A 144,179-nucleotide genomic window follows, 5' to 3' on the forward strand; every position below is an offset into this window, starting at 1 on the left:
ACTGCAGCAGACTTTATATATACACAGAGAATATGAAACAATACCTCCTCCCACCCCACTGTCCTGCTGGTAATAGCTTATCTAAAGTGAGCATCAGGTTAGGCCATTTCCAGCACAAATCCAGGTTTTCTCACCCTCCACCCCCCCACACAAATTCACTCTCCTGCTGGTGATAGCCCATCCAAAGTGACAACTCTTTACACAATGTGCATGATAATGAAGTTAGGCCATTTCCTGCACAAATCCAGGTTCTCTCACTCCCTCACCCCCCTCCAAAAACCCACCCCCCCATACACACACAAACTCACTCTCCTGCTGGTAATAGCTCATCCAAACTGACCACTCTCCAAGTTTAAATCCAAGTTAAACCAGAACATCTGGGGGGGGGGGGTAGGAAAAAACAAGAGGAAATAGGCTACCTTGCATAATGACTTAGCCACTCCCAGTCTCTATTTAAGCCTAAATTAATAGTATCCAATTTGCAAATGAATTCCAATTCAGCAGTTTCTCGCTGGGGAGTCTGGATTTGAAGTTTCTTTGTTTTAAGATAGCGACCTTCATGTCTGTGATTGCGTGACCAGAGAGATTGAAGTGTTCTCCGACTGGTTTATGAATGTTATAATTCTTAAAAAGAAAAGGAGTACTTGTGGCACTTTAGAGACTAACCAGTTTATTTGAGCATGAGCTTTCGTGAGCTACAGCTCACTTCATCAGATACATACCGTGGAAACTGCAGCAGACTTTATATATACACAGAGAATATGAAACAATACCTCCTCCCACCCCACTGTCCTGCTGGTAATAGCTTATCTAAAGTAATCGTCAGGTTAGGCCATTTCCAGCACAAATCCAGGTTTTCTCACCCTCCACCCCCCCACACAAATTCACTCTCCTGCTGGTGATAGCCCATCCAAAGTGACAGCTCTTTACACAATGTGCATGATAATGAAGTTAGGCCATTTCCTGCACAAATCCAGGTTCTCTCACTCCCTCACCCCCCTCCAAAAACCCACCCCCATACACACACAGACTCACTCTCCTGCTGGTAATAGCTCGTCCAAACTGACCACTCTCCAAGTTTAAATCCAAGTTAAACCAGAACATCTGGGGGGGGAGGAAAAAACAAGAGGAAATAGGCTACCTTGCATAATGACTTAGCCACTCCCAGTCTCTATTTAAGCCTAAATTAATAGTATCCAATTTGCAAATGAATTCCAATTCGGCAGTTTCTCGCTGGAGTCTGGATTTGAAGTTTTTACATCTGATTTGTGTCCATTTATTCTTTTACGTAGAGACTGTCCAGTTTGACCAATGTACATGGCAGAGGGGCATTGCTGGCACATGATGGCATAAATCACATTGGTGGATGTGCAGGTGAACGAGCCTCTGATAGTGTGGCTGATGTTATTAGGCCCTGTGATGGTGTCCCCTGAATAGATATGTGGGCACAATTGGCAACGGGCTTTGTTGCAAGGATAAGTTCCTGGGTTAGTGGTTCTCTTGTGTGGTATGTGGTTGTTGGTGAGTATTTGCTTCAGGTTGCGGGGCTGTCTGTAGGCAAGGACTGGCCTGTCTCCCAAGATTTGTGAGAGTGTTGGGTCATCCTTTAGGATAGGTTGTAGATCCTTAATAATGCGTTGGAGGGGTTTTAGTTGGGGGCTGAAGGTGACGGCTAGTGGAGTTCTGTTATTTTCTTTGTTAGGCCTGTCCTGTAGTAGATAACTTCTGGGAACTCTTCTGGCTCTATCAATCTGTTTCTTTACTTCCGCAGGTGGGTATTGTAGTTGTAAGAAAGCTTGACAGAGATCTTGTAGGTGTTTGTCTCTGTCTGAGGGGTTGGAGCAAATGCGGTTGTATCGCAGAGCTTGGCTGTAGACGATGGATCGTGTAGTGTGGTCAGGGTGAAAGCTGGAGGCATGCAGGTAGGAATAGCGGTCAGTAGGTTTCCGGTATAGGGTGGTGTTTATGTGACCATTGTTTATTAGCACTGTAGTGTCCAGGAAGTGGATCTCTTGTGTGGACTGGACCAGGCTGAGGTTGGTGGTGGGATGGAAATTGTTGAAATCATGGTGGAACTTAAGGAAATAGATTCAATATGTGTAATGACCCAGCCATTCCTAGTCTCTATTCAAACCCAAGTTAGTGGTATCTAGTTTGCATAGTAATTCAAGCTCAGCAGTTTCTCGGTGGCGTCTGTTTTTGAAGCTTTTCTGTTGCAAAATTGCCACCTTTAAGTATGTTACTGAGTAACCAGAGAGGTTGAAGTGTTCTCCTACCGGTTTTTGAATGTTATGATTCCTGATGTCAGATGTGTGTCCATTTATTCTTTTGCATAGAGACTGTCCGGTTTGGCCAATGTACATGGCAGAGGGGCATTGTTGGCACATGATGGCATATATCACATTGGTAGATGTGCAGGTGAACGAGCTTCTGATAGTGTGGCTGATGTGATTAGGTCCTATGATGGTGTCCCCTGAATAGATATGTGGACAGAGTTGGTAGTGGGCTTTGTTGCAAGGATAGGTTCCTGGGTTAGTGTTTTTGTTGTGTGGTGTGTGGTTGCTGGTAAGTATTTGCTTCAGGTTGGGGGGCTGTCTGTAAGCGATGTCTTGTCTTGTCTGTCTCCCAAGATCTGTGAGAGTGAGGGATCATTTTTCAGGATAGGTTGTAAATCTTTGATGATGCGCTGGAGAGGTTTTAGTTGGGGGCTGAAAGTGGTGGCTTGTGGCGTTCTGTTATTTTCTTTGTTGGGCCTGTCCTGTAGTAGGTGACTTCTGGGTACTCTTCTGGCTCTGTCAATCTGTTTTTTCACTTCAGCAGGTGGGTATTGTAGTTTTAAGAATGCTTGATAGAGATCTTGTAGGTGTTTGTGTCTGTCTGAGGGGTTGGAGCAAATGTGGTTGTATCGTAGAGCTTGGCTGTAGACAATGGATCGTGTGGTGTGTCCTAGTTGGAAGCTGGAGGCATGCAGGTAAGTATAGCGGTCAGTAGGTTTGTGGTGTTTATGTGACCATCGCTTATTAGCACAGTAGTGTCCAGGAAATGGACCGCTTGTGTGGATTGGTCTAGGCTGAGGTTGGTGGTGGGATGGAAATTGTTGAAATCATGGTGGAATTCCTCAAGGGCTTCTTTTCCATGGGTCCAGATGATGATGATGTCATCAATGTAGCGCAAGTAGAGTAGGGGACAGACGCAGGATGGTGGCAAAGCTGCCATCTTGCCTGGGGGGTTTTAATCTCATGGTCATGAGTAGCTTTAAGTTCTGTCTGAGGTTCCATAGATATAAGGTACCGACTCTGTGGGTACACCAGGGCTGAAGTACCCATGGGAAAAATTAGCAGGTGCTTAGGACCCACTGGCAGCCAGATCCTCCCCCACCTGCCGTGATTAGCTGTTCTGCGGTGTTCAGGAGGCACTGGTCGGGGGAGGAACAGGGATGGGAAGAGGCAGGGAGAGGTGGAGTGGGAGAGGGAAGAATTGGGGCAGGGTGTGGCCTAGAGAGAAGGGGTGGAGTGGGGGCAGGGCCTGGGGTGGAGTGGGAGTGGGAAGAGGTGGGGTGAGGTAGGGACAGGGCCTGGGGCAGAGCAGGGGTTGAGCACCCCCAGGGAAAAGGAATAGTCAGCGCTGGTGTCCATAGATATTTATAAGGTGGCCAGATGACTGAGCAGACACAAAACATAACAGCTCTTGGGTTCTGTTCAACAGGAGAGAATCTTTATCAGTAGAGCTGGGTTGGGGAAAAATAAGTCTATTTTATACATAATTTTTGAGAGAAATGAGAAATTTTCATTTCATTCAAAAACATTTTTTGATGAAAAGTTTATTTCGAAGGGGCGAGGGGGTACATACACTTTTTTTACTGGCAAAAGAGAGGGGGAAGGTAAAGAGGAGGTGGTTTCTCACTGAGACAAAATCTGTAGAAAAATTCAAAAGGTGTTTGGAAATTTTTCATTTTGAGTTTCTTTTTTAAAAACAAAACTTCTGACGAAGCGCATTTCTCATGGAGAACTTCCATGGCGTTCAGAAATGAAAATTCTGTCAGCCTTTGGATGGGAAGGTTTTGACCGGCTCTAGTTAGAAACACAGCACAAAGAAGGAAGGCCCAGTGGTTAGGGCACTGAAGTGGGGCTCAGAGATAATGGGGTTCAATTCCTTGCTCTTCCACAGATTTCCTGTGTGACCGCAAGCAGGTCCCTGAACCTGTCTGTCTCTCCATTCTCCATCTGTACAATCAGGTTAATAGTACTTCCCAGGTACTCAGATGCTATGTTATGGTGGCCACAGAAGAGCCATAGATAGTTCCTTATGTCCCCTTTCTTGGTTCTATCACAGCAAATTTTCTTCATCTGGAGGTCACACCATTCTTCGGTATCTTGAATGGACCGGAAAACACACTTTATAGTGGTAGACACAAAGTGCTCCGTCTATTCAGCTTAACAAAAGACATGGTCAAGTGGGGACTTGACCACAGCTTGTTCCCCTAAAAGGGGAACAAATATTTGATAATAGTCTCTTCAGTCTAGCAGAGAAAGGTCTATCACAAGCCAGTGGCTGGAAGTGGAAACTAGACAAACTCAGACCAGAAATAAGGTGTACATTTTTAACATTGAGGGTCATTAACCATTGGGACAACTTGCCAAGGGTCGTGGTGGATTCTCCATCACAGGCAATTTTTAAATCCAGCATGGACGTTTTTCTAAAAGATCTGCTCTGGTAAAACAGGAATTATTTCCAGGAAGTTGCCTGGCCTGTGTTATATAGGCGGTCAGACCAGGTGGTCACAGTAGTCCCTTCTGGCTTGATAATCTATGAATTTGCAGAGGGAGCTGAGCTGAAAAGGCCCTACCCAAGCTATTCTGTTCTCTCTCTCCTCAGCAGCCCTTCTTACAACCCTTCTGGTTGTAAAGGTATTCAAGTGAGAGGCACGGAGAAGGTGGAGTTAACTCTGTGTACTGAGGACTAGGCACTGCCGAAGATGGTGCACTGAATGATCACCTCTCCCTCAGACCTTCTACATGGCTGCTTATAAGGCTCCCTAGCTGCCAGCAGGCCCACCAGTGAAAAGGAGGTTGCAGCCCTTTTGTTCTTCCTCCCTTTCCCAGCAGTCCCCCTGTCAGCAGGGTCTACACCAGCTGAAGCCTGTGTACTATTATTATTATTTAATTTTATTTGCATGACAGTGGGATCTAGAGGGTCCCACCAAGATCAGCATCTCAGGACAGAATCTAGCTTTATAACTGTAGGCACCAGTTTGACCATGTTTGCATGCATGGAAATCTGCCCTATTAAGGACAGTCTAGTTGTCTTAACAAAGCAAGCTGTCGCCAGTCCTGTGGCTAATCAGAGGAGGGAGGAGATGGATGAAACTTCCCTGGCACTTAAGACTCTGCAAGAAGGAGCTGTTGCATTGAGAGGTGAAAAGATCTCTCTTGCTTTAGGGCTAGATCTTCCTGTTTGGGTGGAGCTGACTGCAGGACTGAGATGGGCAAGGACCGTGCTTTCTTTTCCGAGAGGAGGGATTGTCCAGTGGTTAGGGCAGGGCCCTGGAAGACCAAGGTTCAATTCCGTGCTCTTCTACAGACTTCCTGTGTGACCGAGGGTTAGGGCTTGTCTACATTTAAAACGCTACAGCTGCACCGCTGTGGCGCTTCAATGTAGACGCGACCTACGCTGACAGGAGGGATTCTCCCATCGGCCACCTCCCCAAGAGGCACTCGCTGAGCTGCTGGAAGAATTCTTCCGTCACCCTCGCGCTGCGGATTTTTTACACCCGGGGCCAACGTAGCGAAAGCAACCTCATTTTTTAGTGTAGACCAGGCCTTAGTTACCTGGCCTCACTTCCTGCTCTGTAAAATGGGGAGAGTAGCCCTGCCCTACCTCACAAGGGTGTTGTGAAGGTAAAGATGTTAAAGAGTGTGAGGTGCTCAGATACTATGGGAGTTTGGGGGAGCATATAACACCTTGGATAGACTTTATGCTTGTGCGCCGTCTCGCATGGTGCAGGCACTGCCAGAAATACGGAGTTGTCATTATTTGCGTTGCTTTCCTGAGCGAAAACAACCCAGGAGACTTGTCTGCCTAGGGTGCTATTTCCCCCGGTGACCCGTCACAATTCTATTCTAAAGCACCCCTTGCATTTATCAATATTCCCTCTGAGCGAGGAGATACCTTGATAACAGCTGTCGGTGTAATTCTCAGATAGCAGGCACACCGATGCGAAGAGCCTGTGTTGCTAGGGGAAAGGGGGCTAGACCTGAGTGGGTGGGTGCTGTGCTCAAGGAGAAATGCAAGTAAAGGAGGTAGCATGATTCAATGAACGGGGCACAGCACTTGGAGCTAGGATGCCTGGGTTCTCTTCCTAACTCATATGCTGACTCCCTGTATGACTAGGGTCTATGTAAATCACGTATAACCTCTGGGCCTCAATTTTTTCCCCTCTGTAAAACAGGGATTATGCTGTTTACCCACTTTGGTAGAGTGCTGTGCAGTCGCTGGATGAAAAATGTTTGTCTGTATATCACTGGCATGTTTCCATTGACTCGAGCATCTTGAAGATTCCTGGCTCACTCAGGCTGAGGCTGTGTGAGTTTCAGACTCAGTGGCAGGTTTTGATTCCCTCTGCATGGAAGCAACTGCCAGCTGCCGAGGGTGAAATGGCAAGAATGGGGCTGCCCACGCCTTCGCTGGAATCTGTTTCCTATTTAAGAGTCATTCCGGAGGGTTTGGGCACTAAAAACGAGCTTTCTCCAGTCTTCCGATGCAGGGGCTGTGTTCCCAGGAGTGAGAGATTTAACTGTTGAAAGTCACACGTGAAGAACAGTTCTTGCAATACCTGAGAAAACTGCTTTTCACTTCCATGCGCCTTCCCCCAGAGGATCACAAAGCGCTTTGCAAAACTCACTGGAGCTGCATGACCTACTTATCTTGTGATATCCCCTGGAGGCCCAACCAGGGTGAAGTTCCATTGTACCCAGTGCAGTACAGGTATTATAATAAAAGAGGACCCCTGTCCTGAGGAGCTGAGTATTGTTACCCCCATTTTACAGATGGGACGCAGAGAGGTTATCAGACTTCCTTAGCTCAAACAGCAAGTCAGTGGCAGAGCTGGGAATAAAAAAACCTAGTTGTCCCTGACACCTCGTTCCTCTGCTCTGATTACCAGACAATATTTCCTCCCCTGTAAACAGACTGCTTGGCTTCTCCACACAAACGTCTTGTGTGCTGCATGCGAGAAGGAAAAGTGTGAAATCTGAAACCCTAGGCAAACTGTTGCTCGTGCTTTTCCAGCCTGTATGCTGAGACAGAGAGCACAGCAAGCAGAAGAAGACTTGCCAAGATGGTTCAAAACTGTTACATGATTTACTCCCCCACCCTTAATATTCAGGCGTGAAGGATGCATGTCATTTTGCATAAGGGAAATAAGATCATTTGATGCCCAGTCCCAATCTAAGAACAATAAAGTAGCTTTTGGAAGGGCTGATCCAGTGATGTGGTGACTCATCTATGTTCTTGCTGTCAAACTGGGGATTTGGCCTGATGTCAAATGCCTAATTAGTGTTTGTTTGCAGAAGCTCTGATATCACTGATTTAATCAGTAATGTCACTGTGTTCCAGGAAGGTCACCATGACTGAATGGACATTTGGGTCAGGCAGGGCCACAGACACAACCACAAAGCGTGCTCCATTGTGTAGTCAGAGCAAACAGGAAAGGAAGCTGGCTTTCCTAATGTGAGGAGATGCACGGGGGTGGCAGGTACATGGCTGTACAGATCTTTGCAGAAGGCCAGCTGCTAATGCAAGATGGCGACCCTGTGAAAAGAGGGGAAGGACGGTCTAGTGGCTTCAACAGCAACTGGAGACTCAGGAGACCCGGGTTTGATTTATGACTCTGTCTTGGGCTTCCTGTGTCACCGTGGGTGTGTGACTTAGAGCAGGATTCACCAAAGTACTTAGGCACCTGAACCCCAGATTTAGGCACCAAAGGTTGGAGTTTAGGTGCCTCCATCCCAGTTTTGGCTACACGGTGATCCAAAAAACTCCCATCGAACCTGGAGGTGCCTAAATGCACTTGGCGCCTAAGTGTTCAGGGTAAAATTCCCTCAGTGCCTGCATTTTGGCCTCTGAGCCTGGGCATTGCGGCTTACCTCTAGGCCAGATTCCTGTCTCCCACTTAAGCCCCTGAGCAGTCCACGAACCGTGTGTGGGGTCCAATCTGGTAGGCGTGCTCAGAGGCTGCTGACGGGATCGGGTCCTATTCAGAATCTGGGAGGAGGAGGACATGGTTGTGGTGGTGCTTTTAGCCCAGTGGTTAGAGCGCTCACTTGGGCTTTGGGAGACCCAACTTCAATTCCTCCTCTCTCTTCCTGGCGGGGAGAAAAACTTTGAGCAGGGGTCTCCCAACTCTCAGGTGGGTGCTCCAACCGCTAAGCTGTGGGACATTCTGAATGTGGGGCTCTCTGTCTCTCCTATTGAAGCTGTTCCACTGTGGGTAAATCATGAGTCATTAGGCCAGACAGAGACCAAGAATGATGCTGTAACCTTGTAGTTAGAGCTCCCACCTATGAGCGGGCATCCCTCTGCTCCCATGGCTATTTAATTATTTATCCAGAGTGGTACAGCTTCAACTGGAGAGACTGAGGGCTCCCTCCCCACATCAGAATATCCCACAGCTCAGTTGTGAGAGAATGCTCCTGAGAGGCGGGAGACCCCTGTTCAAATCCTTTCTCCCCATCAGGCAGTGGGGAATTAAATCTGGTCTCCCATAGCCCAGCTGAGTGCTCTAGCCATAAGGCTAAAAGTTACACGGTGGGCACCTGTTACTGCCACCATTTTGTGCTGTGTGAGGTAGGCGCCTAACTCATTCTTGCAAAAACCAGTGTAGGCGTCTAAGCTACCTGACTCCTAGACTTTCAGGCCAGAAGGGGCCATCATGATCATCTAGTCTGATCTTCTGCACATCGTAGGCCACAGAACCTCGCCCACCCACTCCTGTAATAGACCCCTAACCTCTGGCTGAGTTACGGAAGTCCTCCAATCGTGGTTTAAAGACTTCAGGTTACAGAGAATTCACCATTTACACTAGTTTAAACCTGCACGTGACCTGTGCCTCATGGTGCAGAGGAAGGCGAAAACTCCCCAGGGTCTCGGTCACTCTGATCCGAGGGAAAATTCCTCCCTGACCCCAAATATCACAAGTGATCAGTTAGGCCCTGAGCATGTGGCAAGGCCCACCAGCCAGACACCTGGGAAATAATTCCCTGCAGTAGCTCAGAGCCCTCCCCACCTAGTGTCCCATCACCAGCCGTTGCAGATATTTGCTGCTAGCAGTTGCAGATCAGCTACATGCCGTTGTAGGCAGTCCCACCACACCATCCCCTCCATAAACATATCAATCTTGAAGCCAGTTCAGTTTTTTGCCCCCACTGCTCCACTTGGACTCCAGGCGGCTGGTTCCCGTTCATGGATTCCCTAGCAGAGATGGGGCCTCCCTGCAGCCTGGACTTAAGGCTTGAACTCTGTGAAAGGGGAGAGAGTTAGCATCTCCCACTGGCTAGTTTAGGTGGTTCCCCGCCTAGCCAGCATGCTTATGTGGATCGCAGTCTAAGGGTCTGTCTCTCTCCATGCATTGTATAGAGAGCCCAGGCATCTAATAGGCTTTGTAGATTGCAGTGTGGTTCCTGTGATTTTTCTAGTGCTTATGAGTTTGGCACTGCAATGCTCTTTTGTAGATCCAGGCCTTAACCTCTCTCTGCTTGAACTTTCTCGTATATGAAATGAGAATATGTCCATACCTCAGGGTATTGAGAGACTAATCTAATTTATGCTTGCAAAATGCATAGAGCTCTTTGGATGGAAGGTGCTGTCTTTCTAAAATATTATTAATAAACCAAATCTGGGGATTGGGATGGGGGTGCATCCCCCTTCCATGCATGAGCTCTAGCTTCTCTTTGGGGTCACATAGGAACGACAGCAGAGCAAGATCTAGGATCCATCCACACGAGCAAAGTGGCCTATTGCTGCTGCCGGGTGGTAGCAAAGGTTCCCCCTCATGTCGCATGGAAACCAATTTAATTGCTAGTGAAGACAGGACAAAACTATTTCCAACACATTACAGAAGGGGAGGCTGAGGCATGGTGGGCTGCGTGAGCTAACATCCATTCTCACAAGGGCTACCTGCATCTGCCCCCGGACTTTAGCACTAATGAGCTTTCCTCGGATTATCATTGACTGGTGGTGTACTTGACAGGTACTGCTTGTCCAGACTACGCAGACATACAAAATTCCCTGAGAGTGAATAGATAAGAGAAGGATGCACTAGGGTAGGGCTTCCCAAACTCTTCCATCCCAGGACTTTCCTCCCATTTAGAAATATGCAGAAGAAGCTGCAGCCTCCAGGTTGAGAACGTGTGCCTTACAGTGACGGTGCTGGTTTTAATGGAGGTGGTTCTGATCCATGGGAATGAGAGGAGAACCAGACCTGGTGATGTCCCACTATAGAATAGAACCAAAAATATAAATAAATCTAACTGGAGAAGAACAGGCTAAAATAACCCTACTAAACAAAGCGTTGGGGTAAATACACCTCTTTTTGCAGAAAAGTCCCTGTATTACAAGGACTACTGAAAAAATTATCCTCTATTCAATGCTGACCTTTTAATTTTCAATCCCAAACCTACTTTCCCCTTCAACTGAAACTTTTGCAGCTGACAAGCTAATTTCACTTGTAGAGAGATCTGTGCCTATTTTCCACCTGCAACATCTATCACAGAACTGTTACATGTCACAGAAAGACTGTAAATGTCTTTCTGTGACATGGCTCCTGTCCCTTGAGCTTCCAAATTCACTAAAACCATCACCCTCAGCGTAATGCTGCTTTTTTGGTAGGCGGGTTCACTGAAGAAGGTGACACGTTAATGTGAGAAATGAGCTTTGAGAAAGTGGAAAGTTCTGATGTTTTTGTAACCGCTGAAGAAAATGATCTTTTTTTTTATTTAAATGACAGTAATTTGGCCCCACCTTTATTATTCCTTTGTTTCCTTCCTCCAACTCTTATCAAAGTTTATATTTAAAGGCTACATTAGAGTGTGCACTAATTATTCTCTCCATTTCAAGCTGACTTTTCTGAGCCTGATTCTGCAAAGTGCTGAATACTTTTTATTATTATTTTATTATTTGTATTGCTGTAGCTCCTAGGAGCTCCTGTCATGGATCACAACCCCATTGTGTTAGGTGCTGTACAAACACAGAACAAAAAGACAGTCCCTGCCCCAGCTGAGCATGAGCTCCCAGTATGACACTGGGGCCAAAAGAGTTAATGAGATCCTGGGATGCATAAACAGAGGAGTCTTGAGTAGGAGTAGAGAGGTTATTTTACCTCTATATTTGGCATGAGTGTGACGGCTGCTGGAATCTCGTCTCCATTTCTGGCTCTTCCTTCTAGCAGAGAAATATAACATGATCCAGTGGATGGAAGTTGAAACTAGACAAATTCAGACTGGAAATCAGGTGTAAATTTTTAACAGTGAGAGTGATTAACCACTGGAACAATTTACCAAGGATCAGGGTGGATTCTCCATCATCTGACAATTTTTCAGTCGAGATAGGATGTTTTTCTAAAAGATCTGCTCTAGGAAGTTCTCAGGCCCGTGTTGTATAGGAGGTCAGACAAGCTGATCACAATGGTCCCTTGTGGTCTTCGACTCTAGGAAGCTGTGAAAGACCTTAATTCCCCTTACCTTCAGTGAGTCCTTAGCCTCTCACAGAGTCAAGCCAATGGAAACATCTATGGTTATATAAGATGGGATTTGGGAGAAAGGAAAAAAGTACCCAACCCACACAACTCAACAGTTGGGAAGGGATATGAAATTCCATGCTTCAGAGTGTAAATTAACCTCTAACTCATGGGGATTGGGAAGAACCTACCCCTGTGGGAAGGTTTTTCCATCATTTTCCATTCTGGGGGTTCTTTCACCTTCCTCTGAAACACTTGGTCCTAGTCATTGGATGCCCACTGGTCTGGTCCAATATGGCAGTTCCTATGTACCCATCTACGCCTATTTGTTGTATCAGTTGAATTACCTGATATTTTCTCTCTCAGGGGACTATATACCCACCCTTGCAGAGGGATGGATCTAATAGATTTTTTCTTTTTTTCATGTATCCTCCCCCTACTCCTCATTAGAGGAGGGGGCTACAATGATACATGATGGATCAAATTCACCACTGGCCATTAACTTCAATGAACTTCTATCAGCTTACATAAGGACATAAAAATGCCAAACTGGATCAGATCCATGGTCCATCTTCTCCAGTATCCTCTGTCCACCAGACAAATTTGGCCCTACATACACTGTTTGGGACTATGTCCCAACAATCTAGTGGCCAGTCATATGGGTCCCCTACTTTCTTTTCTCTTGGTTATTGGGCAAACATAGTGCAGAACCACCTTCCCTGTTGTATGGCTATTCAGGATGGCTGGAGAAGCTTTTGTGGAGAAGATCCTGGGCTCCTGATGCTGTGACTTTTCGTTTTACCTCTTAATGGTTGTGTACTTATTTCTTAAAGCCCACTTTCAGTGCAGTCCCAGTATTCTTCTCTTGCTGGAACACGTGCTGATAACTGTTCTGTAGAGGTAGCAGCTGTTCTAGCTTCTCTCTCAGGTAGCTCTTGCTTGACCTCCTCAATTTATGTGCACTATAACTGTGTTAGATTTAACAAATAATTGAGTAAATAAAAAAAGGCTCTGCGTAACCAGGCTCTGCATTCAAAGGTGTCACCACTTACAAATTAGCCTCCCACTTCTGTTCTAAGCAATTACTGTAAATGTCTTTCTGTGATATGCCTCCTGTCCCTTGAACTCCCAAATTCACTAAAACCATCACCCTCAGCGTAATGCTGTCTCTTTCCGACACCCAAAAGGGAGTCTATGAGAGCATTACAAGCAATCCACTTCACTCCAACCATGCAAAAAAGCATGCTTGTTGCATATCCTCAGAAATAATGATATATTACATGTATATAGCACCTCTCATGTCAAAGGATCCATTTCACAAACTATTGATGAATTTCAGACTCTATTGAACTAAAGTGCAGTTTTGCCAAGTCAAGGGGGCCAGAATTTCAAACTAATATATACATCCAGCACCACTGAAATGCAGCCACCTCTCGGGTGGAGGTGGTAGCTCAGTGGGGAGGAATATACTGTGCACAAAGTGAGAGAGTGGAAAAATGTTGCCCAAGGATACTAGGGCAAACCGCCGCTCTTATGGAAAATGCCAGAGGGAACCTAAGGTAGTTGGACACCCTGTTCCCAATTCATTTGACTGGGAATGGAGTGTCCAAATCCCTTCCACAGCTTTGACAATCTCAGCTCTACTATTCATGCCAAGCAGATAAGGTCTCCGCATTTTACATCTCATTCTCTTCCTCTCAATATTTAGCGAGCAACCAAAAGGCAATGACCTAGAGACTCCTCTTGTGGAGACAAACAAAATACTTCTAAAGGAGCCACCAGGGGGACAATGAGCAGTAATACACATATTCTTGCTCATATAGCCCTGACTCCTTGGAGTAGAGCAGACCCTTTGAAGCCAGTGGCCATGGACTATTCCTGGGAATACAGAATTGTCGGATCAGGACTGTAGGTTGTTCAGGTGGAATACCTAGGATGCAGTGCATGGAGACTGATAGTGGAGAGTGAAGGGAATCACGGAGGTATGTGTTAACTGTGCGTCAGCTCATGGGGGAACGTCTAAGGACCTGCCAGAGGAGTGGGAAGGAGGAAAAACAAAGGGACATGTGAGTTAGTATGTTTCTAGGTTCTTGTCTACACGGCAAGTTACCAAGCAGCAAGTCAGGGTGTGAATCTACAGCACACCAGCTTGCTGTGCAGTAACGTCTTGTGTGGACCCAGCTAGAACACACTGAAAGTCCCAGGGTGCAGCTTGGTTTGTTACACTGGTATCGCCATCACACCAACAGTAGGGTTACTGTGTGCTGGTGCACTGTAGATTTACACCCGGCTGCACCGGGTAGTAACATGACACGCAGACAAGCCCAGAAACTGCCTTTGGTGTCTCGGGTTCCAACCCTGCAATCTTTACCACAAACACGGGAATTGCCATGGTCCCTCTAGCCCAGTATTGTGTCACGAGCTGATGAGCACAGGCTGGTGCAGAGAAAGATGCAAGAAATCACGTAGTTGGCAATTAGGAGACAAACAGCTGTGCGGAAAGGTCCTCCTGACCCTCATTAGAGGTCGACTCTCATCCTGGAGCAGAAGGGTTAATAGTCCTTCCAAAACTCTTGTTTATTTTGTTAAATATTTGCGACTAAAACCCCTGATATTATCCCTTATCAGTGAGGGTAACTGACCACTGGAGCCACCAGGGAAGTCGTGGACTTTCTGTCTCTTGATGTCTTCAGGCGCCTTTCTGGAAGAGTTGCTTTAGCCAAACATAAGTTAGTAGGCTCCATACAGGGGCAACCAGGTGAAATGTAATAACCTGTGATGTGCAGGACATCAGACCAGAAGATCTTATGGTCTGTCCTGGCCCTGAGCTGTAGGGATGAATTTATGAATCTATATTCTTGTTAGCCATACCAATGTCCAATCCATTGTTTAATCCCATAGCTCTCATATGAGTACGCTCTATTTTTGCAAATAATCCCATTCAAGCCAAGGCAGTATTCATATGAAGACGGTTTGGCAGAGGTGAAAGTAAGTTAGAAGACTTACCGGTACGCCGGAGTCCTGAGCAGGGGGCGTGGCCTCAACTGGAAGAGGCGTGGCCTCAACCGGAAGAGGCAGGGCCTTAAATCCCCAGGCCCTCAGCGCTCCAGCTGCGGTAGTGGTGGCTGGGAGACCGGGGCCCTTTAAATCACCCCTGAGCTACCAGCTGCAGAGGCGGCTGGGAGCCCTGGGGCTCGGGGGCGATTTAAAGGGCCCAGGGCTCCAGTTGCCGCTACCGCAGCGGAGCCCCGGGCCCTTGAAATCACTGAGGAGCCCTGGGGGCTCCCGGCTGCCACCGCTACCCCGGGGCTCTGGCTCTGGCAGAGCTTTAAAGGGCCTGGGGCTCTGCTGTGGTAGTGGCTGCCAGAGCCCCGAGCCCTTTAAGTCCCCGCCTGAGCCCTGCTGCTCGAGCCCTGGGGTAGCGGCAGCTGGGCTCTGTCGGGGATTTAAAGGGCCCCGGGGCTCCAGCCACAGCTACGGCCCTGGCCCTTTAAATCCCCTCTGGAGCCCCGCCGCCGCTACCCCAAGGCTCGGGCAGCAGGGCTCAGGCAGGGATTTAAAGGGCCCCAGGGGCGGGGGATAGCGGCAGCTGGAGCTCCGGGGCCCTTTAAATCCCCACCTGAGCCCTGCTGCCGGAGCCCTGGGGTAGTGGCGGTGGGGATTTAAAAGCCCGGGGCGGTAGCGGGGGCTGGAGCTCCGGGGCCCTTTAAATCCCCGGCAGAGCCTCACCGCTGCTACCCCAGGGCTTCGGCAGCAGGGCTCAGGTGGGCATTTAAAGGGCCAGGACGGTAGCAGCGGCTGGTGCTCCGGGGCCCTTTAAATCCCCGCCGCCGCTACCCCAGGGCTTTAAATTGCCGTCTGGGAAAGCCAGTCCCGGTACGGCGCACCAGCTCTTACCGGTACGCCGTACCGGGGCGTACCGGCTTACTTTCACCTCTGCAGTTTGGTCATTGGAGTAAGGTTAGCAGGATTAGACCCTAAGCATAGCCAGTCTGTCCCAGGGTAGCTGGTCTCTGTGGAGAGACTGGGCTGGGAGACCCTGTACTGGAGCAGGTGAGCCGAATCCAGCTAATTAAAGAGGGTTGCGCTACACCTCGGCCTATAAAGGGCTGCTCGAAGGTAGCTGAGAGGAAGGACTGAGCCAACTGAGCCCTAGGGAGCAAAGTCATGGTGGAGTGGAGCTGATTCCCATGGTGGGTAAAGCGGGCGCTCAAGGAAACAAGCCCATTGCTGCAGCTCCAGGAGGGCAGCAGAGGTAAGGAACTGGGTGGCCCTGAAGCCTGGGGACCAGGTATTGAGTTAAGACTGCGTTCTGTTCATTAACAATTATAAAACAATAAACCTCCTTGACTGAAGCTGGGCATGGAGCTGGCGAGCTGCAGCAGCCCCCAGGGACACAGTCTTGTTATGCAGTGGGAGTGAAATCCTGGCCCTGTTGACGTCAATGTAGATTTTTTCATTGACTTCAGCGGAGCCTGGTTTGGGTCTGTCATAAACATAAAGGGAAGGGTAAAACCCCTTTAAAATCCCTCCTGGCCAGAGGAAAAATCCTCTTACCTGTAAAGGGTTAAGAAGTTAAAGGTAACCTCGCTGGCACCTGACCAAAATGACCAATGAGGAGACAAGATACTTTCAAAAGCTGGGAGGAGGGAGAGAAACAAAGGATCTGTGTCTGTCTGTCTGCTGCTTTTGCCGGGGATAGACCAGGAATAGAGTCTTAGAACTTTAGTAAGTAATCTAGCTAGGTATGCGTTAGATTATGATTTCTTTAAATGGCTGAGAAAATAGCTGTGCTGAATAGAATGACTATTCCTGTCTGTGTGTCTTTTTTGTAACTTAAGGTTTTACCTAGAGGGATTCTCTATGTTTTGAATCTAATTACCCTGTAAGGTATCTACCATCCTGATTTTACACAGGTGATTCCTTTCCTTCTCTTAAAAGTCTTCTTGTAAGAAAACTGAATGTTTTTTCATTGTTCTAAGATCCAAGGGTTTGGGTCTGTGGTCACCTATGCAAATTGGTGAGGATTTTTACCAAACCTTCCCCAGGAAGTGGGGTGCAAGGGTTGGGAGGATTTGCGGGGGGGGGAAAGACGTGTCCAAACTACGTTTCCCAGTAAACTCAGTTAAAGTTTGGTGGTGGCAGTGGATCCAGGGGCAAAGGATAAAATTAATTTGTACCTTGGGGAAGTTTTAACCTAAGCTAGTGAAAGTAAGTTTAGGAGGTTTTCATGCAGGACCCCACATCTGTACCCTAGAGTTCAGAGTGGGGGAGGAACCTTGAAAGGGTCCTTGGAATTAAGATATTCCAGGCAGCACTGCTGAGCATGGAGAAGCCACCAAGGGAAACCAATTTGTTTTCTGTGTGTTTAGCTTCTCCTAACGATGCTATTGTGGAGTGGGGAGTAAGTCACTGTGCATTTATCGTTTCCTTACACGTTGGCTCTGTACCCTCCTGTTCCATCTGGCAAAGCTCTTCCTCTGGGAGGGAGTGTGAATTTCTCTGAATTTGTAGGTATTTTTAATGTAATCAGCTAAATGTTTAAGCTCTCAGCCCCTTTTGTTATCCATGAATAAGTGACTCCCCCACCCTTAGAAATCATAGGAATGATTAGATTAGAATCCTAGAATCTCAGGGTTGGAAGGGACCTCAGGAGGTCATCTAGTCCAACCCCCTGCTCAAAGCAGGACCAATCCCCAACTAAACCATCCCAGCCAGGGCTTTGTCAAGCCTGACCTTAAAAACTTCTAATTAATTAAGGCCTCTTGTATTCATAGTGGTGTAGCTGTGACAGTCCCAGGACATTAGAGAGAAGAGGTGGTTGAGATGGTATCATCTCATCCACCTTGTCTCCAAAGGCTTTTTGGACTACCTAATCCATCTCGCTGCTATTGCTGGATTATTGCCTGAAATACCTTTTCTAGTGCCCAGTCTAGTTTTAAATATCCAAAGCGCAAGGTCTTCTACCAGTTCCCATGGGGGAGACTATTACATAATTTAATAAAATTCATCATCGGGAAACTTGGTTCTCTTGAGATTCAACCTAAAACTTCTGTTCTTCCATGTCCTCTCACTGCTCCTCTCTATACCACGTTCCATAACCATATACAATTCTTCTCCCTTCTTGGTGTTCTTATACCTTGCAGTCATGAGCAGTGATAGAGCTGATCAAATCATGGATTGTTCACTGAGGGCTGTACTGAAAAATATGAAAATGTATTTGATTCAGTTTGAACAGAAACTGTTTTTCCCTCCAGTCTTTCTTGTCAAAACCAAAATTTGTTTTTGTTTTCTTTTAATTTCAGATTGTTTTCTGGGTCTTTTTCACCATGTGTGGTGGCTTTTTTAATTAGGTAAATTCCAAAATGAAACACCATTTCAAAATGAAATGCCAAAACATTTTGTTTTGGAACTGTCAAAATGCTAATGTTCTCATCTTTGTTTAGAAGCCAGCAGTTCCTCACATGGAGTGGCCACGTCTTCTCACTGCTGCCCACAGCATAGTTTAAAAGCCAACAGCTACCTGCAAAGCCATTAACAGAGTAAATAAAAACGAATGGCCCTGGGAAAAATTAGTTATTTTAGTGTGCTTGGTAGATGGCACCTTAGCAAATGACCATAATTGTTCTTTCTGCTGCCATTTTATAAGATTAATTCCTGGAATATCAGCATAATGATTTCCTGGAAGCAGAAGCCCCTTTTTAGGAGGCAGTGTGCTTTGAAAAGCTACTGAAAACAAAAAATAATAAAGCCCGAAGAAGACACCAAAGAACAGTTTCATTCTTGTATTTGTTAGAAAGGGATAGACCGGGGTTCTCAAACTTCATTGCACCGCGACCCCCTTCTGACCCAAGTCCCGCCCAAGCCCCACCACCCTGGGGTGGGGGGCCAAGGGCTTCAGCCCCAGGCAGGGTGCCTGTAACCTGAGCCCTGCTGCCCAGGTCTGAAGCCCTCAGACTTGGGCTTTGGCCCCAGCAAGTCTAAGCCAGCTCTGGCGACCCCATTAAAACAGGGTCCCAACCCACAGTTTGAGAATCGCTGGGTTTGACTGATGCCATGTCTACATTACAGGTGCTGCAGATTTGTAGCTATGCTGCTGAAGTGCCAGAGGGTAGACACTTCCTACAGCAACGGATGGGGTTTTTCCTTTCGATGCAGGTAATCCACCTCCCTGCATGGCGGTAGCTAGGTCCAGATTCTACCATTGACCTATCTGCCTCTACATGGAATTTCTCACATCCTTGAGTAATGTGGCTAGGTAGACCTAAATTTTAAGTGTAGGCCAGGCCTGAGACTAATTTAGCCTTGTGTAAGGGGCAGATGCAGAGCCATTCTTACCCATACGCAGCTGCATAGGGCACCAGGAAATTTGGGGCACCAGATTTCCTGGTGCTCTGTGCAGCTGCGTGCTGCTCCAGCCCCTGCTCCGGCTCTTCCCCAGGGCCCCGCCCCTGCTCTGCCCCACCCCGCCCTTTCCTGCCCCTCTCCGCCCCAGCTGCGCCCCCCACTCCCCTGAGCTCTGCAGCAGGGCCAGGCCTGCACTCGCCAGCGTTGGGAAGTGCAGAGACTGGCTCCAGCTGTGCCGCCGGTGACTGCTGGGGGGGTGGTTGCCCCCCTCCGCGCCCCGCAGAGGCCTGAGGCCAACCCTCCCCTCGACTTTTCCCCTGCATAGTCCTGCCCCTCCCCCCCCATGGGGGCCATGTAGGGCCCCAGAATTGCTAGGGCCGGTGCTGGGTGGATATGCAGCTGGGTCGTGCCAGAAGGAGCTCCGGGAAGGAATTGTGACTGAGTGACAACTCCCTCCCTGCTCCCCCGCCTCGCTTCTGGAAAAGGAAGGCTCAGCTCCTCAAATGTAGGTTGGTTCCTAAGTCCTACTGGCTTCAGTGGAAGCTAGGAGCCGAACTGCCTTTGAAGATCTGGGCTGCAGTAACTTCCTGGGTCCCTTTATGTTGACTGCAGTGTGTAAGAACCTTCACAGGGAGAAAATACTTGGCACGAACAGGCTCTGTAACCTAGTGGAGAAAGGCAGAACTAGAAGCCGTGGCTGGGAGTTAAAGGCAGACAAATTCAAAGAGAAATAAGGCACCGCTATTTAACAGGGATGTACGAAGTACCCAGGGAACTGGTGGATTCTCTTGAGGTTTTTCGATCAAGACTGGATACCTTTTTGGAAGTATGTTTGAGCCACGTTTTGGGGCTCAGTGCAGCAGTAATCAGCTGAAATTCTCTGGCCTGTGCTATCTATATAGGAGCTCAGATGAGATGATCTAATGGTCCCTTCTGGCCTTAACCTCTGTCATAAATATAAAGGGAAGGGTAACCACCTTTCTGTATACAGTGCTATAAAATCCCTCCTGGCCAGAGGCAACATCCTGTTACCTGTAAAGGGTTAAGAAGCTCAGTTAACCTGGCTGGCACCTGACCCAAAGGACCAATAAGGGGACGAGATACTTTCAAATCTTGGTGGGGAGGCTTTTGTTTGTGCTTTTTGTTTACGTGGTTGCTCTCTCTTGGGACTGAGAGAGGCCAGACAGAAATCCATCTTCTCCAACCCATCCTAATCCAAGTCTCCAATATTGCAACCAGTATAGGTAAGCCAGGCAAGGCGGATTAGTTTATCTTTTGTTTTATGTGAATTTTCCCTGTGTTAAGAGGGAGGCTTATTCCTGTTTTCTGTAACTTTAAGGTTTTGCCCAGAGGGGGATCCTCTCTGTTTTGAATCTGAATACCCTGTAAAGTATCTCCCATCCTGATTTTACAGAGGTAATTCTTTTACCTTTTCTTTAATTAAAATTCTTCTTTTAAGAACCTGATTGATTTTTCATTGTTCTTAAGATCCAACGGTTTGGGTCTGTGTTCACCTGTACAAATTAGTGAGGATTATTATCAAGCCTTCCCTAGGAAAGGTGGTGTTGGGCTTGGGGGGATATTTTGGGGGAAAGACGTCTCTAAGTGGGCTCTTTCCCTGTTCTTTGTTTAAAACGCTTGATGGTAGCAGCATACGATTCAAGGACAAGGCAAAGTTTGTACCTTGGGGAAGTTTTTAACCTAAGCTGGTAAGAATAAGCTTAGGGGGTCTTGCATGCGGGTCCCCACATCTGTACCCTAGAGTTCAGAGTGGGGAAGGAACCCTGACAACCTCTATGAACAGGGTGTAGCTTACTTCCCCCTTGTGCCAGCTCCATGATGCTCGTTGGGCATGCGGGGGGGAGATGATAGCAATTCTGGGGAGATGAGGAGAGATCTTTGGGAAATTAAAAAGTTTGGCAAGTTAGAATAGAGGAAAACTTTGTCTAATACAACGTCTGTGATTGTATTAGCATCAGGTTAAGAAGGTGAGGTTTGGTCGCTGATTAGTTGTTGGCTACTATTCAGGCTTGAGGCAGCAGAAGGTGCAGGTTTTAGATTTGTAACCTACAGCACTGATATAAGGTCATGCTGTCCTTCTGAGATTCTGGCCCAGAATGAGATTTCACTCATCATTGTGTGTCTTGGTTCCCCTAGATCTACCCTTGCTCAATCCCTTCTGCATGCTGAGATGAGAGGCCTAGAAAAGTGCACCTCTGTGGCATGCAAAGGGTGCAGATGTTGACATCTTGCCTCCATTCCGATGCAGTGTTGCTACTCTGGTTCCTTTGCAGTCAAGGTCCTACATGCCGTAGGAAGGGACAGGAGGCAAAGGAAGGGGTAGGATTTGGTCTACTAGCAGTAAATCTAGAACAAAAGCATTCTCGTCACCATTGGCGGAGATGGCATTGCACCAAGAAACTGGGGGACTAGAGTGGTCTTGTTCTCTTCAGAGAAGTTACTCTGCCTTCAGACACTTAGATGCACATAAACTGGTTAGTCTCTAAGGTGCCACAAGTACTCCTTTTCTTTTTGCGAATACAGACTAACACGGCTGTTACTCTGAAATATGTAGTGTATGGAGATTTAACAACTGTAGCAATCAGATGCAGAACACAAAAGATGGAGAGCTTGTGACAGAACACAAAAGATTTGTCAGTTGGCCACAATTGCAGCTGGCCTCATAGTTTTAGACTGAACCCAAGGACTGATGTAGCTTGCAAATGAAGATACACTGTGCTAATTTTATTTTTATTGTTACTTTATTTTTCTTGCTCTTGGAGGGATATTTGGTCTACACGATTTCTGGAGACATAACACAACTCCCACTGACTTTAGCCAGACAGCTGTGAAGGCAAAGATGTGGAAGTCTTGTGCTTTGTGTTGTCTGACAGACTGCTGACATATGCAAGCATCTTCCTGGATCCTGAGGCTAATCTGGAGATTGCTAAGAAACTTGTGGTTTATTTAGCACACCAGCTGGGAGTATGTGAAATGAGGGAAAACAGGTAAAGGAGATAAGTTTCAAAATATCAGCTATGTGATGTGTAGGGCATGCCATAGGCATAAATATAACACAGTATTAACTTTCTGTGAAAGTATTTGAGCCAAATAGATGTTCTTGAATAAAAGATTTACATGAGATAAATATTCTTGTTATGCTCTATTGCATAACCAGAATAAACATTCACTATAGTATGAAAAGTTAAATTGACGCTTGCATTTTCAGAACTTGACTGGACATTTTCTGACACTTTAGGCAGCATATCCTGAATTTTGTTTTCTTGTTCATTAAATTTATTTACGAATATTTACAGCTATTATTTGCATTACAGTTAGCATCCAGAAGCCCCAATCAAGCTTGGGGCCCATTGTGCTGTGGGCAGTACAAACAGAAAGAGACTGCTCCAGCGACTTTACAATCTAAATAAAAAAAGATCAATAAAGAGAGGGAGGAGAAAACAGAGGCCCCAAAAGGGAAAGTGACTTGATCACGGTCGCACGGAAGGCCACTAACAGAGCCAGGAAGTCTCCAGGCTCCCAGCTCCCCATTTAGGAGGTTTTCAGATCCTCTGCTGTTTACAAGGATCTTTTTAGCTGGTTGATTTTCCCTTTGTAGGGGAAACAGCATCACTGATGCCAAAGCTGTGTATTGGGCTCATCCCTCACTACACGTCCAGGATTGTCAAATGTCATGCATCTCACATGATGGTCATGCATTTGGAAGTCTAGTCAGACATCCCAGTAACTCAGCAGGATTCTCATGAATCCAACTGAACTATGGGAAGGTTGCAGGCATTTGTCTGCAGATGAGCCTTTTGGCCACTAGAAGCCACATTAGTGCCTGCCCTGCAGATGACCAGAGCCCTCATCTCCCTCCCCAAAGCTGGATCAGGGCAGGAACCAGAACCCCAGAGTCAGTGACGATGGCTGGAGAAGAATCTGGGGACAGCAGCACCAGCGCTGGCATTTAGAAGCCTGAATACCTTTGAGGATCTGGGTCAAGGTATCAGGTTCAATACTGGTCTCAGGTTTCCTCACTTCTGAGCTGTAACAGGCTGCCTCATTATTTATTTGTACTGCCCTAGCACCTAGAAGCCCCACTCACAGTCTAGGACCCCCTTGTGCTAGGTTCTGTACAAACATAGAACCAAGAGATTATCCCTGCCCTAAGGAGTTTACAATCTAAGTATAAGACAAGAGACAATGGATGGATACAAACACTGACAAGGGAGTACAAAGAAAATATATTGTCAAGATGAGAAGCGTGGGTCTCTGCACGACAGCAGCCTCTCCATTGACAAATTTTTTGTAGGCTTCACAGCAAATAAGAGTTTTAAGTAGGGTTTTGAAGGAGAACAATGAGTTGGTTTTGTGGATGGTTACAGGGCACTCTTGACCAGCACAAAGGGCAGTATGGGAGAAAGCACAAAGGTGCTTCTTTCAAAATGTAACAGGTGGGCCATGGAGGCTTGCATCATGGGCCAAATTGACCTGTGGATACTAAGTAGGAAAGCATATGTAAGGTGCAGAGTGAAGACAAGTAGCTTATGTTTGATACAGAAAAGGGAGCCAATGGTGGGGTGCAAAGGTGGGTGGGGACATAGTCAAAATGATAGGCTAAGAGCCCCTTGCCCCCCGCATCCACTCCAAACTCCTCCGGGAGCTATCCAGAAGCCCCAGAAGTTCTTCCCCGCCCCTAAAAGAGAGCTTCAGCACTTCCTACCTATTGGGGACAGGGAATGTTGGAAGGCCAAGTCTAACTGGGTTCAAAAAAGAACTAGATAAGGTCATGGAGAATAGGTCCCTCAATGGCTATTAGTCAAGATGGTCAGGGCTGCAAGTCCATGCTGTAGGTGTCTCTAAACCTCCAACTGCCAGAAGCTGGGACTGGACGACAGTGGATGGATCACTGGATGATTGCCTGTTCTGTTCATTCCCTCTGGGGCAGGGGTGGCCAACCTGGGGCTCCGGAGCCACATATGGCTCTTCAGAAGTTAATATGCAGCTCCTTGTCTAGGCACCAACTTTCCAATGTGCCGGGGGTGCTCACGGCTCCACCCCGGCTCTGCCACAGGCCCTGTCCCCACTGCACCCCTTCCCACCCCCTCCCCTGAGCCGGCTGTGCCCTCACTCCTCCCGCTCCACCCCGAGCCTCCTGCACGCCACGAAACAGCTGATCAGGAGGGAGGGGGAGACGCTGATCGGCAGGGGTGCCGGTGGGTGGGACGCGCTGGGAGCAGGGGAGGGGAGCTGATGGGGGGCAGCTGACGTATTACTGGGGCTCTTTGGCAATGGACATTGAATCATAGAAACATAGAATATCAGGGTTGGAAGGGACCTCAGGAGGGATCGAGTCCAACCCCCTGCTCAAAGCAGGACCAATCCCCAATTAAATTATCCCAGCCAGGGCTTCGTCAAGCCTGACCTTAAAAACTTCTAAGGAAGGAGATTCCACCACCTCCCTAGGTAACGCATTCCAGTGCTTCACCACCCTCCTAGTGAAAAAGTTTTTCCTACTATCCAACCTAAACCTCCCCCACTGCAACTTGAGACCATTACTCCTTGTCCTGTCCTCTTCCACCACTGAGAACAGTCTGCCACTGAGCATTGGTAAATTCTGGCTCCTTCTGAGGCTCAGGTCGGCCCCCCTGCTCTGGGGCACCTGGCATTGGCCACCGCAGGCAGACGGGATACTGGGCTAGACGGCCTGTTGGCCTGACCCCATGCGGCTATGTACCCCTAGCAGAACTAGCCCCCGCCTCGCCTCCTAGCCACAGCCTCCCCCAGCTACCCCTCAGCCCCCACCTCCAGCCAGGACCAGGGCCGCACCCCACGGCTGGGCAGGGCAGGCGGTGCCCGCGCCCAGAGCCCACTGGCCCCACAGGCTGGGGGGGAGGGCGTGGCTCGCGATGGGCTCCTCCCCCCGCCCCTTTCCCCGCCCGGATGCACTGCGCTTGCGCGCCGCTCCCGCGCTCCCCTCAGAGCGCCTTGACTTGAGCAACTCCCCCGGCCCGTCCCGCCCCGCCGCCAGCGATTGCATCTGCGCACGATTTCCCCGCCTGTCCGCGGCGCGCTTGCGCACTTCTCCACCCCCTTACCCGGCTTGCGGCGCCGCTCTCCGGTCCGCCGTGCGCCTGCGCTGAGCTGCTGCCTCCCATCCTCCTCTGCGGCGGTGTCCTGGCCTCAGGGCAAGTCGCCAGCGGCGCCCCCTGCCCCTGGCGAGGTGACTGAGAGGGACGTGCGCCGGCAGCGATGGAGGTAAGGGGGGGGGGCGCTCCGGAGCCCCCCACGGGCCGGGGTCCCCTCCCCCACCGCACCCCTTATCCCCCCTCCCTATCCCCCCCTAGGCCGGGGCCCCCTCCCCCACCCCTTATCCGCCCCGGGGGCCCCCACCCCTCCCCCACTCCTTATCCCCGCTAGGCCGGGGCCCCCTCCCTTCCCCCACCCCTTTTCCCCCCCGGGGCGCCCTAGTGGAGCTGCCGGGGCCCCCTCCCCCACCCCTTCCCCCCCCGGGGCGCCCCAGTTTGGGGCCTGGGGCAGGAAGTGGAACTCCAGTGGGAGTTTTGCCCGGGTAAGGACGGGGTGGGTTCGGCTTTGGCTGCCGCTGCAGAGGTGACAACAGCCTCGCCACCGACTGGTGTTGGGCTTGGCCAGTAGTGCCCTGGGCGAGGAACCGAGCTGGCAACCGTTCTGGGTAACACTGGGCTCTACCAGCCGAGTTAAGGTTTTGGTTTTTCTTCTGATCTTGGAGAATTTCGGCTTTTGTTCTGAGATAAGCATCCAGGGCTTCACTGAAAGTATAGTGTGCACTGTAACAACAACAGCAACAAAAAAAGTCTCCAGAACTATAGCAACTCTTTGAAGGTGTGTTTTGCATCCACGGCTATAAATCTGCCTCCTAGTATTATCACTTGAGAAGCAATACAATAAAACTGTACAGCAATATAGCTGAACATTTGGGAGCTGAGGACTATGTGAAGGAGCTTCAAGTCTTGGAGCCCCATGTTTGCAACATAAAACAACATGGAAGACTCTTATTGCTTCATGTATAACTACTCCCTGAGAGCAGCAAACTCAGGGTATTCTGTAATTTATATAGCAAGACATGCTGTGATCCAATTGATGTTTCCTATTAAGAATATATTTTGATGGGGAGGGAGATGGAGAAATATACCTGTCCCTATGTTTTACTGTTAAAATAAATATTTACTGTTTTTTAGATATTTTAATTAGGGCTGTCTAGCAATTAAAAAAATAATTGTGATTAATTGCGCTGTTAAACAGTAATACAATACTATTTAAATATTTTGGATGTTTTCTACATTTTCAAATATATTGATTTCAGTTATAACACAGAATACAAAGTGTACAGTGCTTTATATTTATTTTTGATTACAAATATTTGCACTGTAAAAAACAAAAGAAACAGTATTTTTCAATTCACCTAATACAGTACTGTAGTGCAATCTGTTTATCATGAAAATTGAACTTACAAATGTAGAATTATGTACAAAAAATAACTGCATTCAAAAATAAAACAATGTAAAACTTTAGAGCCTTTACAGGTCCACTCAGTCTTACTTCTTGTTCAGCCAGTCCCTCAGACAAACAAGTTTGTTTACATTTGCGGGAGATAATGCTACCCCCTTCTTGTTTATAATGTCACCTGAAACTGAGAACAGGCCTTCACATGGCACTGTTGTAGCTGGCGTTGCAAGTTACTTATGTGTCAGGTATGCTAAAGATTCATATGTCCCTTTATGCTTCAGCCACCATTCCAGAGGACGTGTGTCCATGAAGATGACGGGTTCTGCTTGATAACAAGCCAAAGCAATGTGGACCGATGCATGTTCATTGTCATCTGAGTCAGATGCCACCAGCAGAAGGTTGATTTTCTTTTTTGGTGGTTCGGATCCTGTAGTTTCCGCATCGGAGTGTTGCTCTTTTAAGACTTCTGAAAGCACGCTCCACACCTCATCCCTCTCAGATTTCGGAAGGCACTTCAGATTTTTAAACCTTGGGTCGAGTGCTATAGCTATTTTTAGAAATCTCACATTGGTACCTTCTTTGCGTTTTGTTAGATCTGCGGTGAAAGTGTTCTTAAAACGAACATGTGCTATAACATGAAATATATGGCAGAATGCGGGTAAAACACAGAGCAGGAGACATACAATTCTCCCCCAAGGAGTTCAGTCACAAATTTAATTAATGTATTATTTTTTTAATGAGTGTCATCAGCATGGAAGTATGTCCTCTGGAATGGTGGCCGAAGCATGAAGGGGCATATAAATGTTTAGCATATCAGGCACCTAAATATCTTGCAGCGTGCCGATTACAGAAGTGCCATGCGAATCCCTGTTCTCACTTTCAGATGATATTTTAAATAAGAAGCAGACAGCATTGTCTCCCATATATGTAAACAAACTGGTTTGTCTCAGCGGTTGGCTGAACAAAGAGGAGGACTGAGTGGACTTGCAGGCTCTAAAGTTTTACATTATTTTGTTTTTGATTGCAGTTATGTAACAAAAAAACCCCAACATTTGTAAACAGCACTTTCATGATAAAGAGATTGCACTACAGTACTTGTATGAGGTGAATTGAAAAATACTATCTCTTTTGTTATTTTTATAGTGCAAATATTTGTAATAAAAATAATATAAAATGAACCCTGTATACTTTATATTCTATGTTGTAATTGAAATCAATATATTTGAAAATGTAGAAAAACATCCAAAACATCCATAATAAATTTCAGTTGGTATTCTATTATTGTCTAAACAGTGTGATTAAAACTGCAATTAATTGCAATTAATTTTTTTTGAGTTAATCGCACAAGGTAACTGCGGTTAATCAACAACCCTAATTTTAATCCCTGCTACTTGGAGTTCAGTATTTACTATATTTTACTTAAAAAGAAAAGGAGTACTTGTGGCACCTTAGAGACTAACCAATTTATTTGAGCATAAGCTTTCCTGAGTGAGCTGTAGCTCACAAAAGCTTATGCTCAAATAAATTGGTTAGTCTCTAAGGTGCCACAAGTACTCCTTTTCTTTTTGCGAATACAGACTAACACGGCTGTTACTCTGAAACCTATAGTTTTCTTCTATCTTAAAAATAAGAATTGCAAACCCTCTGAAACACGTTGAAAGGCTGTCCAGTTTCAATGCAGGTATCTCTTAGTATCTGGTAAAAATTCTATCTTTTGTGTTCTTTTAAAGCAGTATAAGACGAATCACTGCAAATGCACGACAGAAACAGTATACTGTTGTTAACTCCTGCATGGAAGTATGCTACTATCTCAAAAGCCTGTTCAGTAGCCAAAACTTAGCCGTATCCACTCTGATGCTAGGAGCTCTTGTACATGTAATTTAAAACAATAGTGATTAAAATATTTTTATATTTATGCTCAATTAAATGGCCTTAAAAGCTTTTTTCAAATAAAGAAACTACATGTAGAAGCTCATATGGGTTTTTCAGTGTATGTTCTGATGACTGAGGAAGTAGGGAATGCACTTTGACATTCTTCAAAAATAAGTTCTTCTTTATTCCTTCTAGATGCCGGATATTGTCAGGCAAAATAAAATTGCGGAACTGAAGAACTTCCTCTGTTCTTCTAAGGTAAAGCATATAGAGTATTAACGTCACTCTTACTGCTGACAAGTTTCACGTTATGTTTGATCCATGTGCCTTGACACTTGCATGCATTCTGAAGTTGTATATTCTCAGTTTTGGGGAAAAACTTGTTCCAGTATGCAGACAGTTTAAGAACTCTTAACTAAAATATTGCTTTTAAAATTAACTTTAAAAGCAATCTTAAGAATTCTTCTGTCAACCTAGCTACCGCCTCTGGGGGAGGTGGATTAACTATGGTGAGCCCGTCCTGTCACTGTAGTGAGTGGCTATGCCGAAATGCTACAGCAGCGCCACTGTAGCGGTTTAAGTGTAGACCTAGCTAGAGCCTGTGCCTTACTGGAAAAATATTTTTGGCATTGCTCCTTTTATATGTCTGTAGTTCTGATTGTCTGTGGAAAGAATTCTATGAATGAAAACAAGTTGCTGTAGTGTGAGAACTGGCTCAAAGGTAGCAAGTCGGTTTGTACACGTGATGTGGGCTACAGCTCGGATTAACTCTAACTTTAACTGAGTAAAGACTTTAAAAAATACAAATTGCAGAAAAGGCATCGTTGGTATCAGTATGGCAAAGTTTGAGTGGGCTCTCTAGTAAATTTAGATTTAATTTAAAAAAAAATATATTTCAGTACCATATTTGACTTTCTCCCAGTTCCAGATGCTTTGGGGGGTTTTAAAAAAAAAATCTTTGGTGACTAAACTGCAAATGATTGGAACAAAATGTATGAAATCTTGCTGGTTGGCCTTAAACTGAAAATTTTCAGATTGGATACTAAATTAATACTCAGTTTTAAATATTAACTTGATTATTGATTAGCCATTGTGACTCCATAGTTGAAAACTAGTTATGACAAAGGTAAAGTAGTGTTAGCCTGGTTACAAATTGTCAAATGTAAATGGATATTTGGCTATTAGTAATATTTGTATTGAAATGAAATACCATCTATCTTTACTAGTTTATATACAAGGAAAACAAAGCCAGTAGTGGCTTTTACCTAAAATACCCAGTATTTTGAAAACTACAATATTTAAATTCTAGGATTGTCAGAGGGACATTACATATTGTTTCAGAGTTGCTCTACTGACAATAATGGTAATTCTGTTAATGTGTTGCTTTTAGGAACCTCTGTAATTTGTCACTACGCTAAACTGAAATTATTCCATCTATAGCAAGTCTAAACTCTGTCAGTGAATATTTTAGTCACTACTTACTGCTAAACTAAACCTCTCATTTTTTGTAAAGAACAATGAACTTTCATAATGTAAAACTATTGGAATATACAAATGATAGAATTTGTTTTTAGAAGAGGAGTCTAATTATGGTAAGGGAGAATTCCTTTACACCACAGAAAAGATCATTACTGCTTGATTGAGGCAGTATACCATAAAGTTGGAGGGATGGAGTTCAACATGGTTCAGATTCATTCAAGATGGAGTTTAACATAATTCACTCTTTCTAACGAATCAGAATTAAAAGTACAGAAAGGTAATACAAGGAAAAATCACTTTCTACCTTCTATACTTAAAATATTTATTGGTTGTAAATTAGCAACTATAGGTAGGGCTGTCTATGCTACCACTTTTGTCGCTATAACTTATGTCACTCGGTGTTGTGAAAAAAAGACCCCTCTGTGTGACACAAGTTACACTGACAAACGCCGGTGTAGACAATGCTATGTAGGCTGGAGAGCTTCTCCCATAGCCACCACCGCTCGTGGAGGTGGTTTTATTATGTCAATGGGAGAGCTTTCTCCTGTCGGCATACAGCAGCTACACAAGCGATTTCACAGTGGTGCAGCTTCATTGGTACAGCTGTGCCGCTGTAAGCTCGCTAGTGTAGACATGGCCTAAGGAAGGAAGTATGTTTTATAGCTTGACTTCCAGTAAGAAATACCATATCTGATTTGAGTGAATCTCTTAAGAGCAGGAAATAAACTACTCTTGTAGGTACATGAAATTTTAAAAGGAAACCAAAAATCCAAAGACCACTTCCTAGAAAGCGTCCATTTCTGATTATATTTGAGTAATAGGAAATTAGCTGACCAAATTAGAGTTTGATGATTCATTCTGAGATCACTAAGAGTTCCCTAAGCAATCAAATGGAGAAAAAAACCATAATGCTAGTCTTTCATATGTGGCCATCAAAACTGACTTACCCTGTATATTTTTTCTGTAATTTAAAACAGTTCAACAACATTCTGATTTGAGATTCAGAGAAATTGACTTGCTTAAGTCAAATTAAATACTATTACTGTTATCTTTTTTTTAAAAAGTAACTCCGCTTGAATTCCAAAATAACTTTGCAACTTAATTCTTACTGAAACGTGATGAAGACTGCTTATCAATGAGTGCTTATTTCCCTTGATCAGTAGCATTAAACAGCCTTTCCTGTTAGTCCAACGTATTTACTTCTCTGAAGGAAACTGGAAAGCAGGTGATCCTCAATGCATTAAGCAACTGATATGCCAGGGAACCCTTGCATGAGACTGACCCTCTCATATTAATTTTCTGCTGAATGAAACGCTGGCTGCTGTTATGCCTTCTCAACCCTAATATTGATTTGCAGTTGAGTGCAGCCAGGTCACTGGTTTTCCCATTCCCCCCCCAAAATAAATAAACTGGATAGTTTTCAGTCTTATTTTTAAGTTGCCTCAAGTCTTGCTTGTTTCCCTTGCTAACTGACTTATTGTATTATGTTGTGCAAGTCACTTAACCTTAGTTTGCTTGCCTCTTCACCGGGCCAATAGGAATAATTACTCTTGCCTACCTGGCTGATATTCTGCGAACATTTTTAAGAAGATGTATAAATGTCTATGTTAATATAGATATATCTCCACTGCAGAAAAATCTGTGGTAAAAGTACATGACCTTCTCCCAAGAGGAAATTTAAACTTTAGAAGCAGCAAATATTTTGTCCTAAATTCCACTGTTCTCTAACAGCGTTCCAACAGGTATCAATGAAGATGTAACCACAGATTTGAGATGAGAGGAATCCGTTTTAAAAATCAATCTATGCTAGCCTGAAAAGTGTGAGATTGACCCATTGTGAGAGGACTTCACTCTCCATGCCACAGAAACCCCATGGTTACCTTGCAAGAGAGGTGGGTAGCTGAGCAGCGATAGGGTTGGCCTCACCATTCAGTGTACACTTGGAAGATGGCTGATCAAAAGCAGTGTGGAGGCCATTGCAGAGGAACTGTAGAGGGCAGGCCACTGGACTCATTCTTATGCTGATGAAGCAGCAAAACCCTCTGCAGCCAGGGTCACTAGACTTCCATTATGGCTATGGCTGGGCTGGATTGCAGCTGGCCATGGTAGACTTTATCACATTTACCTTTTGACAGAGCCAGATTACTCAGACTTTATGTAGATTTTCAGAATTTCATCCCAAAAGATATTAAATTCGTACATTTCGTCAAGAATGTGTGGGATATTTTTCTGTCTCATTTTTCATCATGCTGTTTAGGTCACCAAAGTCCAACGCTAACTATGATAGCTAAGGCACTCCCTACACCACCCACAGGCAATCTTAATTACTAGAGTGATTTGTCAAATTATTAATATAGATAAGTGACCAATAGCTGTGCCTTTTCTTTGACGGAATTTGAAATGAGTATCTTCCTTCTGTGTTGTAATGTTGCCCTCCATAATGCTTTATGGAAATATGCTTATGAGTGTGAATATGATGCAACTGGAATATGCTTTATGCAAAAGGTCTCTTGTAAGATATCATTACAAAGATTATGATCTACTGTGTGTTTTCATCCCATTTGTTTGCATGTATTATTTCTATGTCTGGAGTTAGGAGAATAAGATGTAAACATATTAAGTTTTAAGGGTGCTTCAGAATCAATGACCTGTAAACGGCTCTGTTTACTTGCAATCCTTCCTGAGTACCTGTGGGCCTGGAAGAATGGAGTCTGGGATCTCACAGGACATGTGACCATGTCACCTGATACTGGAATCCATCTAAAACCCGGTGCTTTTCCATGTAGAAGGAGGGGTGGGGACCCAGAGAGACAAAAGATTCCCGCCTCATGCCAAAGCTACAAATGGGGGTGGAGTAGGACAAGGAGGGCTGCCAGTCATGAGAAAACCCCTAGTTGCCACCTAAGATGTCTTCTGGAACTAACAAGGACTGTACCAGGGGCAAGGATTGGTCCAGACTAGGAAGAAGTCTAGTCTGTGAAAGAAGCCTATTGGAACATCTCTGAGGGTGAGATTTTACCTGTAATCAGTTTCTTAATGTATTAGGCTTAGACTTGTGTGTTTTTGCTTTATTTTTCTTGGTGACTGACTTTGTTCTGTCTGTTATTACTTGAAACCAGTTAAATCCTACTTTTTATACATAATAAAATTACTTTTGTTCATTAGTAAACCCAGAGTAAGTGATTAATACCTGGGGGAGTGTTACGGTTCCTTCCCCACTCTGAACTCTAGGGTACAGATGTGGGGACCTGCATGAAAACCTCCTAAGCTTACTTTTACCAGCTGAGGTTAAAACTTCCCCAAGGCACAGATTATTTTACCCTTTGCCCTTGGACTTTTGCTGTCACCACCAAACGTCTAACACCGGTATTATTATTATTATTAGGAAAGAGTTAGTTTGGAAACATCTTTCCCCCCAAAATCCTCCCAAATCTTACCCCCTTTTTTCTGGGGAAGGTTTGATAAAATTCCTCACCAATTTGCATAGGTGACCATAGACCCAAACCCTGGGATCTTAGGAACAATGAAAAAAAGCATTCAGTTTCTTAAAAGAAGAATTTTAATAGAAGAAAAAGTAAAAAAGAATCACCTCTGTAAAATCAGGATGGTAAATACCTTACAGGGTAATTAGATTAAAAACATAGAGAATTCCTCTAGGCAAAACCTTAAGTTACAAAAAGACACAAACAGGAATATCCATTCCATTCAGCACAGCTTATTTTCTCAGCCATTTAAAGAAATCATAATCTAACGCATATCTAGCTAGATTACTTACTAAGTTCTAAGACTCCATTCCTGTTCTGTCCCCGGCAAAAGCATCATACAGACAGACCCAGACCTTTTGTTTCCCCCCCTCCAGCTTTGAAAGTATCTTGTCTCCTCATTGGTCATTGTGGTCATGTGCCAGCGAGGTTATCCTAGCTTCTTAACCCTTTACAGGTGAGAGGGATTTTTCCTCTGGTCAGGAGGGATTTTAAAGGTGTTTACCCTTCCCTTTATATTTATGACAGGGAGCAAGCAGTTGTGCATATCTCTCTGTCCATATAGAGAGCGGACAATTTACCCTGTGTAAGCTTTATACAGAGTAAAACCGATTTATTTGGGGTTTGGATCTCATTGGCAACTGGGTGTCTGGGTGCTAAAGACAAGTAACCTGCTGAGCAGTTTTTAGTTAATCTGCAGTTTTGGGGGCATGGACCAGACCTGGGTCTGTGTTGCAGCAGGTTAGCATGTCTGGCACAACAAGACAGAGTTCTGGAGTCCCAGGCTGGCAGGGAAAACCGGTTCAGAGGTAATTCCAGCACGTCAGGTGACAGTCCCATTGGGGTCTCTGACCGAACCCGTCACATGTGTATCTGTGAATCCTACTCTATGTTGCAACAGTTGACTTGACTGAAGCAAGAGACATGATTTAACACAATGCTCTAATGAATAGTATGATTTCTAATTGTGTTTTTCACTCTGAACCAGTTCATTTCTCTACATTTGGCAGCCTGTAATACACTGTGCTTAAGCCTTTTCACAAGTGTTTGTAACAAAGTAATATTGTTCTTCTGTGACTTCACCCAGTTAGCCTGTTCCAGTAAGATCAACACCTGCTAAGCGAGTCCTCTTTGGCTGACACTTGCAATTGTGACTTATGTAGGTAACTTTCTGGGAGGGTCTTGGCTGAAAATTCCTGAGAGATTTAATTCTGGATACCCCAAGTTAGGCTCCTCAGTGTCAAAATATGGCTTGACCTTCAAAAGTGCTGAGCTCAAACAGCAGTGGAATTCTGTGGGAGTTGCAGGTTGTTCAGCATCTTATTGAAAATCTGGCCACTTCTATTCAGGTGCCTAGTTTTGGATTTTAGTTTAGCTGTATGCAACCTGGCTTGAAAATGTTTGCCCTCTGTAAACAAACCAAAATCCCAGGAAGAAAAGTTTTTATTCTGTTTAGAATACCTGGACTACTCTACCAGGGAGGGCCACCTGTTTGGTGCTTATCGGCCAGCAGAAACAGGATATGAATTTTTAAGCCCTGGCTAGAAAAAGTCTTAAGAAGGATCTTAGTGAGTTGCAATTCTGGAAGGGAGTCTTCTCACTTGTTTCCACCCGTTACCCGTGACTGTAGTGAAATTCTATTGTCCAGTGTATTGCCATGCTTATTTAACTACTTACCTCGGTGGGCTGAGTGTGTGTGATGCCAGCTATTTGTTCTCTGCATTGGCTTTTGATTTATTTCCAGGTGACAACTCAGCACATTGTTTATCATCTATGAAACTCCAGAGAGTCTGGGTCCAGATTACTATTTGTATTCCTCTCTTTCTCTCAATGCCTTACCATGACAGTTATGTGGTGCTATTTGACTGTTGGTTGCTAGTGATATATTGTTGAGCATTGGTGGCCCCGCTTTTCGATAGAAAATCCCTAGCTGTAGAAATTGCTTGCTCAGTCTCATGGTTTGTCAGAGCCTTCAAGATTGATTGCAAGGTATGTCTTTAAGTGATCATTTTGGAGACTCTTGTGCCTGCAGCCAGGGCATTTTCGGATGGGAGGTGGGGTGAGAGATTCTCCTTAATCTTTATCCCTCGATGCTATGGCAATTGGAACATAATGTAAGGAATGCGCTGAGAGTGCAGGGCTGATACCCAACTGATATAAATAGTTGTAGCTCCATTGAAGATAATGAAGCTATGGCAGTTTTGTGTCAGCTGAGGATCTGCCCCAGAGTATGCTAAGGTTGCCTTTCTGACTCTTGGCTTTCTCGTTTGTACATCTCTGTGGAGAGTGAGAAGTTGTACTAGTCATCTAAACAGGATACTAAATTTCCTCGGGGGAGGTTGGCTTTGTGCCTGAGGACTGGCCCAAGACTTGGGAGATCTGTGTTCAGTTCCCCGGGTCTGTCACTGATTTCATGTGTGACCTTGTGCAGTTCACTTAAGCTCACTGTGCATTAGCTCTCCATGGGAAAACAGTCTCTTTCTGCTTTGCACATGACTTATGAGGAGAGGCTGAGGGAACTGGAATTATTTAGTCTGCAGAAGAGAAGAATGAGGGGGGATTTGATAGCTGCTTCCAACTACCTGAAAGGGGTTCCAAAGAGGATGGATCTAGACTGTTCTCAGTGGTACCAGCTGATAGAACAAGGAGCAATGGTCTCAAGTGCAGTGTGGGAGGTTTAGGTTGGATATTAGGAATAAACTTTTTCACTAGGAGGGTGGTGAAGCACTGGAATGGGTTACCTAGGGAGGTGGTAGAATCTCCTTCCTTAGAGGTTTTTAAGGTCAGGCTTGACAAAGCCCTGGCTGGGATGATTTAGTTGGGGATTGGTCCTGCTTTGAACAGGGGGTTGGACTAGATGATCTCCTGAGGTCCCTGCCAACCTTAATGTTCTGTGAGTCTATGATTCTATGCTTATTTTTGGATTGCAAGGTCTCCTTCTGCTGTGTGTCTGTACAGAACCTAGAGCAACAGGACTCCAATCTCCGGAGCTTTTAGGCACTATTGTAATATAAATAACAAAGGTAAATGATTTGTGAATCTAAATATGCTTTCGTTTCTTTTTAGTTACAAAATAATCCTACTTCAGCAGGTCCTGTTTTTGAAGCAAATGGTAATCAGCCTGTCTACTCAAACTCCCTTCTTGCAGTGAAGTCAATCCAACGCAGACCAGGTATCCACTTTTTCTCTCTCAAGTTCTTATGCTGGTGTCCATCGCTGTAGTACCCAAATGCTCCGCAGGATTTTTAGAATCAAGGCTTTTTTTGGTTTGGGTTTTTTGCATATGTGAGAGAGGAGTATTTATTTGTGGGGAAGCTATGTCGACAGTTAGGTTTCACTGCGTCCAGAACTTAATGCAAAACTAGGGTCATTTTTACCTCTTCTAGTAGTGTGTTCTGTGGTCTTGTTCCCTCCTCTCTGAAATTCTGTCTTCTGCACCCATGTCAGTGCCATTCTTCTTGTCAGTGGATTCATTGATCCAGTGGAACGTAGGTGTTGTAGGAGGCCATAGTTGTGGAAGAAGGCTTTTCTCGTGTATCCAGGACTTATCCCATGGAAGACTTTAAATATTGTATGTATTGAAAATTGGCTCTAATACTAAGCAAGTTTACCTGTGTGTAGGCACTTACTAGGGATGTAAAAGGTTAGCCAGTCTTGTTGGTTAACACACCTTAACTGTTAACCCCGGGCCGGCCAGCTTGCCGACCCTAGCACTTACAAGAGCAGCAGTATTTGAGGCTCAGGTAGACTTGCTGCTACAAAATGTGTTCTCCCCATAGCTTGTTCCATTGTCCTTTTGTATTACACCTAGAGAGGAGAGCTTCACCTCTTTGGCTCGAATGAGAGCTGCAATGCCTAGACCCAACAGAAGGGAAAATGAGAGTTTGAATCCTAGTTTCCCTCAGATTCTGTCATCTCTTGTCAGTCGGCATAGTATGTCTTTGTTTTCACTGTTGACAGAAGGCCTGAGAGTTCTCCAGCTGAAGTCAGTGGAAGAGTTCCCATTGATTTCAGTGGAAGCAGGAGCTAGTCTATACTGTTCTAGACCAGCAGTTCTCAAACTTCCTTGTACTGTGACCCCCTTCTGACAACAAAAATTACTACAGTACCCCAGGAGGGAGGACTGAAGACTGAGCCCCACCTCCCTGGGCCAGGGAGGGGCCAAAGCTGAAGCCCCAGGGCTTCTGCCCTGGACAGCGGGCATGTAACCTTAACCCCGGGCGGTGGGGCTTCAGCCCCGGGCGGTGGGGCTTGGGCTTGGGCTTCAGACTTGCTAGGGCCCAGGGCCAACGCCTGCTTTGGTGACCCCATTAACATTGGGTTGCGACCCACTGTTTGAGAACCCCTGTTCTAGACCCTCCAATACCAGGCCCAGGATCAACTGCTGGGAAGATGGGGGAGTCATATCTGAGGGAGAAGGTTAAATCTCAGAAATCATTACCATTAAATGGGTGATATAGTTGAATGTTCCCATTAACTGTCAAGTCTTACAAGTGTGAAGGCTTGTTCTTAACACTTACTCCAAAGTATACTCCATTAAGGAGGTGAGACCCCAAAACAAGTTGCTGGGATAAAGGAGTTTTCTCATGTCATTCAAATTGCTACTTGGGCTTAAGCATAGGGGTGGCTTATCAAAACAGAGTGACTAATGAGAACAAGACTGCACCAAGCTTCCTCCTTTCTGATGAAATAACTTTAAGAAAAGGAAACTAGGTGTCCTCATACAGAGGTATCCTTATCAGATCACAGGCCAAACAAAAAGCTAATTAACCAATCTTGTGTCCCTGTTTCTGCACAAATTTAGTACAGAATGCAAGTTGAAAGTGTCAACTTTTCACTAATTCAAGTTACATTTAAATGACTAGTTTACTTTCTGGTTTGAGGAAGCATCTCTTTGAAGCTTAGGTTTTAGTCTCATTGGGGTGTATCTAAAGTAACATTGATCTGAAGATGAGAAACTGAAAGATGATTGTGGCTTTGAGTGATGCATTAAGTATTTCAATGAGTGGCACTAAAGCAACACATATTTTTCACCAATTTCCAAATCACTCTAGTCTGAAAATTTTGTACACAACATATGGCAGTTATAAGTGACTCCCATAATTACTATCACTGAAAAGTGTTGGCAGGAAAAATGCTTTTCTCTGTATTTCATCTTATTTTGTGCCTTTGACAGCACTTTGTGTAGTCTATCTTACTCTTAACTTGCATAGCTTCTTATTCTGAAAAGACCTTTACAAACATCACTGGAGAGCAGAAAAACCCTTATTTTAAAATCAATAATAAATCAAAAGATGTAGTATTTATTGGGTGCTTCATTAGAAATGAGTCTTTTTAAAAATTGGTTAAGTAAGAAAAAAAGATTTAAGTTGACAATATCTCCTTAACTTCTACTCTGCTTCCTTTTGCCAGTATGCTAGAATTATGCCTCCTACAGGAATTTCTGTTTTCTGTGGCACAACACAGCAGCATGTTATGGGGTTTTTTTTTTTTTTTTTTATTTTTTTTTAAATTTATGTAAAATAGTGAATTATTTGCATTTCATTCTTTAGGGAATCCTACCTACAAGAATTCTGGAAAATGGTTGACAAGGTTATGGCAAAACAGTACTTATCCGTTTGAACACTGATTTTAGCTAGCATGGTATCTGTCAGCATGGATAGACATGATTAGAGGCATGGAAAAGCTTACACGTGCAGAGACAATGAAAAGATTAGGCCTGTTTAGAGAGACTAGTAAAAGGGGACATGATACGAGTATATGAAATAACGAATGGCATAGAAAAGGGAAATCTGATGCTCCTAGTTACCCATTCTCATAGTACAAGAACAAGAGGATGTGTGGTGTTTGATTTGTTTGTTTTTTTTGTACACAATGCAAATCAATGGCAGATAGTGGGTGAGGTTATTGAGTCCAAACAAAGGCATAATAAGGTAATGAGGACTAGACACTGATAGGGATAAAATCCACAGTTACATACATGAGAACAAAATGTAAAAAGGGTATGTGTTTCAGGGCATAAGTAAACCACTGATCTGCGTTTAGAAACAAACATCCCCTATGGACAGGTTATTGCATAATTGTTATGGCTTGCACATTTCTGTGAAGCATGTCCACTGTCAGAGCTGGGGAATGAGCTGAAATGGAATAGTAGTCTGATATGGTATTTTAATTGTCTTTACAAGTCTAGTCTATGTTCCTCCATTTTTCCCACCAGTCTGAGATTCTCTGGGCTTGGCTACGCTTGCGAGTTACAGCGCAGTAAAGCAGCCCCGGGTGCCCTAGCTCACTACCCGTCCACACTGACAAGGCACGTAGAGCGCTCTGACTCTGCAGCTACGGCGCTGCTGGTATTCCACCTCGGTGAGTGGAATAATGTTTGCACCCCAGCTGGAGCTCCGCAGTGCCAGTGTGGATGAGGTGTTGCATTACTGCGCTCTGCTTGACCTCCGGAAACGTCCCGTAATCTCCTTAAGTCAAGTGGCCGCTCTTGTCATTGTTGTGAAATTGACGGCAGGAATGCAGAAATGCCGGTTGGGTGAAAGCTCCGTTTGGGAGAGCGCTCTCTGAGAAAAAGCAAACGTTTACTGTTTGCTTTGAGTGAGAGAGAGGAGAGGGGGTCTGAATTTACAAGACAGCATGCTTACACACACTCAGCACCCCAAAAACCCACTCTCTCTCCCCCCACATACACACTCCACCCCATGCCTCCATTTGAAAAGCATGTTGCAGTCACTTGCATGCTGGGATAGCTGCCCATAATGCACCGCTCCCAAATGCCGCTGCAAATGTGGCCACGCCAGTGCGCTTGTTCCTGTCAGTGTGGACAGACTGCAGCGCTTTCCCTACTGCGCTCTCCGAAGGTGGGCTTAACTCTCAGCACCCTACATCTGTAAGTGTAGCCATGCCCTCTGTGCCTTCCTGTTCCTTGTCTCCCCCACTTCCCAATTGCTGCTATGGGAACCCCTTTTTTCTTTTTAAACAAAAGGACTTGAAAAAGTATGAAACATTGTAGCTCTCTGCCAACACCTGTGTACTTGCTGTGAATCCTGCTAACCCCCGGGATCTTTATTAGGTGATGGAGGCATGCAGGTGGCTCTTGCAGCAGTCTGAGCAGAGCTGTTTGCAGGGCTGACTTAGTATACACCATGGTAGCAGGAATAGGAGCTGCTGTAGCTGTATGCTAATTGCTTGTATTTCTGTCCAACTTATCAAACCAGTACTACTTCATGTGTGTGTTTAATTCGCATCCAAATTGTCTTGTCTTTTTTTTTTTTTTTTTTTTTTTTGCTTCCTTCTGATTTTGGGGGAGAGATGTCCGCCTGTAATGATGAAGAAAAGCAGTGAACATTTTGGATAGTTTAAGAGCACATATGCAACCCATGTTGATTTCCTCCTAACATAGGGTAGGTTTGTTTACACTGCCTTTATTCTGCCGCACAGAGATGGTCAGCAGTCAGCCTCTCACCATCGTAGATAACGGCAAAAAGAAAAAGAAAAAAAGGAGGACCAGAGCCACAGACCATCTCCCAGGGAAGTTTGAAGGTTGGTGTCAATTTGCAATGCCTCTGATTTATAATGTCTGTATCCTCTTGGGCCCCTTGCAATTTTCTAAGCAAAACAGTTGCTGTTCGCCAGTGCAGTGAAAATTAACACGGCTTCATCTTTTATTTCTTCATCACTTGTTTCCTTTAGTCTTCGGTGCCTTTATGCCTTGCAGTGAGCTCTTTGCCTTTGTATTTCCATTGTAAATTTGTTTTTAGAATGGGCATGGTGCAGAACATCTAAACAAGTGTTTGTTTTTTGAGAATATTTGCATACAAACTGTTTAAGTAACGTGTACCTGTATACATAAACCATTTTAGAACAGCTCAGTGTAACTGAACTGATCAATAATAAAAAAAAAAAACCTGTGCAGAAAATAGCACGGAGTGAAAACCAAAAACTTGAGGTAGTTACCCTAAATATCGTTTTAGCTTTAATATTTAAATTCAGGCAGTATTTATTCTGTAGATTTCTAAACCTAGAGCATTTTCTGATTAAGAAATGATGAAACATTTTCCTCTTTAGAAAATCAGCCCTCTGTTTTTAATCTTCGAATCCCTAATTAGGTAAGAAACTGAGAACATAGGAAAAGTGGCTGAGATTCCAGCATTCATTGAGTTAGAAACACTTTCTAATATTAATAGGATTGCTGTTTCACTCCTACAAGGAAATCCATTTCCATGTTGTTTGGGTGGTGATCAGAACAGATAAAAATTGAAGCGTAAGTAAAGCTGATGCATCTAAGTGATAATGCTGCATAAGTGCAACTTCCCCAGTTTATTACCAAGGGAGTTCTCATAGTTGCTGTTGTATTAGGGGTGTTCATCAAAACAGTAGCTTGTCTTTACAATTCACCAAAATAGTTCTGCTAATGTTTGCTTTGTGCTGATTTTTCTGGCAGACTTGTACAAGCTGACTGCTGAGCTCCTTGGTGAGGGAGCATATGCCAAGGTTCAAGGTGCTGTTAGTCTGCAAAATGGGCAAGAATATGCAGTAAAAGTAAGTGTAGTATTCAAGGAGGCAGTGTTTTCATTTGTGTCTGCATATCTTGTTCCTCACGCTGAATCAGTGATAGTGTACCTTCAATAATTGAGTAAGGAATACATAGAGCTCTGTTTATTTCACACTCCCCCCCTCCCACCCCCCCAAAAAAAAGGGGGGGAAGAAAAGTCAGTTCTAGTGATAAGTAGCATTGATAGACATTCCGTACCATGCCCTCTCTGGAATGAACTGAAATATTTTAGCAGTGGACAGAGTTCACACAGTAATATACCATGTAATGGTTAGAATTCCGTTCAAAATAGGACGGAAAGGTAAAGGCAGTGGAGTCTAACAGCTGGTGTTTTAATTTATGAAAGTGGAGGCAAAAAGGTCCATCGGAAGCATTTTTCTTCAGCTTGTTTGAATAGCTTGTCATCTGCCACAGTGCTCCAATCTTCCTGATTGGAGGGTAGTCTAGGGTGACCTATTAAATAGCTGTGAGCTTTTGACATATCAGCTCAGTGTACAGAGCACACCATCAACCACTATAGTTACATTTATTGCTCTTTCCCCTTCTGAGTATAGGAAATACCTTGGTAAAGGTAAATGCTGTGATGCAACAAACGCTTTAATGGCACCAGCCTTGGGATTGTAGAGTATTTGTGACCAGCTTTTAGAAAGAAACATTTTGTGCCTGTAGATTTGAGGCAGTGATTAATTGCAAGTAAAAATGGTAATATCTAGACACCTCACGACCTGATTGAATAAACGCTATATCACTTGTGACACAATATTGGAAACACAAAAATGGAAGTGGTTTTGAAGCCTCTTTAAAAATCTGGCCTTGTAGATACTGAAAGCCTTTATCTTTTGATTTGTTGAAGTTAAAAACTGAGATTAGAGCATTAACAATTTTATGAATAAACTACATTAAGGTACATACCTCACCGATGAATCTGGCTTCTGAGCTTTCCTTTTTTATGGGTGAATTTTGTGCTTGTGAAAGTGAGAAACTATAATATTGGGTGTAGCCAGTGATAGAACCTGTAGCTACTTCACAAGCTTCCAGCCCACACATCTATCATTTAATTGCAACTTTTTTGTAACATCCTTGCCTTTCCAGTCCTCACCCTTTTGTTTTTACCACTGAGCAGTACCTGAAGTGCAAAATTGTATTGCAACTTCCTGGTATTAACAAAGATTTGCTCAGACCTGTGAACGCATCACACTTGACTAAGTTATTGCATTAACTAACCAGCTCTCATCTTGGAATGAAGTCAAAACTGCGTCATTAGATGCCTGTAATAACCAATTCTTCTCTTTTGGTTGCTAGATTTGAGTCATGCCATAAAACTCTTTCTTGTAAAAACTCAAAAGGGTTTCCTTTTCCGGCCACATAAAATTAAAATGTGGTAATTGGGTTTTGAATGTCCCTTTTTCTCCTCTTTTCCAGTTCTTAGATTGCCCTCATTACTGTAGTATCTGAATGCCTCCCAGTACTGCATTAAGTGCTATGACTAATGCCTTCACATGTATCAGAGTAACAGCTGTGTTAGTCTGTATTTGTAAAAAGAAAAGGAGTACTTGTGGCACCTTAGAGACTAACCAATTTATTTGAGCATGAGCTTTCGTGAGCTACAGCTCACTTCATCGGATGCATACTTCACATGTGAAATTAGACAAGCCATGGATATTTCCCTGGGACAGGGCATGACAGGATTTGAACCCAGGACCTCTGAACCCAAAGCCAGAACTGTACATGTGGGCCACAGAGCCATTTTTAAATATAGATTCCAATTCTTTTACCAGATAATTGAGAAAAATACCGGACACAGTCGGAGTCGTGTTTTTCGTGAAGTAGAAACATTGTATCAATGCCAGGGTAACAAGTAAGTATTGCTTATTTTTGTCTTTAGGAGGTGTCTCTCGGAACTAATGGTGTAGGAAGAGACAGAAGTGCATTTTTCTCCCCCATATCAATTATAATTTAGCCTTAGTGTTTTGGGTGTGTAACTCACATGCCTACTACATTTTTATCTGAAAGTTTAAGAAAATATTGGGGGGGGGGGATGAAATTTTAAAACTCTTATTAGCAGCCAGATCAGCATGGAGGTAATATGCTTGAATGTTAAATGGCTTTCATTCCAATATTTTTTTTTAAAAAATTCCATATTTGTCTGAAATTACTTAGATACAATTATCTTAATATTTGCAGTGTTCCTTATTATTTGTGTTCAGCAGCAGCATTACAGCTCCACTGTGGCAGGCTCTGTACAAACACATTTAACCATGGAAATACTGTAGGAATGGAGAAAATGTTGAGTTATCAAAGGCAATTGAAAGAATGACCACCTCATTAAGCATCTTTTTCATACTGCCCGGTGTTACAACTTCTTTTGTAAGGCCATTTCTAAAACAACTGGTAGAACTTGTTAGATTCTTTGAGGGACGTGTCGTATCTCCATTTCTGGTATGCACCTAACAATGCATGTGCATCCAATATGTAAGTGATTTAAAAAATGAAACTTTCATGACAATGTGCAAAGTATGAATTTCATGCTTACTTAAACGCAGACTGATCTTGTGTGTTTGTAATTCTTAAGGCAACGAGGGATGTTTATACTTTCTGCTGCAATGAACACAGCCTAGCTAAGCAACACTTAGCTATGACCTGTTGGTTATCACACTGAGCCCAAAGTCTACCAGATAGATGTTGCTGTCTCCTTCAAGCAGTGTTAAGTTCCACTCTATGACTTACAGAGGAGAAGAATGGCGAGTAATTATTTTTGTTCTTGCCTTCAGGACAGACACACTGTTCCAAATTATTAACTGCAAACTATTACAGCTCATTTTTCCTCTGTTGCCGTTCAGCTGTTCTCTTTTTATAACCCTGCCAAGTAGACTACTTTATGTTTCAGTGATGTGAAATTTAAGTAGTGGAATCTGACCCGTGTAAAGTGAACATACAATTTTTTTAATCCCACAGGCTACAAATATAATCTATTTCTCAATTAGTACTTTCATTTTTCGGTTACTTCTAGCACTTCATATTTTTAGCATATATATAAATATATTTAACACACTTTTTCCATTGTTTGCTTGTTGTTTTTTATTTTCTCTTTAAGGAACATTTTGGAGCTAATAGAATTTTTTGAAGATGACACAAGGTATTACCTTGTCTTTGAGAAATTGCGAGGAGGTACTGTACATATTTGTGCATTTTTATTAAGAGTTAGCTTGATCTATCATTGTCTCAGTGTTTGAAAGAGAACTCTTTAAAACAGGATGAAGGATTTATTTTAAATGCATGATAAGGTGCATATTGATGTAGCTGATCATACGTTTACAGATCATCTGCTTTATAGTTAAATAATGAAATGTTCAACTTCGTTAGGCTGGAAGATTTGGAGTATAATTATCAAGTCAAATAGTATCCATAGGGAAAGGGGGAAAATAGGATGAAATTTCAGAAATGTTTTGCATGATCTTAGCAGATCCAGACACCTCCGGATGTCACGCTGTCATATTGACACAGCACTCTCTGTGGCAGCATTTTATGTCCTAATAATATGATGTAGATGTTCAGTGACTTATTATTTTTCTGGAAGGCTATGGGGAACTGTTGTAAATAATACTTTGTTTCTGGCTTAGAACACTGAATTATAACAGCTTGCTTATGAGTCTTTTGAGGACTTGTCCAATTAAGCATGCTTGGGCACTGGTTTTCAATAACATGGAAACTGATGGGTTAGTAAGGAGGATGCCTTAACCACCTCACAAGGGAGTGTGCTTTCTGCCATTGCTAGTCAGGCAAAAGTGGTGCTTGACAGGAGACAGTGCTAGGGGTATATGTGGTGTTTAGCAAAACATTAGATACAAATTTTCCCTTGAAACATCAGTAGTTATGACATATTTCAAAAAGCAAGATGCTTCTCTTGTCCTTTTAAGATGCTGCCTGATAATGTCCCAAAACTCTTTGATGTTGAATTGTCTTTTTTGTAGGAATGGCAGTCTTCCCATACGAGTTTAATTAGATAAGGCCCATCTCAAATAGAAGATGGGAACGGTCTTACATTAAGTGCATGCTTTGAAAGCATGAGTCCCCTTTCTGTCTCCCTTCCTCCTTCCATGCTCTTCCCAAATAACTTATAACCCATTTTATCAGAGTGTAATAATGGGGCTGTGTGTATAGCTCCTGTATCAGTTGGGTAGGGGTGTGGGTGTACTTATGACTTACAAGAGGGGCTCTCTCCTTCAGCCCACATCCCCAGCTGAGGTTGGGATCTGAACTCTATGTGTAAGTTTTATATCTGTGTATTTAAACTAGTACCGTTGAAACGCACTTGAAATAATGTGAGTTGGGGTGAATCTCTAATTTCCTATGCCTGACATGCAACACTGCATATACTCCATCAGATACTGGTTTTGTCCTCAGCAGTGCGTCTGGCCCCTCTGACTATAATTTGGTTTATGTGCAAGGTTGTATTCAGCTCTCACATCGCTTTACAAATATATTTGTATAGGACTTCATTGTCCAAGCTATGTGGCTGTGCAGTTAGCCAGAGGGTTGCGTAACTTGCACTTTCCTATTGCAGTCGTGCCTTACTGTGACTGTGGTAATTGGTTAAACAGACTCTCAACTACCACTAATGTCTTTGCCTTGGAGCTTTTAAACAAAATGTCTAAATTGCTTATGTTTAAATTTAGCTTTTTTTTCTTCTTAATTTACATGATTAACCCACCTGAAAGTGGAACAAGATTGAATTTTGAGAATTTTCATTCATTCCAGAGCATCCTAAAAGTCTTCTCTCTCCATTCTCAAAAATCCCTTTTGAACAAATGATACAGTATACATAACAAATTTTGTCAGTGCTGATGCCACCCATGGGGAAATCGTAAAAATGAAGAGGACAGGTCACTGATACGGAATGACCTGGATCTCTTGGTAAACCGGGTGCAAGCAAACAAATATGCATTTTAGTACATTAAAATGTAAATGTATACATCTAAGAACAAAAAATGGAGGCCATACTTATAGGATGGGGGACTCTATCCACCACAACCCCCAAATCTTTTTCAGGGTCACTGTAATCAGCTGAGCACGAACTCCCAGCGTGACACTGTGGCCAAAAGAGCTAGTGCAATCCTGGGATGAATGAACAGGGGAATCTTGCATATGAGTAGAGAGGTTATTTTATGTCTGTATTTGGCACTAGTGTGACTGCAACTGGAATACTGTGTCCAGGTCTGTTGTACACAATTCAAGAAGAACGTTGATAAAGCCATGAGTGATTAAAAGATAGGAAAACCTGCCTTATTGTGATAGACTCAAGGAGCGTAGTCTGTTTACCTTAACAAAGAGAACATTAAGGGGTGACTTAATTACAGTCTAAAAGTACCTACATGGAAAACATTTAAAAATGGGCTCTTCTGTCTAGCAGAGAAAGGTCTAACCATATCTGGAAGTGGAAGCTATACAAATTTAGACTGGAAATAAGGTGTAAATATTTAACATTGAGGGTAATTAACCTTTGGAACAATTTACCAAGGGCCATAGTGGCTTGTCCATCACAGGCAATTTTTCGAAGAGAACTGCTGTAGAAATTATTGTGGAGAAGTTCTATGGCCTGTGCTATGCAGGAGGTCAGAGTAGATGATCACAGGGATTCCTGCTGGCCTTGGAATCCATGAATCTGAATATGTAACATCTGGAGGATGACCAGGTTCCCACATGTGGGTTTCCCTCAATCACGCATTCTGTGTGGACTGGATCAAGGAACTATCTGATTGTGTTCTCACCACTATTCAGTCTAATTCCTGTTTGAGAAGAGCTAACAGACTATCTGTATACAGAAAGGTATCTAAAATAAACTTTAAAAAAATATTTCAGTCTTCTGCTGAATGAAACTGATACCTGAAATAACATGGAACATTTTGCTTATTGGCCCTTTTCCACAAGGACGAAAAAGACAAGAAAGCTGATTTGCTTTTTTAAAGATATATCTAACAACTCTACAGGGAAGACCCTCTGAACAGTAGACTATTAAGGGGCAAGGCTTAGCAAACTAGAAGCCCTTGCCATTAGCAAGGTAGAGCTTGTGCATGATTGAAATATGTACTGAGAGTAGGCTTCCTCAGGCCCTGCAACCCTACTTCAAATGCTCCAAGAGTCTTTGTATCCTTCTATCAAGCTAGGATGAGGCTTGCTTTCTCTGTAAATATTGCCTAGTTACCATAGGCTTAGTTTTGACTGTGTTCACCATTGATCAGCCATGTCCCTTTCTCGTATGGGTTGCCACTATGCAAAAGTGGCAGCAGCTGCCTAATGGATAAATATGCGGGAGGGGAACATCACCCTCCACATAGCACAGTATATGAAGTTTCCTTCCTGGGCATCTACCAATTCAAAATAATAGGGCTGAAGTAGCTCAGTGTATAAACATCCACTGCCTCAAGGATTTCATATCAAGAGGTGGCAATTTGTCCTTCGTCCTCACTGCCTGATCTTTCTGGTAAATATAACAATCATGCTGAGTGTGTGGGGGGAGGGGAAAAAGAAAAGGTGTTTAGGGCCACTTAGTATGGTAGGAGCCTAGTGGGCAACATTAATTGTAAGCCTTAAAAGATTTTATGTTGGAGGAAAATGTAAACCTATGTGGGGAAAAGCCTTTATCCTGTATTAAAGGGACACTAATATTGTCTGAAAGTTGATCTGCGTTCCCTAGCGTTGTGTCTGAAAGGTCTTGTTCAGGATTCCAAGCACAGAGGGGGACATTCTGCCCAAATATGTAAGCATCTCACCTTGACTTTAGTGGAAGTTTTGATGCATATCTAAAATGAGAGGTTTGTTTTTGGCACTGAGGGACAACAAGTGTGTGTGTTTGACTTCTACAGCAACTTATTCATCAGTCAAGCATAGGTTACACAAAGTTAGATGACACCCATGTCATTCTGTACCACAGCAGGTATAGTCCCATTGTGCTGTAGCAAATGTTCAGCAGCAATCCAGGTGCTGGGCCATGGTTAGATCCGTTTTTGAAATTCACTACCAGGCCAGTGGTATTTTACACACAGAATATTTGCATATCTGCAGTAATACCCACTTCCTACCAAATCAGGGTATATTCTGTGCACTTTCAGTTCATTATAACATGCTAGATTTTCACTCTTGCAAAACTGTGTATCAAGTATGCTGCCTTATATACTTTTTCTGTCATTGAGTTTTGTCTAAATGTGCTAGTTACCAACAAGCTAATCCAAAGAATAATCAAAGACAGAGGATTTTAATGTTTGTTACTAGTTACATTTACATGTTTTCCATAAAAATATAAGCTAATTCCGAATGAAACAAAACCCATGTAACATGTTAATTGAGCAAGCGTGAAATCCTATTCTAATGTAATTATGAATAATCTTCTAAATTTTAGTACTGTTCACACTGGGATCAGACCTGTGCTAGTTACAAAGAGGTTGAAGCTAACACAACTCCAATCCCAATATACACAGGGCCTTTGGCGTTTGATACTTGCAGTATTTACATTCAGTAGCTCTGCTTCAAATAATCTCCTCTTCTGTTTGCTTGTCACTTTCACAGGTTCGATCCTAGCCCACATACAAAAGCGAAAGCACTTTAATGAACGGGAAGCCAGCAGGGTGGTAAGAGACATTGCGTCTGCTCTGGATTTTCTGCATACAAAAGGTAAAAAATAACAACAAACCCTTCTATGTGTTCCTAACTGAGGTTCTACATGTCAGATTATAAAATTAATCCATAAATATTCAGAATTAAGCATTAACTTTGCTAACCTTTCCAGTCATGTCAAATTCCCAAACATTTATTAGTTAGAGTTGTGTTTAAGTGGGTATCTCCTGTTGGAAATCACCAGCCAGGGAGAATTAATATCGAAAGTTAGGTCTGTTTTTGTTTGGGGCTTAAACCAGTATGTGATGACTATTGGAACAGAACTACTTTTACTTTTTGCAGTCTCCTTTCAGTCTTACCTGGATTCTTTTCACAATATTTGTCCAGAATAGCTCTATTCAGCTGAGTTTTACAGTAAGATATGTTCTCCAGCCTAAAGGCTCCAACCATGCTAGTAGCTGCATGCAAGCAAATCCTCATGCCTGCTTGAAGACCCACTGATTTCAATAGAACTTTGTGCAGGAGCAAAGACGTGCACATCTTCTTGTGGAAAATAATCTCACTGTAAAATTTGTTCCCAATCCTTTATACAATTTGGGGTGGATTCTCAAGCTCTAAATTAAAATATGTTGCACAGCTTTAATATACATAGACACAGAACTCAATGGGCACAATTAAACTATTAAAAGAGTTACCATTTGGCTGTTTGGTGGTCCTATCTGAGTTGAGTTACTTTGTTCATTATGTGCTCTCATTACTGCACCATCAGAGTGTCTGAATTAGATTGCATGTAACCAGACATTAAATCTCTCTCTCTCCAATGGACAGTATAAAGCTATTTACTCCCTGCCCTTGTTCCAACCTACAAATCAGGATTGCAAATGCTCTGTAGGTTTAGGATTCTATCTGTCAAGATATTGAGCACTTTGGCCCCAGTTCAGCAAAGCACTTAAGCATGTGCTTATCTTTAAGTCCCAGAACTACTCATGTGCTTAAATCTTTTGTTGGATTGGGGCCAGAGTGCTCAACACCTTGCTGGATTAAGCCCATAAAAGGTAAAGAATCTATATAATAAAATTCCAAGATTGTTACTCTGAAGCCTAAAATGTCTGAGTCAGCGTGAAGGGTTTGAAGTAGCTACAAGCATGGTTGAAAGCTTTTGGTTCAGAATATCATCATGTTCAATCAGTGGGATTTGTAGTCTGTTGTCCAGTTCATAAATTCTCAGCCATTTTTAGCTGTTTATACACACATGACTTTACAAATTGTACCTGTACAACAGTATGGGCTTTCGGCTACTAATGTAATGTTAAACAATTGAGGAACAAATAAAATGGCAGACTTAAGGTATATGGAATATTGTATATCTCTATGCACTTTAATATCAGAAGTCAGATTGCGGGGTGGAATACAGAGAAGATCTTAAGCTAGCTAACCAGCTGATGAACTGATTTATGGAGAAAGATGTATTGCTAATCTTAATAGCTTGGCTATATAATGACTAAAGCAAGGTAACGATCTACAAGTATAAATGCTGCTGGAGAGAATGGAGTTTTGACAGTTTACAGCAGCTGTGGATCTGCCCTTTGTGTGGTGTGGTTTGAGAGTTATGGTCTAGAGCAGGGGTGGGCAAACTTTTTGGCCTTAGGGCCACATCGGGTACAGAAATTGTATGGAGGGCTAGGTAGGGAAGGCTGGAGGAGGCTATGCCTCCCCAAACAGTGAGGTGTGGCCTGGCCCCCACCCCCATCCGAACCCCCCTGCTCCCCACCTCTGACTGCCCCCTGGGACTTGTGCATCCTATCCAAACACCCCTGCTGTCTTCCCCCTGACCATCTCCCCCCCCCGGATGCCCGTCCCCTATCCAATCTCCCCTGCTCTTCGCCCCCTATCCAACCCTCCCCGCCCTGTGGGGTGGGGGAAAAGAGGGCTTAGTCCTTTCCCTGTGTGTTTCCCCTGCTCGTTTGGCTGCTCTCCCTGGCAGTCGGGCAGGGCTCACTCCCTGTCTGGGCTTGGCTGCTGGGGACAGGGGCCAAGCATGCTGGAGGTGGAGGGGGGCCCTGGTTTGCTCTGCCCCTGTCCCCGGCAGCAGGGCCCCTTGACCACCCTCCTGCAACCCCCCACCCCTGCTCCTCTTCTCACCTCCCCGCCCCCCAGGAACTCCCCCATACCACGCTGCCCTGGAGCACCAGGTCTGGCCGCGCGATAGCCACGCTGCCCAGGTGCTGGGGGCACTGTGACTGCAAGGGAGGCAGGAAGGGAGGGGAGCAGAAGGGGAGGGGCCAGGGCCAGTCTCTGCCCTGCTCACCCCGCTTCCAGGGAGTTGGGCTTACTCCTCTGCAACCTCTCCTGACCCCGCTCCTAAAGAGCTCGGGGGCCAGAGGGAAGGGTCCTGCGGGCCAGATGTGGCCCATGAGCCATAGTTTGCCCCCCTCTGGCTTAGAGTGATGGGTAAATTGAGCAACAGAAAGTTCAGGCAGAGTATCTAGGGAAAGTACAGAAATTGTTAAGGTTATAGTAAGATCATATGTTAACCTATATATAGGTACTGTCTGTTCAAGACATACCGCAGGTGTCGGCATGTTGAGCTTTTCTCACGTTTTCCCAGACATGGAGAGGTGAGCGTGTCTAGCAAAAGTAGGTGAATTTATTTAAAAAAAAAAAAAAAGTTTGCATTTAATATTGAAGCACTTAGTGTTGGGAAATGTCACTAGTAAAATCCAAGATGCCTCCCCACTCAGCTCATTTCTTGCTCTGGTAATTACTGTCAATCATTAGCTTTCCTTTGGAAAGGGGAGACAAGGGAAGCTTTTGCAAAATGGCTTCATAAACAGTGACTCAACTTGTTGTTTGTCCTGGTTTGGATTTTGTCATTTGGCTGCAGAAGCACCTGCAGTAATAATTCCTTTGATTTCCCATTTACTTTATGGTTCTACTGTGTGGCATTAAAATAATTAGTAAGCGGCTCTCACAACACTAAAGTAAACAGGAAATTAAAGCAGTGTTATCACACATCACTTTGTCATGATGCTGATGCTGCAAGTGACTTCTTAACTCAAACGTTCCTTAACAGCAAGGCAACTAATCTTCCAGTTAGCGATATTCTAAAACTTAAGGGAATGACAGTTTCCTCAAACACTCATATGGCACACTTGGGAAGAAACCCCATGGCTAGCTAACAAACCATTGCATGAATATTTAAAAGGTGGCTGCTTTCCTTCCGAGGCACTGTGGAGTAATTACGAAGTGAATTTGTTACATAGTGGACCCAAAAATGCAAATAAGAATCTGCAACCCACAAAACCTTAACCCACAGCAGTGAAATACATTGTAGGAGCTGGGGACAAATAGAGGGACAAATATTGGGAGACTAGCTAGAAATCCCAGATATGTTATTTTAAGACAATCTTGATCACAACACTCTTCCATGCACAAAAATGGGTTGCACCAGTATTAATGCTTTGAAGAATCCTTTGGGTTAGAAATGTAACTATTTTTCTAGTTAACTGCAGGAAATGGCTTAATGTCCTAAACTAAAAGGATTTGACTCTTCTCCTTCCTGGTTATTTATAAAGCACCCTTACTTTCTCATACTCCAAAATAGTAAATAGCAGGTGTGTCAAAGCTTAGCAACTTTTGCAAAATTGTGTTGCTGAGACGGTCATTAAACTGCAAGCAGGTTAGTTGTGCAGTTCAACAATTTACTTCTGGTGATTCATTTGCTATAACCGCCCTTCTTAAATTTAATTTTGGATGGAGAATTTTTGGTAACTGGCTGATCAGGTGCATGAAGAAGTAGTGCTTCAGTACTATAAAACCACCTCCATATGTTGTTTGGGTGGATGTGTGTTTCAGGTGCCGCCTTAAGACTCACGTTTTTCTGTGTTGCCCTCGAGAAATCAGTTTAATCAAATAAACAGACCTCCAGATTACTCCCTTCTCTGGGTTTTTGGATGCTTCCGATTATGTGTGTTTTGGTGTAACGGGGTCAGCACCTACTTCTCGTGGGAGCCCCTCTGGCTGATAGAGCCAGCAAACACCGTTCTTTTCACTGGGGGAGGCACCCACCTCTTGTGGATGGCCCCTTTTCTCTCGATTAGATATTTTTTGGTCTTGCATCAGGGCAGCGCCTGCCTCTCACAAGCACTCCCCCAGCTGATGTTTATAGATTCATAGATACTAAGGTCAGAAGGGACCATTATGATTATCTAGTCCAACCTCCTACACAACGCAGGCCACAGAATCTCACCCACTCACTCCTGCGAAAAACCTCTCACCTATATCTGAGCTATTGAAGTTCTCAAATCGTGGTTTAAAGACTTCAAGGAGCAGAGAATCCTCTCTTGAAAGGTCTTCAGCAACTCAGCCCTCCGGCCGAGCCACCTACACTGACTCCCCTCACCCCCCCCTTCCGGGGTATACAGTCCCAAGTTCTTATTTTGGCCCTGGTATGGGGCCGTAACTCTTAGGCTTCTTCCCAGAGGCAGTGCCTTTTTCAGCCACCCAGCCGAGGCCCATCTCAGTACCTGCAGCTGGTGGTGTTTCAGCAGGCCTCCCTGGGCTCAGTCTTCAACAAGACCAGCGGGGCCCATCTGGGTACCTTGCTGGCCTGGCGAGGTTCTGTGCTTAGTCTCCCTGGGCTGCAGCCTGCCTGCACTCACCTTCCACTGGTCCTGCTGCTCTTCCCACCAGCCAGGTACCCGGTCTTCAACAGTCTTCCCTGGGATTCAGTCCTGTCTGCAGTGAGCTGTCCACGGTACTGCTGCTGCCCTTTCAGCCAGCCAGTCACCCAGTCTTTACTTCTCAAGCTCTGACTGAACTACTGTGCTCTGCTGCTGGTCTTATATAGGGCCCTTCTGGCCCCTACCTGGTCATTCCATCAGCCCCTCTGATTGGCCATTAAACTGTCATGCATACATGTATGTGTAAATATTTCTTACAGCTCATTGGTTTTAATAAGCCACTTAGTGCATCGTTATTTTGGTGTGTACTGAGTAATTCCAAAGTGTTTCAAATGATCTTTTTACTTTACTGACTTTCATACAAATGTAATTTCATAAAATAAATACAGCGGGACATGTACAGTGCAATCCAAATGTACACTGCTCATCATCTAGTTATTGTCATTAAAGAACCTCAGGCTAGATAGCTTTTTTATATCAGACCTAGACTCAGAATAGCCCTATGAGGCTGCCTTGCAGTGAAGAAAGGTAGAATGAGATGAAAAATTTGAGGGAATCTTACTAATGCACATTTTATCTCATATGTTTTAGGCATTGCACATAGGGATCTGAAGCCTGAAAACATACTGTGTGAATCTCCAGAAAAGGTGCTCTTTTATTTTCTTGTTAAAGTGAAAATTTTCAGGCCATGGGGACTGACACCTGTGTAATTATTTTGTTAGTTTCTGGCTTCCATAACCTCTTAACTCCTTTTTTTTTTTAATTTCCCATTTTCAGGTGTCACCAGTGAAAATATGTGACTTTGACCTTGGTAGTGGAGTGAAACTGAACAGTGCGTGTACTCCAATAACTACTCCTGAATTAACTACTCCAGTATGTAACCCTCTGTTTTCTGCCCCATTACTTACACTGTAAAGCAACCACTGAGACCTCTAAAGGAGAGGTTATAAAGGGCTTACTGGAACTACTCTAAATATGGAGAGATCATACTAAACCAATTCCTTGTCTAGGGGTGCAGAGATTGTGGATTGCAGGCTTTCTCTATTTAAGGGATAGGGGAGGGAACTCCATATAAATGATTGAAAACCATCCAGTTATGTACACAGCTAGCCTTTTGCAAACAAGAGGCATTTGTCATATTTGCAAGTTGTCTTGTCTTAAATTGTAAACTTTTGGGGATGAGAAGCCCTGTGTGTGTTTGTACAGCAGTTTGCATGGCGGATGCCTGATTTTGACTGAAGTCTCTTGGCACTGTCTCCATACAAATAATAAATAGTAAAGCAGAAAAAAAATCACTAAAAGAAAAGGAGGACTTGTGGCACCTTGGAGACTAACCAATTTATTTGAGCATAAGCTTTCGTGAGCTACAGCTCACTTCATCGGATGAAGTGAGCTGTAGCTCACAAAAGCTTATGCTCAAATAAATTGGTTAGTCTCTAAGGTGCCACAAGTACTCCTTTTCTTTTTGCGAATACAGACTAACACAGCTGCTACTCTGAAAAAAATCACTAAGTGTTTCAAAGCACTAAAATGTGCCCATTGCAATTCCAGTTATAATGAACTTCCAACTGCAGAGAAGCTCTGTTTGGGGAGGAAATCAAATCACTGCAAGATAGCTCCTTTGCTTCTCTTTTAAAAATAATCCTTCTGTAAATAGGAAAGGAATAAAGAAACACATCACGGTAGAAGATGCACCCTTTGATCACGGGTTTAGTAGCTAGGACTGTCCATCTCTCATCCACTACCTCGGATTTTCCATCTGAGCAGGGAAAGGACAATTATCACGCCCATTAATCTGCTATGAACATTCTGTGTCTTTCATTGTTTAACAGATGAAATACAATTAGCATATGCAAAGGATATTTCTTGGGCAGCTGCAAAAACAGCTTAGGTGGTTTTCTGTCTGTTTCCTCAGTCCTGAGGGGATGCAATACAAAAATAAAAGGATGGAAAAAGTGCCCTTGTGGTCCATCTGCTACTGACTGAAGGAATTGTTTCAACTTTTGATTCTGTTTGATTGCACATGTTTCTGCAAGCAGCTTTTTCACATGATTTACCCTTCTCAAATGCCGTCACGAATCTTGCTGCGCCATCCAAAAGCCAGTGGTGTAGTTAGCAAATGATAGCAGTAACATACTGTGTGCATTAGTTGGTGCTTGTGTGCAGTCTATTAGACTTTGTGATTCACAGCCAGGAAGACAACTTGAATCATAATTTTGGGGGTTCTCCAAAACATCTGACTAAAAGGTAGTGATCCTCTTAAGCCAACCAACCTTTTTTTTGCATTGTGTAGTCTAAAATGTTTGTTATATGTGTATTAAACACCCTGTCTTGACAGAGATCAGACTTAGTGAACTTTTAAAATTTTGTGTATTTGTTTCTGTTAGTTCTGACTGTTGCACAGCAACTGGTACAGTAACTGATTATTTAGCTATTTGTCTGCTTTTTTGTTGGTCATTTCTAAGTGGTGTGAAATCTGTCATTACTAAAATTCCCCTTCCTCATTTTTTTTTGAATAAGGAGGTTTGTGCATAGCTTTTATTTTTATAGGTAAAGATTGGGTTAAAAATGCATTTTCAGTACGTATTTCTACAATATTATTCAGTGTATAATATTTGGAATTGGTAGCTGAGCCTCGGAGGACTGAGCAATTAAATTATGGGCAGAAGACTGAATTTCAAGCTACGTTACTGCTTTTCCACTGTCTGTGTAGTTGTAACACACGTCGCTACATAAACCCAGACAGTTTATTTTTGGCAGTGCAATGAAAGGATAATCTGAGAGTGGAGCAGGAATTAATTTTAAAAATTTTGTATAGAAGACCGTCCACTTACGTTGCTAGATTTTTTTGTCATAAAGGCAATTAGTTAAATGTGCATTGCATTTTGAAAAACCATAAACATTAAACAAGCTTTTTTCAAAAAATTTTCAAGTGCTCTGTGCTCTCCTTATCCCTGCACACCTAGGACAGCTAGAGCTGGCTATCTCACTTAGCATTTTGCATGGTCTGAGAACTTTCTAAACGTTAAGCCTCTCCGCAGCCCCATTTTATTCTTGAGAGATGCAAAAGCAGAATAGTTCTGATTTAAGAAATCTACGTTGCCCATGTCAGAGGCATGATTAATAGTCAGTACACCTTGGCTCCTAGTCCCATCTTTAGACCACTTCTTACAATCATCCCAGCATTACTCTAAATAGTTCTTCAAATAAGACAACCCTATCCAGTTTCATGGTCCCCTTTTTGCATGTTGTATTGGTTGCATTGATTGTTCACCACCACACCCATTGAAAACGAATTTGAATTCTCTGTTTACCAGTGTGGTTCTGCGGAATACATGGCACCAGAGGTGGTCGAAGTCTTCACAGAGGAGGCCACATTCTATGACAAGCGATGTGATCTGTGGAGTCTGGGTGTGATTTTGTATATCATGCTCAGTGGCTACCCCCCTTTTGTGGGGAACTGTGGCACAGACTGTGGCTGGGACAGGGGAGAAGTCTGCAGAGTCTGTCAGGTGACTGCATAATCTGGGATGTTTGGGAGAGATTGATATAACTCTGAACTTTATAGGGCTGGCTGGCACATAAGATTGGGCTGCAAAGCAAGTCATTCTGGGTTTTTCCTATAACCCAACTAGTAATCCTCAGAGAGAATAAACTTTAACTGGTATGTGGGGAGGGTGAGGTAGAAATGTGAGTTACAGATGCTAATATACTGAGTGCGCCTCTTAAATTTGCAGTCTGAGAGTTGGCAACCCCTCTTCCTCTCATGAGCTAGGAGACTTGCATCTTGGTGTTTGGGCCTCTGGTTACATTGTCACTAGCTGGGTTTAACATAAACTACCAAAGCCCTCCAGCTAAAAGTGAGAAGTTGGGACCTGCTGTTTCAAAGGGTATAGTGTTTTTGGGTTTGAAATATTGTAAAGGGCAGGAACAAAACCTTTTCTCTTACTTGTAGTTAATATTTAGTATAAATGAATATTCTTTTGGCAGAATAAGCTCTTTGAGAGTATCCAGGAAGGCAAATATGAGTTTCCAGACAAGGACTGGTCTCATATATCCAATGATGCCAAAGATCTCATCTCAAAGTTGCTAGTTCGTGATGCCAAAGAAAGACTTGGTGCTGCTCAGGTTCTTCAGCATGTATGGCTGCAAGGGGTAGGTATCCTTTTAAAGCATTGCAGATTGGCTTCTCCTGAGTCATACTACAAGCCATCATCTTCAGACATGGCCACTCTGCCCATATCTGTATCAGTGTGTGCCTTGTTTAATCAAGTAAATAAAATCCAATGGTTTTATTCCTCAAGCTGCTGTTTGCACCATGGATAAGTGATATTAGCAGGAATATATCTAGGTGCTAATGTAAGGCACTCTTTTTGCTCTCCAGCATTACTGGCCTGTGCATTTAAATAGCTTCCCCTGTGGCTTCCAGGCACTGGACCGGAGAAATTATTTTGGGGACATATGATCTCTAATACAGTGATTAAGAACCCTGGTGAATTCTAGGTGATGGCTTTGAGGACCCTTAATATTTGCATGATCTTGTATGTTAGTTTCCAGTTCAGGAAAGTATGTACATCCAGTTTGTACTGGATACAAATGTAGCTTGTTCTGCTGTTCTAGGCATACTATATTTAGAGCTTTCCAATTATTAAACTGCCTTAAAGTTGCACAATTGTTGAATCCCTGTGGGATTTCCTTTAAAGACAAGGAAGCTGAGAAATGTGTTGAGTCCTATTAAAGTCTTCGGAAAATAGAAAATCTGTCATTAAATATGAAGTGTTTTGGTTGTAACGATGCGGGGTGGGCAGAGAATAGATTTCTGTTGGAAAATCTTGGGCAGCACAAATGCAAGTACAGTAAGGAAATTTACCTAACTTTTTAATTAAAATTTTATAGCAGGCTCCTGAAAGGGGATTACCCACGCCACAAGTTCTTCAAAGGTAACCTTCCTTGTTAAGAATCTGTTGCTTTAGTTGAGAATAACATCAAAAGACAGGCATTGGACTGGAACCCTCAGGGCAAGAGGCGACAAAGTAGAACAAAGATAACATGGACCTGCACAATAGAAGCAGAACTGAAAGCTGTCCAAATGACCTGGGAAGAAGCTCAAAGAGCAGCAGGAGACCACCAAAGATGGAAGGCAGTGGTGAAGGCCCTATGTTCCACATGGAATAAAAAAGGCATGAGAGCAAGAGAGATTTAGTTGAGGCGATACTAACTGATTAAAGTAATCTCACCACCTGGGTTCTGGGGAGAGCGTTAGGGTAACAACTTGGGAGAGCTCCTTTAGGGAAAGCACGCTTATTTTGCACATATGGTTGCAATAATTTTTTTGTTGTGCTAATGCTTGGGATTTTTTTTATATCTAATCTGGATTAGTTGTGGGAGAGGCAATAAAGGGCATTCCTCTGTGTTGAGGTGCTTGGAGGGATTTGAAGGGTGGGATGGGAGGTGTGGGGCACAGGAGGAAAGACATGTAGGCGCACGGTGTCTAAGGGAGTTGTGTTTCAATGATGGGTGAATGATTGCTGCACCCACACGGTCTGATCCTTCTCCCATTGAAGTCAGTGAGAATTGTGCCATTAATTCAAGAGGGAGTAAGGTCAGGCCTCAGTGACAGTTTTGGTGAAAAATTCTGAGCAACAGGCCCTGTGGCAGAGGGGTTTTGCAAGTCTGAACACCCAGGTCCTATTCCTAGCTCTGCCACTGGATCACTGTGTGTCCTTGGGTAAGTCACTTTACTTCCTGGGGCTCATTCCCCTCTGTAACAAGAGCACTGTACTTACCTCACTCAGGTTTATGTACAGGGTCTAATTATAGAGAGGCCGGGGTCTCTAGTTGTTACCATAATACAAATAATGGCAGCAGGGTTAACTTATTTCTGAAGTGCTTTCTGAGTCTGTCTGTCTGTCTCTGCTGTGGCCCCCGTTACTGTGGTATCAGTTCGCTTCACAATCTTGTAATGTATTTATCTGCACAACACCCTGTCAGGTGGGAAACTATTATCCACATTTTACAGAAGAGAACCGAAGTACAGAGAGACTGTGACTCGCCCAAGGTATCACAAAGTCAGTGGCAGAGAAGGGACTTGAACCGAGGTTTCCGGAGTCCCAGACTAGTGCCCAAACCATGGGACCAGATCCACGTTATAACGTGAATCACTAGTCGTCCTAACAAGTACAAGCGTGAAAACAAAACCTCAAAGTGTCTTGCTTGCTAAACAAATGTTTCCTTAAGAAGACTTGGCAGGTGCATAGCTGGGTCTAGTGGTTTCTGTGCATACGTTGTATAATCTGAGTTTCCTTTTCCCGCAGAAGGAACAGCAGCACGAAAGACCTGACGCTTTTTGCAGCAGAGGCCATTGCCCTTAACCGTCAGCTGTCGCAGCACGAGAATGATCTGGACGTAGAGCAAGAGAACATCGCTCAGGCCATGTGTTCCATGAAGCTTTCTCCCCCATCCAAATCCCGCTTAGCCAAACGCAGAGCAATGACCCAAGCCACCAAAAATGGTGACTTCCAGCCAGTCACTCATGCAGCCCTTTGACGTGCTGACCTTGCTGTAGGATCTAATGGGATTGGTCGACTTTACTTCATGAATTTTAAAGTCTAATAGACATCAAGATTTAATGACTTTTAGTAGTAAGCTCATTTGTAAAGGGACTTGTACCTTTTAAATGGATACATTTTGTAGGAATGTTTTTGCTTGATGGATTTAGTAGATTAAGACAACTTAATTGAAATTCTTTTTAAACTAAAGAAAGCGAGGTTGCTGCTATGTTTCCAGAGATGATAAATCACTAAGCTTTCCTTATTTTCTCTTAAAAGAGCACACTTTAAAATGTAGACTTGAGGACATTTGGAAGAGTTCTCTTGCTTTGCATGTCTGAGTACAAAGACTTTCTACCCCCAACTCAACTACCCTTGTGTAGGAAACTATGGTGCTGCTCCTTTGGGGCCTCTTGGTGCTGCTCCTTTAATCAGCTGGAGCTGCTGCTAATGATCTACTCCGTACATTTCTTTTAACCCACCAAAAGGCCGTTAGTGCCCCTTGTCCTTAGCACTTACTGACTCAGAAAGTGCAGAGGATGCTTAAGGCTGAACCCTGCAACTTGATGAGCCCTCTCCACTCCCATTGGCTTCATTTGGAGTTAAGCACATCCTGCAAGATGCTGAGGATGCTCAAGCATGTAACAGGATCAGGGCCTTGGCAATAAACACAAATGCCAGGAAGTAGATTTTCATCTTTTGGGGAGGGGGTCAAGTGGGCAAGCACATGGACCCAGAACATTGTTTTAGTTCTATACCAGACATCTCTTTATAGTCTCATAACTAGAATTTACTCACTTATATCAATTTCAACTGTTGCTCTCTGTTTTAATACATTAAATTCCACCTTTTCTTTCTAGTTACATTCTTAAATCTGAATCTGATATAGCAGTCTTAGCAGAGAAACTTTAAATGAATGTATGTTATACTAAGGACAGTGATGTAGGGATCTTTATCTCATGAGGAGCATGTCTCTAATTAATTTTTTCCTGTGTTATCCTGACTATTTCTTGATGTAGGAGGGGTGAATGCACAGGTTCCAATCAAGTATTATTTTGGTGAGAAATCTGAGTTTTTCCAGTTAGTGGGAAGATACAGTTTGTGTGAGGGCAGGGAGGGGGCATGGTCAGGCACTTGCAGCAGTCAAACCAGGTGGCTGAGGTTCAGATCAGAATGTTTTTGTTACCGCATTGTTACATTATGCATACTGAGCCAAGGTGGTTCAAGAGCGATCATGGAAGTGCATTGGCCCAAATTTTCAAAAGTCTTTAGCAATTTTAAGTATTCAACTTGAGGTACCTTAACAGCACTTCATTTTCAGAAAGCGCTCAGCATCCACACTGTGAAAATTGGCCCTTTTAAGTTGTCTCAGGCTGGGCATGCAAAAGTGCTAGTCGTTTTTGAAAATTTATACTAATGTGTCATGGCAGGTGAAAAATATGCCTTCAGATTTCAGGATTAATCATCCTAAACAGCTAGAGAATGAACACAGGAAACCATTGGAAATGGAGAAGTCTGAACTATAGCAGATTTCATCGCCCAGTCTGTCAGAGTTTCACATTTGCCTTTTGAGAAGTGTGTGTATTTTATATATAAATATTTTTATACAACATGCTGTATTACTGACTAATAAGAAAATGTTATACTTTATTTAAACTATTTTATATATTGTGCCAGTGGTAAAGATTATGAATTGTACTTAGCCTTGTTTTTTAAAATATGTTAAGTTATAGATTTAATACATTCCATAATTTACTGTGTATTTTTGGTCTGATTTTGGAGACTGAAAACTCAGGAAGCAATTTGCTTACCACTCTCTGTGACGCTCTTGTTAACTTGTGTACTGAAAATTAAACTTAATTTACCTTCTATATTGTCTTTATCCATCTCCAGTGTTGTAATAGTCTCTTTCATGGTAAAACTAATCTCTAGATTTTTAAGGCCAGAAGGAACCATTATGATCATCTAGCCTGACCTCCTGTGTAACTCAAGTCATAAATTTCACCTAGTGATCTTCTGCATCAAGCCCAATACCTCTGCAGATGCTACTGTCCAGTGGAGGTAGAAGAAGCTGCATTGTCAAGGTGAGGGGAGGTCAGTTGAGCAGGGGCCTTGGATCTTGGAAGATCTGCTGGCTTACTGGTCCATTCTCCCTGCTCCTTCTGTAGGAGACAGTAGGAAATGAAGCATACCATGCACGTATTTACACACAAACATACAATGAGGAATTGCCAGTTTGAAAGTCATGGAGCTGCTGCTGCCCGTAGGTCCTGCTGGGAGGGATGGAGAGAGATGCTTCAGTATATCTTAGCGTAGCATCCGGCTCTTGTGAATGCAGGTCGTACTGTCATTTTGATTTTAAAATGTGATCACATTGGTTGATGTAAAGGTTTGCACGCTTACGATCGATGCAGACCATTTATTATGGCTCTTCTGTACACCCTTAATGGGTAAAGACTACTACACATATAGAGGAGAATTTGAGCCTTTGGATACATAGAATCCAGAAGACATTTCTCAACAGTCCCTTTAAATTTGAGACTGTGCCCTTAAGTCCAGGTGGACAATATATATTTGGTGTCAAAGCAAAGCTTATGAAAAGATTGTGAACGTCACCTGATGTCCTGTGGTCTCAAGTTCTAGTTGGCACGTATTAAGATTTGGAGACGACGAGTTTTAAGAGGAGGGATGCAGTCATCTGGGCTAACTTCAGCTGATTCTTATTTTTCAGGCGTTCAGAGGAAAAAACATTACCTTGTGAAACTGGTTGTAGATTCCCTCTGTATAAAGTTAGAAACTAAGTGAACCTCCTGAACTTGACTGACCTTTAAGCAAACTTCTTTACTCCATTAAGAACTTTAAAGTTTTGAATGTTGTCCCAAAATCTTCATCTTGAATGTATTTTTAAAATGAATGAACAAACCTAGTTCATATCCTACAGGGATAGATGATCACAAATTTGCTGTCTTATCTTTAAATGAACATCAATTCACTAGGCAGAGTACAGCTTGCAACACTGAGGGGTGCGGTGTTCGATCTTAAAAAAAAAAAAAACTGGAGGAAGCAGATAATTCATCCTATGAAAGATATTGTAGTGTTCAGTAAATCTTCTCAAGGAGCTCTGAACATGGCTGGAATTCAAAGGCAGACAGCCAGCATCTCTGATTCATCAGCCTTCTTGAATCCCTCCTTGGTGATCACCTTCATTTTAAAGTCAGCCCTCTGGTCATATCCTGTTCCAGGTACTTTATTAAAATATGCGTTAGATGCATCTGTTTTAACATTCTCTTGCATCCAGCAGGAAATACAGCAAAAGGGAGAGGGAGGTTCACTTTTTTTGTCTTGATAAATAAGATAGGAGCTATGCTCCAAGTACTACAATATCCATACAGGGGGTCACAGTGCTTTAGCTCTGTTACTACTAAATGCTTTTACTCCTCTTACTTCCTGTGTCTTCATATTAGAATTAATGATTTCAAATATGTTAGGTCCTAGTGTTTTCTAAGGAGTTTGGTATATTTAATATGTCTTTGCCATTTTTTCCATACAAGTGGAAAATTTCACACTTTTGCCAGCAACTTAAATTCTTCAGTTTTCTTGCTTCCTGAAGATGGAGAATGAATCACAAGATTATGTACTGGCTAAGATGCATCCTTGGAGTATCAGTGGTTTTGCCCTTGTCTTCACAAGCCCTGCCTTTAAGGTGACCTACTGGAAAGTGTCTCCATTTCCTTGCTGAATCACATCAGAACCAGTGGGACAATATAAAAGAGGCTGAATTACCACTGAATCACTCAGGTTTGCATTTGAGAGAACTCCCTTGACCTGTTGCAATACATCAAGGTGCCATCTAAAGAGGATTAGTGTTTCTACAGATCAGTAAGAGTGACACTGGCCCCACCCACCTTCAGGACCTGATGAATCATCCCCATGACTTTTATCTGAGCCTTTGAGCAGAGTACCAATTTTTCTTTTACCTCAATTGTCCCTTCTTTCAAGGAATGTCTCATTTTAGTCGCACATTCCGCACACACCTTGGTGTCCCTTGGCCTCACAGGATTATGATGGTGAGATTATAGAAAGTCATTTCTCTACAAGGAGGAATCAGATATCATTTAAATTTTCCTGCATTAATTTGGTCCCTCATTTTGGGTGTCTGTCCTATGCTGTTTCCCACATGTGGGCCTTGGCAGGTGAAATCTGACTGTCAGGATATGCGGTGAGGCTGTTAGCAAGCATCAAAGATCTAACGAGTATAAGATCAGCCACACCAGGTCAGGCTCATGGTCCATCTAGCCCAATATCCTGTCTTCTGACAGTGGCCAATGCCAGGTACTTCAGAGGTAATGAAGAGATCGGGTAATCCTCAAGTGATGTTATCCACTACCAGTTTCAGGCATACAGAAGCTAGGGACACTGACTAACCTACCGTTTCCTTAAGGAAATGATATTTAGTCCTAAGTAAGGCATCCCCATAGACAGCATTTAATTAATCCCATACTGAAGTTAAAAGAACAGTAACCAACCCGCATTAATCTCAAAGTACTGAATTACATTCTTTTAAATCTTGCGGAACAGAACATTTTGCAAGATTTTGCAGTCTGTGCGCATGATATATCTTCAAGTGACCTTTAATATAAATATTCATGCTCAATCTTGGCAAAGCTTTTTAGAAGGGTTTACTTTCCATATTGTTCATTGCACAAAAGGGTGCTAATGGTCCTAGGTGTACGTTTTTCCCTCTTACTCCTATGTCAGAAATGGAAAGACAGTCTATTTTTGCAGAGGCTGTGGGAGGGCTGGTTTTCAACTTAAGAGCAGCTTGGTTAATTTCCAAGGCTGCTGATTTTCTTTGGACGTTCCAGTGGCAGAAACAGGCTTCAAGTTTTGACTTCCATGGAAACACACTGCCATGGCAACCAAAAGACCTGACAATGCTGAGGAAATGTATAATTGTACTAAGCCATACTCATGGTTCCCTTTTCCCTTGCTGCTTGATTTCATTCACCACGAAATATGTTTGTTTGACTTGCTTATACCACAGTGATGGGTGCAGTAGAGAAAGGCACTTTCCTTGGAAGACATAGTTTTGAAAACAGCAGTATTCTGTTTTGGTTTTGTGAAAAGCTATTGCAAGTTTAGAGGGAGATGTTCTCCGTAAGCACATTTCTCTTCTGACAATAGGAGGAGACTACTTCATAAAGTGAACTCTTCATCGATACAATTTGCCAGTGGGCTTAATGGAGTAGTAGTAATGGGCTGCTTTATTAATCAGATGTTGTGCAAATTGATGTAAATTGGTGGTAATGAACCCTGAGAGTAAGAGAGCCGGTTTGTCATCTAAGGGCTTGTGTGCACTGGCGGTGGTGTGGAGAGTACACGTAGCTACGTGCTGCAGCGAAAAGCAGGCTGCGTCCACAATGCAGCGTGTAGCTAGCTATGTGCAGCAGTGAGAGTCTGTGGGACGCGACCCTGCTAAAAAAGCAATGTACTCGGGGGAGTCATTGCTTGGATATGTAGAGTATGTACCCGAAGGTTTTGGCTAATCAGAGTCTCCGTTTACACTGCTCTTCATACCGTGCTGGAGGTCTGTGCAGTGTATGTATTCCACCCACCACTTGTAAGTGTAGACACAGCCTAGCAGAGAAGCACAGAATACCAGCACTATGACTGGTCCCTTCTGGCTTATGTATCTGAATTTTATGCTACTGACCATCACTGAAATATCTAAACAACTTCCGCATACGACCAGTAGCAGTTTGGGCTGGAAAACACCAATTCTATTTAGCAAAAAAAAAAAAAAAATTGAAGACTTCAAAATTTTTGCTCCCTTCTGATACGGTATGAAAACAAGACCTTGGAAACTTGTCACGAAAACACACCCGAGCATAGCCTGGTGGTTGGGGTCTGAATTAGGATGTGGGAGACCCAATGTCCAACTCTAATCTGGATTTGGGTCTCCCACGTCCCAGGTGAGGGCCTTCACCACCAGGCTTTTGGCTGTTCATGTGAGTTGCTGTCTGTCTCTCTCATTTTTGACCTAAGATTTTGAGCTGGCAAAATGTTTTGACAGAAAAGTCATCAAAAATTTATCAACCAGCTCAAATAGCAATAGCAAAGTCCTTGGTGGAGTCTGACTCCCAGCTACAGGCTGCTTTCTGGGGAAAACGTTTGTCTCCTATTCCCCTTTGTCAGCTCATGTCTCCATTATTTATTTGTGTTGCGATGGCCCTTGGAGCAAGGGGTGTCCTTGACTCTATTCTTGCATGATAAACCACCACCCAGACTTTGGCCTCTAGGAGCTGCTGCAATAGACATGGAAGAAGGGAGTTTGGTGGAGGAATATGTAAGAGGAGAGTGTGGATGGCAGATAAAAAAGCAGAGGGGGTGAATTCCAGCCTTAGAGGCAGTAGAAGAGTACCAAAGGCTACAAGCTGAGAATTATAGTTTTTGTAAATATTTTTCTGCAGTAATATATTTTTGCCATGTGGTGAGCATTACTTAACTATGAACTGATTGATCAGGCAAACCCTAGGAGGGGCCTCTCTGGAGAATGTTCATTTCATTAGAGCCAGAAATAGCTGTTCACAGTTAACACAGTCTTCAGAGATTTTTGGAAGGACATTCAGGGCCTTACATGAAATATCTGCATTCAGGTCTCTTGATTATGACTGGCATTTGTTTGGCCTTCCTATGTCACTCTAGAGAGATCCATCTGCTCACAGCTCACTATTCTGGGGGCAACTTAGTTACAGAAATGAGTGGATTATTTGTGGTGGCAACTGATAGGAGGATAAAACAGGACAGGTGTTCCGCCTGGAGAGATGAGGTGAATGGGGAAAGGAAGACCCCCCCAAGCTGCGTTAGCAGGAACCTGATTTGCAAGTAGCACGTTAGGAGTGTGGCGCAGTGGATTGAAGAAACTGGAGTTGTCATTGCTGCCATACCTGCCACTTTGTGTTGCCATCCTACTGGCTCTCAGAAACTTAACAGTATCAGGCTGGGATGGTGCTTGGAGGGGAGACCTCAAGAGACATGTTCATGATTTAGCAGAAGACGCTTATCCCTCCAAGTTGTTGTTAACTATGTTCCTGCATGGAGTTAGGAGTCGATGTGCTGTCTTGCAGGTGAGATGTAAATCAGCTGGTTTACTCTTGAATACTTGCCTCACATCAAAACCTCAGACATGGTCGGCGCAGGTGTGGGTTAGCGGACACTGCTACAAACATTTCCGGCGCATGGCGTGCATGCACATCCATGTCTGGAATCCATATAGGGACCATCACTCGAAGAAGAACTAATGGATTGATCCAATGCCAAAGTATTGAAGTCACTGAGAATCTTTCAACTGACCGAGCTCAATGACTGCTAGATCAGTGGCTCTCAACCTTTCCAGACTACTCTACCCCTTTCAGGAGCCTGATTTGTCTTGCATACCCCAAGTTTCACCTCACTTAAAAACTACTTGCTTACAAAATCGGACAAAAAAATAGTGTCACAGCACACTATTTCTGAAAAATTACTCTCATTTTTACATATAATTGGAATATAAATATTGTACTTTCAGTGTATAGTATATAGAGCAGTATGAATAAGTCATTGTCTGAAATTTTAGTTTGTACTGACTTGGCTAGTGCTTTTTATGTAGCCTGTTGTAAAACTAGGCAAATACTTAGATGAGTTGATGTGCCCCCTGGAAGCCTTCTCCATAGCCCCAGGAGGTTTGTGTACCCCGATTGAGAACCACGGTACTGGATCAAGTTGAAATAGCTTCATTTAATATTAATATGTGCAGTATCTATGTTATTCTATATAGTACTTCTAGGACAGTTTTGGTAATACTGGGTATATGTATGTATTTATGGCAAACTTGGCAAGTTCTTTATGGTGATGACCACTGTAAAGCTGTTAGAGAATTCCTTGGGTAACTTTTGCAAAATCAGGCTGTGTTAACTCTCATGTTCTGGCCAAATTCCAATTTGGGCAACACCTTAGCTCTCCTTCCTGTCACAACTGGACAGCATATTCTTCATTGTCTGTACTAAACTGTTAGCAGTTTCATGCCTTCTTAAACAATTGCATGCATTTCAGTAGTGGCCTGACCTTGGGGAGAATTTTGTTTGATCGGTGACGCATAGTGGTACCTATAGTTAAGGTGGCCAAACACTTCTTTTATTCTAAGACCCTGTTTGTAGTTGCTTATAACTTTGCCAAACTTAAATGGTTCAGGCTGAAATTTTCCATGCAGGGTGTTTGCCTTAGATTTAATCTTTTAAAAAAAATAAAAAAATTAAAAATCAGCATAAATTTTCTGAAAAAGCATCTACGTACTGAGCATGCTCCAACCTCTCATGGCTTTTTATGTGCCAGCTAGACTGAGTGAGGGCCATCCCCACAAAGCAGCGGAACCTGCACCAGCCCTGGACTACAGGGACTGAGCAGGATTTTTCCCTGCAATTGTTTTTCCTGGGCGCTTGAAAGGCTAAACACCAGGGATGACCCTCTCTTCTGTCTCTTGGTGCGCCCCCGGCTGACACCCAGGCAGTGTGGAATAGAGGAGGAGCAGCCTGACTCTAATGACAGAATGAAAGAGGGGGGGATAGGCTTCTTAGGACGGGGTGAGGACCAGGAATCAGAGAGAGAAGCCGATGGGGGCAGAAAATGGAGAGAGGGAGGCAGGAGCTGGGGAAGGGTTGGGGGGGGGGAATGGACAGGAGCTGGGGGGATTATAGAAGGAGGGCAGCAGCTGGGGAGAAGGGTTAAGAGCAAAGGGGACAGTGGTAGGTTGGGGGGCACTAGGGAAGAAGAGTCTATCACCATTAGAACATCCTCCCCTCCAGAACCTGGAGCTGAATTCATTATTCTTGCTTCTCACCATTCTTCTTATCATAGAATCATAGAAGATTAGGGTTAGAAGAGACCTCAGGAGGTCATCTAGTCCAACCCCCTGCTCAAAGCAGGACCAACACCCAACTAAATCATCCCCGCCAGGGCTTTGTCAAGCCGGGCCTTAAAAATCTCTAAGGATGGAGATTCCACCACCTCCTTAGGTAACGCATTCCAGTGTTTCACCACCCTCCTAGTGAAACAGTTTTTCCTAATATCCAACCTAGACCTCCCCCACTGCAACTTGAGACCATTGCTTCTTGTTCTGTCATCTGCCACCACTGAGAACAGACGAGTTCTTTGGAACCCCCCTTCCGGTAGTTGAAGGCTGCTCTCAAATTCCCCCCTCACTCTTCTCTCCTGCAGGCTAAATAAGCCCAGTTCCCTCAGCCTCTCCTCATAAGTGCCCCAGCCCCCTGATCGTTTTCGTTGCCCTTCACTGGACTATCTCCAATTTGTCCACATCCCTTATGTAGTGAGGGACCCAAAACTGGACGTAATGCTCCAGATGTGGCCTCACCAGTGTCGAATAGAGGGGAATAATCACTTCCCTCGATCTGTTGACAATGTTCCTACTAATACAGCCCAATATGCCGTTAGCGTTCTTGGCAACAAGGGCACACTGCTGACTCCTATCCAGCTTCTCGTCCACTGTAATCCCCAAGTCCTTTTCTGCAGAACTTCTGCTCAGCCAGTTGGTCCCCAGCCTGGAGCGGTGCATGGGATTCTTCCTTCCTGAGTGCGGGACTCCACACTTGTCCTTGTTGAACCTCATCCAGTTTCTTTTAGCCCATTCCTCCAGTTTGTCAAGGTCACTCTGAACCCTATCTCTACCCTCCAGTGCATCTACCTCTCCCCACAGCTTAATGTCATCCATGAACTTGCTGAGGGTGCAATCCATCCCATGCATCCAGATCATTAATGTCAGCAGAGAGCTGTGAAACCCACTGGTAAAGTGTCTCCATCCCTCTCTAGTGAAAGAGCCACCGAGAACGTGAAAGCTTTCTGCTGCTACCAGTTAGCTAGCTAGCTCAAGTGTCTGAGGACTGTGTGTGGCACCAGAGAGCTCAGCCTTGCTGATGACCCATGGGGAGGGGTAAGCATGGTTCTAGAGGTCCCCCCCCCCCAACTGCAACTGTGGTGAAGGGGAGCTCGGCTCTGAACGTACAAAATACCACAGAAAATCTAAGCACTCTGAAAAATAAAGCTTAGGCATCTCAAACGAGATGCCTCAAATGAGTGAACACTTTTGACCCTTTGGGCTTTAATCTCTGTGCCTCGGTTCCCCGTTTGCAAAACGCGGCTGAAGATCTCGCCTCGCCTCCCGGGGGTGTTGTGAACATAAATTCATTCATGTTTTTAAGGCACTGAGAGACTTTGCTAAGAGCATCATCGAAAAACTTCTCAGGAAATTAATAATTCCGTATTGAGTGCAGGAGGATGGGCCGTGGCTAATGCACGGGGCACACATTGAACGATGAGGCCAAAAAGAAATACCGAAGAGATTAAAAGAAACTTAAACAGCTGCTCACTCAGTACATACTTTCCTTCCTGTGCGCTCTGGAGCCCTTGGTAATGAAAAGTGCTATATAAATAAGATGGAATAATTATTAACGACCCCCTTATGATTCAGTCAGGGCTCTCAAGGAGTTCCCTCTGGTACGTGTGCCTGGCCTCAAGTCTTAGTAAGCAAAAAGGCTTCTCTTTTTCCCTTTTTTAAAAAGAAGTAAAAGCAGCCTGAGCAGTGATGCTCAAGGTCTCAGAGTTCAGGCTTCTAGCCAAACATGCAAGGGATTCTGGGATAGCTGTAATAGATGCTACCAGGAGCAGAAAGTACCACAGACTGCTGCCCTTTGTGTGTATCTAACCATCTGCTACCCCATGGAAGACTTCCAGGGGATTAGGGCCAGGGTTGGGTCAGGAAAGCTCCCCTTCCCCCCCAAAGAAGCAGTGGAAGGGGAGCAGCCGCATTCACCTGAACAGTCGGGGGGTCAAGGCATATGGAAGCCCCCATCCCAGAAGAGCCCGAGGGTGAGTGAAGGTAGTGGGGGAAGGGAGGGAGAGTGATGTAATGTCCACTGCTGAAGCTCAGAAGCAGATAACTGATGTTTTCCAGGGTTACAGAAGCCCAGATGATAGATGTGGCATCCTGGGTCCAAAGAGTCCCCAAATTCAGTTGTTTGGAGCTGACGTTCCCGTTCAGGCCCATCTCTCCTCTGAAATAGCGTATCTATAAAGAGCATGAGGAGTCTTGCAACATTATTTGTGTATTACCATAGTCCCAGTCCCGGATCAGGACTTCATTGCTCTAGGAGCTGTACAAACAAACACAACAAAAAGATGGTGCGTGCCCCAACCAGCTCACAATATAAGTCAACACACAGCTGGATACAGACAGACAGTTGGGGAGAATACAAGGAAACAATGAGACACTATCGGTCAGCATGATTGGCAGTCATATCGGTGCAGCAGCCAAATGGGCGTCAATTTTTTGGTATATATCACAGCAAAGGAAAGTTTCAAGAATAAAATAACACCATTGAATGCAAAGCTATCTAAAAAACCTGATCTTTCACCAATGTACTTTGAAAGGGCGATGCTGCATTGGAGAAACCATGCAGTAGCTACACAAAGCTATTAATTGGATTTTGCTAAAGAAGAGAAGTAAAAATGCACCAATTGATTATGTAATCAATCAGACCTAGATTCTTGAGGGCTAGACACTGTCTTTTGGTTCTGTGTCTGCTTAGCACTATGGATCCCTTATCCATGACTCAGGTTCCCAGCTGCTACTGCAGTACGTATTAAATACTAATCCCAATTTAGCAAATAGAATATTTGAGGTGGAAGGAAAGTTTGTATTTTTTCCCCGTTATCTGCCCAAATTTCAAAATTGTGTTGACATTTTGAAACTCAGAACATTTTAACCAGATCTACAAATGGTATGAAAAAAGAGGGGACTTTTTTTGCCAAAATTTTCCTATTTGTTTTTTGAAAATGTGTCGTCAGATGTATATATTTTTTAATTTCAATGAATCACCCCTAGTTAACATGGGACAGTTATTTCAGAGTCTGCTAATGGTTTGGACAAGAATACAGAGTAAGCTGCATTCTGTCAAAGGTTCTGATTCTCCCCCCGATTGAAGGCTGAGGAAATCCTTGCCAAAAGCAATGAAAAGTGGAAGAGCAGCCTATGTTTATAATCCCTGTCGGGAAAACTCAGGCAAATTCCCTTGGTTATGTCTCAGAATTTCAGGGCTGGCAGGTTATTATGCCAACGAACAATTTAATTATTCATATAATGACAGCATGCAAGTTGGGAAGAGATAAGCAGCATAACAAAGGAACAGCTCCCAAGGAGAGGACATGAATGCGAGAAAGGAAGAAGGATTCCGGGGTCATTTGAAAGCTCCCTACAACCAAGTATCAAGGCACTCTCACTTAATTTGTTGTTAGTTGTTCATATTTTTCCTCTTGCCGTTTCTTTGGCAGTTGGAAAAAAGTCAGTAAGCTATAAACCATTTGGATCTCACTATGTATTTTCTTTAATTTAATTATTATTTTTAAGGGTCCTTTCTGCTTCTAGACGAAGTGAATGATTTGCACAATGATTTGTGCTTTTACGTTTTCCTGGCAAGTGGATGAGATGACTATAAACTACCCATGTTTCCATCATGCTCTGTACCAACCACTTGATAACCTTTATAGCACGAAACCTCTGTTGCATATAAATAAGGCAAAATTTTCCTCGCCATCTGTACCCTATGGAATTCTAAGCAAGGAAAAAGAATAGTTTAGCAGGAGCATCCAATTAGATCCTGGTTAGTTAGTCTTTGTCAGACTGTATTATATATAAAAGAGGAGGAAGGTCCAGTGGTTAGGGTGTTAGCTTGGGACTTGGAAAACCAAGGTTCAATCCCCTGCTCTGTCAAACCCTTCTTGTGTGACCTTCAGCAAGTTGATTACTTTGTCTCTCTGTTCCTCAGCTGCCCATCTGTAAAATAGGGTAACAGCACTGCCCATCTTTACAGGAGGGTGGTGAGAATTAAAGATTGTGAGGTGCTCAGAGATTATAGGAATGGGGACCATATAAATACCTCAAATGGAGAATGGATATCAGGGAGTTGTATGAAAGCACAGGGCCTTTCCAGGCAAATGCCCCTGTTATCCATGCGTACTGGATGTTGGCTCTCTGATGACAGGCATCCACCTCTACATCTTAGTGGCATTCTCTCCCAGGAGTCTGTGTTATAGGCTCAGAGATTTCGCCTTGTGCAACAGAGCCTACCACCAGAGCCCAGATCAGCACCTCTTGGAGACAAGGGCATTGACTCCACCTTGCACCTTGTGTGATTGGATACCCCTGAGCATCGCGGGCATAAAATGCCCCCGGTGGTGCAGAATTCACATTCTTTCTGGTCGTGTCCCGCGGCCACTTGGCTCAGCTACAGGGTCTTGATCTAGTGAAGTCCTTAAGGGCATCTTTTAAGGTCGGAGCTTTTCTAGCTCGGGACCTATGTGAGTACGCAATGCAGGAGCGCCTCAGAGCCTGGAAGCAGCCTCATTTTCATGTCTCTTAAAGGGCCACTCCCTGGCATAAAAGTCCCAGCAGTCTGCCAAAAAAAGGGCTTCAGATGTAGGGTTTTTTGGCACCCTCTTTTAAACATTGCTTATATTTTAAGCCTTATTCTAAATTACCCAAAGGGTCTGCTGGTTACTGCCTTTTAAACCGATGAAATACAAAGAACTTCACTGTAGCCTTGGCTTGGCTGCAAGAATTAATAAAGAGTGATTTTCCCCCCCCACACACAGTATTTTCTCCCCATTAATGTCAGATCTAAAGACTGCAATGCTTCCAGGGCTGAATTATTAACAGCGGGCCCTGTCTGTTCACACGCAGCCACTTAGCCTTCTATGTATTTTGTTTTGTGCATTTAACTCCATGGTGTATCTTCAAGGAATGATGTCAGACTTTTCTAGGAGCATCAAAGTCAATGAGGAGTCCGGTGGCACCTTAAAGATGAACAGGTTTATTTGGGCATAAGCTTTCGTGGGTAAAAACCCCACTTCTTCAGAGGCTTGGAGTGAAAATTACAGATGCAGACATAAATATAATGACACATGAAGAGAAGGGAGTTACCTCACAAGTGGAGAACCACTGTATGCTGCATTTGTAATTTTCTCTCCATGCATCTGAAGAAGTGGGTTTTTACCCACGAAAGCTTATGCTCAAATAAATCTGTTCGTCTTTAAGGTGCCACCGCACTCCTTGTTGTTTTTGTGGATACAGACTAACACGGCTGCCCCCGATACTTGTCATCAAAGTCAATGATTCCCCACCACCGCCTACTTCAGGGAGGTTTTCTTTTCATTCGCCTCTCCTGCCAATGAATTATTGATCCTATCCACTGCAGTTCAAGTCCTTGAGACTTGTGATTTCTAATGAGGAAAGCGATTGGCCAACTTTCAGCTTTCCAGTCATTTGATTGCAAACCAACATGGAATAATGTTGGAGGTACTAAACAAAATGTTGTTTTTAAGTGGGCAAGAAGAAAGTAAATGGAGTGAAAAACCTGACCTAATGTTCAGAAGTGAAATGTGTGTGAAAAGAGTGTTCTCTGTTGTAAATGTTGTAATGTTTGAAAGGAAGAACGTTGGCTCTCCAAAGACAGATGGCCAATTTAGTTTAGAGCACAGGAATATAAGGCTGGATGTTTCTACTCCGGCTCTCTCTCTATGTGAGCATGAAAAGGATTGTCTACAAAGGGAGGGGTTTTTGTATTAACTTCTGTTTTCTTTGGCTTGAATGCATCCATGTGAGACAATTTTTGATTCTTTCACTACTACTTGCAAATTGAATAATCTCCTTTGATTAAATGTATTAAGGCTATTTTAGGATGAGTTAGTCCAGAGAGAGGTTCATGTGGATGCATCTGTATTTTGGATCAACTTTTCCACCTCTGGCAGTCCTCCCAGTGTTATCCCATGCTGCATTGCTTCATACCTGGATTGACCTGTCTGTTTACCTCCACTGCTTGAGGGTCATGTTGCCCAGATTTCACCTCATTTAAATTCTGGCAAGCAACCCGATGCACCCCATTTCTAAGTACACACTCCGGCCATGCCTCATGCTTTTGCGTGGACCTGCACAGAAATAATGGATTTCCATGAGATCTGGGGACAAGAGACAGTCCAGTCCTGTCTTACTATCAGCCACCGGAATGCCTCAGTCTCCACTGACTTGCATGTTGTGTAGTTATTTACACCTGTGCAAAGTAGTTGGGAAACCCCCAGCTGAATGGGAGTGGTGATGTTAGACTCACTTCATGCTGGACTACACAGGGGGCAAGGCAACGGAGAAGCAGAGCCTCTGAGTTTCAGGGTCAGAGTCTTCCGGGTGCTGAATACTCACAAACCCCAATAAATCAAGGAGTTGCGGTTATTGATTAGCATTGTCATTTTGTACACCCACAACACTTTGTGTGGCAGAGGAACAGGTAGACACATTGAGGTTTGCAGCAAACCCACCTTCCTTTTGCTTGCAAGCACAGCTCCTCCCCCCCACTCCCCCCACAAATGCCTGTTAAAAATTCTGTATGGTGAAATTCAACAGGATTTCTAGGGCATGAGCATTTGAAAGTGAATCCCTCTAGAAGCTGGCTACAAACCAAATTAATACCTAGCTCTTACCTAGCATTCATCAGCTGCAGATCTCAGAACACCTTACACAGGAGCTCAGCATCATCATCACCATTTCACAGCTGGGGAAACTGAGGCACGGGGCATTGAGAATAACGCAAACAAAAAGAAACCACCCATGAAAAACCTAATTTAATTTTCACAGCTACTTTAAGATGCAACACTCTCTGAGGTGTGGCTTGCAATATAACAAAACGCATTTGTTTGTTGAAGAATTGAGGCTGCAGCCTCGGGTCCTGTAAATCAGCAGGGCTCCACTGAAGGCAATGAAATGATGCTGATTTTACTTCAACTTGCAATCTAGCCAGTGATATTTGACTTGAGAGTAGCCCATTAACGATAATTATTGATATTGATTTACAAATTGTTACTTCAAATCTTTTTGCTTTTAAAAATGCTGTGTTGGTCGTGCAGTAGCAACGAGGAGCCTCAGGCATGGACCAGGACCCCCTTGCGCTAGGTGCTTTACAAAGACAGATGAAAAAGGCAGGTCCTGCCACAAAGAGCTTTTACTCTGCTTTCCTGGTTTCGTGTGGCCTGGATTTACTACTGGAAGCAAATTCATCGAAATGTAGAAAATTGAGCTGCATTCAGATCTGGACCAAGATGTAGCTTGAGATAAGCATTTGTGAATTTGAAATTAAAGTCCTGTTCACATGGCTGGTATTAATGTACGTACCCTTAACAGACACAAAGCGGATGTGTAAATTTGCAGAGCTGACTGGACTACAGCAGCGGAGGATCTGGGTTGCTGTTTGGATCGATCTGCTATATCCAAAAACTGGGGAGGTGAATTTGAGATGGACAAAAAAACCTGGCAAAGCAAATAATTGTAAAATCTCATGCAATGCTCCCCACAATGAAACCCTTCCCTTTGCTCATCCCTAGGGGAACGCTAGCTTGCAACTGTTGCTTTAAAGGCAGCTTGACTTCTAGTTGCATGAGGCTTTCAGCCACCTGGCCTCATCACTGCTGGCTTATTGTTTATAATCAGCCTGCAGGCTTCCTCTCGGCGGTGTCCTATGGAGCTCATTGCCTTCTTGACTCATCTTTGAGCCATTAGTGGAAGGAAGACATACGCCCCTTGGGCTTGCATGAGATTGGATTTTACCTGGCTGTTAAGAAGGAGGACTTATCTTGTCCAAGTATTATCAATGGCTGCTGCCATAGACCTTTAATGCCATGCTTGCAGTCAGAGCAATGGTGGTACCCTTAAGAGTGACAGCAGACAGTCACATTTGTTCGGTATTCTCTGGCCTTGTCTATTTTCCACAGGGATGTGAGTTTGTGGGATTTGACTGAAGTGCAGGTACTTGGCACCTGTCTGAATGTAGGCCTGCTCTGAACTGTAGGACTAAATGAATAGATTTCCTTGAGCTTGCTGAAGATGAGCCAGTAGAAACTATGGTCTAGCTCATGAGGTGGTGTAAATCAGCATGATTCACAACCTTTGATGGAGCTGCACTGATTTACACCAGCTGAGGATCTAGCCCCTGTTCCTCGCTCTTGGTTTTGGTAACGTGACTCGGCAATGTCTAAAAGTGTCTCCTCCACCAAGGTGCTGCTTTTCCAGGTGCTAACATTCATCTCTTCTAGCATCAAACTAAACTAAGGCAGCGGCTTCAAATCAGAGCTTCACCTTGAAGGAACAATGTTCTTATCTGCTGCGATTCTGCCTGGCCCTTCCTCCATGCGTGGGCTACACATGAGTGCTTCATTTTTGTAGCAGCTGGGGAAGGCGATCACGGGATGAATAATCACCCCACTGTCTCAGAGCTTTGAGACGAGGACGGTTTCTTTTCTTCCCTTGCTAGCCATGCAGCTCTGTCGCCTGGCTCGTAGCTTTTCAGAGTTCGTGAATGGCAAAGCAAAAGAAAATAATAGTTTGTCCCCTTTGCGAAGTATACATGTGACTCATTGTTCAGCCTGCTGTCATCATCCCTTCCTGTGTCCATAGAGGATGAGAGTCTACTGTAGCCTCCAGCTCAATCGCCAGGGATGTCTAAAGGTGACTGGTACACAAAGATGGCCTAATTAGGATTTTTTTAAAAACGTGTATTCTGATTTTGTTTGTTATACTGGAAGGAAAGGTTCAATTTGCAGGGCCACATTTTAAGACGTTCAATGGGTGATGCATATTTATGGGCACTGGAAGGGAAAGCTGATGGCAGAATAGCGCAAGGCAGAAAAAGATCTGGGCTGGACAATGTGGTAGATTGAGTGGTTCAAAAGGCCTATTCATCCACCAAGAGATTAGTAGAGGATAGTACAGAATGGGCTACTATGCTGGCAAACGTCCCATAATGGAGATGCCACATAAGAAGATTAGAAATATTTATGGCTGCTACTCTGAAACCTAAAAATATTCAGAATTTTGAGCCCTGACTGTCTCCTTTTTGCTGGAGGACCTTGATGATCGGTATCAATTTCATGCTGGTATTGAGCATCAGCGGTCCAGGCACCCAAATAAGGTTGAATGTGGTTCAGATCTGCCATCTTCCATTAAGGAACTCTTGCAAGAGCAGACGTTCTCATGAGCAAGATGAATTATAGAGCCTCTTTATTGTGAGATGAGCCCCAGCAAGAAAAATCTGGGGAGGCGAGGGCAGTTCAGATTGATTCCAAATACAACCTCCCCCACACGTACACACACCCCGCCCCTCTGCTCTGAAACCAAGGAGGTTCAAATTCAAGTCCCTAGTTTTGGCCTTTCTATAATTAAAAACAAGGGAAAAACAACAAAAACCAATCCTGCCTCAAGAATCTTATGATTAAAATTAGATGGATAATGATCATTGACCACCTGGTGGGTCGGAAAAGGGGAGAGACTAGATAAACCCTGGGCAGAGCCAGTGAAGATATTTCATGTAGAGTAGCTGATTGTCTCCGTACCACATGGGAGAAGCCTTTAGGCTGTAATGCCACATGCATCCGGCTGTTATCCAGATATCTATCCTTTCCAGCTGGGACAATATTTTTTTTTGCTTTCCCAGGCCCTCCCCTGAATGAGAAGGAGCTGGCCCCCAGAAGAGGTGACTGTGGATGGCAGAGGAAGGAACTTGGGGAATAGAGCTGGGTGACATTTTTCCACTGAAACTTGTTTTGGTGAAAAATGCAGATTCGGGTCCACCAAAACATTGAGTGAAATGTGCATCAAATTCACTGTACTGTTTGGGGAAAAAAATCCCTAAAAAGACACATTCCCCTGAAGAAGGAGGACTTATCTTGTCCAAGTATTATTATGTATCTTGTCCAAGTATTATTAAGTATTTTCCCTGAAGTGGAAAAGTTACATTTTGATGGTTCTGAAATGAAATGGTTTGATTTTTTTTTTAAATATTCAAAATGACTTTTCATTTTGAAATTTTCAACAATTTTATTTTAAAAGCTCATTGAAAAAAGCAGCTCTCTTCAAGGTTTCATTTTGGGTCACACGAAATGTTTCTTTTGACCTGAAATCAATATTTTTGTTTTGGCTTTTCGATTTGCCAAAATTTAAGGAAAACCTGGTATTGGAGCAACCCCAAATTGTGATTGATTATTTTTAATTGTCAGCTAACCAAAAAATCAGTGGTTTGCCCAGCTCTGCTTGGGAAGCTCTAAACATTGGAGGTGGGAAGAAGTGGTTATGCCTGTTTTCATTCCAAACGCAGGTTGAATGTTTTACTCTATCCCCCCCACAACCCTCAATCATTCTAAGCCCTTGTCATAGCTGTTAGATTTCAGCATCATGATGCACTCTGTGTGTGCTTAGCTCGTCCCTCTGCCTCCCAGAGTCTGCAGGCTCATTTGGATGAAATTAAAAAAAACAACAAAACCCAAACCTACAGATTCCCGATATATATTAAAAAAAAAAAAAAAAAAAAAGAAGAAGACTTCTGTATGTTTAACCAAAGGGGACGGGTTTGGGCGCGAGACAGCTCTCATTCAGACGACAGCTATGGGATCCCACTCTACGGCACAAATTAAAATTAGATTAGATTGGTTACCATGGTAACCGCTACCCCTGCCTCACATCCGACGCGGACTCAGGGAAGCAAAGGAGCACATCTCAATTGATAGTCTTAATTCTAGGGACGCCGAGGGTGCAATTCACCCCGGAGGGGAGGGTGCGGGGGGAACCCGGTGACTTCAAGTGATGGACGTGTCCCTGTTCCCAAAGAGCAGCTGCATTCGCCTTGGCTCCTAATATTTACAGGGGGTTCAGAGATGCAGCGGAAGCTTTGTTTGGTTGAAATTGCCTCCTCTTAAGTACAGTAGGTCTTTCCCCCCCGCTTTCTAAACTAAAAAAAATACAGGGAGATTAATTAAAAAGGCATCGCTTATGGGACAATGACATTGTAACAGAGCTGATCGAGTCTGCCCTTGTTTTTCATCTGGAGACAGAGACTCTTAGAGCCAGTGTGTTCTTTAAAACTTATAAGGCATTGGAATACCGTGGTGATGAATGCGGTGCTAACACCCCAGGCAGGTAGAACGTTTTCAAAACCATTAAACCTATTTCAGAGGGGTAGCTGTGTTAGTCTGTATCAGCAAAAACAACGAGGAGTCCTTGTGGCACCTTAGAAACTAGCAAGTTTATTTGGGCATCAACTTTCGTGGGCTAGAACTCACTTCATCGGATGCATGGAGTGAAAATACAGGAGCAGGTATGCCCCTTCCCATCACCTGCATAGACATAATGCACCTAGAGTACGTTTAGCTTCTCTTTCAGTCTACAGTAGTGCATGCAGTTGCCTTGGTATCTTAAGGGATGAGTCACAGCCAGGGACCCTGGTCTGATTGCTCATCTCTTCCTGCTTAGCTCTACGGAGGCAGGGCTCTCCTCCCTTCTGGGAAGATGGAGTACTTGGTGAGAGTAGATAGGGAATGGGACGGGGAGCCAGGGGATTTGGCTTCTTTCTAGCTCTGTCACTGAACCTGCTGTGTGATTTGGGGCACCTCTCCGAGCCGGAATTTGTCCATCTGTAAAATGGGGCTAATGATACTTGCCTTCTTGAGGGTTTTGAGATCTAGGGATGGAAACTGCCATGTAAGAGCTAAGCGTTGCTTAGTGGTGCAGTGTGGAGGGGAGTTAGTTTTTTGTGGCAGGAGGGTACTCATGCTTCCATGGTGTTGTCACTTCCCTTCCTGGAGGGGGAAAATAAAACTGCAGGCCTTCCTTAATTTAGAGAGGCAGTGTGATCTAATGGGTAGGGCATTGGATTGGGAGTCAGGAGGCACCTTAGTTCTATTCCTGCCTCTGACATTATCCAATGTGTGTCCTGCGACAAGTTGCTCTTCAGTTCTGTGTCTCTGTTGCTCTTCAAGGCAAGGAACAAGACACGCAGGCCATACCTACACAACAGGGACCTATATCCTGTACAGCAGTGACTCTGAAAAGGATTTAGGGGTCATAGTAGCCAAGCAACTCAACATGAGAGCCCAGCATGATGCTGTGGCAAAACTGGCTAATCTGATCCTAGGATGCATGGACAGGGCAATCGGGAGGCAATTCTACATTGGTATATGGCATCGGGGAGACCAATACTGGAATACAGCGTAAATTCTGATGTGCACATTAAAAAGCAGATGTTGAATGACTGGAGAACAGGCAGAAAAGAACCACCAAAACAATTCAAGGACTGGAGAAAATGCCTTACAGTGAGAGACTTAACTCAATCTGTTTAGCTTGTCATAAAGAAGATTGAGAGGTGACTTGATTATGGTGTAATGAGTACCTTCTCAGCGAGAAAATACCAGGTACTAAAGGGCTCTTTAATCTAGCGGTAAAGGGCAGAACAAGAATCAATGGCTTATAGCTGAAGCCAGACAAATTCAAATTAGAAACGAGGCACTAATTGTTTAACAGTGAGGGTGATTAACCTTTGCAGCAAACTATCAAGGCAAGTGGTGGATTCTCCATCTCTTGATGGCTTCAAATCATGACTGGATCCCTTTCTGGGAGAGATGCTTGAGCCAAACACAAATTATTGGGTTCAATAAAGGGGCAAATGGGTAATATTTACTAGCCTGTGCTATACAAGAGGTGAGACTGCTCGATGATGTTGTGGTCCCTTCTGGCATTTGAATCTATGAAAATGGACCGCGTGTGTGTGTGTGTACTGTACCCAATGCCATTGCATTTCTAAGCACTACAGTAATAGGAATAATAAGTAACTATTAATAATGAGTGGCAGAATCACTCCACAATATCAGCATCTGTGAATAAGCAAACAAATGTCGTTAAGTTATCAAGGAAGCTGTATCACAAAGTTGTCTGGGTTCATGTGTTCTGACAACTGTACTTCGGGCTTCAATTATTTATGCTAATACTTCGTGTACTATAAGAGTAAATGCCCTATGTTATTCTTAGTCAAAATACTGACGCATTAGCAATAGAAGCTCTTACTCACAGTATCTCTCTGCTGTTACCTCTTCTGCTGAGATGTGTGGGGTGAGACTGCTAGAGTTTTGTGTTTTAATTATCAGGTTTGGAGAATAGTGTATTAAGAATAAGCAAAGAGATGCTCCAGCAGACAGGGTTAGAGATCTTTGATACAACAGAGGATAATACACCTTTCATTCTGGTGCCAGATACAAATTACTGTCGATTTGCTGTATAAATCCCTGACACCTTTTGGGAATGGATTCCTGGCCAATCATTGATCACTGGTTCGTGGCTCATAGACTGAAAAGATACATGGTTTTTATTGTTAAAACGTAGGCCCGGGAGTCTGGAAAACTGGGTTCTGTGTCCAGCTCTGCCACAGATTTACTATGTGATCTTACACAAGGCACTGGTTCATCATCTTAAATGGGAAAAGTGACGTTAATTCTGCTGACTAGAGCTGGTTGGGAAGTTTCTGTTGAAGTGATTTTTTGATGGACAATGAAGCTTCCATTAAAATTGAAAATTTTCAGCTGGAAGATTTCAATTTTGCTGACATGCTTTTATTTTCCTTCAGGGAAACCAAAAAAATATATCTTGTTTTGGGTTGATTCAACCCAAATCTAAGTAATTTGGTTTACTTAGTCCAATATTAGACTGCATTTCTCTGCATTGTCTCATGGGAGCTTTAGTTCAGGTGTCTCATGTGCCTATTCTCTCCTTGCTGACTGGATTACGAGTCCCATGATGCAACAATCTCCACTCTGTCTGAGCTGTGTGATGCATCATGGGAGTCAGATACCAGTGGGGATAGCTAAGCATTTCACTATTTCCAAATCAAATTTTTTTGTTCCACAACATTTATCCTAATTCAGGATGAAAGAAAAGTTGAAATGTTCCCATGGAGTGGAAATCTCAATTTTTCTGTTTTTGTTTGTACAGCTCTAATGCTGACCTGTGTCACAAAGTTGTTATGTGGTTAAATTAATTACTTCAGTGAAGCTACTTGAGTTTACACATCTGCAGATCTGGCCCAATTCTGTAAAGCATTTCGAGCTCCGTTGATGAGAAGTTCTTTGGACTGACAAAAGACTATATTTTTACACACACACACACACACACACTCACAGTATAAGTTTTAAACAAACAATTTAATACTGTACACAACGATGATGATTGGTAAGCTTGGTTGAGGTGGTGAAGTCAGAGGGTGGGATATTTCCCAGGGAATGCCTTACTGCTAAATGATGAACTAGCAATTGCCTGAGCCCTCAAGAGTTAACTCGTTGTTAATGTAGCCTCATGCTCTACAAGGCAGCAGGAATGGAGGGAGGGGAGACAGCATGGCAGACAGAGGCACACAGTGTGTGTCTGTGAGAGAGAGAGAGAGAGATGGAGATGCGCATTTCCCCTTTAAGTATGCTGATCCACTCTTAAGTACACTGTCTTGTTAAATTAATCAGCAAGCTGAGACTGCAGCTGCTGCCAGGAAGCTCCCTCCATCCTGAGCCCTGTCGTGTGTTCCCCCTGCTCTATAGAGTTGGGGCAAGCAGGGTGCAGGAGCAAGGGGGAGGGGGACACCTTGACATTAGGCCCCCCCTCCTCATTTCCCCTGCACAGCAAGCAGGAGGCTCCTGGGAGCCACTCCAAGGCAGAGGGCAGGAGCAGCACACGGCAGTGAGGGGAGGGGCAGCTGAACTGCCTGCAATTGATAGCCTGCTGGGCAGCTGCCGCACAGGGAACTTAGGGGAGCGGGGAGCTGATGTGGGAGCCGACGGCCCACCCTGGTTCCAAGCCCCCACCAGCTAGCTCCAACGGGCTGCTCTTCCTGCAAGTGGTGTACAAAGCAGGCGGCTGCCAAACCACGTTCTAAGGGAGCATCGCACAACTTTAAACGAGCCTGGTCCCTAATGGATCAGCAACGAAACAACATTAACCAGGACGACTTTAAGTGAGGAGTTCCTGTAATATGGTTCAGCCTTGGTCAAACAGGCTGTTCCACAATGCTAGCTGTTGCTTTCACTGGAAGCTGTAACTAGCTCAATCAGGAAAATACTAACTCACCTTGAATTAAAATGTCCAACTGGGACTTATTGTTAAAATCTTTCCCCTCGCCCCTAGACATTCAAGTATCTCCACGCTCTGATTCTCTTCCACATGAGGACTCCCCCATGGAGCTTGTTAGCTGGATTATTACTCATTATTACTGTAGTTTGTTTCCTCTCTTGTGCCTTGTCCATCTCCTGAAGCTTCCATGAGCTTTGTCTGGATGACTAATATCTAACAACAAACCTTGTTGCCTGCTGGCACTCAACACAGTGGCAGGAAGTGCCATTATCGGGGATTCTGCATCCTTTTGAGAGGGATTGTCCTTGGGGCTGCTGGATGGTGGGAGTGGAAAATAGAGGTGATGGTGGGAGGAACCCCTGGACAGGTTGATGTTTTGTCATTGCTATGGAGAGAGAACGAGCCCCAACCCCCTCGTTTCTTCCATAGTTTTTTGTGCCTCCTTTGCTTTATGATATGTTTTCATTGCCCGTGAAAGAATTTAAAGGTGAAACCTCAGAGCTTAAAAAGACATGAAAAGCAAAAAATGCTCTCTTACTGCTTTTATGATGCTATCTAAAGACCCTCGCAAAGGTTTTTATTTAATGTTTTTTCCTACTTGGTTTGACACTAGGAATTGTACACTGTCTGTTTGTTTGAGGATGTTGTAGGGTGAAATTCATTCTCTGTCTACACTGGGATTTTAGCCATTAGTGTAGATTCGACTGGTGCCGTGTCCTTTGGACTGGTGCCATGGGGCTTGCAACTTTGTGGCTTGGCAGATCCACCAGGGGATAAAATCCTGCTGTGGACCAGACCTTAGGCTTCAAAAGCAACCGTTGTAGGATGCATTTACAACACAGCTGTGTCCTGATATGTTAATATATGGATCTGTCTTGCACGGCAGAAAGAATTTTAACTGTTCTGGTGTGTTGCTCTTGTGATTCATATCCTAGTAATGCTTGGAGTGCCCAGCCGGGATCAGGGCCTGGTTGTACTAGGTGCAGTACAAACACGTAGCAAGAGAGTCCCTGCCTCAAAAAGCTTATAAGATGGACAAAGGGTGAGAGGGGAAGTGACTAGCCTAAAGTCACACAGCTGATCAGTGACAGAACCCAGTTCTCTTAAATCCCAGTGTAGTGCCCTAGACATGGGACCATGCTGCCTCGGGAACTGCAAGTTATTCAAGGCTGTAACATAGTTCAGGAACATTGCTGCTACATGGTTTTATCCTATGTACTCCTCAAGGTGGAGACACGTTTTAGCTAAGCCAGGGGATGAGCGTATAGTAACAAGACCTCCCTCTTTTTCTTTTTTCTTTTTTTAACGTAAATAGGTCCATACCCTCAGAGATTCAAAATCCTCTCTCTCCTTACTTGCGGGGGAAGGTTGCTGCTTTATGTGACATCACTAATTAGGTCCTGCCCAGGTCTTCCAGCAAAGAGAGAGGACCCCACTGTAGTTTGAATGAGAAATCAAGCAGGGATGACAAAGTTTGTATCAGAGTTGGTACAATTTAAAAGAGCCGTGAAGTGCAGGAAGGTCCCATCTTGCGCTTAAGTCAGCATTTTCATTCAAAGCCAGTGTGTCATTACAGCTGCGACATATTATTAGAGCTAATGAGACTAATTAAATTTGTGCTCACAATAACAAAAAAAAAACCACGGGTTTTCGAACTGTTTTATTTTGGTAAAGAAATAGAACCATGTGAATGTCTGTTCTGTTTAATTCATCTGTGCTGTGCGTTCCAAATGTTTCTATTCTGAGCATTGTTTCCAGCAGTTAAGTACAACATGCAAGGATTTTAATGCAAGGAAGCATCTCCCATCATCATCTTTTAAAAATAGTAATCCGAAGAATAAGACGTTGCTCTTCTCTAGTGTGATTCACCAATGATCTCAAAGCACTCTACACGCACATTCACTAAATAAACCTCAGAATGATCATTGTAGAGGAAGAAAGGCCTTGTGGGTAAGACACTGGACTGGGGTCAGACCTGGGTTCAGTACTTCATTCTGCTGCAAACTCTCCCCCTGTGAAGTTGGTCAAGACATTAAATCTCCCTGTGCCTCAGTTTCTCTTCTGTTAAAAACACCTTGAGATGGGATGATAAAGCTTCCTTTGTCTACCTACTTTAGTTAGGCTGTAAGCTCTTCAGGGCAGAGAGTATGAGTGTGTGTGTGTAGGGAGGCTTCCACAGTGGGGCTTGACTTCATTTGGGATCTCCAGAGACTACTGTCATAAGAACGGTGGTTACAACTAGTGTTAGCTACAAGGAAGTATAGTGGACCAGAGGGAAAGTGACTTGCCACACCACCAAAATGTGTGAAGCCAGGAATAGATCCCTGGAGTTCTGGCTGTCCATCCCATATTCTAGCCCGCAGGCAACACTCTCTCGGCACTTCCTGTCTTTCCATGCCTCTTTGGCGTTCGTTGTATCAGTATTGAACTTGTATTGTTTTATGGGGTGCTGGGGGGATATTTGGATGCAGTGGACTGAGCATGGCTCCAAGCATTAGCTCAAGCCCATTCCCCTCCCATCCTGTGTGCTAGCCAGGCTGCCTGACCAGACTTCCCAGCTCCTGCCAGCCAGGATCTCCTTACAACTCTTTGCCACCTGATCCCAGAACTGTCTCTCTACTCTTTGGCCACACAAGCTTCAGCAAGATATAAGCACAGAATTCACTCTATTTCCTGCTCACCTCCTTGTTCCAGGCATTAAGTCCTTGTGGCATGGAACTAAATTAAGACATCAGCTCTCAGGGGCAAGGTTCTTTGTTCTATAATTCTGCTCTTCCCTTCTCTGTGGCTATGAGGGACCGGCTGCTCAAGGGAGGGAATGCACACAGGCTTGCAACACAAGTGGTCTGTTTACTTGCAGAAAGAACAGTGCCGCAATAATGCACAGGTCTGTGTGGCTTCTAGCTGCAGTGGACTGCCAGAAGCATTGCATCCGATGAAGTGAGCTGTCGCTCACGAAAGCTTATGCTCAAATAAATCGGTTAGTCTCTAAGGTGCCACAAGTCCTCCTGTTCTTTTTATTGTCTCTAAAGCGTCTCTCCTCAACCTTGGTTTTCTGCTTCGGACAATGAGGGCTCATGAGATTTCGCTCCCTATTCAGTACGGCATGAGCAATCATGGGATGACTGTCGTAGCAAATCTGTGGCTCCCTAAGTCTTCTCGGCTGTCACTGTGCTGTGGCTGGTCGTCTAAAATTTCATGGCACCAGTGGATAGGGCAGAGATCCTTCTGCTCCTGAAACACAGGCCCCTGCTACTTGAGCTGAAGTGGAATACTAGGAATATGGAGGTTACCAGTTTCTGGTGCTGTAGGTAGCCTGGCAACGGGGGTGTTTGTATACAGATCCAAAGGGGCTTCGGGACTTTTGAGGGCGAAGGGCACTTTGTAAATATCAGATCTGTATTAATAGCTCTGGCAGGCTGATATGGTTATATCTTTATCAGGGACATGACTTGATGCTGTATTTATGAACGGTTTCAGAGTAACAGCCGTGTTAGTCTGTATTCGCAAAAAGAAAAGGAGTACTTGTGGCACCTTAGAGACTAACCAATTTATCTTCTATACTTTCCACAGTATGCATCCGATGAAGTGAGCTGTAGCTCACGAAAGCTTATGCTCAAATAAATTGGTTCGTCTCTAAGGTGCCACAAGTCCTCCTTTTCTTTTTGTATTTATGAAGACAATGCACTAGTTTATGGGCTTGCAAATGACACCAAAAATACCTTCCCCACCACTGAGCGCCCCCTGTCTGGTGGGCTGTTTGGTACAGTACACTGGATCCAAAGGGAATTTGCTCACTGAACCTTAATCTCAGTCCAAAGAAGCTGCATAAATCCTGCAGGATGCTTCCTTGAGCTTAATGGTTAAACAAGGCCTTGGTAATTCACCTACACTCTAGTCTCTGCTACAGGGGCATGACTGGCCATCAGTCAGACTCCGCAATCTCTAGGTAAGGCTAATGCATGTTCCTTTTCTCTGCCATTGTCAACAAAGAATTTAATTGCTGCGAAGGAATAATTCAGCCTCTTCGTGTCTGCTGTGTAGAGCACTGACCATGAAGACAAAGAGACGGTGCCTGATGTGGAAGGAGACAGAAAGCTGTGAAGGGGTTTGAGAAGTTGGAGGTGGTATGGTTGGTTTAATTATCATTCACTAATAATAATATAATCCCTAGCTGGTATCTGGCCCTTTCACTGGCAGATCTTAAAGCACTTTACAAAGGTCACTATCATTATCCTCATTTTAAAGATGGGGAAACTGAGGCACGGGTGGTACAGTGACTTGCCCAAGGTCACCCAGCAGGCCAGTGGCCTATCCATGAATAGAATCCAGGTATCCCGAGTCCCACTCCGGTGTTTATCTACTAGGCCACACTGCCTCCCTAATGCTTTAAGTGTAATGCTAAGGGTTACTACTTACATAGCACAGTTAACACAATCTTGGTCCAAGGTGATGCAAATAGTTGCGAAGTAGGAGACAGAGGAGTTGTGGGTGGATATGATTCTATGTTAGCTCTCACAGGCAGGGCTTAAATTCTACTGGAGCTGTCTGGAGCAGAGCTCCAGTAAATACTTTCAAACCCACAGGGCTGAAGCCCCAAGCTCCGGCGCCCCCACCACAGGGCTGAAGCCCCAAGCCTCGGTGTGCCCCACCCCCACTGGGCCAAAGCCCCGAGACCCTGCTTCCCCTCAGCTGAAGTCCAGACCCCTGCAGAAGCCCCTAGCTCCACCACCCTGCCACAGGGCAGAAAGCTGAGCTCTACCCCATCCAGCACGGTGACTGAAGCCCAGATCCCCTCTTGCTGGACCCTGGAGCTTTTATACCATGTTGGGGGTACCATGGGGGCTCTGGGAAATACTCTGAGGATTTAAGCCCTGCACACAGGGCCTGATACTGTAAGGTGCTGAGCACCTTTCAGCTTCCCTTGCAGTCAGGATCAGACCCATCGACAGGGTGCAACAGGAGTTATTTTTAGGAGGGATGTGAAGGAAAGGAAAGAAACTTGGTCTATATTAATGAGGCGCCCAGGTGTTGGTGTGGAAGAAGAGGGTCAGGAGATGGAGCAAGACCCCCGGGTTGAGGTTTTGGCAAGGCGTTTGTTTGGAATTGTGGCTGTCCCTTGACGCGGCATCACCATGTTTCCTTGGGCCGTGCTGCTGGGATATCTGTGAAATCAGAATGTGGAGGAGAGAAAGCGGGCTGTGGCTGTCAGAGAGAATTGTAGAATATCAGGGTTGGAAGGGACCTCAGGAGGTCATCTAGTCCAACCCCTGCTCAAAGCAGGACCAATCCCCAATTTTTGCCCTGATCCCAAATGGCCCCCTCAAGGATTGAACTCACAACCCTGGGTTTAGCAGGCCAATGCTCAAACCACTGAGCTATCCCTCCCCCCACAAAGGGGAAGCAGTTGCTGGGGAAATGATGATGGTGTCACAGACCGAGGATACGGATTGCAGGTGGGGAAACAAGCAACGGAGGCGTTCTGGGAAGAATTTCTTGTAAGCAATCTCTGCAATTAAGGCAGCAGGAGGAGAAATACAGGCAAGGTCAAGAGAGGAAGAAAATAGTTCTTCAAAATTTCCAGAGAGAGCTCAGCTGCTCTTTAATAAAATGTTGTGTTAGTAAATTAGTACTTACAGCAAAACACTCATGCTACCTGTGGGACAGTGATACCATCTGTCTGCCTCCTGCTAAGACTCCCCCCGTGTGAGTAACTTGGTACAGCTTGGATTGTTATTGAAACAAAGAAAAGATACAACTAGATTCCAGTGAAAGACTTCTGTAAAGACAATGGAAATGGAAACCTCTGTGCACATACAAAGTATGTGTGGGGGTGGGTGTTTACATGCAGTCAGTTTATGGGGGGGGGTGCGTGTGTGTGTGTGAGAGAGAGAGCGTGTGTATATGGGCACCCACAACACATGTAAGTTTGTGTGGAGGGAGAGCACAACAGAGAACACATGCGTTTAGCGTGGGGCAAAAGTTTTTTTCAGTATGCGTTTGGGATGATTAGAAAGGAAGAAAGGTCTTGTGGTTAAGGCCCTGAACTGGATTTCAGGAGATCTGGGTCTAATTGCCGACTGCCACAAAGTCCGTGCATGGTCTTGAGCTAATCATTTAGCCTCCTGCTGCCTCAGTTTCCCAGCTGTAAAAGGGGGATAGCTGTACCTCCTTTCTGCCTTGTCCCTTCACAGAGTAAGCTGTTCTGGACTGTCTGTGATTAAGTGTGGGGCTGCTACTCTGAAGTCCATGCGAGTTACGCCATTGACTTCAGTTGGAGCTAGATCAGGCCCGGTCTGTACAGTGCCTAGCACAGGGCATTACTGTAAAGTAAATAATCATTGTCCCATTGCTCATGTTGGGGACACTGGGGCATGGCCACTAGGTAACTCGAGGGGATGGAAGACCACGAGTGTCAATGAAGCCCCCTTGCACTAGGCCCAGGTGTCCTTGGCCCCCCTCCCGCCTGGAGGCTCTCGCAGCAGCTCTGTGTACTAGGCCCAAGTGTCCTTGGCCCCCCCCTGCCTGGAGGCACTCGCAGCAGTTATACTGAGAATCTGCAACAATATGTTGCAGAGTCAGACTGCCTGAAACTAAGCAAGGCCAAACAGGGAAGATATGGAAGAACAATGCTGAATAAAGCAGCTTTATGTATAGTTTAACAAATGATACAGAAAACCAGGGAACTAGCTGGGAATTGGATTGGCTGGCTATATGGATACTTGGGGCAGCTTGCTACTGGATAAGTATGCTGGGAAAAAGGATGTATAAAAAGCCTGTGTAACTTCCTGCTCTGTGTGCAGGATTTGAGATTCAAATCTCCCTGTACCTTTTTGAAGCTTCAAATAAACTTTTCTGCTTCTCCACCCCGTTGTAATTATTGGGTGTAGCACACCGGGTAACAAACCAACTCAAGCTGTTGTTCAGCCTCTCGGCACTGGGTGCCGGCAACACTCAGAAGTGGTAGAACCGCAAATGTGTTTATACAGATCATCCCAGATGAGTGCCCATTGTATCTGTTATGCCACGGCACCCTATCCTGGCTTCTGCATGTCTCACGTATCCCACAGGAATGCTAGGTTAGAAATGTGGTATGAAGCCCTCTTGCTGGGGCTGTGTGTTAGACCTCCCTACCTGATTTCTCCGGGTCTGAGTGACCCTGGCTGGGAACCTTACACTCCTGTTGCCCAACTGATCCCCCTCAGTGGATGCATGGCATGAGTCTCCAGGCCTTTCCTCCTGTCACTGGTCATGAGCATTAAATTCACTCACAAGGGACTTTTCCCAAAATTTAACACACCATTCCTTCCCAGGTGCAGATTATTTCCACCCTCCCCACACCTGAAATGGATCCTCATCTGACATAACCTCTCGCCTTTAACAATCTGCTTTGGTTGGCCTCTAAGAAGTACCTTGACAACAAAAGTCAAACTCTAGGGGTTTTCCTGAGCCCTTAATTGGTGCAATCATGGGCATTATTTGTATCCCTTTGCACAGAGCAGAGGCAGTAAAGTTTGAATCAATGTTTTATGGTACCAACATTTGCTTCCTCTGACAAATAAAAGCCTGCACTTAAATTAAAGCTGATTAAGGCCAGGTAAGGGGCTATCAAGTTGTTCTAGCAACACTCAGAAGCAGAAGCATCAGCCCACCTTAAATAGGAGCATTAAACAATCATCTACCCAGCCAGGCATTTTGGGAGAGATGTGTCAACAGCAGCATTCTTGCTATTTCCCCACCTCAGAATCAGGGCCAAGGTAGCCAGCCCCATGAGTGATTAATTCCTGCCCTGCTGCCTTTTAAAACCAGATCCTCCCTTGTTCCTTTCACGCATGATCACTGTGCATGAAGCCCTGTCTGCCAATCCCACCATGCATGCCCTGGTGTGGCCTGTTAACCCCGCAAGGCCCAGCACCCGCAGAAGGATCATGATGCAGCAAGGCAGATTTAAAGGGACTCTTCCAGCCACGTCTTGGGATCCTCTGCAAAGCCAGAACGAGAGCCTTGCACAAGGGAACTGGGTGCTGGGTATAGGAAGTGGAAACCTCCCCTCCCCCAAAAGTGAAGGCTGGGTTTGGTAAGGAGAAGTAAGCCAAGCCTCTCCTGTGTCCCTTCTCTGCTACGTTTGTATGCTAATATGTTTGAGCTGCCCTGCTGCCATAGTGACAGCCCACTCACAGTGTCCCTGTCTCTGGTCCTGCAAAGATAGTTACTACAGGGCATGGATCTGTGATGTGGAGGGGGTCATGGAGTTCTCCAGTCACCACTCTCCATGACTTGGACTCTACATGCAACAGCAAGAACTGGGGTAGAAGCCAAAAAAATCCTTATTGGGGCTTACTTTACTAAATGTGTAGACCAGGGAGACTGGCAAAACCCAGTGCTGGAGGCGGTTTTGTAAACACTCAGGTGGGTCTTACAAAGCAATGCACATGGCAGTTCCCATTTGTATAACCCACAAAGTTTGGTAGGGACATGAGGGTGTGTGTGTCGGGGGCGAGGGGGGGGGAGGGGAGAGGAAATATGATGATGGCTCCTCTATGCAAACATGGATTTGGCCAGACCTCATAGGCTGAGTTTTGCATTGCAGAACTTAAACCAAAGGCAGTGCAGGTTGGGATCTGGGTCCCATTTCATCGGAACCCTAAAAGTTTGGTGGGGTATCTGGTTCCAGTTTTGGCCCACATCAAAACATATACAAAGAAGCACCCCCCCTTACTCCTTGGGAGTAGTATTTAGTATTTGTATAGAGGTAGCACCTAGGAGTCCCAGTCATGGCCCAGCACCCCAGGGCTCAAGGTGTCGTACCATCTCCAAAGAGCTTACAATCTAGTAGGTGTGATTCGCTTTCCCGTATGCTATCTGTGAGCCCTTGGTCTACCTATTCATATCGTTACCCCTTTTGACCCGAGCAGCTAATCAAAGCTTGGGGCTTTGTGGGACGTTCCAGAGAGGAGTAGAAACTGATGATGGAATGTCATATTTTCTTTGATCCTGTCTTGTTCACTTACAAAGTCCTGCCTCGGCGAATGCAGGAGGAACCAAAACAGGGGATGGTCTCTCTGCTTGCAACCCCAAACCTCTCCAGCCCCAGAAGGCACTCCTTTAGGTTCTTCCAGGGTCCTACACCGGCCTTGTCCAAGCTGTCTCTCCCAGCCCGACTTCCTTCCGTTTTGTCTTGCCTCTCTCTGGTGTGCGTGCATAGAGACTGGCTCCACCAATCAAAGCCCTGTCCCCTGCATCTGAAACTCGGGATCTGCATGATTCAGCATCTGCTCAGCTTTTCCACGGGCCTGCGAGTTTGGGTGCCCCTGCCGTTGTTTCAGCCCCGTGATTACAATGGCTTCTTTATATTTATTCTGAATGGAAGACAAGAGCCGCACTTGCCCTATAATAAGATTTAGCAATATAGTATGCTCCATATAAAAGCACCAACCCCTACTCTCCCTCTCCAAACCCGAGAGGTGTGGGACATGTAACCTCTCTAATCCAGTGAGGTAACCTCTGCTGTAGGCAGGCAGCAGGGAGAGGACTCATCAGTTTTACTTGGATTCACCATCCACAGGTGGGAGGAAGATGGCAAGAGACAGAGCCTGATGCAGTGAGGTGCCGAATGCCTGCTGGGAGATGGTTTCAGGATCGGGACCTCCCCGAATGGTCCACGGCCTTTCGCTGTGTGTCGTGTGTTCTGTGGCTTTGCTGTCTGCAAGGTGCTTGGACTGTTACAGCAGAGAGCTGCTCATAAAACGTGCCATTGATATTTATTATTTTCTCACCGGCTCCTGTGGCTCAGTCCCAGAACCTTCTGGATGTCTCCCAAACCTTGGCGTTGATGGATTTATCTCTGCTCATCTCAAAGAGCAGCACCTGCAAAATACCCAGCTGTGACATGATGCATTCAGGGCATCTTGCTGAATAGATTACAGTCTGGGCAAATTAAACCAGGCAACGGGCAGAGCACAGTAACGAGATGAGAAAGCAGTTCCTGGCACAGGCTCTGTTTTCTGGTGGACAAAGCCATGTCCTTTCAGGGAGGAAAGACACATACTTAGCAGATCACTTTGCCCGTGCAGTTAAGGGGTAGCTAATCGCATGAAATGGAATGAGTGCTTTGGAAATCCCTTTTGTCTTCAAGGCTCTGGTAGCATTTTGGGGGGGAGGAGGGTGAGAGAGAGAGTCGGAGACGCCGTCTTTCTGAGTTGCTGGGGGCCGCTCAACCCCCTGCCCCCAAAACCCCACCCCTGCCCTGCCTCTTCCTGCCCCTTTCTGCGTCTCCCGCACGCTGTTGAACAGCTGATCGCAGTGGGCGGGAGGCACTGGGGGAGGGAGAGGAGCTGATCGGGGAGGAGGGGGCTGAGCACCCACTATTTTTTCCCCGTGGGTGCTCCAGGGCTGGAGGAGTCAGTGCCTATGGAGAGAGCACCCCTTTATCCTGAATTTTACCCTTTCCTCAACCCCCTGACCTTACCATGGGGCACATTGGCAACAGTCAGTTCTCACCCACTGGGTGAAAACTGCACCCTTCCCCACTTATAAACCTCATATCTGAGTGTGATCAGAGAGGTGTTTGTGTGCCCAGACTGGGTCACGGCACGGACTGGGCTGAATATAATAACGGGGCTGTTTCTGCCCCTGGAATTCTTTGCTGCAGATGCACATAACGGCGTACAGGGCCCTGCTTTCAGAGAGCAGGAGCATCCACAATTCATTTCAAGCCTGTAGCAGCTGTGGTTACTCAGAACCTCTGTTGGGCCCCAAATGTCACCTAGCTTTGCTGTCTCATAAAGATGCTTTGGAAGAGCAATGATTTTACATTTAGAATACCAACAAACTGAACCTATCAGGTATTTTCCCAATTCCCTTTTAATGATTTCCCCTCCTACTTCCTCACGGCAAAATTAGCTGGTCTGGGGACTGTTACAAAAGCACATTTCTGTTTCTGGAGAGGCTGAGACTGATTTATTTGTTCTGCCAGCCTTTAATTCCAATCACCTTTTCCATGTTGGGTGAGTCTGTAGACACCTCATATTAAACCCAGATGTCTCCTGCTGTTATGCTAGCAGCAAACCCAAAGCAAGGATCACATGAAAAAAAAATATTGTAACAAAACAACATTGTTCTCTCATTTGGCTTCTCTAAAGAGCAAAGCTGGGTGAATGCAGCAAATAGTTTCCTTTAAACAAGGGCTTGAATTGTCACCCAGATCACTGCTCAGGATGCACCTTGCCTGGAGAAAGCAGCAGCCTGGCTAAGAACTGCGTGTATCTTATTATTGTGGTTACCTCCAGCTGGAGCTCACCGAATTTATTTTTTGAGCAAGTAGTAAATTTGCTGAAAATGTAGAGTTTTTTTCGGGGCAGGAGGGGCAACAGAATGATTCATGGATTAGATAAATAGTTTTTAAAAAAATCTTTTTTGAAAAAGTCAGAATGGTTTGTTTCAGCCGTTTTCAAAGGATGCGTTTCAAATCTTCCTTTAGCAATGGCAGTTCATGTAGAAACGTTGCTTTTATATACAAGGAAAAGGAGGAAACACCTGAAAACGGCCTGCAGCAAAATTAAAAACCTGAATGCGTTTCATTTTGGGTTGAACAAAATGTTGTGTTCAACCAGAAGTTATTTTCATTTCAGAGAAAGAAATTCAATTTGGGGTTGAACCAAACCAATTTCCTGATTGTTCGGTTCAGTCCCTGAACTGAAAAAAATCAATTATTCTCTCAACTCTTCCTCCAGCCCAGCTTGCTAGTACATCTCATCCATCCGTGATTTATGTGCCATGTACCCACTCTGTGCCTTAGTTTCCCTCTCTTTAAAATGGGGACAATGATAGCACCTCCCTTTCCTGCTGAAGAGTGCTATGTAAGAGCTCAGCATTATTAGATTTTCCTAGTTTGGTAGATTAGATTAAGATCACCTTCCTTCCTGGCTCCTAGTAGTTGGGACTGTTGCTCTGTCAGTCCGGTACCAAACCATGTGTTTTATAATAGCTGAGCAAAACAACGAACACCCAATTACAGCAACTGCTTTGCATTGTTATAAACCATGATCTGAGGACTTCAGTAAGTCATCCAGAGGTTAGGGGTCTATTACAGGAGTGGGTGGGTGAAGTTCTGTGGCCTGCGATGTGCAGGAAGTCAGACTAGTGATGCTGGCAGATGCCCAAGCCCCAGGCCAATTCACTTGTATATTAGACTAGATCGAAGTGATTGTTAAATGTATGAGTGTATTTGGTGTTTAAATTTCATGAAAACGAGTGGGGTGTTACTTGCATTGTTTTCACTTTATCTGTATCCTGTTATAATGTAGTAGCAAACATTGCCATTGTGTGTATCCCTGCAACTAAATAACCCATCAAAAAAGAAAGAAGCCTTGTGGAATGCAGCTGAAAAATTTTAACAGGAAAATGCTAATTTCAAAGCGAGTGGTCATTGTGTGTGATGAGCGGAGGCCAAAGACTCACATTGCGTTCCTCACTCTCTGTCATCATAGGAAAAGTCCATGTGGGTAGTGACCCTGTCAGCTTGTTTTCTGTGAGAAGAAACTATAAGTATGGATTAGAGGAAAGATCCCGGATCTCTGGACTGTTTGGACTCTTACAGGGAAGTGAACCAGATACAACGCAGAGATCCCCAGAGACAATCTGGATACCCTGAAAAGACTTTTGGGAAACTGGCAGTTTGTTACATCTCTGCCACTATTTGGAATTACAAACTGTGACTCACCTGTATGTATATTTCACCTGCTTTCACCTCTCAATAACTCTCATTGCCTTTTCTTAGCTAATAAACCTTTAGTTAGTTTACTATGGAATGGGCTGCCTGCCTTGTCTTTGGTGAAAGATCTACAGCATCTATTGTTCTGGGAAAAGTGACAGGTCTTTTGAGACTGGAAGCCACCTGAATGTGATGTGATTTTTGGTGCAAGTGATCATTTTATCACAAAGTCCAGTTTGTCTGGGTGGCAGGATAGATTGGAGACTCTAAGGGAACTGTCTGGGGCTCCATGGTGAGACTGGCATAGTGATCCAGGAGTCCACATTTGTCACTGTCTTGCTGAAATCTAATTATAGAACACACCACCCATTTGGGGTGTCTGCCCTGTTTTCTGACAGTCTGTCCTGAGGTTGGCACTCCCGGTTGTGAGCCACTCCAGACAGCGGGCACCCTGCTATAGACAGTATGAACTTTTTGGACCCTGTATAAGCTATAGTCACTGTGGCTCAGAACCTCAGCTGGTGCAAACTGGCGTAGCTCCGTTCACTTTGATTTACACGAGCTGCAGATCAAACACATATATCCTAAACATCCTGTCGAGCGATGCTCATGATGGTCCCTTCTGACTTTAAACTCTGTGAGTTATCTTCATACAAGTTAACTGCACTTTTAGGGTGCAAGTCAGCCCTGTGAAGAGGCCCATCATGAGGCCCGGGTACCAGTTAAATCCCATCGCAACTGAATTAATCTGACACACAGTGGCAAGTTGGGTGGGACTTCAGTGATGCCACAGGCCTTTTGCTGGTCGTCAATACATTTGTGTCCCTTCCAACCATCCCAAGAATACACTAACACCTGTTGCTTAACCAGTGTTTCATTTGGGCCTGGGCTGAGCCCCGGCACCTCTGGGCTTGCTGCGTCGGTTACAAATGTAAAAAAATTGCTTGAGCCTCTTTCATTGCAAATTAAGCACTGTGCTTAACCAACATTGCTTCCCTTTGTTCTGATGGAGTCAGTGGAGCTCACATGAAGCATTTATCCAGCTTCTGGTCTTGTAAACAGTGAAGCCCACAGATGGGCTCTGCCTAAGGAGGCTCCATGCTCGTTTGTCTGGCTTTCCCCACATCTCCCAGTGCATCAAAAATTCATCTGTGTTTCGGAACAGAGCATTAAAAGTTAAAAACAAAACCCAGTAAACTCATAAATTCCTACATAATGTTTCCAGTGTGTTCTCCTGGCTGGTATTCTGGGTTTTATTAGCACCATCTAACAAATAGAGCTCAACAGACACTGCAAAAAGTCAAGCACCGTCCAGGGGAGTTTTATTGTATTTTTTTTCTTCTCTCTGAACCAACAGCTGCTGTTTTCCACCTCCCCTCCCCCTTGACTACCTTTGCCACTTGTAAGTGATGGGGACAAATCAAGCTCATCTCCTACTTAATGCGAGGGTCTGTCTTTTCCACCCAGTTAGCTCTCCCATTCATCCAATCTGTCAGTCTCTATACACACCACACGTTATTCAAAGTACAGTAGTACAGGACAGACAAAAGATGGTGAACTGAAGCATGGACAGATTATTACTTGCCCCAGGGTGGGTGCAGGGGAATTGGGACCTAATCACATGAGTGGGGTTTTAACTCATATCACATCGGCAGCCTCTCACTCCATATTTGAATGTTGTTCTCTCCAACGGTTTGGCTTTGAAACACTTTCAGGGAGACAAACCTGTCTGAGATTTTGGGTGCTGTGCTGTAAATGCAGGGAGGGTCCAACCCTGCAAGACGCTGAGTGACCTCGCTGCTTTCCCACGTATGTGCCTGCAGGAGCTGTGTGGAGCTGACCTTGCTGATTCTTGTCACCTTTGACCTGTCGTCTAGAGCAGAACATACCTGTTAAGCGCTCATGCAGACTTTAGTAGCTCGAGGAGAGCAGAGGGTTAATTTCTTGGGCCGTGTCCCCTGTGCCATTAAGGGTGAGTCCGAGCTGGCCTACTGACATTCTCTGAACTTCTTTGGCATTGATTCTGGAGAGTCCTGTGGAAGTATCAATCTGGAGGCAAACCCTCGTAGTGATTTGGAAATATTACATGCACCCATGCGATGCCCCTCCCCTGCAGTTCATTGTCACAGAGGAAAAACGTTATCCCTATCGCATCCAGGGCCACGGGATTTAGAAATCTGATCAAGGGCAGAGTTATGGCATTGCAGGCTTCTGGATCCTGTGCAGAGATCTGGAGCTGTCCCACTGCCTCATTCAGACAGTGGGACTGAGTGGGTCGCAAGAGCTCCAGCACGGAGAGCTGAAAAGGTGGAGCGTGTCTCCAGAGCAAAACTAGACCAGCGTCCTGCTGGGGCAAGCCTTGTGCGTACCTGTCTGAGAAACAGCTGGGACTGGCCATTCCTGGGCCCCGAGTGAAGATTTGAGGCAGCTGAGGCTTTTGGATCAGATGCACCATGGATTGGTTGATAGATGGCAATTCCTCCTATGTCCCTCTGAGCAGGAAGGCAGGGCTGTCCTTAGGATTTATGGGGCCCTACGCAGTATTATTAAACTGGTGCCCCTATGCCTGACGGCAGCCCGAGCTCACAGCCCGGGGGGGGGGGGACGGGGGAAGGGGCGAGGCTGCAAAGAATAACAAGACACCCAGCCCTCCTCATGGTGGCGGAGAGTCACAGTTCCCCACAGAGACCCCCGTACCCTCTTCCTCATGCGGAATGGACGTGCAGAAGGTTAAAGCACTAAATTTGGGAATAAAAAATGTCAATCACAGGTTTTTTGATATGCCCTGAAGTTTCAGACATTTATTTGCAAAAACTTTGCAGTAAGGGTGAGTCAGCTGTCTTGCTGAATACAACATTAAATATTACGGAATACATGATGCAGCTCTTCTCTGTTTTATGTTTTCTTAATCAGTATTTCTAAGCTGATTTGATATTTTAAATGTACTCTTAAGCCTTCAAAAAGTAATCATTCCAGATTACTACATATTTAACTCACTGAAACAAAGACATTATTTTAAATTAATCAGTCAGAGAGGTTTAGTGTGTTCATAACAACGTTCACTGCTTTTAGAAAAAGGGAACACTAATTTACTTTGTGTGATCTCCATAACAATAGACATGTTTATGAAATTTCATCAACTTTGAAAAAATATGTTTCCAAAGATTTTAGGCATAACAAAGGATTTTATATCTTATGAAGGTACTGATTTTGTTGGAGGGTTCTCTTAGAACTAGTTCATCAGATAGTCAGAAGTAAATAAAGGGAAACTCTTTGTCCAGCTATCTGGAAGGAAAGGGGTATTGTCCCTTTAAGGGACCTCTTCAGTGGAGAGGGGGTGAAGGGAGAAAGGAATGGACAGGAAGACTTTGGAAGCAAGTTTTTTTTACTATAGTAATTAAAATGTGTATTTTTGATAAGGGTGGTCTTTTGAAGGATTTATTTAAAAATCGATATGTCTGAAGATCCAAGCATTTAAGGCTAAAGATGATTGTGCATCTAAAAATCAATGCAAGGATTTTTTAGAGATGTGATTTTATAATCTTCACTAACACACGAATGAAATATTTTTAAAGCAAATTTTAAACTAAGGGTCTGTAGACGGACATGTTCTGAGTAAATATTACAGTAATGCACAACTGCTTTTGTCAGTAAATTCAGAAACTGACAGTATATACCTGGGGTTTGGCAAATGCCTGTTAAATGGCTCTTTAACAGTTTCAGGGTTGTGCTAATAGGTCTGGCAGGTTGGAGGCTTTTTCACTTCTAACTACTAGATCCCCTCCTGAGGAAGACTTGGAGCCTGTAGGAAGGGTCAGAACAGGGAAAGGAAAGCCGGGTGGGTGGACACTAAGACCCAGTGGTGCCCCAAATTTTCAGGTGCCCTACGCAGCTGCGTATGTTGCGTGTGCCTAAGGACGGCCCTGCAGGAAGGGACCTGGGTGCTGAGGTTTCATGTGGAACTGTCTGAAAGTACAGATCTGCCTCAGGATTATAGCCTCTAGCATTAAGTCTCTGAGGCAGCTGTATAGAAGCTGTGACAGTTGGTTGGCGGCGGTGCTGGATGAGAAACAACGCTGCGTTTGTGACCTGTGCAATGGGTCCATTGAGAGGACTGAGCTCGGGCTTTCGATTTCAGATGTATGCTGACCCCAGTGCAGATCTAATTGGAAACTAGGACGTCCCTGAATGATGCTCCCTCTGTGCTAGGAAGTCAGCTGTGTTTCCTTAGGATAACAAATGAAACATTCTGTTGCCCTGTTGATGGGGCCCTGGGTAACGCCAACTCTGAAAGCTTCGTGCAGCAGGGGATAGAGCAGCTATAGGTGACGTGACCGTATAAATGTAGGCATTGGCACAGCATGCATCATGATTTGCAGGCCTTAGGTCTGGATAATATATTTTAAATTTAAAAGGCATAAATTACCCCAAATAGTTATTGACTTAATCTGCCTTTACAGCAGATGGGCTCACTATGTTGCTAAGAACATACGAACGGCCACACTGGGTCAGACCAAGGGTCCATCTAGCCCAGTCTCCTGTCTTCCGACAGTGGCCAATGCCAGGTGCCCCAGAGGGAATGAACAGAACAGGGAATCATCAAGGGATCCATCCCCTGTCGCCCATTCCCAGCTTCTGGCAAACAGAGGCTAAGGACACCATCCCTGCCCATCCTGGCTAATAACCATTGATGGACCTATCCTCCATGAATCTATCTAGGGTTTTTTTATGGGAGGGGGAGGTTTGAAGCACGAATGAGCCTCTCCCATCCACAGTGCCTTAAGGAAAGCTACATCCCTTAAGTGCTTTCGCATCCTATTATCCTCTTCATTACCCATCTCCTGTGGAGGCTGTGGGGCGGGGTACAGGCACATTCAGGGGAGAGGAAATCCCGTAAAGAAGCATGAGCACCTTTTCAGTCCTCCTGACATAAAGTTATGCGGATTGTAAAATGACAAGGAGCTGTTACAATATTCCTCCCTTGGTGGAACTTCATTGCCCTGGAGGGAGGTATTTGGTCCTGACTCTTACAAAAGGCTCAATAAAGGAAGAAGAGAAAGATGATAGATTTCCTTTTCTAATGCAGCTCCCCCAGCAAAACCTTTCAGGGCCGGAGGATGGCTCTGATGTTGCTGTTGTCACTAATTATTCTGAGCATTGCAGCTGTACCTAAGGGCCCTGTTTGAGCATCCCATTGCGTTGGGGTGTCACAGGCCAACTGGTCCTCCAGGGGATGTTTATGCTGCATCTGGGCTCATCTCCCAGCCCCGGTGCACAGACTTGTGTTAGCAGGGCTGACATTAGCATGCTAAAATCACAGTGCAGACATGGCAGCTTGAGCTCTCAAGCCTGGAGGGGGTGAGCTCTCAAGCCTGGAGGGGGTGTGCTCAGGAGCCTGAGCGCCAGCCTGCCTCACAACATCAAAACAATGTCTACATGGCTCTTTTTAGTGTGCTAGCATGAGGCCTGCTAGCCAAAGTCTGTGCCCCGATACAGTTCAGACATATCCCTAAGAGAGCTGGGCCCAGCTTCACCTGTGGCAGATCAGCTCCCTTCCAGCTCAGACAGATCAGCTGGGGATCAGGTGATTAACATCAGCAAGTGACTCAGCTGGGGAGAGATCACAGGGAAGCTCTGGGGACAAAAACCTCTGTGAAAGGGAAGGAGGAAAAGGAGCTACAGGCAGCAATGGGTGTTCCTGGAGCAGCCTAAGACTTTCAGACAAGTGTCCTGTAGGAAATAGCTACGCCCAGGTTAGGGGAAAGGGATGACTGATGTGTGGCTGGAGGAGGTTAGGCAGAAGAAATAAAGCTGAAGCCCTGAGAAAAGGGCCTGAACTATGCTCTGGCCATGGTGTGTCTCCTTCCTGGGCTGCGGGGACAGGCCAACAGCCTGCTCAGTCACACAATAAGATTGTCCCTGCCTGAAAGGGCTTGCAAGCTAAGCAGAAGCTGAGCTAACAGATGGATACAACAAGCAGCTGGAGCAGGAGGAAACAATGAGATGATGCTGATCAGCGTGGTAAGCAACAGTCACTCCTTGCGCAATTGGCAACTTGTCTGTGGGCATCCCAGCAGAGGAGAGGTTAAAGGAGGATAGAGGTAGCCTTGTAGATGTTTACAGGGGTTCTCCTTGTGCCTGTGGCATGGGGTGGAAGGAAGCACAAAGGGGCTTGTTGGACAATTTGACAGATGTGCAATCAAGAGTAGCAGTTAAGGCTTGGAGGAGGGTTCAGGAGATCTGGGTTTAATTCTTAGTTCTGCCACAGACCTTCAGTATGATCTTGAGCACATCACTTAATCATTCTGTGCTCTCTGTATCCCATCTACAAAAGGGGGATCTTTCTCCTTCTTGTTTATTTAGATTGTAAACTTTTCTGGGCCTGGACTACATGTGACTGTATAGCACCGAATCATAGAACTGTAGGGACTGAAAGGGACCTTGATAGGTTATCTAGTCCAGACCCCTGCGCTGAGGCAGGACTAAGTATTATCTAGCCCACTGCCGACAGGTGTTTGTCTGACCAGTTCCTAAAAACCTCCAGTGATGAAGATTCCACAAACTTCCCAGGTAACTCGTTCCAGTGCTTATCCTCCCTTATAGTTAGGAAGTTTTTCCTAATGTCCAACCTAAACCTTCCTTGCTGCAATTTAAGCCCATTGCTTTTTGCCCTGTCTTCCGTGGAAAAGGAGAATAATTTATTGTTCATGGACTTGAAGTCTGTTATTATGTCCACCATCAGTCTTCTCTTCTCCAGACTAAACAAACACAATTATTTCAATCTTCCCTCATAGGTCATGTTTTCTAGACTTTTAGTCATTTTTGTTGCTCTCCTCTGGACTTTATCCAGTTTGTCCATATTTTTCCCAAAGTCTGGTGCCCAGAATTGAACAAAATATTCCAACAGAGGCCTTATCAGTGTTGAGTAGAGCAGAAGAATTACTTCTTGGGTCTCGCTTACAACACTTCTGCTAATACATCCCAGAATATTTGCTTCCCCCTCCCCCACAATATTACATTGTTGACTCATATTTAGTTTGTGTTCCACTGTAACCCCCAGATCCTTTTCCGCAGTATTCCTTCCTAGGCAGTCATTTCCCATTTTGTATGTGGGCAACTGACTGTTCCTTCCCAAGTGTAGTACTTTGCATTTGTCCTTATTGAATTTCATCCTATTTATTTCGGACCATTTCTGCAGTTTGTCAAGATTATTTTGAATTCTCATCTTGTCCTCCAAAGTGCTTGCAACCCCTCCCAGATTGGTCTCATCCACAAACTTTATAAGGTAGGAAGATATCGAAAAGAACCAGACCCAGAGCAGGTCCTTGCAGGATGTTGCTTGATATGCCCTTCCAGCTGGACTGTGAACCACCGGTAACTACTCTCTGAGTACTCAAAAAGAAAAGGAGTACTTGTGGCACCTTAGAGACTAACACGGCTGCTACTCTGAAACTTGTCTCTGAGTACGGTTTTCCAATCAATTGTGCTCCCACCCTATAATAGTTTGATCTAGGCTATATTTCTCCAGTTTGGTTATAAGAAGGTCATGTAAGACCATATCAGAAGCCTTACTAAAAGCGAGATCTGTCACATCTACTGCTTGCCCCTATCCACAAGGCTTGTGACCCTGTCAAAGAAGGATATTAGGTTGGTTTGACTTGATTTGTTCTTGACAAATCCATGTTGACTGTTACTTAGCCCCTTATTATTTTCTAAAAAGAAAAGGAGGACTTGTGGCACCTTAGAGACTAACAAATTTGTTAGTCTCTAAGGTGCCACAAGTCCTCCTTTTCTTTTGCGAATACAGACTAACACGGCTGCTACTCTGAAACCTGTTATATTCTAGGGTACAAAACAATTGTTTCACTATTTGCTCCAATATCTTTCAGGGTACTGAAGTTAAGCTAACAGGTCAATAATACCCTGGGTTGTCCTTGTTCCTCTTTGTATAGCCCTTTTCCAGTCCTCTGGGGTCTCCTTCCTCCACAAGTTCACAGAGATAATCACTAATGGCTCAGAGATCTTTTCAGCCAGTTCCTTAAATATTCTAGGATGTATTTTGTCCCCTGCTGACTTAAGACATCCAACCTAAGTAATGTTTAACTTTTTTTTCCCCTAGCCTCAGATCCCTAGCCTCAGACCCATTTACAGTGATGTTCAGTATATTTGCTTCTAGCACAATGGGCCATGATCTCAGTTTGGAACATCCAGCTGCCACTGTGAGACAAAGAAAAGCGGGGGCATTGTAAAACAATTTACAGTAAGACAATCATGATAGATCTCTAATTCCGATTAAACATACCAGAAACATACAAGTAAAATCTCTTTTCGTAATTAATTGTGAACCAGTATAAATCAAGTTTGGTAGATAATCCAGTGAAAGTTATAGGAATTTCTTAACATGTTAACCTGAGAATGTTTTTAGACTGGAACAAAACTTCTGCCTCTCATATTGATGATTGTCAGCTGAGTCTCCCAATCTTGGTGTCAGAGGACAATGGATTTGACCAATTGGAAGATGGGAATTATAAGGGGACAATTAAGATCGTCCCCAATATTAATCTACCACACTGAGAAGTATGGACATCTTATTCCCTAGCTATGAAGACCGCGCTCAGTGAGCTCTTTATTTAACACTCAGCAAAGTGTCAGAGGGGACTTCAGTTTCTGCATTATCTTGGGCTGAGAATTACATTAAAATTCAGTAAGGAGGAATAAAGCTCTGTGCTCGTTGAAGACGAGGAAAAGTTTTGCCATTGACTCTAGCATGGAGCAGGATGGGACTCGCCATAAACTCAAGAGAGCAATTCCATGGGTTTGTTCCACCTTAATAATGCTGTCAGCTGCTCGGGCTTTGCAGAAAGCAGCTGGTGGACTCATTCCGGAGCCACAACACAGCAAGGTATTTTGGGGACTTGGTCTCTCTGGGACCAGAAAATTTCTGCAAATTGTTTTTGACATTATTAGGTCCTTTGGCTCTTACTAAAGCAGTTTTCTGCAGGACTTATGAACTCCCCATTAAATCAGATGCTTCCATTCTTTGTCTCCCTGTCTATGCTGCTTGCCCTAGATACAAGCCAGTTCATTTGTTTCACAGGAGGCCGGTGTTCTTCCTTGTGGGTAAATCTGGGAGCCAAGACATGGGATACAAATATTTATGTCTTATTTGTTTAATGAAACAATACGTAATCCTGGGCACTTTAGGCAGTGCCAAAGCACGGAACAAGCATTTCACCCCTCCAGGGGTAGAGATGTGTAATGAGGATAATTATACTTATGGGGAAACTGAGGCAGAGAAAAGGAAAGCGATTTGCCTAAGTCTTTGGTGCGTAAAACTCACCAGGGAATTTCCAGCACAACGTCATTAATTCATTTTGAAGTAATGAGGCCTATATTTGTTGTTGGGTGGAAAACATAAACTCATATTTGGGCTATTGACCTATCCATTTACATACTGTTGGGTGAGGGGTTTGCAGACCAACATATTTCAAACAGGGTTTCCCTTTCCTCACTTAAGGATCTGATCCAAAGCTCACTGATTGGCTTTAGTGGGAGGTCAGGCACCAACTGCTTTAATCTCTTTTGTTGACCTTTGTCACCATAGTATCTGAGCGCCTCCCAGACGTTAATGCATTCGTCCTCACAGCGCCTAGATGAGGTAGGTAAGTACTGTTAGCCCCCATTTACAGATGGAGGAACCAAGGCACAGAGTCAGTGCCTTACGCAAGCTCACACAGGGAGTCCGTGGCAATGCCGGGAACTGCACGCGGCTCTTCTGGTTCATAGTCTTGTGCCTTAAACACAAGGCCATTCCTCCCCAGGCTCAGCTGCCGGGAAAATAAGATTTAAAATCCTCAAATGCAGACCCAGTAATGGGGCCTTCACTTCACGTAATCGAGCAAAGCACCTAACCATGTGCTTAAATTAAGTATGTGATTGTTCCCAATGAAATCAATGTGCTTTCCCGGATCAGGGCCGTATGATCAGTATTGGCTTCATAGACATGCACTATGCCAGAGAGTCGGTGTTTGCAAGCGTGAGCCCTGTGGTCCTTATTCGTGGAGCAACTTGTATTAACTTCAGTGGGTCTTGGGTCCGAGCCAGTGTCTGCCGCAGTCAGCATGGGATGTCAAATACCCATAGTGTTGTTTGTAGCTTGTTCAGAAGGCAGGGCTTTCATGAAACAGTCCCACAGAGCTCCAGATGGGGAGGAGTATAACAGGAGCTGCTTCTTCCAAACACATAAAAATAAGTTGGGGTTTTTTTTGGCGGGGGGGGGGGGAGGGTGTCAAGGACTCTCTCTTTGCGGGTGTGTATAGCAGCTAGCACAATGGAATACAGGTCTCCTACATGCTACAGCAATACAAATAATTCTAGGAACTGAAATTTCATTTGCTTTGAAAAGTGTGTGGTTCTAGCAGAAGTCCCCCCCCCCCCGGCTAATGGTAATTATTAGATAATTCTTTTTTTGTTTATGAATAATAAGCAGATACAATGGAAAATAGTTTACTGGGGATTGTGGAGCCTTTCAGATAGTGTTTTAAAACAAAACCCTTTGTATCAGCAACTGCAGCTTTACAGCACAAGGCTAACACCAGCTGAGGAAATGGACCGAATTTTTCACTATAATTTGATATCCTTCTATTGAAAGTTGCCTTTACCGTTAAATAATATTTTTCCTTTTGCTCTAACTTAATTTACAAAATGTCCTTCCCCGCCAGCAGTATTCAGCCCTAGTATATTAAAAAGAAATGCTTTCTAAAGTCTGGTTCTAAATTGTGTCAATTTCTCTTCCTCTGTGGTTTTTGACATTGCAACAGATCACTTTTATCTGGGCTTTTTCTTCCCTTTGAAATATTTTAACTCGTCAAAAAATCAAACTGCTATTAAATACTGCACTTAATAAAAGATATTAATTTAGAACAGAATATTCTCTTTACATGTGTTAAAATGGAGGGGACATATATTTTGCATGGTATATTTATTGTAATGAACCTTTTGTGATTAAAAATTTCCAAGAGGATAAGCTTTTTCTCCCGGCTGAGTGTTGCACACAGAGTAGGCAATATCTCTATATTAGAAAAAAATCACACTGCGTGTAGCATTTGCAATCTGTTTATTGCAAACCACTCAGAGGGATGAATTTGTCTTTGGATTACAACCCCCTGAAAACACACACTGCCATACACTGGTTTCAGCACCACCTTACGGGACAGTTCCTAAAATGATGTTTCCTGTAGCTAGGACTTCCTAGGGCTTAGGTTAGAGAGGTCAGTTGCTTGTTATATTCTTCCACTGATTGCTGATGATCTCTGTAACCTCGGACTCTGACTCTGAGCTCTCTCACGCTGGCATAAATGGTGTGACTCAACTCAAGTCTTTTGAGTTACAGCCATGTCACACTGATGCAAGGGCAATCCAACTCAGGCCCACGGGTTTCGTTCCATGCCTGCAATGAGTTCCAACAGCACCTGATCAAAGTTTATATACTGATAGGTCTTAAACCCCCCCTGGGGGGAATCTGTCTTTGACAGAGCAACAGAATTCAAACACGGAGTAGTGGAGCCAGCTTCTATGACCAGTGGTGGCCAGCATTGTCTCCTCATGCTCCCACAACTGCCTGTATCCATCTGCTGTCTCTTAAATTATAAGCTCCTGTAGAGGGGCCTGTCTTTTCTGTGGTTGTGCAGCACCTAGCACAATGGAGCGCTGGTCTATAATTGGGGGACCTAGTAGCTACCATGATACAAATAGTAATTCTGATCTCCAGACTCAGATAGCGCCAGGGACTGTGGGTCTGGAACACAAGTCTGCAGGGCTCCTAGGAGCTAGTCGGTTCCACCCAGTGACCTGTTAACAGTCTCTAGGATAGACGTTGAACCCTGACAGAGGACTCCAGTCCCGGGATCTGACTGGCAGAATGCTGCGGGTCCTGACTGGTTCACAGCTTCTATATAAACCCGGAACAGGAGGTTGTCCATGCAACTGGGATCCACCTTGCCATGGACTATGTGTTTTGTGCTTCCTGCTCCTACTCCAGCTCCCCTGGCTTGACTTCCTGGTATCCTGGCCTGACTCTGGTTACTGATTCATGGTTCTGCTCTCAAGTTTGCCTCCTGCTTCTGATCTCCTGGTAACCTGACCCTGCCTGCCTCCTGACACTTGACTTTGGGTTTGCCCTCTGGCCTGTCTCCGACTCTGACCTCCTGGTGTCTGAGCAGGCCTGACTCCCAACTTCTGCTCTGATCCCTGGGTCAGACTGCCTGTATCCTGCCATGATGGATAGTCAATCCTCACTACGTGTCCTTTTTCCCTACTCCAGGAAGACAAGGATTCTTCCCAGCATAGAGGAATCCTTGGCTGATGTAAAAGTTCCATAGCCATGTTACAGATGGAGCACCCAATGAACCCCAGAGGTGTTGCACGCTTAATTAAAGCTGGAGAGACCACCTCTGCATCCAAGGTAAGACATCCTAAGGGACATCAGTTGTGCCACCTTGACTCTTCTGCTTTCAGTGCCGGCTGTCTTTCAAGCTTTTAATCACTGCTCTAGAACGGCAAACTTTTAAGTGTCAATTCTCAGCCCTTTGAAAAGTATATTAGGTGTCACGATAGGGAAGCAAAAATATTGTTACCTTGGCCTCTGGCTGACAGCTGAAGGGCATGTGGGTGTTCCTTAGAGGGAAGGACCAGCTGTGTTAATGTGTGTAAGAGATCTGGCGTTCCTTGAAGCGAGGGTTTCCAAGAATGCAGCTAAAGGTCGTTGTACTACGGTGCTGTTGTGTGTCGTGGGGGGGTCTGGTGTGCTGCAATTGAGCCACATAGCTAGTATGGTACAGGAAAGGAAAGAACAGGGCTCCTTCCCTGTCACACAAAGGTACCTCACACCTGGCCTGGAGGGAATATCTGTCATGGGGAATTCCATCCTTGTGCTGAGATGCAGTGAGGACTGTGGTGAAATGGCAAGATATCACTTTTGAGGAGTATCCGGGGGTGGGGGTGGGGATTGGGGGGGGGCAGTGCCTGACCCTGCTTCTGGGACAGGGGGTTCTTTGGGAAAATGTGTGATCAGAGCATCAGTCGGAAAAGTGCCAGCTTGAAGCATGTCTGGGGGCAATGAGCCTCGCTGCCTTAGGAAGCAGCCTGTTCTCTCCCTCTCAGTTTCGGGCTTCTTGTTTATTATCCTGCTGATTTCTAAGAGATAAAGTCATGTTACATGAGTGTTCTAATGCGTAAGGCCAGGAGGCACCACCAGGTCATCTAGTCTGACCACCTGTGTATCGTAGGCGAGCACCCACACACTAACCCCAAGAATTGAAATTAGACCAGGACATGACAGAGGAGGAGGGGCGGATGTAAACCTGAGGCTCCTGCACTGGCAGAAAATGATTAAGTGAGAGACAGCTCTATAATCCTGGCAAATGACCCACCCTCCACATGGCAGAGAGTCATATACCACAGACTCACCCCACCTGGCCAGGCGTCTGACGTAGGGCCCTGGGTCTAGACTTCTGATATGTGGTCTTAAACATTAGCCCGTCAGGTTTAATCATTCCCAGTTGTTGTAGCGGTCAAAGGCCTTGCTTCCCAAGGCTAATCCATAAAGCCATTCATCGCCTGCTCACTGGGGTTTCCTTAAGATCAGTCCAAAGTCGTTCACACAAATGCGTCGCACTTCTAGGCCTGCAGCTGTTGACTGCTCTCGTGACTGAAATATTCCAGAGTAGCAGCCGTGTTAGTCTGTATCTGCAAAAAGAACAGGAGGACTTGTGGCACCTTAGAGACTAACATTTATTTGAGCATAAGCTTTCATGAGCTACAGCTCACTTCATCAGCTGCATGCAGTGGGGAGATTTTATATATACATAGAGAACATGAACCAAGGGTGTTACCATACACACTGTAGGAAAGGTGAGCTATTACCAGCAGGAGAGCGGGGAGGGACGGGACCTTTTGTAGTGATAATCAAGGTGGGCCATTTCCAGCAGTTGACAAGAATGGGTGAGGAATAGTGTGTGTGGGGGGGGGGGGGGGGAGGGATAAACATGGGGAAATAGTTTTACTTTGTGTAATGACACATCCGCTCCCAGTCTTTCTTCAAGCCTAATTTAATGGTTTCCAGTTTGCAAATCAATTCCAGTTCAGCACTCTCTCGTTGGAGTCTGTTTCTGAAGTTTTTTTTGTTGAAATACTCACCGGCCCTGCCTCAGCGATCACTCACGCCACTGACTTGAATGGGGGTACCCCGATTTATACCAGTATTAGGCCCCAGTCAAGCAGAGCACTTTAGCACATGATTAACTTTGAGTGAATAATCCCATTGTAGGCCCATTGACTTCACACATGGGCTTAAAGTGAGGCTTAAATATTTTGCTGGAGTGGGGCCTAAGTGAGAACACAGTAGTCACCCCCCCACGCAAGAGTCTAATTTAGCCGTGCATCTTTTTGTGAAGGCCAAGCTACCTCAGGAATGTGCCCACAGATAAAAGATGTTAATAGTCTTTGTGCATTAAAGTATGGGAAGAAAAAACCGTCTCTGAATGGTAGCAGGTGCTCTGATGTCTGTTTATTGATTTGCAGCATAATGTATCAATTTCCCCTAGAGTGTCTTGCAAACAGGGAAGAATCAAAACTGGCCTATATAATCTACGGGGTATGTGAAATGACGAGGCGTGACTACTCTCACAGGCGTGCCACATTGTTACATCTGCACAATTGTTTCTCTCTGGGCAGCAGTCAGTACAACAGTCAGTTAGTGGCAGTCATCAACTAACCCATCCAAACAATGTCTCACAGGGAGATAAAGCTGAATCACTTGAGGCCAGGTTTTCAAATCTGGCTGCTTGCTAATGAGGTCACCAGTGGAAACGTTGGAGAGTTAAACACATGAATTCCTGGTGAGGTAATTAAAAATATTTTGCCTCTTGCTGATAACTGACCCATTAATATCCTTCCTTTCTGAGGAAGCTTCATAAAGGACGATCCTATCGTTTTTCTCTTTGTAGCAGGGCAGGTGGCTGCATAGAGATTTCCCCAACAGATGTTCAAGACAAGAACATCACATATTTGCCTTATGCACCTTTCAGAGGCAGTTTTGCAATGGGAAAGTTATTGCCCTCTGAGTAAGAAAAAGGGGATGGGGGGGGGGGGGGACGGGTTTTAATAGAAGCGAATTATCTTCATGACATTGACCTGCAAAGATGAAGCTAAAAAGGCAGTAAGTCCAGAAATACCTGCTGATTGCCTCTGTGGTTCTGCAAATGCACTGAGCTGCAGACAGTATGGAAAAAAAAACCCAAACATTTGTAGGGGCAAAGCATTTCCCAGTGCCTTAACCCTTCCACTTTCCTGGGGGCCTAAACAGTCCTCTAGATCTGGATTCAAGCTTTCCCAAGTGTGTGGTATGTGTGAGTTGATCATGGTGAGGGCGTCAGGTCTGCGGGGCTGGGTTTGGGCTCTGTCCCAGTTTCCATCAATAATTCCATTTCCGTGACCAAAACTTCATCATGAATATGCCAGTTACGTTTCCAATGTAAGAACAGGTAGCGACTTAGGTCAGTGGTTCTCAGCCAAGGGTCTGGGGCCCGCTGGGGGTCCGCAAGCAGGTTTCAGGGGGTCCACCAAGCAGGGCCAGAATTAGACTCATGGGGACCCAGGGCAGAAAGCCGAAGCCCCACCACATGGGACTGAAGCTCGGGGCCCTGAACTCCACTATCTGGGGTGGAAGCCAAAGCCTGAGCAATGTAGCTTTGTGGAGGCCCTGTGGCGTGGGGCCCCAGGCAATGCCCTGCTTGCTGCCCCCTAATGCCAGCCCTGGCTTTTATAAGCAGAAAATCAGTTGTTGTGGCACAGGTGGGCCATGGAGTTTTTATAGCATGTTGTGGGAGGGGCCTCAGAAAGAAAAGGGTTGAGAACCCCTGACTTCAGGGGTGGGGACAGCAGGCTATGGATTATTTAAAGGGGGGAGAGAAGTGGAGCAAGGAAAGGAGGAGGAAAAGGCAAGGCAGTGGGGAAAAGGAAGAATCACAGCTTGTCTCCTTAGCCATGATCACCAGGCTGCCATCAGGAAGTGTCATGATCAAGGTGCGTCTTGAGGCGGGATCTGAACCATCTCTCTTCTCAGGGACACAGCTCAGAAGCAAAGCAAACTGCATCCCCACCAGCTACAAAATACTGCAAGAGAAATGAACTCCTCCTCCTCCAGAGGCTTGCTGCAGAGAATCCGTGGCAATAAGCGATGACGACAGGGATGAAGAGCACCAATAATGTCATTCGTCCCAATGTTTAGCCCGGCTTGGTAGTATTTATAGTTGCAAAAGCAAACCCACTCCAGTATTTCCTTCCCTTAAGTAGTAATTAAAATGTAAATGAAGAGAGATGTGCATCCTCCAAAGCCTGGTGTCAATCTGCTGAGGGATATTTCTGCCCTGACCTTTATCTAATACCCTTCTTGGACCATAACTTTGCAAGCGGTCTGTCTCTCTTACTTTACCGGACTCGGATGTTTCCCTTCACGGCGAACATTGCTCCGTGATCACGGTTGCTCTTCATTCGCCCTTTATTTGAAAAACTGACTTTCTACATGGCTTGTTGTTCTCGGTAGGCGGGGCTTTTCTCTTCCAGGTGACTTCATGCCGGTGTCCGTCTGAGTTGGGAAGCTCTGAAATCTCCAGCTGCATATCTTCTCCTGCTTCCTGTGCCGCTACCCACAGGGGGTGTGTGCCTACCCCTGCCCCCCTGCATAGGAAATGTGTGTATGAAACTAAAAGCGTGGGCAAATTGTGATCTCCCTTACCCTGGCATTTCTCACTCCCTACTTACCTGTTAGGCATCAGGGCCAGCAACCAGTCTGCTGGCAACCCAACATGCCCTCAGCAGGCTACCTGACTGACTACACCAGCTTTTAGCCCAGCAGTGGCAGTTCCTCTCTGGTGGCTCAATGTGTTCATGCTCGCAGCTGCGAGCCTCCTGGTGCCCGCTGCTCCTTGCTTTGCCCCCGTCCTGCTCCTGCTCAGTCCTTGCTCCTGGTTCCAGCTTTCTGACCCTGACTCTAGTTCTTGACTCCGGGCTCTGACCTGAGACATGGCTAAGGGTTCCTGATTCTGGCTCTGGCCCTTGGCTTGGCTAATAGTTCCTGGACCCAGCTTTGACTCCTGGCGTGGCTACTGGTTCCTGACAGAGTCTTGATCTCAGATTGGATCCACTTCCTGTTTCCTGGCCTGACCACCCAGCGCCCAGTCTCCAATATTACCCTAGTGTCTGTGAGGTCAGCACTGGGTCCTGTGTGGGTCTGTCTCTAGTTCAGTGATATCTGGGTGCTCTGAAGCATCAGCTAACTGTACTGTAACTTATATGCTTCCTGGGCAAAATTCAATCCTGTATAAAGGGACAGCTCAAGACCTAGTCACTGGTTAAGCCCCTTTTTGAGGGCTTAAGTAAAATGGATCCCACGGTTTTAGCCAGTGCCAGGGCTTGAATCAGGAACTTCCCACACTGACTGTATGGGTCTGAACAGCCTGAGCTAAAGAGCCAGGCTCTATAAGTGAGGCCTGTGGTACGCTCATGTTACTGGGATGTGTAACATAGGCAGAGCCGCAGGTTACACAGATGCAGTACGGTCGCCTTCTGCCCGGGAGCGAGTTTCGCCCCAAACACACCAGTTCTGAAAATCGTCATTGCGGACGTGTCTCCGCTGATTCCAGTGAGGTTGTGCCAGGGATGAATTTCTCCCGCCCGGTTTAGAGCTGCGAAAAGCGTTCCTAGCAAATGCTTCCCTAGCTTGGTGTTCATTACAAACAGGCAGGGCGCACCAGGTCTGTCAGAAGGCTTGCTGGTGTTGTGAGCAAACCCAGGGCCTGCCCAGGGTTTTAGCACAAAACCCAAGTGCAATTTTCAGCTTTCTGCTCGGCTTCAGGTTGAACAACCAGCTGAACGAGAGAATTTTGTCTTGAGCTTTGGCCACTTTAGTTGGATCCTAAAAACCAGTCTGCAATTTGGGTCCTGGGAATCCTGCCTGGGTGGGAACCACAGGAACTGACTGAAAAATCCTTTGCACTCTACAGCCACTGATTGTTGCCTGGTTAGTTAGCTGATTATAGTGTCACAACAATGTGTCCTGTCCTTTCTCTGGATACTCTCCCTGAACTCCTGCTCTGCAACTTGTGTGTTCATTGTCATCTGTGTAAAATGCCACCCAATCAGAATGGGTCATTTGCAAAGGTACAAATGATGGAAGGAGGCAGTGAACCAGGCTCTCTGTGTGTTTTTTTTTGTTGTTTTTTTTTGCGGGGGGGAGGGGGGGTTGTTGCTTAAGCCCTGATTCAGCAAGGTACTAGGACATAAGCCTGAATTTAATGAGTTTACTACTCATACGCTTAGAGTTACACATGGTTAATCACCTTGCTGAACTGGGGCCATAAACAGAACAAGATAAGCGCCTATGAAGGGAAGAATCATCAGGTGCATAGTTCCTCCTTTAGCCTCCACCTTCATGTGAAATCATTTTCCGGTGCCTCGGAGTGCTGCTTGAATCTAAATGGCATTGAAATCCCTAGCACTGCTGTAATGGTCGTGTGGTGGACCAGAGTGAAGTTATGTTAGCAAGTGAATTGCTGCAGGAGAGCTGTGTAATTAGCAGCACAGAGTGGGCCTGATTTGCCTTCCACTTAGATTGGAGGAGGAACTCCAGAGGATGTGATTTCTAGTTGTCAAGGTTCCTCCCCCACTCTGAACTCTAGGGTACAGATGTGGGGACCTGCATGAAAAACCTCCTAAGCTTATCTTTACCAGCTTAGGTCAAAACTTCCCCAAGGTACAAAGTATTCCACCCGTGGTCCTTGGAATGGCCGCTACCACCACCAAACTAATACTGGTTACTGGGGAAGAGCTGTTTGGACGCGTCTTTCCCCCCAAAATACTTCCCAAAACCCTGCACCCCACTTCCTGGACAAGATTTGGTAAAAAGCCTCACCAATTTGCCTAGGTGACTACAGACCCAGACCCTTGGATCTTAAGAACAATGAACAATCCTCCCAACACTTGCACCCCCCCTTTCCTGGGAAATGTTGGATAAAAAGCCTCACCAATTTGCATAGGTGACCACAGACCCAAACCCTTGGATCTGAGAACAATGAAAAAGCATTCAGTTTTTTACAAGAAGACTTTTAATAGAAAATAGAAGTAAATAGAAATAAAGAAATCCCCCCTGTAAAATCAGGATGGTAGATATCTTACAGGGTAATTAGATTAAAAAACATAGAGAACCCCTCTAGGCAAAACCTTAAGTTACAAAAAAGATACACAGACAGAAATAGTTATTCTATTCAGCACAATTCCTTTCTCAGCCATTTAAAGAAATCATAATCTAACACATACCTAGCTAGATTACTTACTAAAAGTTCTAAGACTCCATTCCTGGTCTATCCCTGGCCAAGCACAGCATACAGACAGACACAGACCCTTTGTTTCTCTCCCTCCTCCCAGCTTTTGAAAGTATCTTGTCTCCTCATTGGTCATTTTGGTCAGGTGCCAGCGAGGTTACCTTTAGCTTCTTAACCCTTTACAGGTGAGAGGAGCTTTCCCCTGGCCAGGAGGGATTTCAAAGGGGTTTACCCTTCCCTTTATATTTATGACACTAGTCTAATGTGGCCCTCATCTCTGGAATATCTGAGCACCTCCCAGAAGTGAACTGAGGGACATGACTGACGTCTGTCACATGGGGCTCTTTCTCCTTGGGCAGACAAAGAGAGAAAGGGTGTGCCTTTTATTTTAAAAAAATTAGAATATGGACTCTCTGAGCACTATGTGTGTCTACACAGTGCTTGGAGATCAGCAAGGTCAGAGAAGGACCTTGTACTTGGAATGACGGGTAGCGATGCTTGTGGTGGCTTACGACTTCAGTGGGTCTACTCATGTAGTTAGGCATGTTCTTGGAGCATCTTGCTTTACCTGGGCCTAAATTAGAGGAGGATCAGTCTCTCTGTGTTGCATACTGCCATTCGAATTGACAGCCTGGCGTTCTTGGACATATATGGGGGAAATTCAAGGTTTCCTTTTCATCGTAAAGGGAGTGGGCATCCAAAGCACTTCAGGTCTGAGAACCTTACTGTTGAGCTGATTTATGCTCTCCTGAGTCTTAATGTATTTTTGGTGTAAGCTGCTATTCGTACATTTGTGCTGACAGGGTGTCCTCTTGTTCTGTGCTAATCTGTGGGGGAATTTAAAAGCCCAACCCATATGGGGAAGAAAGTATATGGGCCAGATCCTCATGGCAGAGCTCCATTGTATAGAGCTATGCTGATTGACGCCATCTGAGAATCTGGCCTGTCATTTTACTTCTTGAATTAGGACTTGGTTTTTCTGTAGTCAAAGGAATGCAGCCCATGAGATCTTCATGGCTAGATGTGTGAAATGCTGAATCTTCGCTGAATGGTGCCTCGAGTATCTGATGCTTTTAGTAAAAATTTCCCCTTTTTACTGGTTTTATGGCCCATTCAGCAGAAAGTGTGATGGAGGGTCATGCAGCGGCCACTGCAAAATCAAATGACTGCAGCCTTGTTCAGCCTGATCATCTTTCAGATTGTGCAATTGTAGAACTGCACACTGGTTTATTGGCTACCTTTTTAAATAAATGAACTATAAAAGGCCAAATTCTTCCCAGGAGTAATTTCTACTTAGCAGAGCCAAACCACAGATAAATGTGGCTCCCTATATTCATAGCAATCAGCTACAAGCAACCATCAGTGGTAGACTGTCTGTCACAAGCAGAAGTTTTGAATGACATCAGTAAGCTCAGTACATTGATATTTTCCCCTGCAGTGTTACTAACTGAGGAACTTACTAACTTACCACCCGGGACACTTACAGAACAAGAGCGTCATGGGTCATAATCTGGTCCAAATATTTAATGCACCAAGCATCAGTGCCTAATCTTACATCTGCTATTGGGTTTGGGGGCCCCTTTGACCTTTTTGGAAGGGGGGATCTGGTTTTAATCTGTCAGATGTAGAGGGTGCCATTGTGCTATCCTGTCTGTCACACTGGCTGAGTCATGTTATGTGCCATTGTTACCCATGCTAAAGACAAACCAGAGTACTCTCCCTCCCAGGGAGAAACTGAAAAGATCTTTCTCAGACTCTTGTTTTCTCATGATTTACCTAAGGTAAATTTATCAAGAGAAATGAAAAATGCTGTAACTGATGATTTCTCTCTCTTGATATTTCCAGTGGGAATTATAAAAAAAAAATCTCTTTTGGTACTTAAGATGACTGGCCATTATTTTGCTTGAGTTTAATATAAATTCTGCAGTTAAAATGACTGTGGTTACTACTTAGCAGAAAATATTGGACCTGATTCACCACACAATGCTTCAGTTTTCGTAGGTTTCTTAAGGAGCCGTTATGAGTATTTATTCTCCCCTGCATAATACAGGCCATAGAATTTCATACCAGCATAACTCCATTGAAATCATGAGTCACCATGTGGTTGATGCATGCTATCATGAGTGCTTGACAGAAGTTACCTTAAGTCTAAAGGCTGGTGAACAATTCACTGTGCACATGATGGGAAATGCTTCTGACTTGCATGCAAGTGCCAAAGCTGTATCCCCTTGTTGGGCGTAACCCCAAGTTCTCTTTATCTGCCAGGGCCATTTACACCGGCAACAAACTAGAGTAATGTCGGAGTGAATCAGGCCTATTAGGCTGCAACCTAAGGCAAATGCTACTGTAAGGGTAAGGAATACTGTATGTTGTGTGTATTCTGCAGACTGCTCTTATCCTGTTGGCTACATTAGCCAGACCTGGTACTCTGGAAGATGATGTGTGTCAGGAAAGAATATATTCTTCTCCAGCCATTTCCCCTGCTCTGAATATCAGGTCTGTTTATTGACCTAAATCCTCCTCCATCTAAATGGCATGCACAGCCTTCTTCCTTGCTGTAGAGAGTGACTTGTAAGAAAGTAAGTAAATAAGAGCATCTGATTTATGTCAGTTGAACCTCCAGACTTCTGTGTATTATTCCGAGGGCCTAAGTCTTTGTCTACACCAGAGAATAGCTTCCCCTCCTCCCCCGCCCCCCACAACACACACACACACACACATTCAGCATTCAGTGTAACTGAAGCAGTGCTGACTCAATGGGTATGTCTGCACCCCAAGTGAAGCTGTTATTGGGGGCATACCTCGGCCAGGTTTACTCCAACTAGTGCAGATGGCAATATTAGTGAAGACCGGACAGCATAGGATTCAGTTCAGGCTAACCATCCAGAACAAGATCGGTGGGGACCCTGGGTACATATTCCGGTTGCTACCCCATGCTGGGGCCATGCTGCCGCATCTTGACTGCTATTGTTACCCCACTAACTAGATTAAAACTAGCACAGCTGTGCCTCCCCATGCCACAATTACCCCCTAATTTGTGGTGTACATGTACCCAAAGTGTAGATAAGGGCATGCAGAGATTTGCATTGATTGAGTTAATAGATGTTTACCCCTGTTGCTTTAGTTTATTCATTGCAAACCTTGGGTTGTCCTAGTTTACACTTAGGGGCCATAGGTGCAGGTGAGCCAATTGCTGACCACCACTTCCTGCACTGGGGCGAAGCAGTTTGGGGGCAGGAATCCTCTTTTTGTTGTGTGTATGTTGTGTACAGTGCCTAGCACAATGGGGTCCTATTATTCACAATGTGAATAATAATCCTGAGTTTAGATAGAGTCTAAACGTAATGGACCCCCAAAGTAAATATGCTCCCACTATGCAGAATGGTGATGCATTTGCAAATGACAAACGCGTCTCCTTTCCTATTTCTCGGAGGCATGCCAAGGTTTTCCTTCCTTGTTTCGCATCACTCACCAGCCTGTGATTACTTCCCTGCTCTGATCCCACTTTAATACTATCACAAAGCCTGCTGGAGCCAATTAGAACACCACATCTGAACTCTTTCCCCCTCTTCCCCCCCATAAAGTCTTCACCACACGTTCTCTAATCTGGGCTTCACTCCTGTTTGGGCAAGGCAGACTGCAGGAGGGAGGCTGGAGGGGAAATGTCACACCGAGAGAACAGATTCCACGAGGGATCAGTGGCAGGAATGTCTTTCCCCTCCTTAAAATTCCCCTCCCCGCTTCTTGATCTTAGGCTTTGCAATGAGGCACTTTCCCTAGGCAATGAAAAATGCAAGCTCCCCCCCCCCCCCCCCCGGAGAAAAGCTCCAGGCTGCCCCTAGCGGCAGCGCTCCAGAAGGCAGCTTTACAAATGAAAGGGGTGGTGGCAGCTTTCAGCACCACGGCAGCGGACAGCCCCCTCCCGGGCACCCCGGCGGAGGCAGAGGCGTCCCGGAGGGGCGGGTTGCAGCCTGAGGTACCAGGCGCAGCTGGGGTGGGGGGAGAGGCTCTAGGCAGAGCGTTATCCGCGGCAGAGGCCGCCAGCTCCAGCCTCCTCTGAGGATCTGCCCCCCACCGCCCCCCCCCAACCTGCTGCAGCATGGCTCGGGGGAGCCCTGGTCCTGCCTCTGGAAGATGCAAAAAAGCACCCAGCGGGGCAGGCGGATCTCTCTCGACAGAGGCAGAACTGTAGCATCCTTTGGGGACCGCAGGAGCGAGAAGGAACGGCGGGGCAGCACCCCCCCCCCCCCCAGCCCTCTCGCCCAGCAGCAGCAGCAAAGAAATCGGGGCAGGGTGCTCAGAGTGGCTTAGCCCGGGCAAAGTTTCCCGGGCGTGTGGGGCCGCAGCTAGGCAGGCGAGAGCCCCACGCGTGGGAAGGATCTGCGGTGGGTGTGCTGCTCGCGGGCGGCTGGTCCCTGGGGCTTCCCCGCAGCTCCTCTGCTCCAGCCTGGCACTTCTGTTCAGTTGTTTAACCCAGAGGACGCGGCGGGGGGAGGATCCTGCTGCCTCTTGCCAGCCCTGAGTTCCCACTGAAGCCCAGGTAAGTGGTTCTCGTCGGCTTCCAGCCGCCGGGGCTCCACGGCCAAGGTAATGGAGAATTGCTGGAGAGTTTCACAGCACTTTGTGTGTGTTTGTGTGTGTGTGGGGGGGGGAGGAGTACTCCTGCTTTGTTAACACTCAGCTTGGATTCTGCCAGCTAGATGAAGAAGATTTGGACTGTACAGAACTTCATTGATTTCCCCCCCTGACCCTTTTAAACAAGTTTCTTTCACACCCCTGAAAGGATCCCACCTTCCAAAAATGGGTCTGTGGATTGCTTCAGGCAGTCTAGACAGGCTGGATGTCAGTGTTCGAATGAGTGATATTTTTTCCCCACTCAAGCTGAGTTTGCTTAGCTTTTGTGTGAATGTTTTTGGATCTATCCAAAAATTATGCCCTGAAGATGCTGGATAAATTCGTCCCGGTTTTGGTTCAATTAACTTCACTGGAGTTATGTTTGAGATGGATTTGGTTCCTGGCTTTGACATATGTTTTGTTTTTTGTTGGTTTTTAATCAATCCTCCAGAGAATGTATTTGATCATTCCTAGGTTGGAAGATTCCTCTCCTGTATATTCTGCTTTGCAGTTAGTTATTCTTTACATTTATACATTTACAGCTTAATCAATATGTATTGGAGAATAAACCCAGAAATGTATTAGACAATGGTCACCCCAACACACACACGATGACAACCACAACAATAACAGTAAGAAGCAGAGAGGTCTGCCTAGATCCTTTAATACTTCCCTTCCCAGAGTGAAGTCTTACATTTCAGAAGAGTGATCCGTTCAAAATGAATAACGTTACCTGGTGCAAGGGCAGTGCAGAAACAGCAAGGTGAAGGGAAGAGCCTACAAAAGCTGTAGGGTGTCTACAAATAGGTCGCTTATTAAGTTCTGGCACTTTGGTGATTTCTACTGCTCTCAATGGGCTTTGGACCAGGCTCTCTGTGCATGTAGGTACTGTCTCTGATATAAGGGAGAACAGCTTTAGAAAAGGGGTCACTTGCTGGAGGATTTTCTGCAGCTTGAAGTCTTTAAACCATGATTCGAGGACTTCAAGTGCTCAGACATAGGTGAGAGGTTTATTGCAGGAGTGGGTGGGTGAGCTTCGGTGGCCTGCATTGTGCAGGAGGTCAGACTAGATGATCATAATGGTCCCTTCTGACCTTAATATCTATGAATCTAAAACCAAGATAAGGATGCTCCCATACTGTGTATTGATCATAATAGGGTTGATTTATTTTCCTACTGTTCCAGGCTGCCTGGGTTACTCTCTAGAGGGGTGGCATATTTATAAGGTTAAGTGGTGACTTGATCACAGTTTATAAGTACCTATGCAGGGAACAAATATTTGCTCATGGGCTCTTTAATCTAGCAGCGAAAGGTCTATCCTGAACTGATGGCTGGAAGTTGAAGCTAGACAAATTCAGACTGGAAATAAGGCATACATTTTTGACAGTGAGGGTAATTAACTATTGGAATGATTTACCAAGAGTCATGATGGATTCTCTGTTGCAGAAAATTTTAAAAAATTGGATGTTTTCCCAACAGATCCACTCTAGGAATTATTTTGGGGCAGTCCCATGGCCTGTGTTATCCAGGGCCTGTGTCAGAACAGATGATCAGAATGGTCCCTTCTGGCCTTAAATTTTGAATCAGGTCATTCCTTTTTCTAATACCAGGCAACGCTTTCTGAAGCCCACTCACTTATTTCCAATCGTTTTTGATTTTGTGCCATCGTTTTAATATAGCTTGAGGAAGGGGAGGCGGCAGAGCAAAGTGACCAGTGTAAACACACATGATCAACTGTACAAAGGTTTCCAGCCCACTGCTGTTTGTCACAGTTCAGGGCAACTGCGTCTGTATTTCCTCCTCTATGGCCCAGCTAGGGCACCCACTTTTAGGCTTCTGGCTCCCAGCTGTCACCTCGCTTGGGTGGAAACATGTGTCTCTCCCCCTCCTGGGGATTTTCTAGGCCCAGAGTTCCCTGCCTGCACTGTGACAAATCAGACTGCTTCAGCCAGTTTGCTTTTCTCCTTGGAGGCTATAAACAGTTTAATCTCCCACAGTCAGAAGCTACCACATAGCTTTTCTAAGCAAGCACATTTATTCTTCAGGCAAAAGCATGACTGAGAAAACATATTCACATAATAATAATAAATCCTACACACTTGCTAACAAGCTTACCAGAGATCATGCCAACTCCAACAAGGGTTCTAGTAGGAGTCAGTCCTTAAAATTCCACCCAGGGTTTTTTCTGTGGTAACAAGTTCAGAACAGCTGTTAGCTCAGAACTAGATCCCCATGAATCTGTGTCACTTGTTTATACAGTTTGGGTCTTTGATCCTGGGACCTGGGGAACAGGTAACTTGCAGACAGTGGGTTTCTTGTCAGGGCATAGCTTCAAAGGGCTGTGTCTGGAGGTGGAAATTTGCATTCACCTCCTCCCAAGTACAGTAGAAACCCATTTATCTGACCCTCCATTATCTGGCTGTCTGTATTAAACGAATAACTGGCTCTCACAGGTCCAGAAGTAGGTGATCTCTACTGTGGCCACTAGATTGCACTGCAGCCTTGCACGTTCCCATTCTCCAGATTATCTGATTTTTGATTATCCAATCTGGCCGTGGTTGCAAGGAGACCAGATAAATGGGGTTCTTCTGTATTTCTTGGGAAACCAACTAAACCAGGGGTGGGCAAACTTTTTGGCCTGAGGGCCACATCTGGGTATGGAAATTGTATGGTGGGCCATGAATGCTCACGAAATTGGAGGTTGGAGTCCGGGAGGGGGTAAGGGCTCCGGCTGGGGGTGTGGGCTCTGGAGTGGGGCCAGAAATGAGGAATTCAGGATGCGGGAAGGGGCTCCAGACTGGGACAGAGGGTTGGGGTGTGGGGTTGGGTGGGTGAGGGCTCTGTCTGAGGGCGCAGGCTCTGGGTGGGGCTGGGGATGAGGGGTTGGGGGTGCAAGAGGGTGCTCTGGTCTGGGACTGAGGAGTTTGGAGGGTAGGAGGGGAATCAGGTCTGGGTCAGGGGGTTGGGGCACAGGAGGAAGTCAGGGGTGCAAGCTTTGGGCAGCGCTTACCTCAAGCAGCTCCCAGAAGCAGCGGCATATCTCCCCTCTGGCTCCTATGTGGAGGTGCAGCCAGGTGGCTCTGCGTGCTGTCCACAGGCACTGCCCTGCAGCTCCCATTGGCTGTGGTTCCTGGCCAATGGGAGCTGTGGGGGCAGCACTTGGGGCAGGGGTAGTGTGCAGAGCCCCCTGGCTGCCCCAACGCAAAGGAACCATAGGGGGGACATGCCGCTGCTTCTGGGAGTTGCATGCTTCCTGGCTGGAGCTCGAGGACCAGATTAAAATGTCTGGAGGGCTGGATGTGGCCCCCGGGCTGTAGTTTGCCCACTCATGTACTAAACTAAAAGTTTATTTATGGCTTGCATGTTGTTTAAAAGAGTCCTCTGAAGCTATTACACTTCCCAGGGTTTACATTAGACATGTCTCCACTCTAGAGATGCTACATATGATCCCACAGTAATACCTTTGCATTTTGAATACAATAAACTCCTGACACACAAACTGAATTCAGTCAGGTTTGTCCAGGAGATTACAGAAACTTGCCATATTTGTCACACTGTGCCTCCGAACGCCACTTACAGATTCACCGAAAGCACCTCCCTCCCTGTGTGTCATCTTGCAGTTCTGTGGTGGTGATATCATGCCAGGAGACTTCACTCTCATTGCTATAGGCCAGTTTCCCCAGCTGGTGTAAACTGGCCATAGGTCCATTGATGTAAATGGAGCTACCCTGATTTACATCAGCTGAGGATCTGGCACTTCATGTGCAGCCTGGAGTTAGAAACCTACAGATCCAACCAGGCAACATAGGGGGAAAGTTCTGCCTCATATTTAGAGTAGGGTACTGGGAGTCAGGACTCCGGGGTTCATTATTCAGGGCCTGCCATTCACCTGCTGTGTGACTTTGGTCACCCGTTCTGGAAGTAACAGAGTCAGTGGTGGTTCTGGTACATTGCTCGAAGCATGTCTAAACAAGAGAGATCCTCCTATGGTGATTACTTATGGGGAGCTGCTGAGGCTCCTCCGGAACAGGAGCAGTTTGCCTGCTGGGGCTGCTGCCTGTTGATGGCTGCACATGTGCTTGCCGGGCCCATGAATTTATTAGCAAACTCCACCCCCATTGTCCATGGTGCACAGGAATATATTAGCATGGGCACTGCTACGTGCCTGAGAGCTGCATGCATACCCTTGTGCAACGACCGGGCTGATGCAGCTGTCACTTAAGGCAATGGAAAGCGCCCATTCCTTTCGGCAGGAGCTGGCTCAAGTCCAAGAGCAGCTTGTCCTCCTTCTCCTGCAATGTGTGCAACGCCCCTCCATGACCCTTTGTTTCCCTTGCCTGTCAACTCAAGGAAGAGCAGGACTTGAGCCAGCTGTACAATGGGCTCCCCCTCGCAATGTGGAGGCATCAGCCGCCCAGGACCCCCCCGACCCTGGTTTCTAGACCTGTGGCTCTTTAGAAGTGCAGCCTTGTAGTGTCCCTATGGGGGAGGGTGCCAGTAAAGTAGCCAAACAGGAGCATCTGCAGCCTCTGTGCCTCCAAGGGTGTGATTGAAAATCCAGGGACTTCAATGGGATTTGGATCAGGCCCAAATAATGGGGCGGGAGGGGGAGTCTCTAAATAACCTGGCACTCTAGGGGCCACTGCTGGGGTGAGGGTCAGATCCAGGGTCTGCGGATCCCCTGCCAATGGTACACAGGAAGGGTTGGCTATTGCAGTAGAGGCTCTGGAATAGGGTTGGGTGAATAATGGATTTTTTGGGTTCATTGGCATTCTGAAAAAAAAAATATTTCCAAACTTTTGGCAAATAGAAAAATCAAAGCAGATTTCATTTCAGGCAGGATTAAGTGCCTGGGTTGACTTGTCACCAACATTTTCATTTTGACTTTGAGCATTTTAAACATTTGTAATTAACAAAAATGAAAGGAAATTTCAAAACGAAAAGTCATTTTGAATTGAAAAATCAAAATGTTTTGTTTAAAAAATGTCAGGTCCCTCCCGCGCCCCCCCCCGCAATCTCTTTTGTAGGGCTTTTGTGGGGCTTCTTAAAACAATTTTGTTTTTTTCCTGACATTGACACACATTTGTGAAATGTTTTGGTCTTGCTGAATCCGCTTTTTTCTCTGAAAATTTCACCCAGCTCTAGTCTGGACCAGTCTGCTGCTTGGAGGAGTGGCAAATTCTGCTTGTATGTGAACTTAAGCCACCAACGTACGTCTCATGGCACCTGATGTTCAGTTGATAGCAATCTGGGATGAATCTGAGCTAGTAATCTAGAGGTGAAAACATCCATACCCCACCCCCATGTCCATTGAATTTTCCTCACCCATCCAATCCTGAAAAGTCCCTCAGAACTGGAAAGAGACAAGCTTTGATTTCAAGCCTTGTTAGTTGTCGAAACAAAACAGCTTGAACGTATATGAAATGCAAGCTACTCCCAGGCAATGCAGAATGCGCCAGTGGAAACACCAGTCCACTCACTTAAATGGATTGCAGAGAAAATAGGGCCAGCCATTGAATCCTCTGTCGAGATGGAAATCCCGCTGATATTCTTGTAAGATCACATGTTGCGGGTATTGAACGGGGCCAGTCGTTCTTTCTCCACCAAGGGTTTCTGTGGCTGGGGCATCTTTGCAGACCACTGGGGTAGGTAATCATTGGTAAACAGACCTCTGCAAACGAAGATGGGCTCAGTCCTGCAAGGTGCCTCAACTCCCGCTGATGTCCCGCTGAGAGAAGGAGACTCTCACTGGTTCAATGGTTGTGGGGTTGTGTGGGGGAACAAAGCAAGCCATGAATTTTCATTTATAGTATAGGACATAAAAGAGGAGCTTGTCTCTGCAAGAGGCTCAGGAATACTTCACAGCCGGGAAACCGTAGTAAAAACATTCAGCTGGCCTTGCAGATGTGTAGTAATGCAGCAAATGTTTGGGTGACACAGTAGTCAGATTTGTGGGTGTTTTTGTTTCTTTACTAATTTTTTGGTCAGCCACCATGATATTATGATGGTGACTCTTGGGTCTTGGAGTCGAAGTCTGCTTTGTACTATTCTCGTTACTGTGTTCCCCAGTCACAGATCTAGTCCAGAAGGTACTTCTCCAGGGATTAACTCAGGCCAGGTTTCTCGTCCCAAAGACTCCAGGGATCCCTTAAGAGCATGAATAGTGTAAATTCCAAGGTGTTGCCATGTGTTCCACTTGACTAAGCAGCTAAAACTCTCTCCCCGCCCCTCCGGAGTGGCTCTGTCCAAGATCAGGTTTACCACCATGAAGATGATTTGGAACGAGAGAAGGGAGAAGAACTTCAGAAGCGAAGGAGGTGAGATTGAGAGACCACGGTGCTGTTGAGTTTGCAGTCAGCCTCTGAAAGGAAGTGCTCTCCCACAGTGGCGGATTAGCCACTGGGCCAATGGGGCCTGTGCCCAGGGGTTCCAGACAATCTGGGGGGGCCCCTGGAAAAATGAGCCCTCCGAACCCTGACCTGCTCTGCCCGCCCACCTGGCGCTCCTGCCAGGGTGTGGCATTGGAGCACGGGGGGCTTGCCCCACTCTGCCCACCCGCCTGGCGCTCCTTCTGGGGAGTGGGACAAGCCGATATGCACTGCCCCGCTCCCCGGCAGGAGCACTGAGAAGGGGGGACAGAGCAAGGCAAGCCTCTGTACCCTGGCCCCATTTCCCCACTTGCTCTGGCCCAGGGCCCCACAAACCCCTAATCCGCCTCTGCTCTTCCATGTGTGACATCAAAGGCAACACCTCCGCAGTGCAGGCAAGCTGACAATAGCTGCCCAGTGACTGGAACTCCAGACTCTTGTCTTGGCACTTCTTGCCCTCAGCGCTCTGCCCAAGAGAGACCAGAGGGGGCACTGCTGCCTGCTACTTAGTTGTCTTAGCAGGGCTAGGTGGGGTCCAGGACTCGAATCAAGTAACACCCAAGTTGCTAGAGAGTGAAATCCCTTGTCTGATATCGTTCTGTGGCCTAGGGGCCATTCATATTACAACCCCACCTTCCCTGCAGGAAGGGAGAATTATGTAAGCAGGAACTCAGTGTTATTCAATGGAATTCACCCTGTGGGAATGTGTTATACCTCCTGATCCAAATAAGCCAATCGTGCCTCTTTTAATGATCTACTGTGACTTTACCAGCTGAAGGATGGCCCACTGGTCAGGGAATTAGCCTAGGGCTTGGGACACCTGGCTTCAAGTTCCTGTTCTACCACAGACTTCCTACATGAGCTTGAGCACCACTTAGGCCCAGATCCTTGAAGGGACCTAGGCACTGAGCCCAGTGGAGTGCTCAGCCTCCAGGCTATATTACGCATGGGCAGAGCCAGGTGCTTAAGGAAGGGGTTTTCAGAAGCTGGTCAGCTAAGCAGGGAGGCGCCTAGCCCATCCTGGAATGAAATGCCAGGGAAGGAAGAGGAGAGGCTCGTAGGCACCTAAGCAGCTGACGTGGTGCAAATGGGCGTTGGGTGGATCCCCCCTTCGGGGAGGCTAGGCCCCAGCTCCACTCCTTCTGCCCATGCCTCCCCACTGGGGCGGAGCCCTGAGGCCCCCCCAGTCCCTCCACAGCTGGAGCCCCGAGACCTCCTGCCCCCCATGCGACCAGAGCAATGAGCTCCACCCCTTCCTGGAGAAACTCTGAGCCCCTCCCCACTTGCCTGGAGGAGTGCCATGTGTCCCCTCCCCACCCCAGCCCCCAAACCACCTGGGAAAAGCCACAGCAGTGTCTCTTCCTGAAGAAGAACCTGAGTTTTGATGATGCCCCATGCAGGTTCCAGGGTGGTGAGAAGGTAGTATCGGCTACTCAGCTTCCTGGGTTCATCGGTAATCTCTCTGGAATCCAGGGAGATTACTGATGAACCCAGGAAGCCGAACAGCACATACCGCCTCCTCAGACACCCCGGAACCTGCATGGGCATAATAAAGCAAAAACTTCCCCCACCAAACCTACAACCGGGCGTCCGGCAGAGCCTCCCCTGGCCTAGTATACCTGCCTCCCATGGCTGGTGCACCTGGCTGAGGGGCCAGAGATAGGCGCCTCCTTCAGCTCAGGATCCTCAGCCACAGGCTCTCTGTTAGAGTCACGCCCCTGGGCCAGGTCAGCTGCTTAGGTAGCTCATGCCCTAGGCACCAAGTGTCTTTCTCTTCTCCTGCTCATGCTCAATACTTCACTGACACACACCCCTACATTTCCCTGTGCCCCCAGCTGTCTTTTGTGGAAGTACTGTGCTCACCCCACCCCCCACCTATTGGTGGCCTGAATTTGGCTTGCTTGCGTTAGGGGGCAGGCAAATAACAGATCTTGGCTGTGCTCAGAGCATGCCTACAGGATCGGGCCCCACTGGTGAGACAGATGTTTCCCCACCTCATTTGAGAATCCCACTTCAGGGCCTCTAGGGCATCAGCATGAGAGAGGGCTCTGAGTAGCTTGTTAGCTGTGGGATGGTGTCAGGGCGTAGGTGGAAATGTAGGTGCCCTGTGGCAGTGTTGAAAATGTCAGTGGTACCCAAATGGTGGACTTAGGCACCTCAAGGCCTTTAAGGATCTGGGCCCACCTCCTCAAAGGTAGCCACTGGTTTCGGGTGTCTTTATTCTTAGGTGCTTGACTTGACCCTTTGGGCCACATTTTCAAATTTGCTGAGCACCTAGATTCATAGATTCATAGATATTAAGGTCAGAAGGGACCATTATGATCATCCAGTCATCCAGCTGCAGCAACCATCAACTCCAGCTGGAGTTCTAGGTGCTCAGCAACTCAGTAAATCAGGCTCTAGGGGACTCAAGCTGTGCATCTCCAAACGGCAAGTGTTGGCTTAAATTCACTGACTTCGATGAGTTTTGAATCAGAACTTTATTTTGTGAGCTGTTCCAGTGATCACAGCTGAGCTGCTCTTGGAGTTAAGTACTACTGAGTGTGAGTGGGGTGGGGTGCAGGATTTGGCTTTTGATTGCTGCTTACCCTTCATTGGTGGGCTGTTCCTTTAGTGCCAATTTATCAGTGGTCATGTTTGCGGATGATGAAAGAAGAAGACAAAACCAATCTAGAATAATCTAGAGTGTTTTGAGCAGCCCGGGCTGCTCCATCATGTATCTAGTGTATATCTGCCTTGTATATGGAGGGGATAGCCATGTAGTAAGTTGGAAAGGCATGTGATAAACCATGTGACTGCTTGATAAATAATCTTACGAGATGCCAGTGCGATTGTTGATGTCACATCATAATTTGATATGACACGGCATACTATGTACTACTATGACGGATGTGTCATGAAATTATGTAAAAATATTAACTTTATAACTGTAATACGGAACTTTAATAACTTTATTAACTGTAATACCGAATTTGGCGGGGGGGAACTGGGGGGGCGGTGCTGGGAGAAAGACGTGAAAATGAAATTTCAAAATTGTTCCAAAAGGACAAGTGACAGATTTTATTATAAACTTGTGTAGCTCTAGCGTTTAAAGAGCCTGTGCTCAGCGCTGTACAAATAGATAACAAAGCGAGCATTCCCTGTCCTGAAAAGCTCATGGTATCAGTCAAAGACAAAAGACAACAGCCAGGGGAACAGAAGGTCACAGTGAGAAGGCATTGAGAAGATCCGGGCTCTGATGATTAGCAGAGGTCATAGCCAACCAGCTGCTGAAGAAGAACAATGAGGTGTCTGTAGAGTAAGAAAGCTCTGTGGCCCTGATAAAGGGGCCTGTAAATGAGTTGGCCGCCCCCAGGCACCCTCTTATGGGCAGGGTGCCTCTGCCCTGTCCTTTTCTTTATCCTCCCTCTTCCAGGTCCTTTTAACCAGACACCACATGCTTGCTCATCCAATAGGCGCCCTTGTTGGGTCTGGGTTTATTAATGTAAGAATGGCCCATACTGGGTCAGACCAATGGTGCATCTAGCCCAGTGTCCTGTCCAACAGTGGCTGGTGCCAGATGCTTCAGAAGGAATGACTAGAATAGGGCAATTATTGAGTGATCCATCCCCTGTTGTTCACTCCCAACTTCTGGCAGTTAGAGGCTTAGGACACCCAGAGCATGGTGTTGTGTCCCTGACCATCTTGGCTAATAGTCATGGATGTACCTGTCCTCCAGGAGCTGATCTAGTTCTTTTTTGAACTCAGTTAGACTTCTGGCCTTCACAACATCCCCTGGCAATGAGTTCTACAGGTTGACTGTGCGTTGTGTGAGGAAGTACTTCCTTATGTTTGTTTTAAACCTGCTGCCTATTAATTTAATTGGGTGACCCCGAGTTCTTGTGTTATGGGAAGGGGTAAATAAAACTTCCCTCTTCACTTTCTCCACACCAGTCATGATTTTATAGACCTCCGTCATATTCCCCCTTAGTCGTCTCTTTTCCAAGCTGAAAAGTCCCAGTCTTATTAATTTCTCCTCATATGGAAGCTGTTCCATCCCCCTCTTCAGACAAATTATGAAGCAAAACTCCAAGGCCCAAGAGTCTGTTCCAGGGCCTGGCTCTGACCTCAGAGCCTGAGTGAGTGAGAGGGTTCCTCCACAGGCTCCATTTAGCACTTCTTAGGAGGTAACCCGCTCTGGGGTTTGGCTGGCAGGTGCCCTGCTCAGAGCTGACTTCCCCTTCAAGAAAAACTTCAGCTCTCTTATAAGGAACCCCAGCTGCGTCCGGTTCCCTCCCCACGCCTGGTGTCTCTGACTGGCTTATTTAACAAACCTGCTCCAGGCGTCAAGTCTCCCGCAGGCAGCTCCCTCTCATGCCCTTTGCTCTCTCCCAAGGTCCCTGGGTAATCCCTCCACATAATGAGTGAGCAGTTACATTCTTTCTTCTTTTCCTCCTCCTACAGGAAATTCAAGGCAGCGCAAGCCCAGCGATCATCTCACCCATGCCATGTGTGCTCAGTAAAGTGCGAGATCCCCTGGGAGACTTGCATCAACATGTTCAGCGAAAAAAGCAGCACCTCTTTGTCCCAGAAACCTAGCCAGAGAAAGACCAGGCCCCAGGGGCTCCCATCCCCTGCTCTCTGCTGCGCCTGCGGACTTTGCATCATGCTTGCCGGGATCAACATCACCCTGGTGGGAGCGTTCGCTTTTGGGACTTTCCTCCCCGTGAACAACCCCCCTATCATCATTGGACCCATCCTGCTGGTGGTTGCTTTCACGTTTTTTGGGGCCTGCTGCATCTGTAGCCGGAGACCACCTGCCCATGGGTCGAGAAAATCCAAGCCAGGTTCCAACATCGGGCTCATCAAACCCGGCAACACGACCTTCGAGATAGAAACCAGCGAGCACACGGTTCAGGACACCACCGCTGTGCAGTTGAGCCCAACCAACTCGCCTGTTTCCTCCAGAAAGTCCACGCCCGTCCATGAGAACTCCAAGACCTGCAAACTCTTCACAATGGATGGCAACGGGCCGGCGGCAAAATACACAGCAGGAGGGGAGTCAATTCAGCTGAACTTGCCCAGAGACCTTATGACATCCTAAGTCAAGTCAGAGTAGTTATTAGCAGCCAGGTGGGCACCACAGTTGGGCATGCCATGATCAGATGGATACAGCCTTAGGAAGCAGCAAGCCTATGAAATCCTTTTGTGTGGCCAACTGATATGCTGACATCTTAAAAACCAGTTAAGAAAGGAAAGGGATGACATGGTAATTGGAAACGGTGGTGAGAAATTCCAGCTTTTTTCTGGAATGGGCGCATTTATTTAATGTGATTAGAAACAATGTTGTAACAAGGAATCGATGTGGCCCAGCTACTGGGAAATTAGAGATCTTCTTTTGGAATTAATTCATTTCTTTAGTGCAACTTTTAAAAAAAAGTAAAGTCATGATTAGAATTCAGTGCCACAGAGTGCTAACAAATTACAGGTCTCTCTTTTTGGAAGGGATGCAGTTATTTAATGTAATAAAAATGACCAGTGCAGTAATTAGATATTGATACCACCTAGTTGCTGGGAAATTACAGGTCTTTGAGACGAGGCTTTTGGGGGTTTGAGGAAGAATAAATTTATTTTAATGCAATTAAAAATGCAACACAAAAATGTAACTTCCACTTTTTATCCTGTCTCAACCTTTCCTTTCTTTTTTGACTTCCACTCTAACTCTAGCAGCCAGCAGATGTCAAGTGCAGCGGGTAGCATCAGCCGTCTTTCCTCCTGCATAATTGAGATTCTGCTCTGAGTCCTGCTGTCTAACACGCCACATTGCTTGAAAGGTCAGCTGTGCTTCAGTATGTAGAGGCTGCAGGTGATTGGTTTAGACAGGCCTTGCGATGGGTGGAGAGTATCAGAAGGGGCAACCCATAGACCTACTGGAAAAGGAATTGGAATCATGTGGAAAGAGGTTCCACTGAGCAACAGAAATGGAGCGAGATAAGATGATGCACCTGTACCCCCTTTGAGGGGAACTTTGGACCTGGATAGGACATGTCTACTTAGAGTCAGCGTTTATTCGGGAATGAAAATAACTGTAATGTCGTTATTGTTAAAGCTGGTGGGGAATTTTTCAGTGTATCGGTTTCAGTAAAAATTTCTTAAGGAAGGTTTCTCAGGTCCAGGATGGAATTTCTGGTGAGGGAGAGACCAGAATAGCCCTCACCTGGGATGTTGGGGAACCAAGTGCAAGTCCCTGATTTGGAGCAGGGACTCGAAACTGCATTTCCCACATCCCAGGCAGGTGCCTTGACCACCAGGTTACTGGTTATTCCAGGGGCTCTGTCTGGCTTGTGGTTTCTCCAGCCAGCCCTACTTGCCAGAAGACAGGCCAGCTGATCTAGAAGATGACCAAAGGGATCTGCATCTCCTCTCTTTAAATGACTGTAAATCCCACTGACATTGATATGACCTGTGTGTGTACAGTAAGAGGAGAATATGTTCCCTTAATAAGGGCACCATGGTTCCCTGTGTTGTAAGGCATTGGGAGGGTGGAAGGGATATTTGCTGGAGAGGACTCTGAATCTATGGAAGGGAAGAAGTGGTGTCCATGTTGCCTGCTGCTGTGTATGAAAGGTTTCCATCTGACTCTGGATGCTCAGGGCTTCCTGGATTTGGGAATAGGATGGACCTTGTAGCAGGTAGAAAAACATTGCTGGGGATCAGCTGCTGAATGCAGCCTGCTTCCTTCTGACACACAATTCAATGGAAGGTAATGCCACGGTGAGCAGCATTAATCTGGGCTCCTTGCAGTCCACTTTTCTTGGAGGTGAGCAGAGCATGGTGCAGCAGAGGATGACAGAGCTGTACTCTAGAAATGAAGGGTCTGCAGGATGTTTTATAGGTGGGGGTTGTAGCTCCTTTTGCTCACTGACAGTATTGCCAACCCGAAATGTTCAAAAATCAGGAGTCACATCTGCTCCAAATCACGAGAGTGGCTCAGACAGCATGAGATTATTTTAACAAATAATTAATGTTGGATTCTGTTTAATCACCTTCTGGGCTTTAAGCCTTTGAGAGACATGTTCTCAAGTTTTTTTTTTTTTTTTTGCCATAACCAAGAGAAAGAGACAGACTTTTTTTTTAAAAGAAAGCTGAGATTCTCACATATTCACATGACTCCAGGAGCTGGGACTTTCAGAAAAACATCAAATAGTATGAGACAGATATTACTATCTTGAGAGTTGACAACATTGCATTAATGTCCAGGTTCCATGGGATTTTGAGCTTGCCAGATCTCCCTCCTAAGGGAAGCATTTCATGTAATCTCTGAGAGTTTTTTAAGACCTCCTTTCTCAGTGAGGGATAGTGATGTGTCTTGTCTTTTGCTCTTTACACAACATACTTAATATGGAAAGACACAGGCCAAATAACTGCATTTACTATGTTAGAGTGAGTCAGGAAACGGGTTTTTCCATGAACATTTTCAAGTTTTCAAAAAAAAAATTGTGTCCTGAAATGGGACAAAAGTAAAAATCTCAACCATTTTCACAATCTGAACCCCCCCACCCCCCAACAACTGGTTGGATCAATCAAAATATTTCATTTAGATTGTGATCATTTTTATACTTCCAGAATAATAATAATTAGCTTAAAATTTGATACAAAAAGTCATTTTGAATGGGAAAACCGGAATCGTTTTTCTTTAGGAAATGCCAAAATGAAAGCTTGCAACAATTTCAAACCTTTATTTAAAAAAAATCAAGTTGAAAAATTTGTCAAAACCAACCACTGCCCATTAAAATTTTAAATTTTGATGCATCGGCATTTTCCTATGGAAAAAACGTTCCCTGAAAAATTCACAGCCAGCTCCACTGAACATAAGAACGGCCATACAGGGTCAGACCAAGGGTCCATCTAGCTCAGCGTCCTGTCTCCCGACAGTGGCCAATGCCAGGTGCCCCAGAGGGAGTGAACAGAACAGGGAATCACCAAGTGATCCAACGTATATAACATGTCAGGCCTAGCCACATACCTATGCTGTGGCAGAGGTCTGGTAGCTACAGAAATATGGAAGACAATGAGGGCTCAATAATTACTTAAAGGACCACTATCCTGTTCCTACTCTATTAGTATCATAGAAATGTAGGGCTAGAAGGGACCTCAAAGGTCATCGAGTCCAGCGCTCAGGCATGGACCTGGGGCTTTAAGATCAGTGGCCTTGGAGGAGCATTTGCTGCTGTAGTTTTAATTGAGGAGCAAATCTAGCATTATGGCATCTGCACATTTATGGGACTATCACAGAGGCCAGAGCTTTTCCAACACCACCCCTGCACCCCCTTCCCTTTTATTTCTTCTGTTTCTCCTTAAGCTCATTGTTACATTCTCCTGCCTTCTCAATCTAGTTTCTCTTCTCCGGGATCTTATTTTGAAACGTGTCACGTTGCTCCAAAGAGGGAAGAACCCATATGTCCATCACTTAGATGATTGAAGTCTTCATCTCCCATGTTGGCCCCGCAAAGCCAGCTTCATTTGCTGCGTGTCAGACCATCCCATCCTCAAATTATTTCTGGCTCTCCCTGCAGAGCCTCGCTTTCAGCCTGTTACATGGCTAGCAACCCAGCTGCAATTTGCACCCTCCTTTGTCCTCCTCCGGTTGCATCAATTACCGGTGGCTTTCCTGGTGTTTTATTGTGCGGTCATGCCAATCCCCAGTACCACTAAAATATGGGTGCTATTCAGTGCTGTTAATTCAGCTAAGAGAGGATTTTCAGGTCACAGGTGGAGCTGAATCCATTTCCCTGTGTACACCTAGGCATAGGAAGCTGTGCCAGTGGTCCCCCTGGGACACGGTCCTGCTCAGAACAGCAAGCCAACAAAACCAAGGTGACAAGAAATGTACCATGCTGTGCCATGCAGCCAGCTATTAGCGCTGCAGACTAGCTCTTCCAGATGACGGGGCCATGCCGAGGGGCCGCCGGTCCCCAAAGGTTGTGCACAGCACACACCAGTAGGGGGCAGCGCAAGTTGCAGCCATGGGATTCCAAGAGGGCTGCCTACGTTGCATTTCGCAAGCCAGCAGCCAGCAGGGAAGCCATTTTCAACAGGTGCCCGTCGAGCCTCATCCAAAGCCCATCGTGCTCAATGCAAGGCCCCCTCCACACACGTCAATGGATCAGGCTTTTCATGAGCAGGAGGTAGAGTAAGGAGGGAAGGGGAGAGAGAGCAAAGGGGAAGAGAGCGCCCTCTACTGGTGAAATGGACTGTAACCGCTGCATGTGAGTTACAGGTGCCGTGTAGTGGTTCCACTTACACCCCAGGCTGCGATCGTGGGGAGGAACATGCACGTGTCCCACGCACCCCCTCAGAGCTGCCGCTGAGTACCCCTAGCACAGCGTGTTGCTGTCAGGGTTGGAATGTGTCAGTCGGATTCCTTAGTCTGTGCTAACTCCCATGGGATCTGCAATCCTGCCACCCCTATTCTCCTGGGCATTGGTTTGGTTGGCCTGGGCTGGGGAACGCCAGCCTTCGAAGGGTTAAGGTGAGCGCACTGCACTTTTCTCTCGCAAAACCGATCAGCCCTGGGAACAGACCCATTTGTCTTTTTCCTGCCATCGCTCTTTTCTCTAGAGGGGACGGGCAGCAGCCTAGGTGGGTCCCTCACTTCACGGGATTTTCAGAGGAAGTCAGCACCTATGTAACTTCAAGAGTTGTTAGGCAGAAGAGAAAGGAAGTATTTGGGGCCCGATTGAAAGCACACTGAAGCCACTGGAAAGACTCCCGTGGAGTTAATGAGCGTTGAATCAGGACCTTGGTGAACATTGATTTGGAGGTCATTCTAAGAGCAGGGATGAGATTGGAGGGAGCCACTTCCTATCATTTCTTGTTCACTGGATTATTAATAGGCATGTGCCAATTGTCATGAATGGACCCCAGCACTTTACAGAACAAAGAATAAAACACAGTCCTGGTCCCAAAGAGTTTTGACTAGGATTTTCAGCCAATGACAGTTGGGCGTCATTCAGCGGTAGGCGTGAACTGAAGAACTGGATGTCAACCATATCAAGGCATAATTCCATTGCAGTTTAATTTAGACCGTACTGACTCTTGGCAGATTACTCCCCCCCCTGCAGCAATTAGCTGCATGCGGAATTCAAAATAGATCCGTTTTCCATGTGAATGGATTAACTAAGCAAGATTACAGCAGGGCTGACGGAAGGAGACAAAGCAAACAGATTAGCAGGTGCAAAGCATGGAACTTTCTTTATCTGGTGTCAAGCACGGACAGGCCCATCCAGTCACCATTATAAGGTTGGTAGGGCATGATACATGGGGTGGGTGCTGATAGCAGTGGAAACGGGGACAAATTCATAGGCCTCTGATAGAGACCCAAGGGAGGCCATTGAGTCAATAGAAGCCACATGAGTTTCAATAGCTTTGAATATACAGAAAAGCCTAGCGTGCTGGAAATACTATGCTGCTTTCGTTTAGTCTGGCCACTGACTTAGCACTTGGACGGCAGTCGGCTCTGGAATAATTCCAACACCAGGGTCCGCATAACTACCGTCCAACAATAGTCTTGCTATAGCAACTGCCCTTATAGCAGGCTGTTGCAGATGGGAAGGGATGGTCCAGAGGTCAGGACCCTAATGTGGCACTTGGAAGACCTGGGCTCAATTTCCTGCTCTGCCACAGACTTCCTGTGTGACCTTGGGCAAGTCATGTAGCTTGTCTGTGTCTCAGTTCCCCATCTGTACAGTAAGGACGATAGATCTTTCCCAAAGCACAGGGGTGTGTAAGGACAAATACATTAAAGATGGAAAGGTGCTCAGCTGCTACAGGGATGGGGGCCAGATAAAGCACCCAAGACAGAAAGCTGGGTGGATCCAAACACTCCTGAGCTCTGGGAATGTTTGAATCTGCATGTGGCTTTGTGGCTCAGGCCTAGCGCCATATGATATATTTTGGAGTTAACGTCCTTGGTAAGATCTCAGACATCCACTTGATTGTATTTAATATCTCTACAGCAAATTCCCCTTTAGCACATGAGATCTGATAGTCTGGGCTAAAAATTTCCATCAGTTTTGGTTGCTGTTCTGTTGATACATTTAATAAGGCAAAATATCCATCTGCAATTGATTGGATCCCAAACACCAAGCTACCAAGTCTTCTTGGAACATCACCCCACAGCCTAAATGTATTTCATGGGGTTGTCTTGTTGTTCAGATCAACACAGTTATTGGGATTGTTTGCCCCAGATACTTGGGGCAGACAAATTACAATGTCAACCAGTATATTATACTTCTCCCTCTTCCCGTTTTCAAAAAATGAATAATCTCATTGGAGGGTGTATTTCGGATCAAGATCAGCGTTGTGAAATGTATCATACAAGGTGTCACGGGCAATAAAGTGGAAGCCGGTTAGGGCCTGCTACTAATCCCCATAGAAGCGAGTGGCAAAACTCTCATGGATGTCAATAGGAGCATGAGCAGCTTAGTGTTTTCTTATTTGTCCATATTGCGGTAGTGCCTAGAAGCCCTATCCAAGAATCAGGGTCCCATTGTGCTCGGAGCTGTACACACATGTAATGCAGAGATGGTCCCTGCCCCATGGTAAAGTTAACTTTACAATCTAGGTACAAGACAAAAGGCAAATGCAACAAACAGCATGGGGAGGGGGACAAGGGAACAGTGAGACAATGGTGTCCCTAGTCTCTGTTTGCCAGAAGCTGGGAATGGGTGACAGGAGATGGATCACCTGGTGATTACCTGTTCTGTTCATTCCCTCTGGGGCACCTGGCCCTGGCCACTGGCGGAAAACAGGACATTGGGTTTGATGGACCGTTGGTCTGTCCCAATATAGCTGTTCTTATGTTATGTTCTAATGGTACCTTCATGCTGAGGGCCCATATGTTTCTGACCCAATGACCTGTCGTTATCTAGCTGCTGCACTCTGTAGTGAGCTGTGACATTGTTTGTGTAGACATGTTGTTTGTGGGGTTGGTGTGGAGGGAGGGACATCGCTGCTATGTTCTTCTGAAGCATTTAATGTCCTGCTTATCTGCTGTCCACGTCCATCTGTCTGCCTCCGTGATGGGCTGTGAATAAATCATTTGTAAATCTGAGCATCCTTCTTGCACTGCAGAAGACAAGGAGATTTTTTGTGTTATTCCAGTTGGACTTGCTGATGTGAAGGTTGATTTTTTTTTATTATTTATATGTATGTGAAATGTGGAATCTGGAAAAGAGAGGCACATTAAAATATGGATGATTGCTCTTTTCTCCTTTTGGAGGAGTCTGCCATTTCCGTCCTTTTCCTCCCATGCAGCAAGTTCTTCGTCAATCTTTTATAGTACCACGAGGATTGATGGCGTCTCTTCCACTAGATCAGTACCTTTTTCTCTGTGTGCTCTGCAATGGACTTGCTGATGTGAAGGTTGATTGCAATGTTCTTGTTCATTTCCTATCGGGTAATTAACAGTTGTGCAGGAACAAACTTCCATAAGAGATCAGATGTGTCCGAATCTTCCTTCTTTTGAAACCATTGCATGATGCTCCCGGTTAAACAACTGTTTTCCCCAAACAACCACGTGCCAAGGCTCCCAATGCAGATGGAGTCAAGTACTGAACCCAAGTGCTGGAAGCAATTGATTTGCAAGGAGAGGGTGAATCACAGAATCATAGAAATATAGGTCTGGAAGGGATCTCAAGAGGTTTTTTTGTCCGTCCCCCCATAGTGAGGTAGGATTAAGTATACCTAGACCATCCCTGCCTGATGTTTGTCCAACTTGTTAAAAAAACCATCAATAATGGGGATTTCACAACCTCCCTAGGTAACCTGTTCCAGTGCTTACCGACCCTTTTAGTTAGAACGCTTTTCCTAATATCTAACCTCAGACTCCTTTCTGAAGATGTTCTCTGCTTTCTGTCAATATCTCTTTCATCCTGTGAGGGGCTGTGATGACGAGAGCAAGAGAGATATCTGGAAAATAAATTCAAGACCCCAGGTGAGCTCATGGTTAACACCCGTGAGCCACTGGGTCCTGTGCAGGAGTTATGGCTGGGTCTTGTTCCCGTTGTTGACTCTAGGTGTGTATGTTACTGAACAAATTCTGCCCTGAGTCATACTGCACAACTCCACTGAGATCAACGGGGCTGCATACAGTGTCCTCCTGAGGGGCTGTCAACCCATGGCGTAAGGTGATATTCTATCCATCCTCTGGAAATATTGGGGCTCTCTTCCGAGGGTCAACAGAGTCTAGTGGTTTGAGCATGGGACAGGGCATCATGAACTCCTGAGTTCTAATCCCAGCTCTGACAGAGAGTCACCCTGTGGCCTCTTTCCACTCACAGCATAGCTCCCTGCCTCAGTTTCCCCACACATCAAATGGAAATAATCATAATTTCCTTACCTCCCTGGGGTGATGCGAAATGCAGTTAGTTAATATTTGTGTAGCCCTTTGAAGATGTAAAGTGCTGTATAATTGCGCTTAGTGTATTATTATTAATCCTTTGGGGAAGACAGGAATAGGCTGTACGGGGCATACATATGTGGCTGGGTGTGTTTACCCATGGAACGTGTCTGTATACAGCACTGTGTATGGGCCTTGTGCCTTCTGATTAAAGGAAATAATTTTATACCACACATAATTAACCTGTGGGCCTTATTGCCACAGGGTGCCATGGACTCTAAAAGCTCTTAATGGGATTCAAAGCATCAGCAATTTATATGGACCTTGAGAAAATCCACAGCTACCTACATATGTGAATGTGGCATGTGATATTGGTGAGGGTGAGCATGCAGATTAACAACGGGGCGGAGATGTGTGAGCGCACATAGGTGAAGGGTACGCTGTCTTCGTGTGTGAATAGACTATATTTATGAGGATACGTGTGATGTGTGTGCGTACATGTGAATGCCTTGCTTGGGAGGGTGGTATCTCCTTTCTGCTAAGCTCCTTCTGTGCTGAGCTCAACACAGGCATCTGGGGAAGGGTGGGGGAGAGATCCGGGGAAGAATAGAGAGATTTGGGGGTTGAAAACTTGCCTAGTTGAGGAAATTCTTCACCAGGCACAACCAAAGGATTTTGGCTGGGAAGAAATGTCACCTTCCTAGGCATGAAGGAGCTGTGAAATGAGCTCCATGTGTAAAATCCCAACCTGCTTAATGCAAAGGGATTTTTTTAAGTTGCCCAAGGAAACTTTCTGGGAAGATTTTACTTATAAAAGCAGGCGAGAAGAACAGCTTTAAGATTACGGAGCAGCTTCCGGTGCCCTGCCAGGCCCTTCAGCTCACAGCTATTTCACCCTCTCTTCTCCAAACGGCAGCTGCCTTTAGAAACACTAACTTAGTGCAGCCTTTCTCCAGGTGAGTCTCTCTCCATGCGGGAAAATAAAATAGAAATATTAAAATAAGTAAATAAATATATTCCATTTAACCTGATTGTTCAGAAGAGCTGCTGCTTCGGCATTATTCCCTTATGCTGGTATGTACTGAAAGTCAAGAGAATAGAAATAAATAAGGAACTTGTATATTTGGTTCCTGAAACCCCAGTATTTATTATTCATTACAAATAACACTTGGCTATTCTACAGTGCTTTTCATCTAGGGAGCTCTAAGTCTCACTACACCTCTGTTGGAGAGATTCAGGCTATCTAGAGTAGGGATCCACTTCATATGAATAAATATTAATAGTAATAATCCATTGCTGAAATGCAGCTGTCTTGGGGGAGGAATGCAGCAGCTGTTCAATGAGATGCAGCAATGTTGCCCAACAATGGAGGTCATGATGTAAAGAAGCCGAGGGAATTCAACTGAAATTGCAGACTGATTTGTAGGGCAGCAACGTTTAGTTTTTACCCATATTGGAATTGAGTCAGGACATGGGGGTTAACATCCTTGGTCAAGATCTTCAATGAGAGGAGCCTAAATCCTGATTAGGCACTTCAGTAAGTGACCTAATTTCCAAAAGCACCCAGCAAATCTCACTGATTTTCTCTCTCTTCAAAATTCTTGGCCTGTGGTATTTGTGTAAACACCCAATGCCTGAAGAAAAGATTCTTTTGGCTTTGAAAGCAGATGTATCCTACGCTCTTTGGTCCAATAGAAGGTGTTGAGTTATCTCCATTGTTTGTCTTTTCTTGAGACCTAACATGGACCAAAATATGATCTGGGCACTTTGGCTTGTGGTCTTACAAGGTGCTGCTGATTGTTAAGACCAGAGGTAAAGATCTGGAGAGAGGATGCCATTTGCAGTGTGCCCTACAAACTCCAGGAACTATGAAACATTCTTGAGTGCCCTCTACTGCCACCATGTCTATTAACTACTGCCATACAGAGAGAGACAGAGCACGCTTCCGTGACACTGAGCATTCCAGCCCTGACCCAGCAAAGCACTTAAACCCGTTTCACTTTAGATACCACATTTTGAAAATATTATCTCCGACCCTTACCAAAACCACCGTGCAATATTTCCTGCCCACAGCTCAGTGTGGTTCCAAAGGCAATGGGCTTGATTCCATTTTGACTTTACATCAAGGGGGAAAGAAACATTTCCATGATTAAAACCATCGCTTCGTTATTTTGATTCTCATCAGCGGCCAGCTCCCATCCCAGAACTGCAGCATGTGCTGATGTGGCACCTGGGTGTCAAGATCCCGACCAGGGCAGTGAGGACCAAGGGTCAGAGCAGGGGCAAACCTGAGGCCGGGAGGAGCAGAGGAGTTCGTAGTCGGGTTCCAGGCCAGGGTCGATACCAAAGATCAGAGTCTAAGTTAAGTTTCAGGGTCCGAGTCAGGAGGCGAAGTCTGGATCAAGCCAAGATCCATGCCAGGAATTCAGGAGCAAGAAGCAGGAACTGTCATGGCAACTCTAGGAAATCCACACTATTCCCTGGACACTTCCTGAAGTGGCCTTTGGGTTTATATAGTGCAGAGAGCCAATCAGGAGCCACGAGGCTGCCATCTGTCAAAACCTTGAGGTGGGACTTCCCATGGTCTATGTCCAGACCAGTGTCCAGGAAGTGGAGCGCAAACTGGTTACAGCTGCTGCTGGGTGGCACTCTGGAGATGTCAGCAGCCTGGTAGCTCTGCAGGCCTGGGTCTTAGACCTGTGGGGCCTTACACCTGGAAGCTGTTGTTGTTCAGAGAGTCTCATTCACAGCTGATCTGGTCTAGTTGCTCAGATGTCACCATCTTCCTTAGCTTGAAGGGAAACAGTCAGAGAAATGTTTTGTAACACACTATCCACCAAAGAGGCCCTTTGCGTCTTATTCCAAAGGGAGTTTTACCTGCGGAAAGACTTCTGGATTTGGTC

The 144,179-nt window shown here is 45.1% G+C and overlaps 2 protein-coding genes across 6 annotated transcripts; both read left to right on the forward strand.

Annotated features, from left to right (window-relative positions):
- The first annotated feature begins 25,180 nt into the window (after nucleotides 1-25,180).
- On the forward strand, nucleotides 25,181-62,671 carry MKNK1 (MAPK interacting serine/threonine kinase 1). Of its 5 annotated transcripts, none has more exons than XR_013346833.1 (14): nucleotides 25,181-25,339; nucleotides 28,637-28,699; nucleotides 36,469-36,574; nucleotides 40,846-40,947; nucleotides 41,849-41,946; nucleotides 43,738-43,817; nucleotides 45,054-45,127; nucleotides 49,523-49,627; nucleotides 54,844-54,899; nucleotides 55,030-55,125; nucleotides 57,570-57,764; nucleotides 58,243-58,407; nucleotides 59,149-59,432; nucleotides 60,567-60,688. XR_013346833.1 is itself a non-coding variant. In XM_077823809.1 (14 exons), exons 1-14 carry the CDS (start codon nucleotides 25,334-25,336, stop codon nucleotides 60,796-60,798), a joined length of 1,422 nt encoding a protein of 473 aa, XP_077679935.1. In that variant the 5' UTR covers nucleotides 25,181-25,333; the 3' UTR covers nucleotides 60,799-62,671. The 5 variants fall into 5 exon arrangements, 4 of the variants coding, with proteins under 4 accessions (XP_077679935.1, XP_077679936.1, XP_077679938.1 ...); XM_077823809.1 differs by having other exon boundaries at nucleotides 59,149-59,192; nucleotides 60,567-62,671; XM_077823810.1 differs by having other exon boundaries at nucleotides 36,491-36,574; nucleotides 59,149-59,192; nucleotides 60,567-62,671.
- A 69,758-nt stretch (nucleotides 62,672-132,429) lies between these two features.
- TMEM275 (transmembrane protein 275) lies at nucleotides 132,430-132,978 on the forward strand. Its single transcript, XM_077824107.1, has one exon. The coding sequence runs from the start codon at nucleotides 132,430-132,432 to the stop codon at nucleotides 132,976-132,978; it is 549 nt and encodes a 182-aa protein (XP_077680233.1).
- Nucleotides 132,979-144,179: the final 11,201 nt, after the last annotated feature.

This window comes from Eretmochelys imbricata, chromosome 8, assembly GCF_965152235.1.
Source record: "Eretmochelys imbricata isolate rEreImb1 chromosome 8, rEreImb1.hap1, whole genome shotgun sequence".
Taxonomy (NCBI): Eukaryota; Metazoa; Chordata; order Testudines; family Cheloniidae; genus Eretmochelys; species Eretmochelys imbricata.

What these genes read in the sequence shown, in the direction of transcription:
- MKNK1 (XM_077823809.1), top strand. An exon ending in GGATTTTCTGCATACAAAAG is followed by an intron (nt 49,628 to 54,843) that starts GTAAAAAATAAC and finishes CATATGTTTTAG; the next exon opens with GCATTGCACATAGGGATCTG. An exon ending in ACGCCACAAGTTCTTCAAAG is followed by an intron (nt 59,193 to 60,566) that starts GTAACCTTCCTT and finishes CTTTTCCCGCAG; the next exon opens with AAGGAACAGCAGCACGAAAG.
- TMEM275 (XM_077824107.1), top strand. Translation starts at nt 132,430, where the DNA reads ATGTTCAGCGAAAAAAGCAGCACCTCTTTGTCCCAGAAACCTAGCCAG.